General features: G+C 45.5%; 3 protein-coding genes and 1 pseudogene across 4 annotated transcripts; all 4 read left to right on the top strand.

The window, feature by feature from the left end:
* Positions 1 to 5,189: 5,189 nt before the first annotated feature.
* On the top strand, positions 5,190 to 13,001 carry znf281b (zinc finger protein 281b). Of its 2 annotated transcripts, none has more exons than XM_086303639.1 (7): positions 5,190 to 5,392; positions 7,459 to 7,980; positions 8,290 to 8,403; positions 8,564 to 8,687; positions 9,510 to 9,593; positions 9,707 to 9,825; positions 10,162 to 13,001. In XM_086303639.1, the coding sequence occupies exons 2-7, from the start codon at positions 7,528 to 7,530 to the stop codon at positions 11,782 to 11,784; spliced, it is 2,517 nt and encodes an 838-aa protein (XP_086159765.1). In that variant the 5' UTR covers positions 5,190 to 5,392; positions 7,459 to 7,527; the 3' UTR covers positions 11,785 to 13,001. The 2 variants fall into 2 exon arrangements, with proteins under 2 accessions (XP_086159765.1, XP_086159766.1); XM_086303640.1 differs by lacking the exon at positions 5,190 to 5,392 and adding an exon at positions 5,405 to 5,709.
* An 8,749-nt stretch (positions 13,002 to 21,750) lies between these two features.
* On the top strand, positions 21,751 to 22,633 carry LOC147323337 (uncharacterized; annotated as a pseudogene).
* A 3-nt stretch (positions 22,634 to 22,636) lies between these two features.
* LOC147323336 (uncharacterized) lies at positions 22,637 to 63,429 on the top strand. Its single transcript, XM_086304894.1, has 5 exons — positions 22,637 to 22,910; positions 60,911 to 61,195; positions 61,364 to 61,451; positions 61,596 to 61,818; positions 62,502 to 63,429. The coding sequence occupies exons 1-5, from the start codon at positions 22,637 to 22,639 to the stop codon at positions 62,652 to 62,654; spliced, it is 1,023 nt and encodes a 340-aa protein (XP_086161020.1). The 3' UTR covers positions 62,655 to 63,429.
* A 4,242-nt stretch (positions 63,430 to 67,671) lies between these two features.
* Positions 67,672 to 94,452, top strand: LOC147323335 (uncharacterized). Its single transcript, XM_086304893.1, has 5 exons — positions 67,672 to 68,146; positions 91,649 to 91,882; positions 92,051 to 92,138; positions 92,283 to 92,505; positions 93,484 to 94,452. Exons 1-5 carry the CDS (start codon positions 67,672 to 67,674, stop codon positions 93,634 to 93,636), a joined length of 1,173 nt encoding a protein of 390 aa, XP_086161019.1. The 3' UTR covers positions 93,637 to 94,452.
* Positions 94,453 to 115,671: the final 21,219 nt, after the last annotated feature.

The raw sequence follows: 115,671 nt of genomic DNA, 5'->3' as shown, positions 1-115,671 counted from the left end.
CGTGGAACATAAAATCAGCCTTTATGCGGATGATGTGTTACTCTTTCTCCAAAATTCACAAACCAATATCTCTGGGGTGATTGAATTGATAAACTCTTTTGCAAGAATATCAGATTACTCAATTAACTGGTCAAAATCTACAGTCTTACCGATTAATTGCTCCTTCCATAATTCCTCTTCTACACCACTGCAATCGGGAAATATAAAATATTTAGGTATTAATGTTTCTCCCAAGCTTGCAGATCTAACTAAATTAAACCATATCCCACTTTTAAAGAAGGTAGAAGATGATCTGGCTAGATGGAAATGTCTACCCATATCACTCATGGGAAGGGTTGCCGCTATAAAAATGATGGTCTTACCAAAAATAAATTATTTATTCTCAATGATCCCAACTAAACCGCCACAAGATTGGTTCAGATCTCTAGATTCATGTATGTCCAAATTCCTTTGGAAAAACAAACCCCCACGTATAAGCTTAAAAACACTACAAAAGACCAAGGATAAAGGAGGACTAGAACTGCCTAACTTTCAGCACTACTTCTTAGCCAACAGGCTTCAGTTTATCTCAGGATGGCTAAAACACACCCTCTTAGATGAACCTTGGCTAGATGTAGAACAAGCACTCTGCAATAATCTAGAGATCTCAGACCTACCATTTATCAGCTCAAACATCCAACGACATGAATGCTTTAAAAGCATCAACATCAGCTCTTCTCTGACAGCATGGTGGGAGTTTCTAAAATTGACGGCGTCTTCATTAATCCCATGCAAACGTACACCTATCTGGAACAACCCTGACATATTACAAAACAATAATATGATAAACTTTTCAGATTGGAGTGATAAAGGAATCAAATATTTAGAACATATACTAGAAGGAACAGAATTTATTTCATTTGACGGACTAGTTACACAATATGGGATCAACAAGAAAAGATTTTTAGAATATCAACAAATTAAATCCATAGTAAAAAAGAAATTTAAACCGGGTCAAGTTGAACTACAAACACCACCAAGTGTGGTTCAATTTCTTACTCTTAAACCCCCAAATTACTATCCAAAATATACAGAATGCTTTCTAAAACAGATGAATCAATATCACTTCCTATTGCAAAATGGGAAGCGGATTTATCAGTTAACTTAGACCTAAACTTCTGGTCTCAGATTTGCTTAAAAACCTTTCATCTAATTAGAAATCCCAGTCTTCAATTAATTCAATACAAAATATTACATAGAGTGCACTATACAGGTCATCGGATGTTCAAGATGGGCTTTACGTCTACCAACAACTGCTCACACTGCCAAACCAATTCACCGGACAATTATATCCACGCTCTTTGGTTCTGTCCACCAGTTCAGAAGTTTTGGCGTGAGATATGTGAAGACCTATCGAAGTGTCTGAAATGTAACATTCCAACTTCCCCTTTAGTGTGTTTGTTGGGCAGCTTAGATAATGTCACTTCAGAAAAGAATATCGCCCATATGGTTTTCACTGCCCTATGCATAGCCAAGAAAACAGTCCTCATGAACTGGAAAAATAAAAATAATCTTAATTCTAACCAATATAGAAATTATCTATTAGATTACATTAGTCTTGATACAGCCTCTGCCACCACATCAGATCAATTGCTCTGGGCTCCTTTGATCAGCTCCATCACCTAGTGGGGGTGGGGGGGTCATAGTTTGGTCCCGCCTTCACTGTTGTGATTGGTGTGGGGGTAGGGACAGGCTTAGGGCATCGGGGGTTCCCCGGAGGCATCTTCCTTGGGGGGCTCAACCCGGGGTAGCGGTCATGTCCGGTTAGGGGCTCTGTTGGCTCTCAGGTGACTGTTTCCTCGCGGCTGCGTGCAGCGGGGCTAGGGGAGGGTCTGTGCTGACGGACGTGGGTTACTGACCTGGTAGCCTGGCTGCCCCTGGGTGGGTCCGGGATGGGCGTGAGGTTCTGGGGGCGCTCCGTCTCTGGGCTGGGACCCGGACCGGGCCTCGGGGGCTTGGGTCCTGGTTGGTGTGTTGCCGGGGTTGTGGGCGGGTGGGTGCATGGGGGCCCAGCCCTGGAGCAGGGTGCCGCCGGTGCGTCGAGCCACCTGGGGGGCTCTTCAACTGGTGGGGGAGGTTGTCACATCTTGCAGGAGCTTTCCTCTCCTCAGGAGCTCCCTCTGCAGGAGGGGGAGATACAGGAGAGGTGGAGGAAGATCTCAGCCTGGGTGTTTATTGTCTTATGTAGTCTGGAAGATGAGTGGATGGTGGGGTGGGTGCAGTTTTCTCTGTGGTGGGGTTGGGTGGACTGTCCCGGGCTCTGTGGGACCGGGCGGCGCTGCTGCACTGGGCCCGGTCTGGATGGGCCTGGGCCCCCTTTCCCTGGCGGGTCGCGGAGTATGGGGGTGCCTACTGGGGTCAGCGGGGGAGCTGGCCCCAGGGAGGGGTCACTTGCCCCTCCCTTCCTTCCCTCCCCATCTCCAGCTGCCTCCCTCTTCCCGCTCCACCACAACCACCCACACATGCAGGGCCTTGGAGTAGGGGTATGTCACCAGGGTGCAGAGGAGGCTACCCCCCCCCCCCTCTGTCCCCTTCTGGCTGCCTCTGCCTCAATTTTATCCCACAACTTAGACATTCACATTACTCACACTCTCATTACACATACATATAGGATCTTGGGGGTGGGCACGATACACGGAGTCCAAAGTACCATCAGGGTGTACACCCCACCCCTGGCATCGTTGCCCACCTCTCAATTTTAAATACACATAGACATTGAGGGCTAGCAGGAGGGACCATGCGCTTACCTGCTGCTCTCTGGCAGGTAGCTCCAAGCCCTCCTGGGTTTTAAATGCACCTTAGAACACACATGCATCAACATTACAATGAGCGGGTGGAGGGAGGTTTGGAGTCTTCTCTCACCCCCATTCTCTGCGACCTGCTGGAGCAGGGGGGCTAGGACTAGGAGGAGGAGTTGGCCGTCCGACTGCGGTCTGGAGTGTGGAGCCTTCCTGCTGCTGCGGAGTCGGGGCGGTCTGCCTCCCCCCACCGCAGGGAAAAGGGAAACACCACCTGGGTCTGGGTGCAGTTCCCCCCTCCAGGGGCGGGGGCACCTAGACCCGGTTTGTAGAGTACGCTTGGGGAGTGTGATCGTGTGTACAACGTCTCTTTATGTCTGTCTCCACGTTGGTTGAGTGTGGAGTAAGTGCATATGAGAGCATGAGGGTGGGAATGGATGTTTGTATCTGTGTGTGCCTGTATGTCTGTGTCTATATGTCAGGTTGGGTGTCAGGCGCCACCTCTCTGGGGACATCTCAGGCCCTCCAAGGTTTGGAGGCCTATCTCCCCCTACCACCACTTCCCCTGCCAGTGGCGGACCCCCTCAGACATCGGTGCGTTGGTGGTTCTTTGTGTCCGGGGATGGGCGTCCAGGTACACACCGGCTCACTCCTTGGCGGCCGCTTATCGGGGCCTGGAGCCTGGGGCTCGCTCGGGCCACTTCGGAGGTGGGGTGCCCCCGGCCTCTCGGCCTGGGGCTCGGTCACTCAGGCGCAGCTGGCTGCCGGCGGAGCTCACGGGCGCGTCACTGCAACTCCCCCTGGCTTCTGCTCCGCGGCTGCTGAGTGAGCCCTCATCTGGGACTCTCCTCAGCTCTTTCCGGGACAGTGGCGCAGCTGCCCCTCTGTTGGTCTTCCTTGGTCTCTTGTGTTCTGGGGGCCTCTGGATGTCTGGAGTTTTGATCTCCTCCACACCTGCTTCACGCCCTGGAGGACGGGGCTGTGGCCCCCCCACACCCTCTAGCAGATTATTACATGAAGGAACCTTTTAAAAAACAAAAAACAAGCGCGTCCATGCTCACAGGTGTACACACGGGTGATCACACCCACAAACTACACCCTTTTTGGCTCCTACCTCAAAGCACACTGTGTTCTGTTGATCTTATGTGCTGCACAATAATGTTTAACATTTAGTATTTACTGTCATATTCCCATATATCATTGTGATGTTGTTTATTCTATTACTCTTGTTCTCTTCTGCTTGCTTTCTTTTTTCTTTCTCAGCAGGTGATCCAGGTGATTGATATATGCATTTTTTTTCTCTGCCCGTTCTGTTGGTTTTTGTCTTTTGCCCTTCTCCCCCGTCCCTCTTCTCAGCTGTTTCTCTTTCCCTCTTTCTTTCTCCCCTTCTTTCCCCCAGTCAAGTCTGTCCCGTATTCAGTAAGTGAAAATAAAATAAACAATAGAAGGTGAATCAAATGGACCATTACGGCAAGGCTGGGATGGTCAGTTTGGTAAAGTAAATCCGTTGGGCATCTTTCTTTGCCTTTAGACAACAATTCTGATGGCAAAAGAGCCAAACGGGACAGGCAAAAAAAAAAAAAAAAAAAAAAAAAAGACAATTTGAGAAGTAGAAGGCAAAAGAAGAATATTTGCAGACCTAATCGGTCTTGTAACGCGTTACTTGTAACGCGTTACTGCCCATCTCTGGTGGTCATACTAAATATTGACTTTCAAGCTTGTTAGGACTGTACAAACTCTTACACCATAAAAACGTTTTGTGATTTCTATGATTTCTATGCTTTCTGTTGCCAAACCTGAGATAAATGACAAGAATTAACACAATGACTGGCAAATGAAATTAATTAAGTTGCTACTGAAGTTATACTGTTCTCTCATTACAAAGCAATAATAAGTTGGGAAACCTTGGGTCCAAGAATTTAGGCATATGTTACTTTAAATATCATACTAAACACAGCTGAAGACCAAGCCCACACAGTATGTAAACAGCACTCCCAAACCGTAGCAGCCTGCCACATGTCGACGACATAAACCGCCACACTCCAAACTCTAATCAGGAACAGCTCAAGAGCCAAAGGACAAATACCATGTCCTCAGGCTGGAGTCATGCTGATCGTCATCTATGGGGCTGCTTTCTTGCATTTGCGCAATAACTCTAAAATTCTAAACATGCTGTGTCAGAGTTATGCTGAAAAACGTGTTTTCTTTTGTTGCAGCAGATAGCTTATGTTGTGAAGTGCCACAAAGTGCACATCAAACCATGTATATTAAAATGTGTGTCAAAGGAGTTGAAAGTATCCTTTAACATAAGCATTAACCCAATTAGAACGGTCGCAGATCTACACTTAAACTCTCATTATAGTGAGGCAGTATCGTTATACGCTTCTGTAATGAACGGAGTTTCTAAAGCAGCATAGTTGAGCACCTCTGAAACCTCAGCAGCACTTCGCCTGTCTCCTCTCACGACCCGTCCGCGACACCCATAATTCCCCGCGCCAGGACAAGATGGAAGAAAACAGCGACCGCCGGAGAACAATGTTTTGGCAATAAAACCCCAAAGCGGCGATTACAGAGAGAATACGGGCACGTTTGAAACCAGCTGCGGTCATGTGTAGGTGAGTGGGAAATTAAATTGGTTTTTAATCGGAGCGATTTTCTCTTAGGACTTTGTAGAGATTCGTGCGAACGATTGTCTGGCTCGGCGCAAACGGGGGATGCACGGAGAGCCAGCATCATTGTTTCTCTTCCACGGGCCGTAATGCGGGTTTTCAGTCGGGGCAGCTAACGGCTAACGAGCTAGCTCGTGGCAAGTTGATTGTTATAAACACAGCTGCTGCAAAGCACGCAGTTTTCATGTAGCTCGCTTATTAGGTCGGAAGTCCGCATGTACGAGGGGAAACGGGGAGGAATTATTTGATATCCGACTGTCCCGGTGAGCATTGTGTGGTTTTAATTGCAGCTAAAGTTAGCTATCAATAAACGGAGCGCCAGCGTCGCTCGCAGCCAGACAGATTTGATTTCACGAGCGTCATCAAAGCTGGGGAATTGGAGAATGAGCGTTTCGTTTCGCTGAGCTCACTTCAAAGCCAGCGTCCGTTTTAACTTCACGTTATTAGCCATTTCTTGTATTTTCCTGCCCAAAACGTGCCAGTTCACTTTTTAAAAAGCTCCCTACAAATAATGAAACTGGTTAATTTCATAAATATTCACCTTGATACCATTGAATCAGCGGTGCTGTTTTAGCGTGAGCTAGCTTGATAGCAACTATAGGTAACATGCTAAAAGATTATATTTCTTATCAAATTATGAATTGCTGACCACACACACGGTTATTTGGAGTCCTGTAACTCTGGGTATTGCTGTGACTTTTATTTGAGGGGCTGAGTTTTCGTTTCTGGGGCATTTTTAGGCGATTGTTTTGATTGAGGTCGCAGAGATGCGTTGTCTCATTGTGGTTAGTCGAGTAGCTAACTATGCTAACTAGCTGGCTAACTACTATGCATCACAAAAGCTCATCCGCTTTCTGTTGAACAGCAGTGTCACGTAGCCAAATGGTCAGCTGGTGCAGACCAAACAATAAATTCTTACGCTGCTTGTTCTCCACAAACACCGCGCTTACAGTCCCCCGACTGTGTCTGCGTAAAATCACTCCTGTCTGGCACGATTTGACCTAAATATCGTTTGTTTTAGGCAAGTGTACTCAGCCAATTAAATTGCCAGTACTGCAGCCCAGTGCCTCCAGCTTTTGCGCTCATGCTGGGTTTATTAGTCAGAGATGCAAGCGGTGTGGTCCAGCATGCATCAAAGTGCAAAACAATAGGGATGCACGTCTAAGCGATCAAGCTACTACGCCGATTTTATTTTGGCTGCCGTCCAAGTCACATGTGGAGTCAGATGTAGAACAATACGTGAGGAGGATTAAATATTTCAGATACAATCTTTGAATTTTTTTCACCTCCTCCTGCTGGTATTGAATATAAATGGTGTGGTTTTAGTGCCCCCTCAAAAAAGCTTAACAGTTTTGGGGTTTCTATGACTTTACTTCACTAAGCTCACATGCATTTATATTAATCCTTACCATGTCTTTTCTGGTATATTCAGAAAATACCTGTATTCCTTTATGTAAAATCAAAAATCTTCATTCACACAATTTTCAAACTTAAATTTCTTGATGAAACCTATCAAATTCTGTGGTATATTGAGTGTGTTGATGCAAGTTATTATAGAGTAATTCAGTCTATTGTTGTAATAGATGTTTTATTATGCTTGGTTGTAAATTATAAAGTGAGGTATTTGTTTTAAGTTGGACATATCGCACGATTTAATTTTTTTTTCCATTTGGAAACTGAATATATTTGTGCAAATCATACCCTGAGGTTTTCAGGTATCAAACCCAGTGTTTTGGTCAGTCCTAGAAAATTATGTAATAAATAAAAAGTTTAAAAATTTAGAGGTTATTGTAGGGCACAAAGGCTTTTGTATAATTTGGTAATTAGCCAATATGTAGGAATTATTTAATCAATAATGGTTTAATTTGTTGTAGCTCTGCTTTGTAGCTGTTATAGATTGAGGAAGTGATGCTGTGATAAGGACACACATCAAAATGAAGTGGTTTGTTTGGATCTGTGAACTCTCGTGCCTGTTATCATGAACACGGCTTTTTATCTGTTCTCCCTTTCAGGATATTCTCCTCCTGCATTCCTTTTTAGATTAATTACCCTCCTCCCCTGCACAAAGGAAACCTACCACCATGAGTATTATTCAGGACAAGATAGGCAATGAGTTTTTGCGAAACGGAGGCATGGACCCCAATTTTGCACCAGGTATGCTTATGTTCAGCCACTTACCGCCAGTCACCAGCTTTACACGGCTGGCCTCGCAGTCCGTCATGGGCGAGTTGCCCCAGGAGATGATCCTGAAGAAAGAACGTGACTCGCCTCCAGAACACCAGGGCGGCACCGCTGCAAACACAGGGGGCTTCCTTCACAGCATGGGCATTAAGCAGGAGCGGCCAAGTGAGCTGGATTACCGTATGCCCCTCTACGGCGTGGGTGGAGCACAGGGGGTGAATTGTGGTGGAGGGGGCGCAGGGAAGAGTGGTACTGACATGGCAGATATGTCTTTTGGAACCCACCACCAAAATCACCAGAACATGCTCCTGCATGACCTCAGCCTCAGCAATGTCCGCACCCTTGGAGAACCGGTGAGATGGGGTTGCTTTTTTTAGATATTATTTCAGATTTATTGTTGTTTAGTTTAGTGTAAAATTTTCCAGTTTCCTTGTTTCTGCTTGGTTTCTTCCCTTTACTTTCAGGGTGGAAATTTTCATATAATGGTGCCTGGTTGGCTGTGACAGCAGTGATAACAGCCATCTGTTAACTGCGTGTATCAGAATCAGAATACTTTATTAGTCCCTAAGGAAATTATGTGGTTACAGTTGCTCAAAGATAATAAGAACCACAATGAACTGAACTAAATTAAATAATCCAATGCTTGTTGTGTTTGCCTTTAGATGTCTGGGAGACAAGTTAAAGAGCCAAAAGAGTCGTCAGGTAGAAGAGGACGGAAGAGCAATGGAGATGGACAGGGAGGCAAAGCTCGAAGGAAACGCAGTGATGCTGCAAAGGTCGGTGACTTTTCTAGACTCATTATACAAGAAAATGATGTGCATTGTTAGTTGAAAGGTATCCTACAGTGTTGATTCAAATCAGCAAATTATTATTATTATTATTATGAGCTTATACTCATGTTTTTTGTATTTTGTTTCTGTTTTTTTCCCCTTCTAGAACTTGATGCTGGATGCAGATGGAGCCTGCCTATCCCCCAACTCTAAACCACATATCTGTGAGCACTGTAATGCTGCCTTCCGCAGCTCCTACCACTTGCGTAGACACGTGCTCATACACACAGGTGAGAGACTTTCAGTGCTTCTTGACACTGTTTTCATGCATTTAGACAATAAATACATTCAAATGATTTTTTTTTTTGTTGAAGTTGCTTTGCAATGCTTTAAGTTGGGGGGATATGAAGTGATGAGAGATGCAAAAAGGATGCGTTAAATCAGTAACAGAACAGAGAAAGCTACAAGTGCCTGTTTCTTGTGTCTGTTTGCTTTATAACACATCTGAAGTTTGTATAAATCACATAGCTCCAGATTCATTTCAAGGTAGCTGGAATCTACCATTAGGGGTAAAGATCTGTTACCAGAATTTGAGGAATGAAAATGAAATTTGGATTTGTGATGTGAGGGATCTACACATGTGGCGTTGTGCTCTTCACCACAAGCACCTGGGGCCTCTTTTGAAACCAGACAGTCACTAAAGCCAGCGTTGAGTCACGGATTACTCATGTCTATCTGGAAATCTTAATCATTCTCTGTGCTGGGAATTCCTTACTTAGCTCATTGAAGTAGAACTCATAAACCATTTAATGGAAAATCCATCCAATATGAGTTTTATTTTGAAACCATTTCCTTGTTTTTCCATTATTACAGACATTGATTTGTAATAGCATCTTTGCAATGTAATGCAATCTGCAATCTGTAATGCAGTGCAGTTTCTCAAACATGCTAATATGTTGTTATATCTACTGGTTACTGCACCTCTCTCACAGGTTTCTTTATATTTGCGCAACCCGACCAGAATAGCATAGATTTTATTGTGACTTCAGTTATGGCGTGGGCTGGGATTTAATTAATGTGGTGAGCGGATGGTTGTACTCTTGACTGCACAGGTGAGAGGCCTTTCCGGTGCAGTCAGTGTAACATGAGCTTCATTCAGAAGTACTTGCTCCAGCGGCACGAGAAGATTCACAGTGGTGAGTCCCGACACAGTAACTCAAATAAATGGCTCTACCAGAACAGGGTGTTTATTTTGTAAACTTGTTGGGAGTTGCACAGGCCCTGATGCTGTCACTGCTGTATTTTTCAGGGGAAAAACCTTTCAGCTGTGACCAGTGTAACATGCGCTTTATCCAGAAGTACCACATGGAGAGGCACAAAAGGACACACAGTGGCGAGAAGCCATATCGCTGCGACACCTGCCAACAAGTAGGCACTTTGTAGTCTCTCTGTCTCTGTTTAGTTTTGTGTACATTTCCTTGAGCTTTTAAATATGTTTGAAATCCTTTTTCTTTCAGTTGTGCATATATTATCATAATTTGCATCTGAGCATTTATATCTAAGCCACTCTTAAGCCCTGGTCTTAATGGGATTAGCTGTATCACACAAGAGGTCAGCGAATATAAAGTTCTGTTGTTCAAATTCAGTGGTTATGTTCCCAGCTGCTTATCACTGCAGTGTATTTTCTGTTAAAATTTCAAAAAGGGGATTTTAGAGATACTAATGTCCATCAGCGGAGACTAAACCCACATTTCTCTCTTTTAGTTTTTCTCAAGAACAGACCGGTTACTGAAGCACAAACGGACTTGTGGAGAAGCCATAAAGAAGGGCCTAGACCCAAGCATGCTGGAGCTCAGCGAAGCAGAGCTAGGCCAGGGCAGCTATTCACTCACTCAGGGAAACTCTACCACCTCTGGACGCAGGAGAGCAAAGTCCAAAAATGGGGAGGGCAGCGAACGCAAGAGAAAGAAGAATGCCTCGGCGGCAGCGGCCTCATCTTCTGGGGGGATGGCCCGTGACTTGGGCCTGCAAGATTTCAGCATGGACCCCTCGGGCTCTGACCAGGTCATGCCGGGACGTACTCCCAAATTGGTGTTTAAAAAGGCTGGCCGTAAGGGACTTGATAAGGGCCTCCTTTCTCTGGAAGATGGTTCTGATGGACAAAAACTGTTGGGTCAGAAGCCCAGCTCCATGGATCACGTGGAGGCTTCTGGCCTAGATAACATGGGTCTGCTTCAGGGACCCGGGGGCAACAAGCAGGGGCCCACCACCAGCAGCAACTATGACGATGCAATGCAGTTTGTGAAAAAGCGGCGCTACCTCCATGCAGTTAACAATGACTTTGGAGCTGGCTCCCTGCACATGGCATCCCAGGGCAGTAGCGTAATACAGGGCTCCCTGGGACCTGAGCCCACCCTGGCCATGCTAGACTCCTCGCCGCTGGAACTGAAGCACGACAAGTCGGGCATTCCAGATGAGGTATTGCAAAGCCTGCTAGACCATTATAGCCATAAACCAGAGGGAACACACCACCATGATGTGACTTTTGACCTGTCAGACCACCCACACCATGTGGACCTTCAGCCAGCAGCTCCTGTTACTCCGGAGTTGGAGGATGACTCGCCGAATGGTGGTGACAAAACGGCAGTGATGAGCGAGTACTCAAAGTTCCTCCTGCAGGCTCTGGAACGCACCAGCCATAGCGGACCCTTCCCCAGCCTCGGTGCAACAGGGCCCTTCCCGCTCCTCTCGAGCAGCTCCAGTCCCACAGGGCCCCTGTTCTCTGACAAACACGTGTACACCACATCCCCACTGGACTGTGGCTACCCGCCTGCTGTCCCCTCCCCGCTGCCCATCGCTGCTCCTTCATCAACCGCCTCCTCGTCCTCCTCAAAATCCCACTATGGTATGCTCGTTGGATCCCCCTCCCAGACAGGCTACCACCTAAGCTTGGAATCTGCTAGCCACCAGCAGCTGACTCCATCTCAGGAGCTCACTGAGCAGTTGGAGAAGCAGCACTCACCTGGCACCTTCAACCTACCTCCCCAGGACCTCACTGCCCCGGCAGAGAGCTCCAAGGGGCAGCAATCCAAGGCTGGAGGAAGCGCTCCAGCACCCACAAATGGCTCCACCTACCCAGACCTGTCCCCACTGAACCCCCCGAAAGAAACCACATACCAGATTGAGAACTTCGCTCAAGCCTTTGGCTCCCAATTCAAGTCAGGACGTCGGACCCCTCTGAGCTACGGCAGTGATCCTGGGACAGAGGTCGACCATCGAATACGGACTCCAGTGTCAGAATTCTCAGGGTATACCAGTTTGTTAGCTGACATCAGTGAGCCAGTGAGTACAGGATCAAAAACCCCGACAAGCCAAAGTTTCAGATAAGGGTCAAACGAGGTGTATCCAGTAAGGGGGGGCTGTTCTGTTACATAAAAGCCCCCCTCCACCATCCTAATTTTGTTCTTGTAGCAAACTTTTTTTTTTTTAACACTGCCATTAAATGTTAATACAGAAATGACCAGGGAGGGTCTTCCATGGCCTCAAATGCAATTTTTTAAAAAAAAATCATTTTTATTATGTAGTCGCTTAATTTTCTGTTCAAGAGTAGTGATTTTTGATATGAACGTACCGTAGATATAAATGTAATTTAAAACATTTAGATGGTAGCTATGAACTTGCTGTTGTTTTTTTGTTTTCTTCATCTTCTGTACCCTTGTTTTACCAATCATCATACAATTGTAAAGTAATAATAGTGTTGATGATTTCAGTAATAATAACATTTGTGTCAGGGAAAGGCCCAGAATTCAAATGGCAAAAAAAGTATATATTGTCTGTTACAAGAAACGTATTAACTCAGGAAAATAGGCAAAATTGTGTAATAAGACTTTGTATTATGAGATGCAATTAGCACAGTTTTACAGGTATTCTTGATACTTCAAAGCTTTGATTTTTTTTCTTCGTTTTTTTTGGGAGGGGTGGGTTTATTTAACTTGTCAGAACAACGAATTACAATAGGTGATCATCTATGGTTTCTACTGCGTATAGCTTTGTCGAGATTATGGTACTGTTTTGTAAATGTGAAGACATTCACATTATTATTATTATTTTTTAGTTGAGCGCCACATGTACATCAGTTAGGATGATTTGTAGCAAAGTCTAGTGCATTGTTTTCACACCGCTCTGAAGTGAAGAGGATGTTTGAACATCACTGATTGGTCAGTGTCAGTTGATGAAGTCTGTGCAAACACTCTCTGCTTCTGCGCAGCAGCTTGGTTGTCGAAGTAACTCTGCACCACCGTTACAGCCATCTGTTTTGAGAGTGAACGCCAATCTCTGTGATCTTTTCAACGTGCTGTTGGAGAAGTGATTTTAACTCCGTTTTTTCCTTTTCTTTTATTTTTGGGTTATTTTCACCACTTTTCTACTCCACTCCTTGCTGTTCATTTGTGTCAGTGGAATGAAACAAGCACTTTTTAAAAAACAAAAACAAATCATCATTGGAAACAACAATAACCCATTCAATTTGCATATGTGATACGTCATTATTATGCTAATGATCATTAATATTATTTTAAGAGGAGAAAACTGTGAATGGGATTTGGGGAGGGAGGGATAGAAGGGTGGGTAATGGGGAGGGAGGGAGGTGAGGGTGGGTTATTTGATGGGCTTTGATAGGGTTTGACTAGGCATGACTGTGGGCATTTAAATGTATTTTGATGTGATGCCTTTCTCAAGGCTAGAAGATTTTGGGTGGGGGGGTTGGGTTGTGTTTTTTTTTTTCCTTTTTTTTATTTTGTTACGGTTTTTCGGGTGATGTTAAAAAAAAAAAAAGATTTGCCATAATTTTTGTTATACAATATTTTGAGAGTACCTCTTTGTATTTAAGTGTTTTCGAGAGATGGGCTGACATGCTGGAACCCCTATATCTTTAAACGTATGAGTATGTTGACAGCATACTTTTACCATCTTATTTATTTTTCGCTAGTCACAACTGACTTTGCAGATTTCTTGTTTTTTGTTTTGTTTTCTTTTTTTTTTTCTTTAAGGCAAGTAATCACCGGACCTACAGCCAATCCCTCTCATTTGTTATGATTTGCTTAAAACACACTGATGTAGTAACTCCAAGGAATCGGTTCGGTTATACAGTTAAGAAAGAGAAAAAGTTATGTCCACCTCCCTTCCCCATAAATGCAGCCCTGCACTCGCAAGAATAAACAATGGCCTTCTTTGTCTTCCGTGGCTAAAGCCATTTTGTCCCGGCAGCCAGGGTTGATATTTAATTTAGTTGATTTCCTGTGAGCTGTAGCCCCCACTCCTCTTTCCTTTTCCTATGTCTGTGAGCTCCACAGCCAAGAGACTTTGAAGCTGCTCAGATCACAGGGAACAAAGACTGACTGACCAGCCACTTCACTCCAAACACACACTATGCTTTTAAAGTAGAGGGGAATAAAAGAAAAAAAGAGTGGGTGAAATGGAGGGGGGGGAAAAGACAAAAAGATTGACCTAAATATACCTCATATCACTAAAGCATAAAAAAAGAAAAAAAAAGCAGGGACACGCGTTTCATGTATGTAGTGGGAATATTTGTAGTATAGTTTCGACATATTGTATAATCATTTAACACTGCCTGTGTTTACAATAATAGAGCAAATGACTCATCAAAATGCAAATGTATTTCTTTCTTCTTCTTTTTTTCTGTAAAAAAACATCCACGCCAAGCAGTGTTGCATTATAGATGCCTCATAGGACATTCATTTTTCTCATGTTATATCCCTTATTTTTGCTACTTGCCATAATGTGTTTTGATATGATCTCTAGAAGGATATTGTTTACAAAAATGTACAAAAACACTAAAAACGTGTGTTCATTTTTTTTTTTTTTTTTTTAATTTCTTCAGTATGCATGATAAAGACATTTTTTTTGTATGGCTTTTTTTCTGACTGTCACCTCAATACCAAATTTTGTAGCAGAGGCCTCCCCGTTCCTTTGTCTTATTTGTTCTAGACCCCATGTGATACGATTTCCCAGGCTGTACCTGTTATTGAGATGATGAACGGATTAGAGAAGCCAATAAAAACTTTTTGTTACAAAAAATAGCGCATTTGTCGTTATGTCTCCCAGAAGTATCAAAATCCAAAAGATTCCTCAATACTGTTGATTAGAAATGCTTATTGATATGGATCAGTACATGGACTAGAAGAATTTAACTTCAGATATCAGTACTATATCAAAGCAGGCTACTGTATTCACATAAATATAACTGGGTGCTTTTAACTATTCAGATTCTGGTGGCATAATAACAGCTATTGGCCTTCTTATGTAGTCCATGTCTACTGAATTTAAATAGGAGCAAATATATTAGCACTTACCGACATTAAATAACGCACTAGAACCTTCCATTTCGGCAAACAAGGAACTGGGTTTGTAAATACAGTTTACAGTCTCTGATGCGATCCCTCCCGGATACGATTAAATTTTTTATTACAGTATTATTTGACAAGAGGCTCTGCTGCCAGACGATGGGGGCGAGTTATAATCTCGTTGATATATTCCCATGTTTGCTTCCATATAGCCTTCGTGCCACATATGCTAATTCCCATGCCCGTAAACTGTTATCTGTATCGGATGTATGAGCATTACCAGGTGATTCTAGGTCTCGCCACTTCTCTGAATAGTGAGCGGTGGTGAGAAATATAAAGTAAATAATTTTCTGACATGCAATCCAAAATTTTTCAGAGCTATGTTCTTGCCTGGTAATAGGTTGCAAAGGGTTGTCATAAATATACCCAATGATAATTGATGGAAAATAATGGCTTTCAGTCTCAAAAGGCCAGTATTATGTAAATACCTGAATGATGAATGGGGAGTTGTCAAAAAGCTTGTAAGCGAATGATGGAGGATCACTTATAGTGTGAAAATTATGTCAAGCTCATCACCTAATTACAATCACAGAGGACTCTGGACTAACACATCATGGCTCTCCAAATGTTGGAACCAGATATGACATAAGATACGATGCAGCACACAGGTTTGTGGCCTCCAGTTTTAAAGCCTCAGGTTTAAGTTCACAGTTTCTGCTACATTGGTGTTTAGAGGTCAGAATACAGTTATGTGTAGACGGCATTGACACATTGCACAGACACAAATGCCTGCCAATTAGTCCTTATATGGAAACAAAATACTAGAATTTCAGTAACCAAAACCTGAGCACTGATTTGTTGATCAATCAGCTACCAGAATTAACTGCATAGCAACCCAACCCATTTATCATATCAGTGCATAAAACACTAACATGGTCAAGAGATTCAACACACTCCTGAGACTGAAATAGACTGAACACCTGTTCAAATGAAGGGTAAATTTTAACACAGGACGTGTGCAGTGACTGACTCATGTTTGGAGCTATACTCTGTGTCAATGGATGTTTTGGAAGAATGATCTTTGACACATCATACTTCCAGATTTGCAAGCCTACGTCAAGAAGCAGTAAAGCTATTTTAATGGTGACTTATGTGATATTATTTGAGCCATGAACTGTGATGCTGCATTATTGGCTGGCGGGAAAAAAAATCAAACCAATCAGTTGAGGAGCCTTCAAGGACAAGGGTTCTTCAAGATAATGATTAGCGCTGTCTTTTTGTGCCAAGCTGTTATCACCCTCCTTCCCTTTCATGAAAATCATGTTCTTAATCACAGTCATCATAGGTGGGATATGTGTCACTGTCAGGAGAAACACCTTGGGTGGGGATACAGATGCGCAGAGTTATAGGTGACTTTGGACTTAGATTTTGCAAGAGGTTTTGCTGTTATTGCCGCGTAGTCATGGCATGTCTACAAAACATTCTGGCAAAACACGTAGCTGGCAAATGCAGGTAGATATCTGCATTTGCACACACACTAATCAGACAATAAAGAGACAATAAACAGTTCATATAATTCTGTAGTTCATGACTAAAGACTCACTCAAGAAACAAGTAGTAACATTATTCATTAATATAACATTTCTGTTTGCATTAGTCAGATTTATCTATGTTTGTAGTAAAGATTTTGCAAATGGACACATTCAGTAACATGCAAAAGTCTCGAGCCACCTCTTGATTCATTTGGACGTTGGCTGATTTTTCACTCATTTCCAGTTGTTGTATCCGAACATTTCAGAGGAATCTTTTTGTTTGTTTTGTCACTTAAAACTAATTTATGGATTATTTAAACATCAAAAAAGCAAGTGTTGTGTCTACACATAACAGACAACTTAGCAAAGAACCCATTTTAAATTATGTCTTTAGCCACTATATTTTTTATTCAACAAAAGGACTAGATGTTACAATCCCTGATAATGCATCGCTTCAAATGGAGAAAGTCTTCCCCCTAATGTGATGAATGTAAACTTGTGGACGGTACTCTTGGCCATCTTTTTTGGTCCTGTTCTACGCTTACAGCCTTTTGGACTAGTATTTTTAGTTTCTATAGCATTGTTTACAACAGGCAACTGTATCCTGACTGTCTTATGGTGATCCTGGGCTGCCCCAGTGACTCCTTGGCACTTCCCTTTGCTGTTCAACAGGCCCTCGTGTTTGGTATGGTGATTGCCAAACGTCTGATTCTGGGGGAGTGGAAATCTGCCTCCCCTCCCTGCTTCAAGAGGTGGCTCGAGGAGATGGTCTCCTGTTTATACTTGGAAGAAATTCGGTTCTCTACATCTGATTCCATGGAGAAGTTCAGGAAGATATGGGGGCCCTTTATAGACCACATTAAGAAGGACAGTTCACGCCCTGGGTCCTGACCACGTTGTTTTAACTGCTTTCATTCTGAGCTGTTGCCCATAACTGTTATTGCAAAACAGACATATTGCATAATTGTTATCGGCTCCTCCTATCAATCTTTGGATTTGATCTTGTGGATTTGATCTTGTGGATTTGATCTTGTGGATTGGACTCACTGGATTGTGAGTTGTTTGACATGTATACCAGTTGCTTTTTTTCTTCTCTGCTGTTCTTAATAAGTGCTGGCCGTGTACCCTGTTGTGGGGTTTGTTGCTCTGTTTTTTTTGTTGTTGTTTTTGTTTTGTTTGTTTGTTTGTTCCTTTTTTTTGTTTTTGATTTTTTGTTGTTGTTGTCTTTATTGTCTGTGTTCCTCTGTCCCGCTGTTTGTGAATGTGTAAAAATTTTGAAACTTGCAGAAATAAATACATTAAAAAAAATGGTCTTGAGGAATGGCTACTATGAGAAAAGGCAGCCTGGAAACTTTACCAATGGGACACATCGCTGTGTGCCTCAACTCCACAGGGTGTTTCGGTCTTGTATCACAAGCTATAATGCCATTTTTAGTTTCTTTTTAACTTCCCTGGTTAGGTTTTGGGATTAGAAAACTGATCTAGATTTTAATATTAAAACTTTAGGACACATCATCAGTAGTGGACCTTGGATTCATTAGGTGTTTCAGCCTGTCTTAAAAACAAAACATTTATTCCCATAAACTCCACTTAGTTTTTTTGTACCAACAAGGTGAGTCCAAAATACAGCGGTGTGAAAAAGTGTTTCCTGAGTTGTTATTGTTTTGTATGTTTTTCACACTAAAGTGTTTCAGATCATCAATTAATTCAAAATATTTGACAATGAGAACACAAGTAAACACAAAAGGTATTAATTATTAAAGGTAAAAAAATAAAATAAAAAATCCTAACCTACATGGCCCTGTGTGAAAAAAGCGGTCTTTATGATATCCAAGACTTTTGGGAAAATACTCAAAAAATACCTGTGGATTGATGAGACACAAGTTAAATGTTTTGAAAGGTTTGTGTCCCATTGCATCTGGTGTAAAATTAACACAGCATTTCAGAAAAGGAATTTCATACCAACAGTAAAATACAATGGTGGTAGTGTGATGGTTGGGGCTGTTTTGCTGCCTCAGGACCTGGAAGGCTTGCTGTGGTAAATGCAATGATAAATTCTTCCTGATGGAGAATGTCCAGCCATCTCTTTATGACCTCAAGCTGAAGGGGACTAATAAGAGTAACAGACTGAACTAATTAAATTATACAATATATTAGTGTCATTAGAAAATTGTACTTTGTAGTCAGTATAAACTTATAATGATATAAGTTTGCATATGATAGAATACTGCATGATGACCCTTTGATGACTTAGACCAGGGTGGGCAATCTCAGTCCACGACTTGGCCGGTGTCCCTGCAGGTTTTAGATCTCACCTTGGGTCAACACACCTGAATCACATGATTAGTTTGTTACCAGGCCTCTGGAGAACTTCAAGACATGTTGAGGAGCTAATTTAGCCATTTAAATCAGCTGTGTTGGTTCGAGGACACATCTAAAACCTGCAGGGACACCGGCCCTCATGGACTGAGATTGCCCACCCCTGACTTAGACTGTTGTTCACTACAAGACTTGTTCTGTTCTCTTTTATAAGTTTCTTCCCACAGCAATAATAAGAGCTGAACAAGCAGTTTCACTCCCTACCAGGAAGAGGAGACCTGAACACTCTTATCTTCACTCCCTAACAAGAAGAGGGGCCGCTTCCTTCAGAATCTCACACACATACACCTACATACGCATTAACATTCCTCTGTCTACGAACAGACGTATTCACTATTGTATTACCCTTGTATATAAATAAAGACAGGAGCCATCTCAGAGCGCACATCACAGGGCCCCCCACTCTCGTGTGAGCGCTCTGTGGCCGCCCTTGCAAGTAAAATCTGCAGTGTGTGTGTGTCTCCACTCTCGGACTCTCAGCTGAAGAAGTGTCTTTAGAATACATTTCTTGACATTTAGTTTGGTCCTCCGAGCCGGATCAGAAATATCAGAACTGTTATCTGTGACTCTGATCCAGGATCTGGTGCACTGATTCCTGATGCCGTGCCAAAGTCTGTCGACAGCCCTCTTAGACGAGGAAGAAAGCCCCGGGACGTGAATTTGGGTCCGGGCCGGTGTCTATAGTCTGGTCCATGGTGGTGGGATTCAGTCTGACGATCCGAACCACCAGTGAGACATCTGAGGGTGAGAAACACTATTTTGATATATAAAACCGCCGCAAAGGTTTAAAGAAACGTAAAATACGTTTAGACCGATTTTAGAAGTAGCCAAAATTACTTCGTGACAAATTAAAATACGTTTAGACAAAGTAAAAAAGGTTTAAGTTCGCCAAAAGGAACTGTGTTTAGACTGCTTTTAGAGGTAGCCGAAAGTACTTCGTGACAAATTAGCGCGCAAATGTCTGTGTATGTGTCCAGAAGTAAGTTGATTTTACAGCACAATACGCTGCTTTGTTTTCTTTGCTTGAGGCTCACGTACTGGTGACAAAGGAGAACGGTTGAGTTTAGTCTCATAAAACTGATACCGCTTCACTTTTTAGAGTGGAGTAGAAGGGCGTATCAGCAAACCACTCCGGAGTCTGGCGTGCCAGAGACAGCCCAGCAAAATCTTTGAAAATGGGGAATAATAAGTGCAACTAGGTGAAGAAAAGCTAAAAGAAAGCTAAAAACCGCAGCTGTAAAGGGAAGTGCAATCCCTCAGCCATTACTCAGCTGAGAGCTGCCCTGAAACAAGAAATTACATTAACAAAAGACCCAAAGAAAAAAAATTAAAACGTAAGGAAGAGTATAGACTTTTCCAAGCATGGGAAATCGAAACTGAAGGGAGAACTGAAAAATAAGAGATCAAAGTAGAGATCACAGAAACCGGGTTGTATTATCAGCCGACTGAAGTTTAAAAAGGGTTGGAAACAGACCCGACTGAATAAATATAAATACAAGAGGAATAAAGTAAAATAAACAAAAGGCTAAATTAAATTAGAGCTTAACTGTAATGTATTCAAACTGATAACAGCAAGGATAACAACCTGTAAACTGGTATTAACAATGAAACATAGTTGGGATGAGGACCATGCCCAGAATAAATAGAATGAAAGAAAATACATAATTCACACAAACACATATTAAATGAAATCGAGAGATGCATACGTTATATTAAGGTTGTGTCATCGTTCAGCCAAGGAAACTGTGTGAAAAGGAAAATGTCTCCAGCTTGAGAAAGGGTGGAACTGCAGATCACCTGCAGCCCTTGGTGGATACAAAATAAAATATAAATAAAATATTGTAATATACTATTGCTGTTATATAAAAGATAATAGCATTAATAATGAAATAATATTAATATGAAGGGGCACCTTAGTCAGTTATGATGTGAGGTGGATAATTGCTAAAAGTAGTCTGCATCAAGCTTAAGGTTTGCTCAAATTCAGTACAATTACATATGAGATGAAGAAAATAAAGAAAATATCTAAAATAATTAAGTGCATAGACGAATTTGACCTGCTTGAAAACCTGTCATCCTAGATGAGACATTACTGAAATATAGAGCACACCTATACTAACAACTAATAAGCTAAACCCTGTATACAACGGCTAAAGCTACAAAATTGAGAAGCTGAATTAAATATGTGGTCACTGCTAAGCTGATGAGCAAGTAACATGTTTTTTAGAGCAGGAGCTGCATGCCTTTTTTGCATTCTGACTCATGTGTGTAAAGCGTTCATGCCATCAGCAACTTGTTTTTTGTTTTGTTTTTTTTGTTTTGTTGGGTTGAAAAATAAATAAATTTGTGATCACACTTGTGGATAACAGTGACATATAATGATTAGGCATATGATTTACTAATACAGATGAAGTTTATTCTAAAGTTCAAGGAAAACAAAGAAGAACAGCATCTTCAGTTGTGTCTTGGCTGTTGTTCTCTGTGTAGTGTGCTGAGTTTTTGCTTTTTGTTTTTTAAAATGTTGCTTGAGTGAGGAGTACTGTGACTTCTGAAGTGGCTCTCATCATGCGACCTTGATGATGATAAGTTTAAAGCCAGCTGAGAGCTGGGTTGTCTGCTTTGTTTTAGGCGATAAGGCAGAAAAGTTAAAACTTACTTTCTTGTCTTGAAAAAAAAAGAGAGAACGGGTTTTGTTTTTCTCAGCCAACAACTACAATTTCATTTTCTGTTTTTGAGAAAGGAGAATTTAAAAAATAATAAAACAAACAAAGAGTGATGTTTTGTTTAAGTGGTGAAGAAAGCTAATACTGCAAAATACCATCTAATGCATGATCTGATAGCAGTAAATGAAATCACTGAAATGATGCCACCAGTAGTCACAAATCCCCGCACTATACTGAATCAAGTCACTCCAAAAGAACAATGGTTCTCAATGATAGACGCTTTTTTTCTCAGTGCCTTTACACCCCGATTCACAACACCTGTTTGGCTTCACTTTTGAGAGACAGAGACAGTTTCTACTCTACGTAGATGACATTTTAGTGACTGGCCACACAGAGGAAGGGTGTAAGCAAAATACTATGGCTGTGTTACGTCACTTGGCTGAGCAAGGCCACAAGGTATCTTTAAATAAACTCCAATTATGGAGACCTGAAGTCACACACTTAGGGCACACCCTCTCAGGTGAAGGCAGAAAGCTACTAAACAAGAGAAAAGAAGCCATACAAAATGTGCCACAGCCACAAACTAAGCATTCACATTCTTTCTAACTCTCAGTGAGCCTGACTTATGACCTTGGCTCCCTGTTTTTCTGCTTCCAACAAAGGTGGGGGTGCAGGTTGGATTCCAACACAGCCAAATCACCATCGACGCGACAAACCCATCTATTATTTACACACTTCACGTCAACCTTCTAGGAGGGTTACAATACAAGAAAATCACCACTGAAGACGTTGGACTTGATAAAGGAGCATGTGATCAACTTTTCTGGATCAACTTCAATGTGACAAACCGGTATACATCCATCCATTTCCCAGTGTTCTTGGACCAAACCCCAGGGAAGAACCACTCCATGTGCTATAAACAAAACAAAGGTAACAGGCTGCTTGGAAACACCACTAACTGCAACCGGACCGCTGGAGGAGGAGAAGGTGCCCCTGTGAACACGACTGGACCATCTAATGGCACGTACTGGGTGCAAGGAATGGCCTGGCTATGTGGACAACGGGCGTATTTCATACTGCCCCCAGGCTGGACAGGAACATGTGCTCCCATATTCCTGTCAGACCACACTTTCAGGATGAACGCAGTAAACACCACTTCTACAGTACGCTGGAAAAGAAGATCCCCAAAATTCAGCCACATGACCCAATATGGGGGAGCGATGTACCCAAGGAATTCAAAATGTGGACTACCGGACAGAAAGTACTCCATACATTGTTCCCCTGGGTGGGAACCGGATAAAACATGCTGAGGATTGAAACTCTGGACTACCGTTTTGGACTTTTCCTGGATGCTTCGTGCAAGATCAACAAACAACAGAACCAGGAAATTGATCCATTACGGATCGCAGTAGCTCTGGACATGATACTAGCAGAGAAAGGGGGACTTTGCGTCCTCTTCAACAACACCTGCTGCACTTACATACCAGACAATGTACACTCATCAAACATGACTGACGCCCTGAACGCCTTGAGACAGATCCAACAGGCCCAAAATCAGGACTATGTAAGCGATACAAGTGACCGGTTTTCTTGGCTTTACACTGGTTCCTGGCTACAGGTGCTAAGACTACTCATTGGAGTTGGAGTATTTTTACTTTTATTTTGTGTTTTTGTAACATGTATACTGCCATGTCTAAAACTCATGATTAACCGCATAATTATTTCCACTGTTGCTGCATACATAGCCGTGACAAATGATGATGATGACGATGACCCCGACCTGTTGGAACATGAAGACTTTGTGTGATTAATGATGATGTGACAGAAAATGTACAACAAGATGTTACATACTGATATCTCACTCAAAAGTTATACGTGACAAACAGGAGGGAATGTCATTAGAAAATTGTACTTAGTAGTCAGTATAAACTTTTAATGATATACGTTTGCATATGATAGAATACTGCATGATGACCTTTTGATGACTTAGACTGTTGTTCACTACAAGACTTGTTCTGTTCTCTTTTATAAGTTTCTTCCCACAGCGATAATAAGAGCTGGACAAGCAGTTTCACTCCCTACCAGGAAGAGGAGACCTGAACACTCTTATCTTCACTCCCTAACAAGAAGAGGGGCTGCTTCTTACAGAATCTCACACATACACCTACATACGCATCAACATTCCTCTGTCTACGAACAGACGTATTCACTATTGTATTACCCTTGTATATATAATAAAGACAGGAGCTATCTCAGAGCGCACATCACAGGGCCCCCACTCTTGCGTGAGCGCTCTGTGACCGCCCTTGCAAGTAAAATCTGCAGTGTGTGTGTGTCTCCACTCTCGGACTCTCAGCTGAAGAAGTGTCTTTAGAATACATCTCTTGACAATTAGAAAGTTCACAAAATATAAGAAATAGCTCTAATATATACAAATAGCTCAATTGACCTGATCTGATTCAATCTGAATCTGATTGAGATGTTGTAGCCTGACGTTAAAAAGGCGATTCATGGTCAAAAACGCTCCGGTGTGGCTGAATTACAACAATTCTGCAAAGATAAGATAAGTGGGCCAAAATTCCTCCACAGCACTGTAAAAGACTCATTGCCAGTTATCGCAAAGGCTTGATTGCAGTTGTGGCTGCTAAGAATGGCGTAACCAGTCATTATGTTTAGGGGGCAATCACTTTTTCATACAAGGCACTGTAGGTTTGGATTTGGTTTTCTTTCCCCTTAATCATAAAGATCTTCATTTAGAAAAACTGCATTTCGTGTTTATGTGTGTTATCTTTGTCTAATATTTTAATTTGCTTAATGATCTGAAACATTTAAGTGTGACGAACATACAGAAGACTAGGAAATGAGGCAAACACTTTTCACACCACTGTATCTCAATATGGTGTACAGTATGTTCTAAAAAAAATCGAAGGAAACTGGTCACATGGATAATAAACGAGAGAGAAAAAATACTGCAGATGAATAGTACCTGAATATCATGTCCTTAAGAAGTAGGGAAAAAATCCAGGAAAGACATTACTCAAGATCTGAGTGATTCACCTGGCTCGTCAGCTGATCCATTTACTGTTTGACAAATTACAAAAGAACTGGACTGAAAAGGTCTTCTGCACATAAAGAGGATGCCAGGACTAATGTACAATAGTTAGAATTTACCAAGATCATTCTAGTTTACAATAATTATAACACGTAAAAAAAAAAACCATTTTAATCAACTGAATTAAAAAGAAAAATTAGACTTTTGAAAAAACAAAGAAACTAAAACACTTTGGTGAACTTGGAAAACTAACTAAAATGTAAAAAATAGAGATGAAATATCCTTAGTTTTAAAATTGTATTATAACTCTAAAGATCTACCTTATCTTTACTACAAAACTGTATTACAACTTACCTGACGAGGCTTTGGGAGATGTGTTTATTTAAACTTTGGATGCCTACAAAACAGTAGTCAACTGTTTTCAAGAAGTTCTGTGTTTTTATTGCAATATCTTTACTGATTTTCCCAAATACAGACAAATTATTTCTCCTAATTATGTCCTGGGTTTTAACTAATTAATAATACCAAAGGAAACATCACAAAAGACACTTAAGGTCATGAAAATTAATTGCGATTTAGCAATTCAATGAGGCATCCACCTTATTTATTGAAAATTATCGTATCAGTATTGGTATTGGCGATACTGGCCCGAATTTACTTGGTATCGGATCGATACCAAAATATGCAGTATCGCACACCACTAGTATCAGGAGTACCAAGCGCATCGAGTCTCACCACAGGCTCTAACTGCTCACCATCCAGAGCTGTTATAGCCAGCACATAATCACAATCTGTTGCTAATCTTGGGAAAGCGTTTCATGTACTTTGATAATAGTTTTTGTTTGTTGTTCTAATACAGGTATTGTAGAAGAATAAAGGTGGTTGTGCCAAATATTGACTTTCATGCTTGAAGGTATTGTTGAAGCTATTTTTGGCTTCTATGCTTAATTTCCATGTATGTTTGCACGTTTCAGAAAATGACTGCAGCTATTTCCAAATTTTCTTTAATATAACGAAATGAGGACTGGCTCAAGATTTTTGCACAGTACTATGTATTTTTATCTTTAGGCTATGTTTTAGCATTGACATTCATGGTAATGGTGAAGTGGTGTACACAACTTGATTCAGATTTGCAGTTGTGATAAAGGTCAACTTAAGGTACTTTGGATCTTAATGGGAAAACTTTTTAAAAGTCTTTTTAAAATAGTTTTTTCTATTTTCTCAGCTGTTTGCACATAGATCATCTTATCACATATCTTGTGATGTCTACAAATCAAAGTTCATGTTATCTTTCTCCCCACCCTGTTTTATTGGCCATGTACAGTTGAACAATGTGACATCCCTTATAGTTAGTGTGATGTGTTTTACCGTGTACAATTGTAATAACTTCTAAAGCTCCCTCTTTATTTATTAAGTAGATTTTCCACATTTCAGTTCTGGGATTAGAGTTTCGATATAATTTGATATACACATATTCCTTACCCGACTAGTGATTAATGAATCTAGATCATGTATAGTTTTGAGAAGGGATTTTTAAGTTAGAATGAGGAAAGGTTTAATTTATAGTTATATATGGCCTAACCATAGAAGGAACCATGCAATTTCAAGTAAGCCTTAGATTTAAAGAACATTACTTAAACACACTCTTACTTCAGAGAACTATGCAAAGTAAAGAGACTTAAAAAAATCAACATGTAAAAATGTGCGGCTAAACAAGAAAAGAGTGGTTAATGGTAATTTCCTTCTTCTTGAAATGTAAATATAAAGGCTTGGGATGGTTTTCATATTGCATTAGATCATTGACACATTTTTTTTTTTTACCAACTTTTAAATGATAACTGAAATACTCTATGTCATGGAAAATTGATAAATAGATAAATGGCTTGAAAAGTGAACCCTTAGGTTATCTTCTTTGGGTGGGACCTGTACTTTAGCACTGTCCAAAAGAGGCTAACGATTAAAACTGCCTGTGAAGGGCAATTGAATTCTAACCGTACAAAGATTTTGAGAACTAAGGACTTGAGCACTCCTAACCTTCATTGGACGTCTTTTCTGTGTTTACGGTGATTTTTTTTTTTTTTTTTCCAATGGCTCAAAAATTCATACGCCTGTCTATCCTTTGGATACTTGTAGCCCTTTTGGGTAAGTAGTCTGTTCCTATTGCATAAACTTTAAAACCACACATTTTCAACTTGTGTTTTTTATGTGAATCAGATTGAGCTGCAATTACAGCTAAACTGTTTAACACAGGTCAAGTCTTTAAATGCTTTTCATAAATAGTGATAAAACCATTATTTAGGTTAAGATTTTATATTTGTACTCATTCCTAAACCACTATTATATTTGTAGTAGAAAAATGGAAAGCTACCAGTGATGTGCGTTAAATGTCAGGAGGGATATTATACCCCTTATGTCAAACAGAGTGATTTGTGGCCCCAATAAAGGAAGTAATAAAACATATGGTAGCCATAGAATTATGATATTCATCAAAATATGCTAGTTCATAGCTCATTAATTTTTCCCGCCCAAAATAAATTATTTGATTATTAAAAAATAAAGTTTTTATATCAAATAGCATTCTTTATTTTTATCAAGTTTATTTTTAATTAAAAAGTTTTTATTTTTTATGCTTAAAAAACGCCATCTGGTGGTGGGTCAGTGCGTGTGTGCGCGCGCACCCCCGTGCCTGTGTCTGGGCCCGTACTCGTCTGTGTGTGTGTGTGTGTGTGTGTGTGTGTGTGTGTGAAAATGTGTTAAACCAGAGCAAAAGTGCTTAGTTAAACTTGTGCTTTTGTAACTTTCAGTATGGCGAGACATACAGGTTGCATGCCTCGTTGGAAAACTTTATTTCAATTTATTTGCATTTGTTTAATCCAAAAAAGGAAAATGAGAATCAAAGTCTGAGATGCAAAAAACTCTCGCAATCCCCCAAGCATAAGCTCACTGTGGCTTCCAGCAAAAACCCCTAGGCAAACAAGCAGGGAGACCTCCTGAAAAAAACCCTCTGTCTTTCTCCAAAAATGCACAACAAATCCCCCTAGAATTACTTGATAGGGACCCCTCTATTCCCAAAACGTATATTCAATAACAGGGCAAAAACCCCTGAAAAAATCCTTAGTATTTTTTCACAAATTCAGCGCCCTGCGGCTCCCACCCAACCCTTAGGCAATCAAGCAGGAAACCTCCTGAAAAAACCCTCTGTATTTTTATCCAAAACACGTGCAACAAAAAAACCCTAGAATAACTTGTTAGGGAACCCTCTATTCCCAAAACTTATATTCGATAACAGGGGAAAAGTCTTCATTAATCCCATGCAAACGTACACCTATCTGGAACAACCCTGACATATTACAAAACAATAATATGATAAACTTTTCAGATTGGAGTGGTAAAGGAATCAAATATTTAGAACATATACTAGAAGGAACAGAATTTATTTTATTTGATAGACTAGTTACACAATATGGGATCAACAAGAAAAGATTTTTAGAATATCAACAAATTAAATCCATAGTAAAAAAGAAATTTAAACCGGGTCAAGTTGAACTACAAACACCACCAAGTGTGGTTCAATTTCTTACTCTTAAAACCCCCAAATTACTATCCAAAATATACAGAACGCTTTCTAAAACAGATGAATCAATATCACTTCCTATTGCAAAATGGGAAGCGGATTTATCAGTTAACTTAGACCAAAACTTCTGGTCTCAGATTTGCTTAAAAACCTTTCATCTAATTAGAAATCCCAGTCTTCAATTAATTCAATACAAAATATTACATAGAGTGCACTATACAGGTCATCGGATGTTCAAGATGGGCTTTACGTCTACCAACAACTGCTCACACTGCCAAACCAATTCACCGGACAATTATATCCACGCTCTTTGGTTCTGTCCACCAGTTCAGAAGTTTTGGCGCGAGATATGTGAAGACTTATCAAAGTGTCTGAAATGTAACATTTCAACTTCCCCCTTAGTGTGTTTGTTGGGCAGCTTAGATAATGTCACTTCAGAAAAGAATATAGCCCATATGGTTTTCACTGCCCTATGCATAGCCAAGAAAACAGTCCTCATGAACTGGAAAAATAAAAAATAATCTTAATTCTAACCAATATAGAAATTATCTATTAGATTACATTAGTCTTGATACAGCCTCTGCCACCACATCAGATCAATTGCTCTGGGCTCCTTTGATCAGCTCCATCACCTAGTGGGGGTGGGGGGTCATAGTTTGGTCCCGCCTTCACTGTTGTGATTGGTGTGGGAGTAGGGACAGGCTTAGGGCGTCTTGGGGTTCCCCGGAGGCATCTTCCTTGGGGGGCTCAACCCGGGGTAGCGGTCATGGCCAATTAGGGGCTCTGTTGGCTCTTAGGTGACGGTTTCCTCGTGGCTGCGTGCAGCGGGGCTAGGGGAGGGTCTGTGCTGACGGACGTGGGTTACTGACTGGCTGGCTGCCCCTGGGTGGGTCCGGGATGGGCGTGAGGTTCTGGGGGCGCTCCGTCTCTGGGCTGGGGCCCTGGCCGGGCCTCGGGGGCTTGGGTCCTGGTTGGTGTGTTGCCGGGGTTGTGGGCGGGTGGGTGCATGGGGGCCCAGCCCTGGCGCAGGGTGCCGCCGGTGCGTTGAGCCACCTGGGGGGCTCTTCAACTGGTGGGGGAGGTTGTCACATCTTGCAGGAGCTTTCCTCTCTTCAGGAACTCTCTCTGCAGGAGGGGGAGATACAGGAGAGGTGGAGGAAGATCTCAGCCTGGGCGTCTATTGTCTTATGTAGTCTGGAAGATGAGTGGATTGTGGGGTGGGTGCAGTTTTCTCTGTGGTGGGGTTGGGTGGACTGTCCCAGGCTCTGTGGGGCCGGGCGGCGCTACTGCACTGGGCCCTGGTCTGGATGGGCCTGGGCCCCCTTTGCCTGGCGGGTCGCGGAGTATGGTTGTGTGTACAGTGTGATTGTGTGTACAGCGTCTCTTTATGTCTGTCTCCACGTTGGTTGAGTGTGGAGTAAGTGCGTATGAGAGCATGAGGGTGGGAATGGATGTTTGTATCTGTGTGTGCCTGTATGTCTATGTCTATATATCAGGTTGGGTATCAGACGCCACCTCTCTGGGGACATCTCAGGCCCTCCAAGATTTGGAGGCCTATCTCCCCCTACCACCACTTCCCCTGCCGGTGGCGGACTCCCTCAGACATCGGTGTGTTGGTGGTTCTTTGTGTCCGGGGGTGGGCGTCCAGGTACACACCGGCTTACTCCTTGGCGGCTGCTTATCAGGGCCTGGAGCCTGGAGCTCGCTCGGGCCACTTCGGAGGTGGGGTGCCCCCAGCCTCTCGGCCTGGGGCTCGGTCACTCAGGCACAGCTGGCTGCCGGCGGAGCTCACGGGCGCGTCACTGCAACCTCCCCTGGCTTCTGCTCCGCGGCTGCTGAGTGACCCCTCATCTGGGACTCTCCTCAGCTCTTTCCGGGACAGTGGCACGGCTGCCCCTCTGTTGGTCTTCCTTGGTCTCTTGTGTTCTGGGGGCCTCTGGATGTCTGGAGTTTTCATCTCCTCCATACCTGCTTCATGCCCTGGAGGACGGGGCTGTGGCTCCCCACACCCTCTAGCAGATCATTACATGAAGGAACCTTTTAAAAAAAACAAGCGTGTCCATGCTCACAGGTGTACACACGGGTGATCACACCCACAAACTACACCCTTTTTGGCTCCTACCTCAAAGCACACTGTGTTCTGTTGATCTTATGTGCTGCACAATAATGTTTAATATTTAGTATTTACTGTCATATTCCCATATATCATTGTGATGTTGTTTATTCTATTACTCTTGTTTTCTTCTGCTTGTTTTCTTTTTTGTTTCTCAACAGGTGATCAAGGTGATCGATATATGCATTTTTTTCTCTGCTCATTCTGTTGGTTTTTGTTTTTTGCCCTTCTCCCCCATCCCTCTTCTCAGCTGTTTTTCTTTCCCTCTTTCTTTCTCCCCTTCTTTCCCCCAGTCAAGTCTGTCCCGTATTCAGCAAGAGAAAGTAAAATAAACAATAAAAGGGTGAATCAAATGGACCATTACGGCAAGGCTGGGATGGTCAATTTGGTAAAGTAAATCTGTTGGGCATCTTTCTTCACCTTTAGACAATAATTCTGATGGCAAAAGAGCCGAACGGGACAAGCAAAAAAAAAAAAAAAGATAACAGGGGCAAAAACTCCTGAAAAAATCCTTAGTCTTTTTTCTTCAAACCAGCCCTCTTACTAGCTCCGTCTCAAATTCAGCGCACAGCCTAAGTTTTCCCTCGCTCCTACTCGCACCGAGCCGCAGCCAGCGCGCAATTTTTTCCCTTGTTACTCTCGCTGTATCTGATCGCACCCCAGTTAGCCAATCGGATACAGGTCCCATTTTTATGATCTGCTGCTGAGGTTAAGACTGGCACAGCGCTCCCAGAAGACGCCTGACTTCTATGGAGTTATTTTTTTTGCCACTATTCTGATCGCAAGTAAAAAAACAAGTTTGCAGGTGCAAGTGTTGTATTTTGTGGAGAAATTTGTTTTGAGCGAAGAAAAGCTGAATTTGAGTGAACAAAATTCATTCCTGCGTGCAAAAAATGTATTTCAGTGTTTGCTATTATCCATACACACACACAATAGAAGCCCCTCTCGCTCAGTTTTTGCATTGGCGCTCACTCGCAATGTGTTGCTCGCGCTCTCAACATTTCTGCTGTGCGCGCTCAACTCTTTCTCTACACCGTTATATTTGTGGCACAAAACCAACCAATCACAGACTTGGATGCAAAAAAATCTGATTGGCTGTTCTGGTCTCCAATCAGCTCGAAATGACGATATGCAATATCCCAGAATCTATTTCATCCAAAACTCAATCGAGGCAGTGGCGGAGGAACACAGAGTGGCGGAGTTTGAAATATTACTCTTTCTGGGTCACAAAATAAACTTTTAAGATATTTTCTTTTTTTTTTTTTTCTTTTTTTTAAAATGACATCAGAAACAGCAGTATGCGACATTACGTGATGGCAGAGCTTCAGTTCATCCTTTGTCTTTTTTTTTTTTTTTTTTTTTTAATAAATAGGACAGGGGGAATGAATGAGAGAAAGAGGGGGAGAGAAAGAAAGAAAACCAAAGGGGAGAAGAGACGGTGAGAAGGGGGGGGGAAGAGAGAGAAAAAAAAAAGAACTCCTGGGTCACCTGTATGGAGAAAAAAAAAAACAAACAAAAAAAACAAACAGAGGAGACAGCAAACAACAAAGAGCAACATAATAATAGAGAAAACAAAGCACCATCACAATAAACTAGCTAGTCATAGATATCAATATTTACTAAATAATAAACGATATTGTGCAGCACGCAAGATAGACAGCGCACAGTGTGCTTTGAGGCAGCAGCCAAGAAAGCTTTAGTCCGCGTCTGTGAATACCCATGTGTGCATACCTGTGTGGATCAGCATGCTTGCATTCCAAAGGTTTCTCCATGTAATGATCTGCTAGGGAGTGTGGGGGGGCCACAGCCCCGTCCTCCAGGGTGTGAAGCGGGTATGGAGGAGATCAAAACTCCAGACATCCAGAGGCCCCCAGAACACAAGAGACCATGGAAGACCAACAGAGGGGCAGCCGCGCCACTGTTCCAGTAAGAGCTGAGGAGAGTCCCAGATGAGGGCTCGCCCAGCAGCCGCGGAGCAGAAGTCAGGGGGAGTTGCAGTGACGCGCCCGTGAGCTCCGCCGGCCCCCAGCTGTGCCTGAGTGACCGAGCCCCAGGCCGAGAGGCCGGGGGCACCCCACCTCCAAAGGGGCCCGAGTGAGCCCCAGGCCCCGACAAGCGGCCGCCAAGGAGTGAGCCGGTGTGTACCCGGACGCCCACCCCCAGACACAAAGAACCACCAACACACCGACACCTGAGGGAGTCTGCCACCGGCAGGGGAAGTGGTGGTGGGTGGAGATAGGCCTCCAAACCTTGGAGGGCCTGAGGTGTCCCCAGAGAGGTGGCGTCTGATACCCAACCTGACATATAGACACAGACATACAGGCACACACAGACACAAACATCCATTCCCACCCTCATGCTCTCATATGCACTCACTCCACACTCAACCAACGTGGAGACAGACATAAAGAGACGCTGTACACACAATCACACTCCCCAAGCGTACTCTACAAACCGGGTCTAGGTACCCTTGCCCCTGGAGGGGGGAATTGCACCCAGACCCAGGTGGTGTTACCCTTTTCCCTGCGGTGGGGAGAGGCAGACCGCCCCGACTCCGCAGCAGCAGGGATGCCCCACACCCCAGACCGCAGTCGGACGGCCAACTCCTCCTACTAGCCCTCCCGCTCCAGCAGGCCGCAGAGAATGGGGGTGGGAGAAGACTCCAAACCTCCCTCCACCCGCTCATTGTAGTGTTGATGCATATGTGTTCTAAGGTGCAATTAAAACCCAGGAGGGCATGGAGCTACCTGCCAAGGAGCAGCAGGTAAGCGCATAGTCCCTCCTGCTAGCCCTCAATGACTAAGTGTATTTAAAATTGAGAGGTGGGCAACGACGTCAGGGGTGAGGTATACACCCTGATGGTAATTTGGACTCCGTGATTGTGCCCACCCCCAAGATCCTATATGTATGTGTAATGAGAGTGTGAATAATGTGAATGTCTAAGTTGTGGGATCAAATTGAGGCAGAGGCAGCCAGAAGGGGACAGGGGGGGGGGGGGGGGGGGTAGCCTCCTCTGCACCCTGGTGACATACCCCCACTCCAAAGCCCTGCATGTGTGGGTGGTTGTGGAGGAGCGGGAAGAGGGAGGCAGCTGGAGATGGGGAGGGAAGGAAGGGAGGGGCAGGTAACCCCTCCCTGGGGCCAGCTCCCCCGCTGACCCCAGTAGGCACTCCCACCCTTCGCGACCCGCCAGGGAAGGGGGGCCCAGGCCCATCAGACCGGGGCCCAGTGCAGTAGCGCCCTCCGGCTCCACAGAGCCCTGGACAGTCCACCCAACCCCACCACAGAGAAAACTGCACCCACCCCACCATCCACACATCTTCCAGACTACATAAGACGGTAAACGCCCAGGCTGAGATCTTCCTCCACCTCTCCTGTATCTCCCCCTCCTGCAGAGAGTTCCTGAAGAGAAGAAAGCTCCTGCAAGATGTGACCATCCCCCCCACCAGTTGAAGAGCCCCCCAGGCGGCTCGACGCACCGGCGGCACCCTGCTCCAGGGCCGGGCCCCCATGCACCCACCCGCCCACAACCCCGGCAACACACCAACCAGGACCCAAGCCCCCGAGGCCCGGCCCGGGCCCCAGCCCAGAGACGGAGCGCCCCCAGAACCTCACGCCCATCCCGGACCCACCCAGGGGCAGCCAGGTTGCCAGGTCAGTAACCCACGTCCGTCAGCACAGACCCTCCCCTAGCCCCGCTGCACGCAGCCGCGAGGAAACAGTCACCTGAGAGCCAACAGAGCCCCCAACCGGACGTGACCGCTACCCCTTTTAAGATATTTTCATGCGAGAATGTAGCTGTGTAAACTTCGAATACCTGCTCGGTTCATCAAGAAATCACATATTTCCATAAGTGCTCTAACGTTTTTGGAGATGCCTGTTACCCACCAGCTGACCGCACAGCTGGACTGGAACCGGCCATTGGGCATATCGGGCATTTGCCTGATGGGCCGATGGTGATTTTTCATTTTTATGTTTGTTTGTTTTTGTAACGGTATAAACAATGGAAGGTGGTGGATTAGCCAATTCGTCATGATCAACTCTGGGCTGGACCAAATACAATACATCCGTATTAAGGGGAAAAGGAACGCGATTAGTCCCGTACTTCAGCTAGAATGAAAAAAAGACACAAAGCTGGAGTTATTTTTTCTTTACGCTGCACAGCTGCCGCTTCTCCCCTCATTCTCTCTCCCTCTCTCTCCTGTTGCTACTTCAATCATGAAACTAATCAATGATCAGCTGATCGTCTCTCTTGTTTGTTTATCTCCCACTTTGCGCCAGAAACAGGAAACAAGCGGATATTGCGCAAAACAACAACAGCAGCACGTTCAAGCTTGATAAGCTGTTGTTGTAATTTATTTAAAATTAATTTCTAGTATCAGCTGATGTTTGCTGGAGCCACAGCTGTGAAAGCTGCTGCTCATGATATCGGTTTGGAAACATGAAGGTGATACAAATCATACATATATATCAACAAGACAGTGTACATCACTGTTACAACAGCGTTTGTTTTAGTTCAAAGGCTTTATGGTTTTTCCTATAACACCTGGTCTGTGATTTTTTTGTCAGTTCAGCCTTATATATTATGTTTAACCCAAGTGACCACCCGGTCAGCTGGTGGGTAACAGGCATCTCTGAAAACGTTAGAGCACTTATGCAAATATGTGATGTCTTGATGAATCGAGCAGATATTTGAAGTTTACACAGCACCATTCTTGCATGAAAATATCTTAAAAGTTTATTTTGTGACCCAGAAAGAGTAATATTTCAAACTCCGCCACTCTGTGTTCCTATTGCATTTCGTCATTTCAAGCTGATTGGAGACCAGAACAGCCAATCAGATTTTTTTGCATCCAAGTCTGTGATTGGCTGGTTTTGTGGCACAAATATAATGGTGTAGAGAAGGAGTTGAGCAGGGCCGTGCAGAGAGGTTTAAAGGGGCGGGTGCTCAAAGTTAAAAAGGGGCACATTGAACCAGGCTGAATAACAACAACACACATTCATCAAAAGTCTAACATGGGAAGGGCAGGGCTGTGTTGATCTGAGATTGTAGACATTAAAAAGTCCATAGGAGAGATGGTAGCTGATTAAACAAGTGTCATGAGAAAATAACAAAATCCAAAGATTGGTGACAGCGCTTGGAACCATAAGGCAACAAAAAACTGTGAGAAATAATTTAGGCTCTGCCTGTGATTCACTCTTTGCTTCTCTTCTTCCTTCCATCATTTCATATATCACTCTCCACTTGCTATGTGAGAACAAGGCACAACTTGCTATTGCAATAAACTATAATCTAATTATCCACACCTAACAACTCTTGCACTTAATCTATAATAAAATGATGACAGAAAAATGTTGTAGCCCTGCCTTTAGTAGCCTCACACAGCTCCTACTGTTTCCTCCTCATGTCCTTACCAGGCATGTCTGGACAATGTTATATCATGAGTAATATTTTTTTTTTAAATCCATCTAAATAAAACACACACATGCAAGCACACACAGGGACATTTTAGACCTTCTTCAGAATACTGTATATACTATGGGCATCATGGTGCTGATCCAGAATCCTTACATTATTATTTATTACTAGAGCTACAATAATAAAGCAATGAGGAGGAGGAAGAAATAAATATGAAATAATGTCATTATGATGATTCCATTTGTTTCACTATCCACTCTGTGCAGGGGCAAAGCTTATTACATTTTTAAACTGTAGAGATACAATAATTTTACTGCTGTAAAATCCAAATTTTGTCTTATTTAAAATATAAATCTAATATAATCTGCTTCTTAATGTATGTTCTTTAAAATACAGTGTGTGTTTTTTAATATATTATAATTAAAATTATTATTATGTGGACATGCATATTAGATCGTTTTTTAGTGAAATATAGTCCCTCCAGAAAGGCAAGAAAAGCCCGGAAACTTACTTTAAAACTAAATATGTTTCTAAATACTTTAAAACTAAATATGTTCCCTAAAACGGTGGACAGAGCTACAGCCTTACCCAGTTAGCCAGCAGCTATCACCAGCACTACTTGTGTAGTTAATAAAAGGACAGGTAATGTTTGTCACGCTGTTGCACACACAGCACGCTCGTTTGTTTCAGTTCGTCAGTTGCCACAAGACAACTTACCAACGTGTACGTAATAAGCTAATACTCCTGGGTGCTACACACTACGCTGTAGACCTACTTACTGGTTTTGTCACATCAGTCTGTGTCTCTGAATTAATTTGTGTTTCTCCTACAGCTCCGGACCGCTAAAAATGCGCGTGCTCTTTGTGAGCTCGTTCCTGGCTCGTAACCAGCGCGTTCTGCCGTCAAGGGCGATCATTGGTTAAATGTGATCATGTGACTGATGCAAGCCAGATCCTTTTATTTAGCAAAACTGTGATTAATAGTTAAATATTATTGTTGAGGGGCACAGACAGGACTCCGCACGCACGCACACACACATAAAAAAAAAAAAATTTTTCTTTTAAAAAAGTTGCCTCAACAAAAGGGCACTTTGGGCACCCATCAGGAAAGGGGCGGGTGCTCAAGCCCCTCTAGCCCCCCCCCCCTCTGCACGTGCCTGGAGTTGAGTGCGCACAGGCAGAAATGTTGAGAGCGCAAGTATCACATTGCGAGCGAGCACCAATGCAAAAACTGAGCGAAAGGGGCTGCTATTGTGTGTGTGTGTGGATAGTAGCAAACACTGAAATACATTTTTTGCACGCAGGAATGAATTTTGTTCACTCAAATTCAGCTTTTCTTCGCTCAAAACAAATTTCTCCTCAAAATACAACACTTGCACCTGCAAACTTTTTTACGTGCGCTCAGAATAGTGGCACAAAAATAACGCCATAGAAGTCAGACGTCTTCTGGGAGCGCTGTGCCAATCTTAACCTCAGCATGAGGTCCTAAAAATTGGACCTGTATCCGATTGGCTAACCGGGGTGCGAGGGGAGCCGCCCCTTTGTTATGTGATTGGCAGCGGGGCGAAGTTAGGCATGCCTCGGAAGCGGAGTTGGCCTCCGGCGCAAAGTCTGAACGAATAGCCCAAATCATTAAGGATCAGATACAGCGAGAGTAACAAGGGAAAAAATTGTGCGCTGGCTGCGGCTCGGTGCGAGTAGGAGCGAGGGAAAATTTAGGCTGTGCGCTGAATTTGAGACGGAGCTAGTAAGAGGGCTGGTTTGAAGAAAAAAGACTAAGGATTTTTTCAGGAGTTTTTGCCCTGTTATCGAATATATGTTTTGGGAATAGAGGGTTCCCTAACAAGTTATTCTAGGGTTTTTTTGTTGCGCATGTTTTGGATAAAAATACGGAGGGTTTTTTCAGGAGGTTTCCTGCTTGATTGCCTAAGGATTGGGTGGGAGCCGAATTTGTGAAAAAAGACTAAGGATTTTTTCAGGGGTTTTTGTCCTGTTATTGAATATAAGTTTTGGGAATAGAGGGGTCCCTATCAAGTAATCAAGTATCAAGTTTTTGGAGAAAAACGGAGGGTTTTTTCAGGAGGTCTCCCTGCTTGTTTACCTAGGGGTTTTTGCTGCCGCAGTGAGCTTATGCTTGAGAGATCGCGAGAGTTTTTTGCGACTCAGACTTTGATTCTCATTTTCCTTTTTCGGATTGAAAATTGAAATAAAGTTTTGCAACGAGGCATGCAACCTGTATGTCTCGCCATACTGAACGTTACAAAAGCACAAGTTTAACTAAGCACTTTTACTCTTGTTTAACACATTTTCACACACACACACACACACAGACAAGCACAGGCCCAGACACAGGCGCGTGCACAAGCTCGCACAGCGCGGGGGCGCGCTCGCGCTCACACACACGCACTGGCCCACCACCAGATGGCGTTTTTTAAGCATAAAAAGTAAAAACATTTTAATGGCTTAAAAGTAAAGAATGCTATTTGACATAAAAACTTTATTTTTTAATAATCAAATAATTTATTTTGGGGGGAAAAATAAATGAGCGTGTATTATGTGTTAACAATAAAGGTATAACTTTCACACCTGCTTCAGGTTTTCCCTTGCAACCATTTATCACACGCACAAGCAGATCTAAGTATTTGACTAGTGCTTTCTGTCAAAAGTCTAACCTTATCTTATGACCCTGTTGCTACACTACATTCCCTTACCAATGCACTCTGCAGCCAGGTTACTTCTTTTTATGTGTGAAAGCTAAATTAAGCAAATTGTATGGTATCAGTGCAGAATCTGTGTCAATCCTGGGGCTTTTTTTTACTTTCTTTTCTTCATTACAAAATTAGTTTTGATTTTTATTATTTAATTTTTATTAGTTTTTACAATTTACAAATACAAAAAAAAGTCATTCTTTTAATTTGATACTTAATTACAAATACTTCAATAAACTGACTTTTAAAATCTTTTTCCATGAAACACTTAATGTGTCAAGGCAGGTTCGTTGCACAGTGTAGACAGTGTGACAGTCACAAGTTCGTGTGAAACCAGTGGATTGGCTATTGTGTGGTTGCAGCTTCTCAGAAAAAAAAACATACAATCAAAGACTTTTTACAGTGAACAGTTGGACTTCGCTTTGTTTTATTCAATCAGTATATACTGTGCCAGAGCAATCTGAAAATATTTGTTGGTAGGGACTTCTTTACCTTTGGGTACATGAAATATGCTGGATGTAAAACTAATTAATGATTTAAAACTTCATAAAATTTCATTTAAAATATACACATATTTTTGGTTGTGGTTATTTTTTTTATTATGCTTTTGTTTATAATAATACTTATAACTTGCACCTTGCGGCTTCACCAAATAGGTTTAAAATACAACAACAACAAAAAACCCCAATAAACACTTATCTCATTATCTATGATACATTATAATGATACATGTAATTTGAGAATTAGCTGAATCTAAACACTTACACGTTATCATATACTAATAATTGCATTTACATCTGATCCTACACCTGCAGTAACAGACGCCCCAGCTGCTTCACCAGATCCTACAGGTGCAGTAACAGACGCCCCAGCTTCTTCACCAGATCCTACAGCTGCAGTAACAGAGGCCCCAGCTACTTCACCAGATCCTACAGCTGCAGTAACAGACGCCCCAGCTACTTCACCAGATCCTACAGCTGCAGTAACAGACGCCCCAGCTACTTCACCAGATCCTACAGCTGCAGTAACAGACACCCCAGCTACTTCACCAGATCCTACAGCTGCAGTAACAGACCCCCCAGCTACTTCACCCGATCCGACAAATGCAGTAACAGACGCGCCAGCTACTTCACCAGATCCTACTGCTGCAGTAACAGACGCCCCAGCTACTTCACCAGATCCTACAGCTGCAGTAACAGACGCCCCAGCTACTTCACCAGATCCTACAGCTTCAGTAACAGACGCCCAGGCTTCTTCACCAGCTCCTACAGCTGCAGTAACAGACGCCCCAGCTACTTCACCAGATCATACAGCTGCAGTAACAGACGCCCCAGCTACTTCACCCGATCCTACAAATGCAGTAACAGACGCCCAAGCAACTTCACCAGATCCTACAGCTGCAGTAACTGACGCCCCAGCTACTTCACCAGATCCTACAGCTGCAGTAACAGACGCCCCAGCTACTTCACCAGATCCTACAGCTGCAGTAACAGAGGCCCCAGCTACATCACCAGATCCTACAGCTGCAGTAACAGACGCCCCAGCTACATCACCAGATCCTACACCTGCAGTAACAGAGGCCCCAGCTACTTCACCAGATCCTACAGCTGCAATAACAGACGCCCCAGCTACTTCACCAGATCCTACAGCTTCAGTAACAGACGCCCCTACAGCTGCAATAACAGACGCCCCAGCTACTTCACCAGATCCTACAGCTACAGTAACAGACGCCCCAGCTACTTCACCAGATCCTACAGCTGCAGTAACAGAGGCCCCATCTACATCACCAGATCCTACAGCTGCAGTAACAGACGCCCCAGCTACTTCACCAGATCCTACAGCTGCAGTAACAGACGTCCCAGCTACTTCAACAGATCCTACACCTGCAGTAACAGACGCCCCAGCTACTTCACCAGATCCTACAGCTGCAGTAACAGACGCCCCAGCTACTTCACCAGATCCTACAGCTGCAGTAACAGAGGCCCCAGCTACTTCACCAGATCCTACAGCTGCAGTAACAGACGTCCCACCTACTTCACCAGATCCTACAGCTGCAGTAACAGACGCCCCAGCTTCTTCACCAGATCCTACAGCTGCAGTAACAGATGCCCAAGCTACTTCACCAGATCCTACAGCTGCAGTAACGGATGCCATAGCTACTTCACCACATCCTACAGCTGCAGTAACAGACGCCCCAGCTTCTTCACCAGATCCTACAGCTGCAGTAACAGACGTCCCAGCTACTTCACAAGATCCTACAGCTGCAGTAACAGACGCCCCAGCTACTTCACCAGATCCTACAGCAGCAGTAACTGACACACCAGCTACTTCACCAGATCCTACAGCTGCCGTAACAGACGCCCCAGCTACTTCACCTGATCCTACAGCTGCAGTAACAGACGCGCCAGCTACTTCAACAGATCCTACAGCTGCAGTAACAGAGGCCCCAGCTACTTCACCAGATCCTACAGCTGCAGTAACAGACGTCCCAGCTACTTCACCAGATCCTACAGCTGCAGTAACAGACGCCCCAGCTTCTTCACCAGATCCTACAAATGCAGTAACAGACTCCATAGCTACTTCACCAGATCCTACAGCTGCAGTAACAGACGCCATAGCTACTTCACCCGATCCTACAGCTGCAGTAACTGACGCCCCAGCTACATCACCAGATCCTACAGCTGCAGTAACTGACGCCCCAGCTACATCACCAGATCCTACAGCTGCAGTAACTGACGCCCCAGCTACATCACCCGATCCTACAGCTGCAGTAACAGACGCCATAGCTACTTCACCCGATCCTACAGCTGCAGTAACTGACGCCCCAGCTACATCACCAGATCCTACAGCTGCAGTAACTGACGCCCCAGCTACATCACCAGATCCTACAGCTGCAGTAACAGACGCCCCAGCTACTTCACCAGATCCTACAGCTGCATTAACAGACGCCCCTACAGCTGCAGTAACAGAGGCCCCAGCTACTTCACCAGATCCTACAGCTGCACTAACAGATGCCCAAGCTACTTCACCAGATTCTACAGCTGCAGTAACAGACGCCCCAGCTACTTCACCAGATCCTACAGCTGCAGTAACAGACGCCCCAGTTACTTCACCCAATCCTACAAATGCAGTAACAGACGCCCCAGCTACTTCACCAGATCCTACAGCTGCAGTAACAGATGCCCCAGCTTCTTCACCAGATCCTACAGCTGCAGTAACAGACGCCCCAGCTTCTTCACCAGATCCTACAGCTGCAGTAACAGACGCCCCAGCTTCTTCACCAGATCCTACAGCTGCAGTAACAGATGCCCAAGCTACTTCACCAGATCCTACACCTGCAGTAACGGATGCCATAGCTACTTCACCACATCCTACAGCTGCAGTAACAGACGCCCCAGCTTCTTCACCAGATCCTACAGCTGCAGTAACAGACGCCCCAGCTACTTCACCAGATCCTACAGCTGCAGTAACAGACGCCCCTACAGCTGCAGTAACAGATGCCCCAGCTACTTCACCAGATCCTACAGCTTCAGTAACAGACGCCCAAGCTACTTCACCAGATCCTACAGCTTCAGTAACAGACGCCCAAGCTACTTCACCAGATCCTACAGCTGCAGTAACTGATGCCCCAGCTACTTCACCAGATCCTACAGCTGCAGTAACAGACGCCCCAGCTACTTCACCAGATCCTACAGCTGCAGTAACAGACGCCCCAGCTACTTCACCAGATCCTACTGCTGCAGTAACAGACGCCCCAGCTACTTCACCCGATCCTACAAATGCAGTAACAGACGCCCCTACAGCTGCAATAACAGACGCCCCAGCTACTTCACCAGATCCTACAGCTGCAGTAACAGACGCCCCAGCTACTTCACCAGATCCTACAGCTGCAGTAACAGACGCCCCAGCTACTTCACCAGATCCTACAGCTGCAGTAACAGATGCCCCAGCTTCTTCACCAGATCCTACAGCTGCAGTAACAGATGTCCAAGCTACTTCACCAGATCCTACAGCTGCAGTAACAGACGCCCCAGCTACTTCACCCGATCCTACAAATGCAGTAACAGACGCCCAAGCTACTTCACCAGATCCTACAAATGCAGTAACAGACGCCCCAGCTACTTCACCAGATCCTACAGCTGCAGTAACAGACGCCCCAGCTACTTCACAAGATCCTACAGCTGCAGTAACAGAGGCCCCATCTACTTCACCAGATCCTACAGCTGCAGTAACAGACGCCCCAGCTACTTCACCAGATCCTACAGCTGCAGTAACAGACGCCCCAGCTACTTCACCAGATCCTACAGCTGCAGTAACAGACGCCCCAGCTACTTCACCAGATGCTACAGCTGCAGTAACAGATGCCCAAGCTACTTCACCAGATCATACAAATGCAGTAACAGACGCCCAAGCTACTTCACCAGATCCTACAAATGCAGTAACAGACGCCCCAGCTACTTCACCAGATCCTACAGCTGCAGTAACAGACGCCCCAGCTACTTCACAAGATCCTACAGCTGCAGTAACAGAGGCCCCATCTACTTCACCAGATCCTACAGCTGCAGTAACAGACGCCCCAGCTACTTCACCAGATCCTACAGCTGCAGTAACAGACGCCCCAGCTACTTCACCAGATCCTACAGCTGCAGTAACAGGCGCCCCAGCTACTTCACCAGATGCTACAGCTGCAGTAACAGACGCCCCAGCTACTTCACCAGATCCTACAGCTGCAGTAACAGACGCCCCAGCTACTTCACCAGATCCTACAGCTGCAGTAACAGACGCCCCAGCTACTTCACCAGATCCTACAGCTGCAGTAACAGACGCCCCAGCTACTTCACCAGATCCTACAGCTGCAGTAACAGACCCCCCAGCTACTTCACCCGATCCGACAAATGCAGTAACAGACGCGCCAGCTACTTCACCAGATCCTACTGCTGCAGTAACAGACGCCCCAGCTACTTCACCAGATCCTACAGCTGCAGTAACAGACGCCCCAGCTACTTCACCAGATCCTACAGCTTCAGTAACAGACACCCAGGCTTCTTCACCAGCTCCTACAGCTGCAGTAACAGACGCCCCAGCTACTTCACCAGATCCTACAGCTGCAGTAACAGACGCCCCAGCTACTTCACCCGATCCTACAAATGCAGTAACAGACGCCCAAGCAACTTCACCAGATCCTACAGCTGCAGTAACTGACGCCCCAGCTACTTCACCAGATCCTACAGCTGCAGTAACAGACGCCCCAGCTACTTCACCAGATCCTACAGCTGCAGTAACAGAGGCCCCAGCTACATCACCAGATCCTACAGCTGCAGTAACAGACGCCCCAGCTACATCACCAGATCCTACACCTGCAGTAACAGAGGCCCCAGCTACTTCACCAGATCCTACAGCTGCAATAACAGACGCCCCAGCTACTTCACCAGATCCTACAGCTTCAGTAACAGACGCCCCTACAGCTGCAATAACAGACGCCCCAGCTACTTCACCAGATCCTACAGCTACAGTAACAGACGCCCCAGCTACTTCACCAGATCCTACAGCTGCAGTAACAGAGGCCCCATCTACATCACCAGATCCTACAGCTGCAGTAACAGACGCCCCAGCTACTTCACCAGATCCTACAGCTGCAGTAACAGACGTCCCAGCTACTTCAACAGATCCTACACCTGCAGTAACAGACGCCCCAGCTACTTCACCAGATCCTACAGCTGCAGTAACAGACGCCCCAGCTACTTCACCAGATCCTACAGCTGCAGTAACAGAGGCCCCAGCTACTTCACCAGATCCTACAGCTGCAGTAACAGACGTCCCACCTACTTCACCAGATCCTACAGCTGCAGTAACAGACGCCCCAGCTTCTTCACCAGATCCTACAGCTGCAGTAACAGATGCCCAAGCTACTTCACCAGATCCTACAGCTGCAGTAACGGATGCCATAGCTACTTCACCACATCCTACAGCTGCAGTAACAGACGCCCCAGCTTCTTCACCAGATCCTACAGCTGCAGTAACAGACGTCCCAGCTACTTCACAAGATCCTACAGCTGCAGTAACAGACGCCCCAGCTACTTCACCAGATCCTACAGCAGCAGTAACTGACACACCAGCTACTTCACCAGATCCTACAGCTGCAGTAACAGACGCCCCAGCTACTTCACCTGATCCTACAGCTGCAGTAACAGACGCGCCAGCTACTTCAACAGATCCTACAGCTGCAGTAACAGAGGCCCCAGCTACTTCACCAGATCCTACAGCTGCAGTAACAGACGTCCCAGCTACTTCACCAGATCCTACAGCTGCAGTAACAGACGCCCCAGCTACTTCACCAGATCCTACAGCTGCAGTAACAGACGCCCCAGCTACTTCACAAGATCCTACAACTGCAGTAACAGAGGCCCCATCTACTTCACCAGATCCTACAGCTGCAGTAACAGACGCCCCAGATACTTCACCAGATCCTACAGCTGCAGTAACAGACGCCCCAGCTACTTCACCAGATCCTACAGCTGCAGTAACAGACGCCCCAGCTACTTCACCAGATGCTACAGCTGCAGTAACAGACGCCCAAGCTACTTCACCAGATCATACAAATGCAGTAACGGACGCCCCAGCTACTTCACCAGATCCTACAGCTGCAGTAACAGACGCCTCAGCTACTTCACCCGATCCTACAGCTGCATTAACAGACCCCCCAGCTACTTCACCAGATCCTACAGCTGCAGTAACAGAGGCTCCAGCGACTTCACCAGATCCTACAGCTGCAGTAACAGACGCCCCAGCAACTTCACCAGATCCTACTGCTGCAGTAACAGACGCCCCAGCTACTTCACCAGATCCTACAGCTGCAGTAACAGACGCCCCTACAGCTGCAGTAACAGACGCCCCAGCTACTTTACCAGATCCTACAGCTGCAGTAACAGACGCCCCAGCTACTTCACCAGATCCTACAGCTGCAGTAACAGATGCCCCAGATACTTCACCCGATCCTACAAATGCAGTAACAGACGCCCCTACAGCTGCAATAACAGAAGCCCCAGCTACTTCACCAGATCCTACAGCTGCAGTAACAGATGCCCCAGCTACTTCACCAGATCCTACAGCTGCAGTAACAGAAGCCCCAGCTACTTCACCAGATCCTACACCTGCAGTAACAGACGCCCCAGCTACTTCACCAGATCCTACAGCTGCTGTAACAGAAGCCCCAGCTACTTCACCAGATTCTACAGCTGCAGTAACAGACGCCCCAGCAACTTCACCAGATCCTACAAATGCAGTAACAGACGCCCCAGCTTCTTCACCAGATCCTACAGCTGCAGTAACAGACGCCCCAGCTACTTCACCAGATCCTACAGCTGCAGTAACAGACGCCCAAGCTACTTCACCAGATCCTACACCTGCATTAACAGACGCCCCAGCTACTTCACCAGATCCTACAGCTGCAGTAACAGAAGCCCCAGCTACTTCACCAGATCCTACAGCTGCAGTAACAGATGCCCCAGCTACTTCACCAGATCCTACAGCTGCAGTAACGGAAGCCCCAGCTACTTCACCAGATTCTACAGCTGCAGTAACGGACGCCCCAGCAACTTCACCAGATCCTACAAATGCAGTAACAGACGCCCCAGCTTCTTCACCAGATCCTACAGCTGCAGTAACAGACGCCCCAGCTACTTCACCAGATCCTACAGCTGCAGTAACAGACGCCCAAGCTACTTCACCAGATCCTACACCTGCATTAACAGACGCCCCAGCTACTTCACCAGGTCCTACAGCTGCAGTAACAGACGCCCCAGCTACTTCACCAGATCCTACAGCTGCAGTAACAGATGCACCACCTACCTCACCAGATTCAGCTACTTCACCAGATCCTACAGCTGCAGTAACAGATGCCCCAGATACTTCACCAGGTCCTACAGCTGCAGTAACAGACGCCCCAGCTACTTCACCAGGTCCTACAGCTGCAGTAACAGATGCCCCAGATACTTCACCAGGTCCTACATCTGCAGTAACGGACGCCCCAGCTACTTCACCAGATCCTACAGCTGCAGTAACAGACGCCCCAGCTACTTCACCAGATCCTACAGCTGCAGTAACAGATGCACCACCTACTTCACCAGATTCAGCTACTTCACAAGATCCTACAGCTGCAGTAACAGAGGCCCCATCTACTTCACCAGATCCTACAGCTGCAGTAACAGACGCCCCAGATACTTCACCAGATCCTACAGCTGCAGTAACAGACGCCCCAGCAACTTCACCAGATCCTACAGCTGCAGTAACAGACGCCCCAGCTACTTCACCAGATCCTACAGCTGCAGTAACAGACGCCCCTACAGCTGCAGTAACAGACGCCCCAGCTACTTCACCAGATCCTACAGCTGCAGTAACAGACGCCCCAGCTACTTCACCAGATCCTACAGCTGCAGTAACAGATGCCCCAGATACTTCACCCGATCCTACAAATGCAGTAACAGACGCCCCTACAGCTGCAATAACAGACGCCCCAGCTACTTCACCAGATCCTACAGCTGCAGTAACAGACGCCCCAGCTACTTCACCCGATCCTACAAATGCAGTAACAGACGCCCCAGCTACTTCACCAGATCCTACAAATGCAGTAACAGACGCCCCAGCTACTTCACCCGATCCTACAAATGCAGTAACAGACGCCCAAGCTACTTCACCAGATCCTACAAATGCAGTAACAGACGCCCCAGCTACTTCACCAGATCCTACAGCTGCAGTAACAGACGCCCCAGCTACTTCACAAGATCCTACAGCTGCAGTAACAGAGGCCCCATCTCCTTCACCAGATCCTACAGCTGCAGTAACAGACGCCCCAGATACTTCACCAGATCCTACAGCTGCAGTAACAGACGCCCCAGCTACTTCACCAGATGCTACAGCTGCAGTAACAGACGCCCAAGCTACTTCACCAGATCATACAGATGCAGTAACGGACGCCCCAGCTACTTCACCAGATCCTACAGCTGCAGTAACAGATGCCTCAGCTACTTCACCCGATCCTACAAATGCATTAACAGACCCCCCAGCTACTTCACCAGATCCTACAGCTGCAGTAACAGAGGCCCCCGCGACTTCACCAGATCCTACAGCTGCAGTAACAGACGCCCCAGCAACTTCACCAGATCCTACTGCTGCAGTAACAGACGCCCCAGCTACTTCACCAGATCCTACAGCTGCAGTAACAGACGCCCCTACAGCTGCAGTAACAGACGCCCCAGCTACTTCACCAGATCCTACAGCTGCAGTAACAGACGCCCCAGCTACTTCACCAGATCCTACAGCTGCAGTAACAGATGCCCCAGATACTTCACCCGATCCTACAAATGCAGTAACAGACGCCCCTACAGCTGCAATAACAGAATCCCCAGCTACTTCACCAGATCCTACAGCTGCAGTAACAGATGCCCCAGCTACTTCACCAGATCCTACAGCTGCAGTAACAGATGCCCCAGCTACTTCACCAGATCCTACAGCTGCAGTAACAGAAGCCCCAGCTACTTCAGCAGATCCTACACCTGCAGTAACAGACGCCCCAGCTACTTCACCAGATCCTACAGCTGCTGTAACAGACGCCCCAGCTACTTCACCAGATTCTACAGCTGCAGTAACAGACGCCCCAGCAACTTCACCAGATCCTACAAATGCAGTAACAGACGCCCCAGCTTCTTCACCAGATCCTACAGCTGCAGTAACAGACGCCCCAGCTACTTCACCAGATCCTACAGCTGCAGTAACAGACGCCCAAGCTACTTCACCAGATCCTACACCTGCATTAACAGACGCCCCAGCTACTTCACCAGATCCAGCTACTTCACCAGATCCTACAGCTGCAGTAACAGACGCCCCAGCTACTTCACCAGATCCTACAGCTGCAGTAACAGACGCCCCAGCTACTTCACCAGATCCTACAGCTGCAGTAACAGATGCACCACCTACTTCACCAGATTCAGCTACTTCACCAGATCCTACAGCTGCAGTAACAGATGCCCCAGATACTTCACCAGGTCCTACATCTGCAGTAACGGACGCCCCAGCTACTTCACCAGATCCTACAGCTGCAGTAACAGACGCCCCAGCTACTTCACCAGATCCTACAGCTGCAGTAACAGATGCACCACCTACTTCACCAGATTCAGCTACTTCACAAGATCCTACAGCTGCAGTAACAGAGGCCCCATCTACTTCACCAGATCCTACAGCTGCATTAACAGACGCCCCAGATACTTCACCAGATCCTACAGCTGCAGTAACAGACGCCCCAGCAACTTCACCAGATCCTACAGCTGCAGTAACAGACGCCCCAGCTACTTCACCAGATCCTACAGCTGCAGTAACAGACGCCCCTACAGCTGCAGTAACAGACGCCCCAGCTACTTCACCAGATCCTACAGCTGCAGTAACAGACGCCCCAGCTACTTCACCAGATCCTACAGCTGCAGTAACAGATGCCCCAGATACTTCACCCGATCCTACAAATGCAGTAACAGACGCCCCTACAGCTGCAATAACAGACGCCCCAGCTACTTCACCAGATCCTACAGCTGCAGTAACAGACGCCCCAGCTACTTCACCCGATCCTACAAATGCAGTAACAGACGCCCCAGCTACTTCACCAGATCCTACAAATGCAGTAACAGACGCCCCAGCTACTTCACCCGATCCTACAAATGCAGTAACAGACGCCCAAGCTACTTCACCAGATCCTACAAATGCAGTAACAGACGCCCCAGCTACTTCACCAGATCCTACAGCTGCAGTAACAGACGCCCCAGCTACTTCACAAGATCCTACAGCTGCAGTAACAGAGGCCCCATCTACTTCACCAGATCCTACAGCTGCAGTAACAGACGCCCCAGATACTTCACCAGATCCTACAGCTGCAGTAACAGACGCCCCAGCTACTTCACCAGATGCTACAGCTGCAGTAACAGATGCCCAAGCTACTTCACCAGATCATACAAATGCAGTAACGGACGCCCCAGCTACTTCACCAGATCCTACAGCTGCAGTAACAGACGCCTCAGCTACTTCACCCGATCCTACAAATGCATTAACAGACCCCCCAGCTACTTCACCAGATCCTACAGCTGCAGTAACAGAGGCCCCCGCGACTTCACCAGATCCTACAGCTGCAGTAACAGACGCCCCAGCAACTTCACCAGATCCTACTGCTGCAGTAACAGACGCCCCAGCTACTTCACCAGATCCTACAGCTGCAGTAACAGACGCCCCTACAGCTGCAGTAACAGACGCCCCAGCTACTTCACCAGATCCTACAGCTGCAGTAACAGACGCCCCAGCTACTTCACCAGATCCTACAGCTGCAGTAACAGATGCCCCAGATACTTCACCCGATCCTACAAATGCAGTAACAGACGCCCCTACAGCTGCAATAACAGAATCCCCAGCTACTTCACCAGATCCTACAGCTGCAGTAACAGATGCCCCAGCTACTTCACCAGATCCTACAGCTGCAGTAACAGATGCCCCAGCTACTTCACCAGATCCTACAGCTGCAGTAACAGAAGCCCCAGCTACTTCAGCAGATCCTACACCTGCAGTAACAGACGCCCCAGCTACTTCACCAGATCCTACAGCTGCTGTAACAGACGCCCCAGCTACTTCACCAGATTCTACAGCTGCAGTAACAGACGCCCCAGCAACTTCACCAGATCCTACAAATGCAGTAACAGACGCCCCAGCTTCTTCACCAGATCCTACAGCTGCAGTAACAGACGCCCCAGCTACTTCACCAGATCCTACAGCTGCAGTAACAGACGCCCAAGCTACTTCACCAGATCCTACACCTGCATTAACAGACGCCCCAGCTACTTCACCAGATCCAGCTACTTCACCAGATCCTACAGCTGCAGTAACAGACGCCCCAGCTACTTCACCAGATCCTACAGCTGCAGTAACAGATGCACCACCTACTTCACCAGATTCAGCTACTTCACCAGATCCTACAGCTGCAGTAACAGATGCCCCAGATACTTCACCAGGTCCTACAGCTGCAGTAACAGACGCCCCAGCTACTTCACCAGGTCCTACAGCTGCAGTAACAGATGCCCCAGATACTTCACCAGGTCCTACATCTGCAGTAACGGACGCCCCAGCTACTTCACCAGATCCTACAACTGCATTAACGGACGCCCCAGCTACTTCACCAGATTCAGCTACTTCACCAGATCCTACAGCTGCAGTATCAGACGCCCCAGCTACTTCACCAGGTCCTACAGCTGCAGTAACAGACGCCCCAGCTACTTCACCAGGTCCTACAGCTGCAGTAACGGACGCCCCAGCTACTTCACCAGATCCTACAGCTGCAGTAACGGACGCCCCAGCTACTTCACCAGATCCTACAGCTGCAGTAACAGAGGCCCCAGCTACTTCACCAGGTCTTACAGCTGCAGTAACGGATGCCCCAGCTACTTCACCAGATCCTACAGTTGCAGTAACGGATGCCCCAGCTACTTCACCAGGTCCTACAGCTGCAATAACAGAAGCCCCAGCTACTTCACCAGATCCTACAGCTGCAGTAACAGATGCCCAAGCTACTTCACCAGATCCTACAGCTGCAGTAACAGACGCCCCAGCAACTTCACCAGATCCTACTGCTGCAGTAACAGACGCCCCAGCTACTTCACCAGATCCTACAGCTGCAGTAACAGACGCCCCTACAGCTGCAGTAACAGACGCCCCAGCTACTTCACCAGATCCTACAGCTGCAGTAACAGACGCCCCAGCTACTTCACCAGATCCTACAGCTGCAGTAACAGATGCCCCAGATACTTCACCCGATCCTACAAATGCAGTAACAGACGCCCCTACAGCTGCAATAACAGAAGCCCCAGCTACTTCACCAGATCCTACAGCTGCAGTAACAGATGCCCCAGCTACTTCACCAGATCCTACAGCTGCAGTAACAGATGCCCCAGCTACTTCACCAGATCCTACAGCTGCAGTAACAGAAGCCCCAGCTACTTCACCAGATCCTACAGCTGCAGTAACAGACGCCCCAGCTACTTCACCAGATCCTACAGCTGCAGTAACAGACGCCCAAGCTACTTCACCAGATCCTACACCTGCATTAACAGACGCCCCAGCTACTTCACCAGATCCAGCTACTTCACCAGATCCTACAGCTGCAGTAACAGACGCCCCAGCTACTTCACCAGATCCTACAGCTGCAGTAACAGACGCCCCAGCTACTTCACAAGATCCTACAGCTGCAGTAACAGAGGCCCCATCTACTTCACCAGATCCTACAGCTGCAGTAACAGACGCCCCAGCTACTTCACCAGATCCTACAGCTGCAGTAACAGACGCCCCAGCTACTTCACCAGATCCTACAGCTGCAGTAACAGACGCCCCAGCTACTTCACCAGATGCTACAGCTGCAGTAACAGATGCCCAAGCTACTTCACCAGATCATACAAATGCAGTAACAGACGCCCCAGCTACTTCACCAGATCCTACAGCTGCAGTAACAGACGCCCCAGCTACTTCACAAGATCCTACAGCTGCAGTAACAGAGGCCCCATCTACTTCACCAGATCCTACAGCTGCAGTAACAGACGCCCCAGCTACTTCACCAGATCCTACAGCTGCAGTAACAGACGCCCCAGCTACTTCACCAGATCCTACAGCTGCAGTAACAGGCGCCCCAGCTACTTCACCAGATGCTACAGCTGCAGTAACAGACGCCCAAGCTACTTCACCAGATCATACAAATGCAGTAACAGACGCCCCAGCAACTTCACCAGATCCTACTGCTGCAGTAACAGACGCCCCTACAGCTGCAGTAACAGACGCCCCAGCTACTTCACCAGATCCTACAGCTGCAGTAACAGACGCCCCAGCTACTTCACCAGATCCTACAGCTGCAGTAACAGATGCCCCAGATACTTCACCCGATCCTACAAATGCAGTAACAGACGCCCCTACAGCTGCAATAACAGACGCCCCAGCTACTTCACCAGATCCTACAGCTGCAGTAACAGAGGCCCCAGCTACTTCACCAGATCCTACAGCTGCAGTAACAGACGCCCCAGCTACTTCACCAGATCCTACAGCTGCAGTAACAGACGCCCCAGCTACTTCACCCGATCCTACAAATGCAGTAACAGACGCCCCAGCTACTTCACCAGATCCTACAAATGCAGTAACAGACGCCCCAGCTACTTCACCCGATCCTACAAATGCAGTAACAGACGCCCAAGCTACTTCACCAGATCCTACAGCTGCAGTAACAGACGCCCCAGCTACTTCACCAGATCCTACAGCTGCAGTAACAGACGCCCCAGCTACTTCACAAGATCCTACAACTGCAGTAACAGAGGCCCCATCTACTTCACCAGATCCTACAGCTGCAGTAACAGACGCCCCAGATACTTCACCAGATCCTACAGCTGCAGTAACAGACGCCCCAGCTACTTCACCAGATCCTACAGCTGCAGTAACAGACGCCCCAGCTACTTCACCAGATGCTACAGCTGCAGTAACAGACGCCCAAGCTACTTCACCAGATCATACAAATGCAGTAACGGACGCCCCAGCTACTTCACCAGATCCTACAGCTGCAGTAACAGACGCCTCAGCTACTTCACCCGATCCTACAGCTGCATTAACAGACCCCCCAGCTACTTCACCAGATCCTACAGCTGCAGTAACAGAGGCCCCAGCGACTTCACCAGATCCTACAGCTGCAGTAACAGACGCCCCAGCAACTTCACCAGATCCTACTGCTGCAGTAACAGACGCCCCAGCTACTTCACCAGATCCTACAGCTGCAGTAACAGACGCCCCTACAGCTGCAGTAACAGACGCCCCAGCTACTTTACCAGATCCTACAGCTGCAGTAACAGACGCCCCAGCTACTTCACCAGATCCTACAGCTGCAGTAACAGATGCCCCAGATACTTCACCCGATCCTACAAATGCAGTAACAGACGCCCCTACAGCTGCAATAACAGAAGCCCCAGCTACTTCACCAGATCCTACAGCTGCAGTAACAGATGCCCCAGCTACTTCACCAGATCCTACAGCTGCAGTAACAGAAGCCCCAGCTACTTCACCAGATCCTACACCTGCAGTAACAGACGCCCCAGCTACTTCACCAGATCCTACAGCTGCTGTAACAGAAGCCCCAGCTACTTCACCAGATTCTACAGCTGCAGTAACAGACGCCCCAGCAACTTCACCAGATCCTACAAATGCAGTAACAGACGCCCCAGCTTCTTCACCAGATCCTACAGCTGCAGTAACAGACGCCCCAGCTACTTCACCAGATCCTACAGCTGCAGTAACAGACGCCCCAGCTACTTCACCAGATCCTACAGCTGCAGTAACAGAAGCCCCAGCTACTTCACCAGATCCTACACCTGCAGTAACAGATGCCCCAGCTACTTCACCAGATCCTACAGCTGCAGTAACAGAAGCCCCAGCTACTTCACCAGATTCTACAGCTGCAGTAACGGACGCCCCAGCAACTTCACCAGATCCTACAAATGCAGTAACAGACGCCCCAGCTTCTTCACCAGATCCTACAGCTGCAGTAACAGACGCCCCAGCTACTTCACCAGATCCTACAGCTGCAGTAACAGACGCCCAAGCTACTTCACCAGATCCTACACCTGCATTAACAGACGCCCCAGCTACTTCACCAGGTCCTACAGCTGCAGTAACAGACGCCCCAGCTACTTCACCAGATCCTACAGCTGCAGTAACAGATGCACCACCTACCTCACCAGATTCAGCTACTTCACCAGATCCTACAGCTGCAGTAACAGATGCCCCAGATACTTCACCAGGTCCTACAGCTGCAGTAACAGACGCCCCAGCTACTTCACCAGGTCCTACAGCTGCAGTAACAGACGCCCCAGATACTTCACCAGGTCCTACATCTGCAGTAACGGACGCCCCAGCTACTTCACCAGATCCTACAGCTGCAGTAACAGACGCCCCAGCTACTTCACCAGATCCTACAGCTGCAGTAACAGATGCACCACCTACTTCACCAGATTCAGCTACTTCACAAGATCCTACAGCTGCAGTAACAGAGGCCCCATCTACTTCACCAGATCCTACAGCTGCAGTAACAGACGCCCCAGATACTTCACCAGATCCTACAGCTGCAGTAACAGACGCCCCAGCAACTTCACCGGATCCTACAGCTGCAGTAACAGACGCCCCAGCTACTTCACCAGATCCTACAGCTGCAGTAACAGACGCCCCTACAGCTGCAGTAACAGACGCCCCAGCTACTTCACCAGATCCTACAGCTGCAGTAACAGACGCCCCAGCTACTTCACCAGATCCTACAGCTGCAGTAACAGATGCCCCATATACTTCACCCGATCCTACAAATGCAGTAACAGACGCCCCTACAGCTGCAATAACAGACGCCCCAGCTACTTCACCAGATCCTACAGCTGCAGTAACAGACGCCCCAGCTACTTCACCCGATCCTACAAATGCAGTAACAGACGCCCCAGCTACTTCACCAGATCCTACAAATGCAGTAACAGACGCCCCAGCTACTTCACCCGATCCTACAAATGCAGTAACAGACGCCCAAGCTACTTCACCAGATCCTACAAATGCAGTAACAGACGCCCCAGCTACTTCACCAGATCCTACAGCTGCAGTAACAGACGCCCCAGCTACTTCACAAGATCCTACAGCTGCAGTAACAGAGGCCCCATCTACTTCACCAGATCCTACAGCTGCAGTAACAGACGCCCCAGATACTTCACCAGATCCTACAGCTGCAGTAACAGACGCCCCAGCTACTTCACCAGATCCTACAGCTGCAGTAACAGACGCCCCAGCTACTTCACCAGATGCTACAGCTGCAGTAACAGACGCCCAAGCTACTTCACCAGATCATACAAATGCAGTAACGGACGCCCCAGCTACTTCACCAGATCCTACAGCTGCAGTAACAGACGCCTCAGCTACTTCACCCGATCCTACAAATGCATTAACAGACCCCCCAGCTACTTCACCAGATCCTACAGCTGCAGTAACAGAGGCCCCCGCGACTTCACCAGATCCTACAGCTGCAGTAACAGACGCCCCAGCTACTTCACCAGATCCTACAGCTGCAGTAACAGACGCCCCAGCTACTTCACCAGATCCTACAGCTGCAGTAACAGATGCCCCAGATACTTCACCCGATCCTACAAATGCAGTAACAGCCGCCCCTACAGGTGCAATAACAGAATCCCCAGCTACTTCACCAGATCCTACAGCTGCAGTAACAGATGCCCCAGCTACTTCACCAGATCCTACAGCTGCAGTAACAGATGCCCCAGCTACTTCACCAGATCCTACAGCTGCAGTAACAGAAGCCCCAGCTACTTCACCAGATCCTACACCTGCAGTAACAGACGCCCCAGCTACTTCACCAGATCCTACAGCTGCTGTAACAGACGCCCCAGCTACTTCACCAGATTCTACAGCTGCAGTAACAGACGCCCCAGCAACTTCACCAGATCCTACAAATGCAGTAACAGACGCCCCAGCTTCTTCACCAGATCCTACAGCTGCAGTAACAGACGCCCCAGCTACTTCACCAGATCCTACAGCTGCAGTAACAGACGCCCAAGCTACTTCACCAGATCCTACACCTGCATTAACAGACGCCCCAGCTACTTCACCAGATCCAGCTACTTCACCAGATCCTACAGCTGCAGTAACAGACGCCCCAGCTACTTCACCAGATCCTACAGCTGCAGTAACAGACGCCCCAGCTACTTCACCAGATCCTACAGCTGCAGTAACAGATGCACCACCTACTTCACCAGATTCAGCTACTTCACCAGATCCCACAGCTGCAGTAACAGATGCCCCAGATACTTCACCAGGTCCTACAGCTGCAGTAACAGACGTCCCAGCTACTTCACCAGGTCCTACAGCTGCAGTAACAGATGCCCCAGATACTTCACCAGGTCCTACATCTGCAGTAACGGACGCCCCAGCTACTTCACCAGATCCTACAACTGCATTAACGGACGCCCCAGCTACTTCACCAGATTCAGCTACTTCACCAGATCCTACAGCTGCAGTATCAGACGCCCCAGCTACTTCACCAGGTCCTACAGCTGCAGTAACAGACGCCCCAGCTACTTCACCAGGTCCTACAGCTGCAGTAACGGACGCCCCAGCTACTTCACCAGATCCTACAGCTGCAGTAACGGACGCCCCAGCTACTTCACCAGATCCTACAGCTGCAGTAACAGAGGCCCCAGCTACTTCACCAGGTCTTACAACTGCAGTAACGGATGCCCCAGCTACTTCACCAGATCCTACAGTTGCAGTAACGGATGCCCCAGCTACTTCACCAGGTCCTACAGCTGCAATAACAGAAGCCCCAGCTACTTCACCAGATCCTACAGCTGCAGTAACAGATGCCCAAGCTACTTCACCAGATCCTACAGCTGCAGTAACAGACGCCCCAGCAACTTCACCAGATCCTACTGCTGCAGTAACAGACGCCCCAGCTACTTCACCAGATCCTACAGCTCCAGTAACAGACGCCCCTACAGCTGCAGTAACAGACGCCCCAGCTACTTCACCAGATCCTACAGCTGCAGTAACAGACCCCCCAGCTACTTCACCAGATCCTACAGCTGCAGTAACAGATGCCCCAGATACTTCACCCGATCCTACAAATGCAGTAACAGACGCCCCTACAGCTGCAATAACAGAAGCCCCAGCTACTTCACCAGATCCTACAGCTGCAGTAACAGATGCCCCAGCTACTTCACCAGGTCCTACAGCTGCAGTAACAGATGCCCCAGCTACTTCACCAGATCCTACAGCTGCAGTAACAGAAGCCCCAGCTACTTCACCAGATCCTACACCTGCAGTAACAGACGCCCCAGCTACTTCACCAGATCCTACAGCTGCAGTAACAGACGCCCCAGCTACTTCACCAGATCCTACAGCTGCAGTAACAGACGCCCAAGCTACTTCACCAGATCCTACACCTGCATTAACAGACGCCCCAGCTACTTCACCAGATCCAGCTACTTCACCAGATCCTACAGCTGCAGTAACAGACGCCCCAGCTACTTCACCAGATCCTACAGCTGCAGTAACAGACGCCCCAGCTACTTCACCAGATCCTACAGCTGCAGTAACAGATGCACCAGATACTTCACCAGGTCCTACATCTGCAGTAACGGACGCCCCAGCTACTTCACCAGATCCTACAGCTGCATTAACAGACGCCCCAGCTACTTCACCAGATTCAGCTACTTCACCAGATCCTACAGCTGCAGTAACAGATGTCCCAGATACTTCACCAGGTCCTACAGCTGCAGTAACAGACGCCCCAGCTACTTCACCAGGTCCTACAGCTGCAGTAACAGATGCCCCAGATACTTCACCAGGTCCTACATCTGCAGTAACGGACGCCCCAGCTACTTCACCAGATCCTACAACTGCATTAACGGACGCCCCAGCTACTTCACCAGATTCAGCTACTTCACCAGATCCTACAGCTGCAGTATCAGACGCCCCAGCTACTTCACCAGGTCCTACAGCTGCAGTAACAGACGCCCCAGCTACTTCACCAGGTCCTACAGCTGCAGTAACGGACGCCCCAGCTACTTCACCAGATCCTACAGCTGCAGTAACGGACGCCCCAGCTACTTCACCAGGTCCTACAGCTGCAGTAACGGACGACCCAGCTCCTTCACCAGATCCTACAGCTGCAGTAACGGACGCCCCATCTACTTCACCAGATCCTACACCTGCATTAACGGACGCCCCAGCTACTTCACCAGATCCTACAGCTGCAGTAACAGACGCCCCAGCTACTTCACCAGGTCTTACAGCTGCAGTAACGGATGCCCCAGCTACTTCACCAGATCCTACAGTTGCAGTAACGGATGCCCCAGCTACTTCACCAGGTCCTACAGCTGCAGTAACGGACGCCCCAGCTACATCACCAGATCCTACAGCTGCAGTAACGGATGCCCCAGCTTCTTCACCAGGTCCTACAGCTGCAGTAACAGACGCCCCAGCTACTTCACCAGATCCTACAGCTGCAGTAACAGACGCCCCAGCTACTTCACCAGATCCTACAGCTGCAGTAACAGACGCCCCAGCTACTTCACCAGATCCTACAGCTGCATTAACAGATGCCCCAGCTACTTCACCAGATTCAGCTACTTCACCAGATCCTACAGCTGCAGTAACAGACGCCCCAGATACTTCACCAGGTCCTACAGCTGCAGTAACGGACGACCCAGCTCCTTCACCAGATCCTACAGCTGCAGTAACGGACGCCCCATCTACTTCACCAGATCCTACACCTGCATTAACGGACGCCCCAGCTACTTCACCAGATCCTACAGCTGCAGTAACAGACGCCCCAGCTACTTCACCAGGTCTTACAGCTGCAGTAACGGATGCCCCAGCTACTTCACCAGATCCTACAGTTGCAGTAACGGATGCCCCAGCTACTTCACCAGGTCCTACAGCTGCAGTAACGGACGCCCCAGCTACATCACCAGATCCTACAGCTGCAGTAACGGATGCCCCAGCTTCTTCACCAGGTCCTACAGCTGCAGTAACAGACGCCCCAGCTACTTCACCAGATCCTACAGCTGCAGTAACAGACACCCCAGCTACTTCACCAGATCCTACAGCTGCAGTAACAGACGCCCCAGCTACTTCACCAGATCCTACAGCTGCATTAACAGATGCCCCAGCTACTTCACCAGATTCAGCTACTTCACCAGATCCTACAGCTGCAGTAACAGACGCCCCAGATACTTCACCAGGTCCTACAGCTGCAGTAACGGACGCCCCAGCTACTTCACCAGGTCCTACAGCTGCAGTAACGGACGCCCCAGCTACTTCACCAGGTCCTACAGCTGCAGTAACGGATGCCCCAGCTTCTTCACCAGGTCCTACAGCTGCAGTAACAGACGCCCCAGCTACTTTACCAGATCCTACAGCTGCAGTAACAGACGCCCCAGCTACTTCACCAGATCCTACAGCTGCAGTAACAGACGCCCCAGCTACTTCACCAGATCCTACAGCTGCAGTAACAGATGCCCCAGCTACTTCACCAGATTCAGCTACTTCACCAGATCCTACAGCTGCAGTAACAGACGCCCCAGATACTTCACCAGGTCCTACAGCTGCAGTAACGGACGCCCCAGCTACTTCACCAGGTCCTACAGCTGCAGTAACGGACGCCCCAGCTACTTCACCAGGTCCTACAGCTGCAGTAACGGACGCCCCAGATACTTCACCAGGTCCTACATCTGCAGTAACGGACGCCCCATCTACTTCACCAGATCCTACAGCTGCAGTAACGGACGCCCCATCTACTTCACCAGATCCTACAGCTGCATTAACGGACGCCCCAGCTACTTCACCAGATCCTACAGCTGCAGTAACAGACGCCCCAGCTACTTCACCAGGTCTTACAGCTGCAGTAACGGATGCCCCAGCTACTTCACCAGATCCTACAGTTGCAGTAACGGATGCCCCAGCTACTTCACCAGGTCCTACAGCTGCAATAACAGAAGCCCCAGCTACTTCACCAGATCCTACAGCTGCAGTAACAGATGCCCCAGCTACTTCACCAGATCCTACAGCTGCAGTAACAGATGCCCCAGCTACTTCACCAGATGCTACAGCTGCAGTAACAGAAGCCCCAGCTACTTCACCAGGTCCTACACCTGCAGTAACAGACGCCCCAGCTACTTCACCAGATCCTACAGCTGCTGTAACAGACGCCCCAGATACTTCACCAGATTCTACAGCTACAGTAACAGACGCCCCAGCAACTTCACCAGATCCTACAAATGCAGTAACAGACGCCCCAGCTTCTTCACCAGATCCTACAGCTGCAGTAACAGACGCCCCAGCTACTTCACCAGATCCTACAGCTGCAGTAACAGACGCCCAAGCTACTTCACCAGATCCTACACCTGCATTAACAGACGCCCCAGCTACTTCACCAGATCCTACAAATGCAGTAACAGACGCCCCAGCTTCTTCACCAGATCCTACAGCTGCAGTAACAGACGCCCAAGCTACTTCACCAGATCCTACACCTGCATTAACAGACGCCCCAGCTACTTCACCAGATCCAGCTACTTCACCAGATCCTACAGCTGCAGTAACAGACACCCCAGCTACTTCACCAGATCCTTCAGCTGCAGTAACAGACGCCCCAGCTACTTCACCAGATCCTACAGCTGCAGTAACAGATGCCCCACCTACTTCACCAGATTCAGCTACTTCACCAGATCCTACAGCTGCAGTAACAGATGCTCCAGATACTTCACCAGGTCCTACAGCTGCAGTAACAGACGCCCCAGCTACTTCACCAGGTCCTACAGCTGCAGTAACAGATGCCCCAGATACTTCACCAGGTCCTACATCTGCAGTAACGGACGCCCCAGCTACTTCACCAGATCCTACAACTGCATTAACGGACGCCCCAGCTACTTCACCAGATTCAGCTACTTCACCAGATCCTACAGCTGCAGTATCAGACGCCCCAGCTACTTCACCAGGTCCTACAGCTGCAGTAACAGACGCCCCAGCTACTTCACCAGGTCCTACAGCTGCAGTAACAGACGCCCCAGCTACTTCACCAGATCCTACAGCTGCAGTAACGGACGCCCCAGCTACTTCACCAGGTCCTACAGCTGCAGTGACGGACGACCCAGCTACTTCACCAGATCCTACAGCTGCAGTAACGGACGCCCCAGCTACATCACCAGATCCTACAGCTGCAGTAACGGATGCCCCAGCTTCTTCACCAGGTCCTACAGCTGCAGTAACAGACGCCCCAGCTACTTCACCAGATCCTACAGCTGCAGTAACGGACGCCCCAGCTTCTTCACCAGGTCCTACAGCTGCAGTAACAGACGCCCCAGCTACTTCACCAGATCCTACAGCTGCATTAACGGACGCCCCAGAAAGTGAGTATACTGTATGTTTTTAAAAGTGAAAGCTGAAACATAATTTTTGAGAAAAAAAAACCCTAATGAGTATTGACAACAAATACTAAAATAGATTTTCTACCAATGGGGAATTCAGTTAAGGACTTAAATTAGTTAAGGACTTAAATCTTTGTTGTGTTTTATTAGACTGGCAGCTCATTCTGGTAATTGTGGGCTCTGTTCTTGGGGGACTGCTGCTCATATCCCTCATCCTTCTACCAATAATCCCTACCATGTAAGTTTCCCACCAACCCATCCACTCACTTTAAACATTAATTTATCCACATCTTTATTACAAATTTTAAATGTAAAAGTTTGCAAATGCCTGATGAACACTGTAATAGTAAACTGTAATGCTTTTTTACCATTTTGTTATCAGATCCTCAAAGAAAATCTCCAAAACCGGCAAAGATGGAGATATAGAAAACCCACACATTAACCAGGATTCATTCACATCTAAAGGGTTCATTACCCTGCCAATTTTTTCCAATGGTGCGCCCAAACTCCCACGAGCCACCAACTCCACCACCACCAACAGCATAACCAACCTGGAGATAACTTCAAACAGTCGACAAAGCCCTGTCTTTGTGGACAACAGCTCAGTGAGTATGCGTCATGTTTCTCACTGACATGAGACACGGACCTTCAAAATAAAACAGGAAACACACTGACTGAACTCTAAACATATAAACTTAACAGCAACTGGGGAGACAGAACATAGGAACCTGAAACATGGTACAGAAAGGCACAGTAGACACAACATGGAACACAGTGAAGCCATATTACAAGAACTAAGCCTAAGGGAAATAATAACTATAAAGATCAAAACAGCACAACCCACATGAACATAATGAACTTGCAGGGAAAGAGTAAAACTAAACGCGATGAACACAGGAACACAAGATCTCTTCAAAATAAAACAAAAAACATAAGTCGCAGACATCACAACCTGAACTTGACAACGTAAGACACAGACATGAAACACATGAAGGGCAAGGGAGACTTAACAGGGGTGGAAGACACAAGGGGAATCTAATAACAAACTATAACAACCTAGGCATGATAAAAAATGAACTAGAAAACCTGAAGGGCTTAAACATAAACCATAAACTAAAACTCAAAACGCTGGGTCAAAAGACCCAGGATTGTGACAGTATGTCTCTGTGTGTCCATAGAGATGTAGGCTTCGATTTGCATTTCTCCCTGATTTTATGAAGCTTTTCGTTTTTATGTCGTTTGTTGTTCATTTCACTGTGAAAGTAATTGTATTGTTTTCCCTCTGCAGGAGTTATATAGTGACCAAAATAACACAAACTCCCAGGCTCAACGTCAGAACAACCTCTACGCTGTGAAACGACCCCAGATCAAACCACACGCTCAGAGCCAAGGCTACGATAACCCTTACTACCAGTACGACAGTGAAAGCGACTTCAGTTAGTAAAAACTCACACAGAGTTGACCATACAATGGCAATGACTTGTTTTTTGTTTTGTGTTTTTTTGGAATTGTATTCCAGTTACTGCACACAACGAAACTTAATGAGCGATCTGGCTTTTCACCATTTTTTACAGGAATTGTTTTCTGTGCATAAACTGTTCTTGATTATATCACATGGAATTTAAAAAAGTATTCATTGTTTTTCCTTTGTTGTTTTTTTTTTTTTTTATTTCCTGAAAAATGGCTTATGAATTATTTATTGGACATGAACCAGAAACCTGGACATCCATGTTAAACTGATGAGGAGCTTCTTGATGTTGCTTTCTTTTCCCATTAATGCTTCACTTGTTCACTTGACTATGTTTGATTTTTGTAATTAGTCACAACTTGATATTTAACTAGTTTTTGTATTTGTTTAGGGCTCATTCTAAGCGAGCAAAGACACAGCAATTTGTGGCTCCAAGAGATTCCATATCACTTAAAACAATTAATAAAAACACTATTCCATTTATATTATTAAGTCACAGTCCAACTTATTGGATCTTAGAGTCACCTGTATATTTTATTATAATTTGTAAAAAACAAAAAGGCTAAGTACTTGTTGACTCCTTAATGCTTCAAACAGCTTGATAAGTATCTATTTGTTTTATTTCTGGCCTTCCTTACTGAAACATTGTGTTATTCAACATGATATTATTATTTGAATGTCTTTGATCACTTTCATTTCGCATCACTTTTTTGTCACTTGTATATTTATTATAGTATGATATTTATTCAATGGTTAATTCATGTTTATATTATATAGTAGTTAAATACACAAAACCCCACTTTGAAATAAAGAGCTTTTAAATACTCATATTCTTTGTCAGACTCTTCCTGAGTTGAAATAATTGAGAAGATGCATTAGGCTGTTGTTCTTGTTTTTAAAATTATGGCTATGTTACATGAACGATTACATAATTTGTAACCCTAATTTATTTAACTTATCCATCCATCTCTGTTAATGGTAAATGGCCTGTATTTATATAGCGCTTTACTAGTCCCTAAGGACCCCAAAGCGCTTTACATATCCAGTTATCCACCCATTCACACACTGGTGATGGCAAGCTACATTGTAGCCACAGCCACCCTGGGGCGCACTGACAGAGGCGAGGCTGCCGGACACTGGCGCCACCGGGCCCTCTGACCACCACCAGTAGGCAACGGGTGAAGTGTCTTGCCCAAGGACACAACGACTGAGACTGTCCGAACCGGGGCTCGAACCGGCAACCTTCCGATTACAAGGCAAACTCCCAACTCTTGAGCCACGATCGCCACGATCGCCACGATAATGAGATTTATTTTTTTTTGTAGTACAGAAAAGTTTTGCTGAAAAACATTTGTGAAGCTGGCATGCAGTAGAGTAATGTCGTGCTTAGCACATTTTGCTCCTACCCAGGTTACTGTCATAAAGAAGGGAGAAACTGTTCGGCACACAATGCTGAATTTCTTCAAACTCTACCATTGTATATTACTTTTTGACCAATGTTTTCTTCTCGGTTTTATATCAGTAGAAATTAAAAATTTATGCAAAAAGAATTCCACTGTAGGTCTTGCTAGAATTTAGTACAGAAAACCAGTGACTACATGCACAGCAGATGTACCAATGAGAAAAAATGTTATATAACAGTACACACAATATAAAAAGTATTTCTAAATAAAGTTTAGAAAATTAACAAAAGTTTAAATGGAAAAGGAATTGGCAGAAATAGCACTGAACACTGAATAAAAATCGAATTTAAAATAAAGAAGTTTCTTAATTCTGAGTAAAAAAAAGTTTTTTCAAAATAATTAATTATTCAATAATAATTTCAAATTAAAAATGTAAATAATAAAAATAAGTTTCAAAAGAATGAAACCCATTCTTGCTGCCAGAGAGGAGTAGGATAAAGATAAAGATAAAGTATTATTATTATTATTATTATTATTATTATTGTTATTATTATTGTTGTTGTTATTATTATTTGTAAAAAATAAAACAATTATAATAGCAATAGAATCTTAGCTGCTTATTTAGCAGGCACCAAACAACACCCTTTTCCAGTTGTCCTGCTGTTACTTTCAGCTTTTATATGTACTAGTAATACTGACTAGAGATTATAAACAGTCATTTAAGTGTACTCTTTTCATTTGATGAATTATACACAACGTTTTCAAAGAACGATAAATATTTTATTGTTTCTGGAAATTGTACAGTTAGATTTCACAGTGTAGCTAATTCTGCAGCAAAGGGCACAGGACAGGTAACAGAAGAGGACATGAACTCTGTCTGCCACAGGTCTCTATACCGCCCTCTTCAGACTACCTCAAATTAAGGTGTGTATTTTTTTTTTATATAATATCTGTTCTGCTTGTTTCAGCTACAGCTGCAAAAAGATTTCTTTTTGGTGGCTCTTAATGATCAGCCATAAATCTCTAATTGTTGGATTAAGCATGTAGCATCTATATAAAGTACAGAAGTTTATCTCCTTGTCAAAAATAGCAATAACTGGAATCTAAATTATATTGTTTTTAATTTCAACAGATAGGATTTAAAATAGAATTACATACGCTAAATATCAGATCTAGGACAGGTAATGTTTGTCGTACTGTTTCACACACAGCACGCTTGTAGTCAGCGTCATCATGTGATTGATGCAAGCCAGATCCTTTTATTTAGAAAAACTGAGATTAATAGTTACTGTATGTTATTGTTGAGGGGCACAGGCAGGACCCCCCCCCCCCCCCCCCCCCCACACACACACACACACATAAAAAACATTTTTATAAAATAAAATAAAAAAGGCTCAAGAAAAGGGCACTTGGAGCGCCCATCAGGAAAGGGAAGGTGCCCAAGCCCCTTCTGCGCCCTGCCCTCCTCTGCACGTGCCTGGTTCAGGCTTAAGTTTACTTTGGCTGGAAACTACATCACGTCTTTTCCCGATGTTTTGTTCCCCTTTCAGTCTTGTCTCTGTGCTTGTTTACGTTACTGTTCTTGCTCGTCTCAGTGTTAGTTTCCTGTGTCATTTTGACAGTCCCTTTTCCTGTGCATGTTCCTTGTCTCCTTCCTGTGATTAGTGTCAGCTGTGCTCCCACCAGTTTCCTTCTCCCTCGTTACTGGTGCTGTGCCAAGATAGGTATCCCCAACAGAATTGTTCCCCCTGCGTCGGGAGCGTGCACTGGGCAGGGAGGGCGTATCCCAGGGGTCGGCAACCGTTGGCACGCAAAGGGTTAACTGATGGTACAGCCATAGCTGGACTGGCCATCGGGCATACCGGGCATTTGCTCGGTGGCTCGATGATTTTTATTTATTTTTTTTGTAACGGTATAAACAATGAAAGGTGTTGGATTGGCCAGATGCTGGCCGGTGTGTAAAAATAGCTCAGTTGTTTGGTGGTGGCATCGCAGAGCTTCCACAGATTCAGTAAAATTAACAAGTGGTGGAGGCCAGCACGTGGATGAGGGAGATCGGAGGCAGGACGGGATTCTTTACTTTGAGTTCTGCTTGTTTGCTATGCTGTGCTTTCGGCAAAAACGAAACAGCCAGGTCGCTGGACTCGCCGCTCCTGTGTCAGCGGAGAGCAGGCACACTTTGCCCCCCCGTCCCTCTTATGTTTCGGTGTTGCGCTGACACATCACGTGACTTAGACACTTTGGGGGTTGTCAAGTTGTTTACACATTAATTATATTCTTACCAATTGTTTTTGTTGTTGAGAATTTTAATTTTAATTTTTGTATTATAGTTTATCAACAGTATTTGTTTTAATTTGTTTACTGGTTTGTGTGCACTTAAGATTAAAACAAACAAAAAAAACGATCGCCACCACGGCAGACCCGATGGCATTTTCATGCTTCGGAGCATCAGTTTTAAAATTGTATTATAACTCTAAAGATCTACCTTATCTTTACTACAAAACTGTATTACAACTTACCTGACGAGGCTTTGGGAGATGTGTTTATTTAAACTTTGGATGCCTACAAAACAGTAGTCAACTGTTTTCAAGAAGTTCTGTGTTTTTATTGCAATATCTTTACTGATTTTCCCAAATACAGACAGATGCCATGAAATACAACAGTTTAAAATATTCATTAAAAAGACCAAACCTAACACTAAACCTTATGAAAACAGAGAGTAGCAAACAATAAAACAATCCAACAATAAAACAATACAATATAATAAAAATATATTGTAAAAACTAAAGTGAAATAAAAAAATAAACCCTGGAAATCAACTGACACTAAAATGAATTAAAGAAGGCTCTATGGTTTGAAGCTCAACATTATTGAAGCAGTGTGGGATCATGCTGACAGAGAATGAAGCAAAAGTCAGCCAACATCCAAAAAAGATATTCATGAAAATTAGAGGACTAGTCCTGAAGATTTCTTTAATAATAATTACAGATGATGGAGCCATTTCCAGCAATTACACTGAAAAAATCTTACTTCCACATAGCTCTCCATGCCATACGTGCGGATTCCCTTGCAATACAATGACTCTGTGTCATATATCGTATCAGGTAGTGGTGGGCGGATCGATCCCAAGTCGGCATCGGTATCGGATCGATACTAGCCTGGTGATATCAATTCTTTACTTTGAGTTCTGCTCATTTACAATGCTGTGCTTTTGGCAAAAACGAAACAACCAGGTCGCTGGACTCACCGCTCCTTTGTCAGCGGAGAGCAGGCACACTTTGCTCCATCTCCCCCACTCTTATGTTTCGGTGTTGCACTGACATGTCACGTAATTTAGACACTTTGGGGGTTGTGAAGTTGTTTACATGTTTATTATATTTTTTGGTTTTTGTTGTTGAGAATTTTAATTGTAATTTTTGTATTCGTTTATCAACAGTATTTGTTTTAATTTGTTTACTGGTTTGTGTGCACTTAAGATTTAAAAAAGAAAAAAAAAGTGCCACCACAGCAGACCCGATGGCATTTTCATGCTTTGCAGCATCATTTATTCTTACAATAATCACACGGTTGCTGTAACAGTACATTCAATGGCTTCAGCTCTCCCGCTGGCAGCCGTACACATCACCACCACCAAACCTGCAGCGGCATCGCAGAACATGCCCTACCACATACTCCCATCGCTCGCTTCACCTCACCCCGCGAGCAGGCGAGGGAATCGGCCTGGACCATCGGCACCCCATGCCCCAGCCCAGCGACGGGGAAGTGTCCACTCTGGCGGTCGCCCGCGCCTCCAGCGGAAGCCCAGGAGCTGGCCTGATGGCCACCCATATGGCAAGCAGCAGCGGCGACGCAGCAGGCGTGGAAGTGAGCTGGGGCTCATAGGCAGCTGGGCAGACGGCCGGCACGCAGGACCATGCAGCCTGCGTGCCGAAGTGGACAGCGCGCCGCCCTCAGGCGTGACAGGACCCCCGCGCACCTCGACCTTCGTCTCCAGCTTGACAGGTCCCGCTGGCGCGCCAGCCTCCGGCTCACCCCGAGCCGCGCACTGTCCACACGGTTGCTGTAACAGTAGCCTACATTCAATGGCTGCAGCCCTCCTGCTGCCAGCTGTACACATCAACACCAAAAATAACAACAGCACAAGCAGCGCACAGGTTTTAAGCCGGCGAGGCATCATTGTAGATGCAGTGAAGGTGAGTCCATCTCACCTGCAGCGGCATCGCAGACCAGAAGCCGCCACAATAATAAAACATTTTTTTTATTTAATTATAAATAAATTATTTCTCCTAATTATGTCCTGGGTTTTAACTAATTAATAATACCAAAGGAAACATCACAAAAGACACTTAAGGTCATGAAAATTAATTGCGATTTAGCAATTCAATGAGGCATCCACCTTATTTATTGAAAATTATCGTATCAGTATTGGTATTGGCGATACTGGCCCGAATTTACTTGGTATCGGATCGATACCAAAATATGCAGTATCGCACACCACTAGTATCAGGAGTACCAAGCGCATCGAGTCTCACCACAGGCTCTAACTGCTCACCATCCAGAGCTGTTATAGCCAGCACATAATCACAATCTGTTGCTAATCTTGGGAAAGCGTTTCATGTACTTTGATAATAGTTTTTGTTTGTTGTTCTAATACAGGTATTGTAGAAGAATAAAGGTGGTTGTGCCAAATATTGACTTTCATGCTTGAAGGTATTGTTGAAGCTATTTTTGGCTTCTATGCTTAATTTCCATGTATGTTTGCACGTTTCAGAAAATGACTGCAGCTATTTCCAAATTTTCTTTAATATAACGAAATGAGGACTGGCTCAAGATTTTTGCACAGTACTATGTATTTTTATCTTTAGGCTATGTTTTAGCATTGACATTCATGGTAATGGTGAAGTGGTGTACACAACTTGATTCAGATTTGCAGTTGTGATAAAGGTCAACTTAAGGTACTTTGGATCTTAATGGGAAAACTTTTTAAAAGTCTTTTTAAAATAGTTTTTTCTATTTTCTCAGCTGTTTGCACATAGATCATCTTATCACATATCTTGTGATGTCTACAAATCAAAGTTCATGTTATCTTTCTCCCCACCCTGTTTTATTGGCCATGTACAGTTGAACAATGTGACATCCCTTATAGTTAGTGTGATGTGTTTTACCGTGTACAATTGTAATAACTTGATGGCGTAACCAGTCATTATGTTTAGGGGGCAATCACTTTTTCATACAAGGCACTGTAGGTTTGGATTTGGTTTTCTTTCCCCTTAATCATAAAGATCTTCATTTAGAAAAACTGCATTTCGTGTTTATGTGTGTTATCTTTGTCTAATATTTTAATTTGCTTAATGATCTGAAACATTTAAGTGTGACGAACATACAGAAGACTTGGAAATGAGGCAAACACTTTTCACACCACTGTATCTCAATATGGTGTACAGTATGTTCTAAAAAAAAATCGAAGGAAACTGGTCACATGGATAATAAACGAGAGAGAAAAAATACTGCAGATGAATAGTACCTGAATGTCATGTCCTTAAGAAGTAGGGAAAAAATCCAGGAAAGACATTACTCAAGATCTGAGTGATTCACCTGGCTCGTCAGCTGATCCATTTACTGTTTGACAAATTACAAAAGAACTGGACTGAAAAGGTCTTCTGCACATAAAGAGGATGCCAGGACTGATGTACAATAGTTAGAATTTACCAAGATCATTCTAGTTTACAATAATTATAACACGTAAAAAAAAAAAACATTTTAATCAACTGAATTAAAAAGAAAAATTAGACTTTTGAAAAAACAAAGAAACTAAAACACTTTGGTGAACTTGGAAAACTAACTAAAATGTAAAAAATAGAGATGAAATATCCTTAGTTTTAAAATTGTATTATAACTCTAAAGATCTACCTTATCTTTACTACAAAACTGTATTACAACTTACCTGACGAGGCTTTGGGAGATGTGTTTATTTAAACTTTGGATGCCTACAAAACAGTAGTCAACTGTTTTCAAGAAGTTCTGTGTTTTTATTGCAATATCTTTACTGATTTTCCCAAATACAGACAAATTATTTCTCCTAATTATGTCCTGGGTTTTAACTAATTAATAATACCAAAGGAAACATCACAAAAGACACTTAAGGTCATGAAAATTAATTGCGATTTAGCAATTCAATGAGGCATCCACCTTATTTATTGAAAATTATCGTATCAGTATTGGTATTGGCGATACTGGCCCGAATTTACTTGGTATCGGATCGATACCAAAATATGCAGTATCGCACACCACTAGTATCAGGAGTACCAAGCGCATCGAGTCTCACCACAGGCTCTAACTGCTCACCATCCAGAGCTGTTATAGCCAGCACATAATCACAATCTGTTGCTAATCTTGGGAAAGCGTTTCATGTACTTTGATAATAGTTTTTGTTTGTTGTTCTAATACAGGTATTGTAGAAGAATAAAGGTGGTTGTGCCAAATATTGACTTTCATGCTTGAAGGTATTGTTGAAGCTATTTTTGGCTTCTATGCTTAATTTCCATGTATGTTTGCACGTTTCAGAAAATGACTGCAGCTATTTCCAAATTTTCTTTAATATAACGAAATGAGGACTGGCTCAAGATTTTTGCACAGTACTATGTATTTTTATCTTTAGGCTATGTTTTAGCATTGACATTCATGGTAATGGTGAAGTGGTGTACACAACTTGATTCAGATTTGCAGTTGTGATAAAGGTCAACTTAAGGTACTTTGGATCTTAATGGGAAAACTTTTTAAAAGTCTTTTTAAAATAGTTTTTTCTATTTTCTCAGCTGTTTGCACATAGATCATCTTATCACATATCTTGTGATGTCTACAAATCAAAGTTCATGTTATCTTTCTCCCCACCCTGTTTTATTGGCCATGTACAGTTGAACAATGTGACATCCCTTATAGTTAGTGTGATGTGTTTTACCGTGTACAATTGTAATAACTTCTAAAGCTCCCTCTTTATTTATTAAGTAGATTTTCCACATTTCAGTTCTGGGATTAGAGTTTCGATATAATTTGATATACACATATTCCTTACCCGACTAGTGATTAATGAATCTAGATCATGTATAGTTTTGAGAAGGGATTTTTAAGTTAGAATGAGGAAAGGTTTAATTTATAGTTATATATGGCCTAACCATAGAAGGAACCATGCAATTTCAAGTAAGCCTTAGATTTAAAGAACATTACTTAAACACACTCTTACTTCAGAGAACTATGCAAAGTAAAGAGACTTAAAAAAATCAACATGTAAAAATGTGCGGCTAAACAAGAAAAGAGTGGTTAATGGTAATTTCCTTCTTCTTGAAATGTAAATATAAAGGCTTGGGATGGTTTTCATATTGCATTAGATCATTGACACATTTTTTTTTTTAACAACTTTTAAATGATAACTGAAATACTCTATGTCATGGAAAATTGATAAATAGATAAATGGCTTGAAAAGTGAACCCTTAGGTTATCTTCTTTGGGTGGGACCTGTACTTTAGCACTGTCCAAAGGAGGAAGAGTGACTAACGATTAAAACTGCCTGTGAAGGGCAATTGAATTCTAACCGTACAAAGATTTTGAGAACTAAGGACTTGAGCACTCCTAACCTTCATTGGACGTCTTTTCTGTGTTTACGGTGATTTTTGTTTTTTTTTTTTTCCAATGGCTCAAAAATTCATACGCCTGTCTATCCTTTGGATACTTGTAGCCCTTTTGGGTAAGTAGTCTGTTCCTATTGCATAAACTTTAAAACCACACATTTTCAACTTGTGTTTTTTATGTGAATCAGATTGAGCTGCAATTACAGCTAAACTGTTTAACACAGGTCAAGTCTTTAAATGCTTTTCATAAATAGTGATAAAACCATTATTTAGGTTAAGATTTTATATTTGTACTCATTCCTAAACCACTATTATATTTGTAGTAGAAAAATGGAAAGCTACCAGTGATGTGCGTTAAATGTCAGGAGGGATATTATACCCCTTATGTCAAACAGAGTGATTTGTGGCCCCAATAAAGGAAGTAATAAAACATATGGTAGCCATAGAATTATGATATTCATCAAAATATGCTAGTTCATAGCTCATTAATTTTTCCCGCCCAAAATAAATTATTTGATTATTAAAAAATAAAGTTTTTATATCAAATAGCATTCTTTATTTTTATCAAGTTTATTTTTAATTAAAAAGTTTTTATTTTTTATGCTTAAAAAACGCCATCTGGTGGTGGGTCAGTGCGTGTGTGCGCGCGCACCCCCGTGCCTGTGTCTGGGCCCGTACTCGTCTGTGTGTGTGTGTGTGTGTGTGAAAATGTGTTAAACCAGAGCAAAAGTGCTTAGTTAAACTTGTGCTTTTGTAACTTTCAGTATGGCGAGACATACAGGTTGCATGCCTCGTTGGAAAACTTTATTTCAATTTATTTGCATTTGTTTAATCCAAAAAAGGAAAATGAGAATCAAAGTCTGAGATGCAAAAAACTCTCGCAATCCCCCAAGCATAAGCTCACTGTGGCTTCCAGCAAAAACCCCTAGGCAAACAAGCAGGGAGACCTCCTGAAAAAAACCCTCTGTCTTTCTCCAAAAATGCACAACAAATCCCCCTAGAATTACTTGATAGGGACCCCTCTATTCCCAAAACGTATATTCAATAACAGGGCAAAAACCCCTGAAAAAATCCTTAGTATTTTTTCACAAATTCAGCGCCCTGCGGCTCCCACCCAACCCTTAGGCAATCAAGCAGGAAACCTCCTGAAAAAACCCTCTGTATTTTTATCCAAAACACGTGCAACAAAAAAACCCTAGAATAACTTGTTAGGGAACCCTCTATTCCCAAAACTTATATTCGATAACAGGGGAAAAGTCTTCATTAATCCCATGCAAACGTACACCTATCTGGAACAACCCTGACATATTACAAAACAATAATATGATAAACTTTTCAGATTGGAGTGGTAAAGGAATCAAATATTTAGAACATATACTAGAAGGAACAGAATTTATTTTATTTGATAGACTAGTTACACAATATGGGATCAACAAGAAAAGATTTTTAGAATATCAACAAATTAAATCCATAGTAAAAAAGAAATTTAAACCGGGTCAAGTTGAATTACAAACACCACCAAGTGTGGTTCAATTTCTTACTCTTAAAACCCCCAAATTACTATCCAAAATATACAGAACGCTTTCTAAAACAGATGAATCAATATCACTTCCTATTGCAAAATGGGAAGCGGATTTATCAGTTAACTTAGACCAAAACTTCTGGTCTCAGATTTGCTTAAAAACCTTTCATCTAATTAGAAATCCCAGTCTTCAATTAATTCAATACAAAATATTACATAGAGTGCACTATACAGGTCATCGGATGTTCAAGATGGGCTTTACGTCTACCAACAACTGCTCACACTGCCAAACCAATTCACCGGACAATTATATCCACGCTCTTTGGTTCTGTCCACCAGTTCAGAAGTTTTGGCGCGAGATATGTGAAGACTTATCAAAGTGTCTGAAATGTAACATTACAACTTCCCCCTTAGTGTGTTTGTTGGGCAGCTTAGATAATGTCACTTCAGAAAAGAATATAGCCCATATGGTTTTCACTGCCCTATGCATAGCCAAGAAAACAGTCCTCATGAACTGGAAAAATAAAAAATAATCTTAATTCTAACCAATATAGAAATTATCTATTAGATTACATTAGTCTTGATACAGCCTCTGCCACCACATCAGATCAATTGCTCTGGGCTCCTTTGATCAGCTCCATCACCTAGTGGGGGTGGGGGGTCATAGTTTGGTCCCGCCTTCACTGTTGTGATTGGTGTGGGAGTAGGGACAGGCTTAGGGCGTCTTGGGGTTCCCCGGAGGCATCTTCCTTGGGGGGCTCAACCCGGGGTAGCGGTCATGGCCAATTAGGGGCTCTGTTGGCTCTTAGGTGACGGTTTCCTCGTGGCTGCGTGCAGCGGGGCTAGGGGAGGGTCTGTGCTGACGGACGTGGGTTACTGACTGGCTGGCTGCCCCTGGGTGGGTCCGGGATGGGCGTGAGGTTCTGGGGGCGCTCCGTCTCTGGGCTGGGGCCCTGGCCGGGCCTCGGGGGCTTGGGTCCTGGTTGGTGTGTTGCCGGGGTTGTGGGCGGGTGGGTGCATGGGGGCCCAGCCCTGGCGCAGGGTGCCGCCGGTGCGTCGAGCCACCTGGGGGGCTCTTCAACTGGTGGGGGAGGTTGTCACATCTTGCAGGAGCTTTCCTCTCTTCAGGAACTCTCTCTGCAGGAGGGGGAGATACAGGAGAGGTGGAGGAAGATCTCAGCCTGGGCGTCTATTGTCTTATGTAGTCTGGAAGATGAGTGGATTGTGGGGTGGGTGCAGTTTTCTCTGTGGTGGGGTTGGGTGGACTGTCCCAGGCTCTGTGGGGCCGGGCGGCGCTACTGCACTGGGCCCTGGTCTGGATGGGCCTGGGCCCCCTTTGCCTGGCGGGTCGCGGAGTATGGGGGTGCCTACTGGGGTCAGCGGGGGAGCTGGCCCCAGGGAGGGGTCACTTGCCCCTCCCTTCCTTCCCTCCCCATCTCCAGCTGCCTTCCTCTTCCCGCTCCACCACAACCACCCACACATGCAGGGCTGTGGAGTAGGGGTGTGTCACCAGGGTGCAGAGGAGGCTTTCCCCCCCCCCCCCCCGTCCCCTTCTGGCTGCCTCTGCCTCAATTTTATCCCACAACTTAGACATTCACATTACTCACACTCTCATTACACATACATATAGGATCTTGGGGGTGGGCACGATACACGGAATCCAAATTACCATCAGGGTGTACACCTCACCCCTGGCGTCGTTGCCCACCTCTCAATTTTAAATACACGTAGACATTGAGGGCTAGCAGGAGGGACCATGCACTTACCTGCTGCTCTCTGGCAGGTAGCTCCATGCCCTCCTGGGTTTTAAATGCACCTTAGAACACACATACATCAACACGACAATGAGCGGGTGGAGGGAGGTTTGGAGTCTTCTCTCACCCCCGTTCTCTGCGGCCTGCTGGAGCGGGGGGCTAGGAGGAGGAGTTGGCCATCCGACTGGGGTCTGGAGTGTGGGGCCTTCCTGCTGCTGCGGAGTCGGGGCGGTCTGCTTCTCCCCACCGCAGGGAAAAGGGTAACACCACCCAGGTCTGGGTGCAGTTCCCCCCTACAGGGGCAAGGGTACCTAGACCCGGTTCGTAGAGTACGCTTGGGGAGTGTGATTGTGTGTACAGCGTCTCTTTATGTCTGTCTCCACGTTGGTTGAGTGTGGAGTAAGTGCGTATGAGAGCATGAGGGTGGGAATGGATGTTTGTATCTGTGTGTGCCTGTATGTCTATGTCTATATATCAGGTTGGGTATCAGACGCCACCTCTCTGGGGACATCTCAGGCCGTCCAAGATTTGGAGGCCTATCTCCCCCTACCACCACTTCCCCTGCCGGTGGCGGACTCCCTCAGACATCGGTGTGTTGGTGGTTCTTTGTGTCCGGGGGTGGGCGTCCAGGTACACACCGGCTTACTCCTTGGCGGCTGCTTATCAGGGCCTGGAGCCTGGAGCTCGCTCGGGCCACTTCGGAGGTGGGGTGCCCCCAGCCTCTCGGCCTGGGGCTCGGTCACTCAGGCACAGCTGGCTGCCGGCGGAGCTCACGGGCGCGTCACTGCAACCTCCCCTGGCTTCTGCTCCACGGCTGCTGAGTGACCCCTCATCTGGGACTCTCCTCAGCTCTTTCCGGGACAGTGGCACGGCTGCCCCTCTGTTGGTCTTCCTTGGTCTCTTGTGTTCTGGGGGCCTCTGGATGTCTGGAGTTTTCATCTCCTCCATACCTGCTTCATGCCCTGGAGGACGGGGCTGTGGCTCCCCACACCCTCTAGCAGATCATTACATGAAGGAACCTTTTAAAAAAAACAAGCGTGTCCATGCTCACAGGTGTACACACGGGTGATCACACCCACAAACTACACCCTTTTTGGCTCCTACCTCAAAGCACACTGTGTTCTGTTGATCTTATGTGCTGCACAATAATGTTTAATATTTAGTATTTACTGTCATATTCCCATATATCATTGTGATGTTGTTTATTCTATTACTCTTGTTTTCTTCTGCTTGTTTTCTTTTTTGTTTCTCAACAGGTGATCAAGGTGATCGATATATGCATTTTTTTCTCTGCTCATTCTGTTGGTTTTTGTTTTTTGCCCTTCTCCCCCATCCCTCTTCTCAGCTGTTTTTCTTTCCCTCTTTCTTTCTCCCCTTCTTTCCCCCAGTCAAGTCTGTCCCGTATTCAGCAAGAGAAAGTAAAATAAACAATAAAAGGGTGAATCAAATGGACCATTACGGCAAGGCTGGGATGGTCAATTTGGTAAAGTAAATCTGTTGGGCATCTTTCTTCACCTTTAGACAATAATTCTGATGGCAAAAGAGCCGAACGGGACAAGCAAAAAAAAAAAAAAAGATAACAGGGGCAAAAACTCCTGAAAAAATCCTTAGTCTTTTTTCTTCAAACCAGCCCTCTTACTAGCTCCGTCTCAAATTCAGCGCACAGCCTAAGTTTTCCCTCGCTCCTACTCGCACCGAGCCGCAGCCAGCGCGCAATTTTTTCCCTTGTTACTCTCGCTGTATCTGATCGCACCCCAGTTAGCCAATCGGATACAGGTCCCATTTTTATGATCTGCTGCTGAGGTTAAGACTGGCACAGCGCTCCCAGAAGACGCCTGACTTCTATGGAGTTATTTTTGTGCCACTATTCTGAGCGCACGTAAAAAAGTTTGCAGGTGCAAGTGTTGTATTTTGTGGAGAAATTTGTTTTGAGTGAAGAAAAGCTGAATTTGAGTGAACAAAATTCATTCCTGCGTGCAAAAAATGTATTTCAGTGTTTGCTATTATCCATACACACACACAATAGAAGCCCCTCTCGCTCAGTTTTTGCATTGGCGCTCACTCGCAATGTGTTGCTCGCGCTCTCAACATTTCTGCTGTGCGCGCTCAACTCTTTCTCTACACCGTTATATTTGTGGCACAAAACCAACCAATCACAGACTTGGATGCAAAAAAATCTGATTGGCTGTTCTGGTCTCCAATCAGCTCGAAATGACGATATGCAATATCCCAGAATCTATTTCATCCAAAACTCAATCGAGGCAGTGGCGGAGGAACACAGAGTGGCGGAGTTTGAAATATTACTCTTTCTGGGTCACAAAATAAACTTTTAAGATATTTTCTTTTTTTTTTTTTTCTTTTTTTTTTAAATGACATCAGAAACAGCAGTATGCGACATTACGTGATGGCAGAGCTTCAGTTCATCCTTTGTCTTTTTTTTTTTTTTTTTTTTTAATAAATAGGACAGGGGGAATGAATGAGAGAAAGAGGGGGAGAGAAAGAAAGAAAACCAAAGGGGAGAAGAGACGGTGAGAAGGGGGGGGGAAGAGAGAGAAAAAAAAAAAGAACTCCTGGGTCACCTGTATGGAGAAAAAAAAAAAACAAACAAAAAAAACAAACAGAGGAGACAGCAAACAACAAAGAGCAACATAATAATAGAGAAAACAAAGCACCATCACAATAAACTAGCTAGTCATAGATATCAATATTTACTAAATAATAAACGATATTGTGCAGCACGCAAGATAGACAGCGCACAGTGTGCTTTGAGGCAGCAGCCAAGAAAGCTTTAGTCCGCGTCTGTGAATACCCATGTGTGCATACCTGTGTGGATCAGCATGCTTGCATTCCAAAGGTTTCTCCATGTAATGATCTGCTAGGGAGTGTGGGGGGGCCACAGCCCCGTCCTCCAGGGTGTGAAGCGGGTATGGAGGAGATCAAAACTCCAGACATCCAGAGGCCCCCAGAACACAAGAGACCATGGAAGACCAACAGAGGGGCAGCCGCGCCACTGTTCCAGTAAGAGCTGAGGAGAGTCCCAGATGAGGGCTCGCCCAGCAGCCGCGGAGCAGAAGTCAGGGGGAGTTGCAGTGACGCGCCCGTGAGCTCCGCCGGCCCCCAGCTGTGCCTGAGTGACCGAGCCCCAGGCCGAGAGGCCGGGGGCACCCCACCTCCAAAGGGGCCCGAGCGAGCCCAAGGCCCCAGGCCCCGACAAGCGGCCGCCAAGGAGTGAGCCGGTGTGTACCCGGACGCCCACCCCCAGACACAAAGAACCACCAACACACCGACACCTGAGGGAGTCTGCCACCGGCAGGGGAAGTGGTGGTGGGTGGAGATAGGCCTCCAAACCTTGGAGGGCCTGAGGTGTCCCCAGAGAGGTGGCGTCTGATACCCAACCTGACATATAGACACAGACATACAGGCACACACAGACACAAACATCCATTCCCACCCTCATGCTCTCATATGCACTCACTCCACACTCAACCAACGTGGAGACAGACATAAAGAGACGCTGTACACACAATCACACTGCCCAAGCGTACTCTACAAACCGGGTCTAGGTACCCTTGCCCCTGGAGGGGGGAATTGCACCCAGACCCAGGTGGTGTTACCCTTTTCCCTGCGGTGGGGAGAGGCAGACCGCCCCGACTCCGCAGCAGCAGGGAGGCCCCACACCCCAGACCGCAGTCGGACGGCCAACTCCTCCTACTAGCCCTCCCGCTCCAGCAGGCCGCAGAGAACGGGGGTGGGAGAAGACTCCAAACCTCCCTCCACCCGCTCATTGTAGTGTTGATGCATATGTGTTCTAAGGTGCAATTAAAACCCAGGAGGGCATGGAGCTACCTGCCAAGGAGCAGCAGGTAAGCGCATAGTCCCTCCTGCTAGCCCTCAATGACTAAGTGTATTTAAAATTGAGAGGTGGGCAACGACGTCAGGGGTGAGGTATACACCCTGATGGTAATTTGGACTCCGTGATTGTGCCCACCCCCAAGATCCTATATGTATGTGTAATGAGAGTGTGAATAATGTGAATGTCTAAGTTGTGGGATAAAATTGAGGCAGAGGCAGCCAGAAGGGGACAGGGGGGGGGGGGGGTAGCCTCCTCTGCACCCTGGTGACATACCCCCACTCCAAGGCCCTGCATGTGTGGGTGGTTGTGGAGGAGCGGGAAGAGGGAGGCAGCTGGAGATGGGGAGGGAAGGAAGGGAGGGGCAGGTAACCCCTCCCTGGGGCCAGCTCCCCCGCTGACCCCAGTAGGCACTCCCACCCTTCGCGACCCGCCAGGGAAGGGGGGCCCAGGCCCATCAGACCGGGGCCCAGTGCAGTAGCGCCCTCCGGCTCCACAGAGCCCTGGACAGTCCACCCAACCCCACCACAGAGAAAACTGCACCCACCCCACCATCCACACATCTTCCAGACTACATAAGACGGTAAACGCCCAGGCTTAGATCTTCCTCCACCTCTCCTGTATCTCCCCCTCCTGCAGAGAGTTCCTGAAGAGAAGAAAGCTCCTGCAAGATGTGACCATCCCCCCCACCAGTTGAAGAGCCCCCCAGGCGGCTCGACGCACCGGCGGCACCCTGCTCCAGGGCCGGGCCCCCATGCACCCACCCGCCCACAACCCCGGCAACACACCAACCAGGACCCAAGCCCCCGAGGCCCGGCCCGGGCCCCAGCCCAGAGATGGAGCGCCCCCAGAACCTCACGCCCATCCCGGACCCACCCAGGGGCAGCCAGGTTGCCAGGTCAGTAACCCACGTCCGTCAGCACAGACCCTCCCCTAGCCCCGCTGCACGCAGCCGCGAGGAAACAGTCACCTGAGAGCCAACAGAGCCCCCAACCGGACGTGACCGCTACCCCTTTTAAGATATTTTCATGCGAGAATGTAGCTGTGTAAACTTCGAATACCTGCTCGGTTCATCAAGAAATCACATATTTCCATAAGTGCTCTAACGTTTTTGGAGATGCCTGTTACCCACCAGCTGACCGCACAGCTGGACTGGAACCGGCCATTGGGCATATCGGGCATTTGCCTGATGGGCCGATGGTGATTTTTCATTTTTATGTTTGTTTGTTTTTGTAACGGTATAAACAATGGAAGGTGGTGGATTAGCCAATTCGTCATGATCAACTCTGGGCTGGACCAAATACAATACATCCGTATTAAGGGGAAAAGGAACGCGATTAGTCCCGTACTTCAGCTAGAATGAAAAAAAGACACAAAGCTGGAGTTATTTTTTCTTTACGCTGCACAGCTGCCGCTTCTCCCCTCATTCTCTCTCCCTCTCTCTCCTGTTGCTACTTCAATCATGAAACTAATCAATGATCAGCTGATCGTCTCTCTTGTTTGTTTATCTCCCACTTTGCGCCAGAAACAGGAAACAAGCGGATATTGCGCAAAACAACAACAGCAGCACGTTCAAGCTTGATAAGCTGTTGTTGTAATTTATTTAAAATTAATTTCTAGTATCAGCTGATGTTTGCTGGAGCCACAGCTGTGAAAGCTGCTGCTCATGATATCGGTTTGGAAACATGAAGGTGATACAAATCATACATATATATCAACAAGACAGTGTACATCACTGTTACAACAGCGTTTGTTTTAGTTCAAAGACTTTATGGTTTTTCCTATAACACCTGGTCTGTGATTTTTTTGTCAGTTCAGCCTTATATATTATGTTTAACCCAAGTGACCACCCGGTCAGCTGGTGGGTAACAGGCATCTCTGAAAACGTTAGAGCACTTATGCAAATATGTGATGTCTTGATGAATCGAGCAGATATTTGAAGTTTACACAGCACCATTCTTGCATGAAAATATCTTAAAAGTTTATTTTGTGACCCAGAAAGAGTAATATTTCAAACTCCGCCACTCTGTGTTCCTATTACATTTCGTCATTTCAAGCTGATTGGAGACCAGAACAGCCAATCAGATTTTTTTGCATCCAAGTCTGTGATTGGCTGGTTTTGTGGCACAAATATAATGGTGTAGAGAAGGAGTTGAGCAGGGCCGTGCAGAGAGGTTTAAAGGGGCGGGTGCTCAAAGTTAAAAAGGGGCACATTGAACCAGGCTGAATAACAACAACACACATTCATCAAAAGTCTAACATGGGAAGGGCAGGGCTGTGTTGATCTGAGATTGTAGACATTAAAAAGTCCATAGGAGAGATGGTAGCTGATTAAACAAGTGTCATGAGAAAATAACAAAATCCAAAGATTGGTGACAGCGCTTGGAACCATAAGGCAACAAAAAACTGTGAGAAATAATTTAGGCTCTGCCTGTGATTCACTCTTTGCTTCTCTTCTTCCTTCCATCATTTCATATATCACTCTCCACTTGCTATGTGAGAACAAGGCACAACTTGCTATTGCAATAAACTATAATCTAATTATCCACACCTAACAACTCTTGCACTTAATCTATAATAAAATGATGACAGAAAAATGTTGTAGCCCTGCCTTTAGTAGCCTCACACAGCTCCTACTGTTTCCTCCTCATGTCCTTACCAGGCATGTCTGGACAATGTTATATCATGAGTAATATTTTTTTTTTAAATCCATCTAAATAAAACACACACATGCAAGCACACACAGGGACATTTTAGACCTTCTTCAGAATACTGTATATACTATGGGCATCATGGTGCTGATCCAGAATCCTTACATTATTATTTATTACTAGAGCTACAATAATAAAGCAATGAGGAGGAGGAAGAAATAAATATGAAATAATGTCATTATGATGATTCCATTTGTTTCACTATCCACTCTGTGCAGGGGCAAAGCTTATTACATTTTTAAACTGTAGAGATACAATAATTTTACTGCTGTAAAATCCAAATTTTGTCTTATTTAAAATATAAATCTAATATAATCTGCTTCTTAATGTATGTTCTTTAAAATACAGTGTGTGTTTTTTAATATATTATAATTAAAATTATTATTATGTGGACATGCATATTAGATCGTTTTTTAGTGAAATATAGTACCTCCAGAAAGGCAAGAAAAGCCCGGAAACTTACTTTAAAACTAAATATGTTTCTAAATACTTTAAAACTAAATATGTTCCCTAAAACGGTGGACAGAGCTACAGCCTTACCCAGTTAGCCAGCAGCTATCACCAGCACTACTTGTGTAGTTAATAAAAGGACAGGTAATGTTTGTCACGCTGTTGCACACACAGCACGCTCGTTTGTTTCAGTTCGTCAGTTGCCACAAGACAACTTACCAACGTGTACGTAATAAGCTAATACTCCTGGGTGCTACACACTACGCTGTAGACCTACTTACTGGTTTTGTCACATCAGTCTGTGTCTCTGAATTAATTTGTGTTTCTCCTACAGCTCCGGACCGCTAAAAATGCGCGTGCTCTTTGTGAGCTCGTTCCTGGCTCGTAACCAGCGCGTTCTGCCGTCAAGGGCGATCATTGGTTAAATGTGATCATGTGACTGATGCAAGCCAGATCCTTTTATTTAGCAAAACTGTGATTAATAGTTAAATATTATTGTTGAGGGGCACAGACAGGACTCCGCACGCACGCACACACACATAAAAAAAAAAATAATTTTTTTTTAAAAAAGTTGCCTCAACAAAAGGGCACTTTGGGCACCCATCAGGAAAGGGGCGGGTGCTCAAGCCCCTCTAGCCCCCCCCCCCCCCTCTGCACGTGCCTGGAGTTGAGTGCGCACAGGCAGAAATGTTGAGAGCGCAAGTATCACATTGCGAGCGAGCACCAATGCAAAAACTGAGCGAAAGGGGCTGCTATTGTGTGTGTGTGTGGATAGTAGCAAACACTGAAATACATTTTTTGCACGCAGGAATGAATTTTGTTCACTCAAATTCAGCTTTTCTTCGCTCAAAACAAATTTCTCCTCAAAATACAACACTTGCACCTGCAAACTTTTGTGCCACTATTCTGCGCTCAGAATAGTGGCACAAAAATAACGCCATAGAAGTCAGACGTCTTCTGGGAGCGCTGTGCCAATCTTAACCTCAGCGGGAGGTCCTAAAAATTGGACCTGTATCCGATTGGCTAACCGGGGTGCGAGGGGAGCCGCCCCTTTGTTATGTGATTGGCAGCGGGGCGAAGTTAGGCATGCCTCGGAAGCGGAGTTGGCCTCCGGCGCAAAGTCCGAACGAATAGCCCAAATCATTAAGGATCAGATACAGCGAGAGTAACAAGGGAAAAAATTGTGCGCTGGCTGCGGCTCGGTGCGAGTAGGAGCGAGGGAAAACTTAGGCTGTGCGCTGAATTTGAGACGGAGCTAGTAAGAGGGCTGGTTTGAAGAAAAAAGACTAAGGATTTTTTCAGGAGTTTTTGCCCTGTTATCGAATATATGTTTTGGGAATAGAGGGTTCCCTAACAAGTTATTCTAGGGTTTTTTTGTTGCGCATGTTTTGGATAAAAATACCGTGGGTTTTTTCAGGAGGTTTCCTGCTTGATTGCCTAAGGATTGGGTGGGAGCCGAATTTGTGAAAAAAGACTAAGGATTTTTTCAGGGGTTTTTGTCCTGTTATTGAATATAAGTTTTGGGAATAGAGGGGTCCCTATCAAGTAATCAAGTATCAAGTTTTTGGAGAAAAACGGAGGGTTTTTTCAGGAGGTCTCCCTGCTTGTTTACCTAGGGGTTTTTGCTGCCGCAGTGAGCTTATGCTTGAGAGATCGCGAGAGTTTTTTGCGACTCAGACTTTGATTCTCATTTTCCTTTTTCGGATTGAAAATTGAAATAAAGTTTTGCAACAAGGCATGCAACCTGTATGTCTCGCCATACTGAACGTTACAAAAGCACAAGTTTAACTAAGCACTTTTACTCTTGTTTAACACATTTTCACACACACACACACACACAGACAAGCACAGGCCCAGACACAGGCGCGTGCACAAGCTCGCACAGCGCGGGTGCGCGCTCGCGCTCACACACACGCACTGGCCCACCACCAGATGGCGTTTTTTAAGCATAAAAAGTAAAAACATTTTAATGGCTTAAAAGTAAAGAATGCTATTTGACATAAAAACTTTATTTTTTAATAATCAAATAATTTATTTTGGGGGGAAAAATAAATGAGCGTGTATTATGTGTTAACAATAAAGGTATAACTTTCACACCTGCTTCAGGTTTTCCCTTGCAACCATTTATCACACGCACAAGCAGATCTAAGTATTTGACTAGTGCTTTCTGTCAAAAGTCTAACCTTATCTTATGACCCTGTTGCTACACTACATTCCCTTACCAATGCACTCTGCAGCCAGGTTACTTCTTTTTATGTGTGAAAGCTAAATTAAGCAAATTGTATGGTATCAGTGCAGAATCTGTGTCAATCCTGGGGCTTTTTTTTACTTTCTTTTCTTCATTACAAAATTAGTTTTGATTTTTATTATTTAATTTTTATTAGTTTTTACAATTTACAAATACAAAAAAAAGTCATTCTTTTAATTTGATACTTAATTACAAATACATCAATAAACTGACTTTTAAAATCTTTTTCCATGAAACACTTAATGTGTCAAGGCAGGTTCGTTGCACAGTGTAGACAGTGTGACAGTCACAAGTTCGTGTGAAACCAGTGGATTGGCTATTGTGTGGTTGCAGCTTCTCAGAAAAAAAAACATACAATCAAAGACTTTTTACAGTGAACAGTTGGACTTCGCTTTGTTTTATTCAATCAGTATATACTGTGCCAGAGCAATCTGAAAATATTTGTTGGTAGGGACTTCTTTACCTTTGGGTACATGAAATATGCTGGATGTAAAACTAATTAATGATTTAAAACTTCATGAAATTTCATTTAAAATATACACATATTTTTGGTTGTTGTTATTTTTTTTATTATGCTTTTGTTTATAATAATACTTATAACTTGCACCTTGCGGCTTCACCAAATAGGTTTAAAATACAACAACAACAAAAAACCCCAATAAACACTTATCTCATTATCTATGATACATTATAATGATACATGTAATTTGAGAATTAGCTGAATCTAAACACTTACACGTTATCATATACTAATAATTGCATTTACATCTGATCCTACACCTGCAGTAACAGACGCCCCAGCTGCTTCACCAGATCCTACAAGTGCAGTAACAGACGCCCCAGCTTCTTCACCAGATCCTACAGCTGCAGTAACAGAGGCCCCAGCTACTTCACCAGATCCTACAGCTTCAGTAACAGACGCCCCAGCTACTTCACCAGATCCTACAGCTGCAGTAACAGACGCCCCAGCTACTTCACCAGATCCTACAGCTGCAGTAACAGACGCCCCAGCTACTTCACCAGATCCTACAGCTGCAGTAACAGACGCCCCAGCTACTTCACCAGATCCTACAGCTGCAGTAACAGACCCCCCAGCTACTTCACCAGATCCTACTGCTGCAGTAACAGACGCCCCAGGTACTTCACCAGATCCTACAGCTGCAGTAACAGACGCCCAGGCTTCTTCACCAGCTCCTACAGCTGCAGTAACAGACGCCCCAGCTACTTCACCAGATCCTACAGCTGCAGTAACAGACGCCCCAGCTACTTCACCCGATCCTACAAATGCAGTAACAGACGCCCAAGCAACTTCACCAGATCCTACAGCTGCAGTAACTGACGCCCCAGCTACTTCACCAGATCCTACAGCTGCAGTAACAGACGCCCCAGCTACTTCACCAGATCCTACAGCTGCAGTAACAGACGCCCCAGCTACATCACCAGATCCTACAGCTGCAGTAACAGACGCCCCAGCTACATCACCAGATCCTACACCTGCAGTAACAGAGGCCCCAGCTACTTCACCAGATCCTACAGCTGCAATAACAGACGCCCCAGCTACTTCACCAGATCCTACAGCTTCAGTAACAGACGCCCCTACAGCTGCAATAACAGACGCCCCAGCTACTTCACCAGATCCTACAGCTACAGTAACAGACGCCCCAGCTACTTCACCAGATCCTACAGCTGCAGTAACAGAGGCCCCATCTACATCACCAGATCCTACAGCTGCAGTAACAGACGCCCCAGCTACTTCACCAGATCCTACAGCTGCAGTAACAGACGTCCCAGCTACTTCAACAGATCCTACACCTGCAGTAACAGACGCCCCAGGTACTTCACCAGATCCTACAGCTGCAGTAACAGACGCCCCAGCTACTTCACCAGATCCTACAGCTGCAGTAACAGAGGCCCCAGCTACTTCACCAGATCCTACAGCTGCAGTAACAGACGTCCCACCTACTTCACCAGATCCTACAGCTGCAGTAACAGACGCCCCAGCTTCTTCACCAGATCCTACAGCTGCAGTAACAGATGCCCAAGCTACTTCACCAGATCCTACAGCTGCAGTAACGGATGCCATAGCTACTTCACCACATCCTACAGCTGCAGTAACAGACGCCCCAGCTTCTTCACCAGATCCTACAGCTGCAGTAACAGACGCCCCAGCTACTTCACCAGATCCTACAGCTGCAGTAACAGACGCCCCAGCTACTTCACCAGATCCTACAGCAGCAGTAACTGACACACCAGCTACTTCACCAGATCCTACAGCTGCAGTAACAGACGCCCCAGCTACTTCACCCGATCCTACAGCTGCAGTAACAGACGCGCCAGCTACTTCACCAGATCCTACAGCTGCAGTAACAGACGTCCCAGCTACTTCACCAGATCCTACAGCTGCAGTAACAGACGCCCCAGCTTCTTCACCAGATCCTACAAATGCAGTAACAGACGCCCCAGGAACTTCACCAGATCCTACAGCTGCAGTAACAGACGCCATAGCTACTTCACCCAATCCTACAGCTGCAGTAACAGACGCCATAGCTACTTCACCCGATCCTACAGCTGCAGTAACTGATGCCCCAGCTACATCACCAGATCCTACAGCTGCAGTAACTGACGCCCCAGCTACATCACCAGATCCTACAGCTGCAGTAACAGACGCCCCAGCTACTTCACCAGATCCTACAGCTGCATTAACAGACGCCCCTACAGCTGCAGTAACAGAGGCCCCAGCTACTTCACCAGATCCTACAGCTGCACTAACAGATGCCCAAGCTACTTCACCAGATTCTACAGCTGCAGTAACAGACGCCCCAGCTACTTCACCAGATCCTACAGCTGCAGTAACAGAGGCCCCAGTTACTTCACCCAATCCTACAAATGCAGTAACAGACGCCCCAGCTACTTCACCAGATCCTACAGCTGCAGTAACAGATGCCCCAGCTTCTTCACCAGATCCTACAGCTGCAGTAACAGACGCCCCAGCTTCTTCACCAGATCCTACAGCTGCAGTAACAGACGCCCCAGCTTCTTCACCAGATCCTACAGCTGCAGTAACAGATGCCCAAGCTACTTCACCAGATCCTACACCTGCAGTAACGGATGCAATAGCTACTTCACCACATCCTACAGCTGCAGTAACAGACGCCCCAGCTTCTTCACCAGATCCTACAGCTGCAGTAACAGATGCCCCAGCTACTTCACCAGATCCTACAGCTGCAGTAACAGACGCCCCTACAGCTGCAGTAACAGATGCCCCAGCTACTTCACCAGATCCTACAGCTTCAGTAACAGACGCCCAAGCTACTTCACCAGATCCTACAGCTTCAGTAACAGACGCCCAAGCTACTTCACCAGATCCTACAGCTGCAGTAACTGATGCCCCAGCTACTTCACCAGATCCTACAGCTGCAGTAACAGACGCCCCAGCTACTCCACCAGATCCTACAGCTGCAGTAACAGACGCCCCAGCTACTTCACCAGATCCTACTGCTGCAGTAACAGACGCCCCTACAGCTGCAATAACAGACGCCCCAGCTACTTCACCAGATCCTACAGCTGCAGTAACGGACGCCCCAGCTACTTCACCAGATTCAGCTACTTCACCAGATCCTACAGCTGCAGTATCAGACGCCCCAGCTACTTCACCAGGTCCTACAGCTGCAGTAACAGACGCCCCAGCTACTTCACCAGATCCTACAGCTGCAGTAACGGACGCCCCAGCTACTTCACCAGGTCCTACAGCTGCAGTAACGGACGACCCAGCTACTTCACCAGATCCTACAGCTGCAGTAACGGACGCCCCATCTACTTCACCAGATCCTACAGCTGCATTAACGGACGCCCCAGCTACTTCACCAGATCCTACAGCTGCAGTAACAGACGCCCCAGCTACTTCACCAGATCCTACAGCTGCAGTAACAGACGCCCCAGCTACTTCACCAGATCCTACAGCTGCAGTAACAGATGCCCCAGCTACTTCACCAGATTCAGCTACTTCACCAGATCCTACAGCTGCAGTAACAGACGCCCCAGATACTTCACCAGGTCCTACAGCTGCAGTAACGGACGCCCCAGCTACTTCACCAGGTCCTACAGCTGCAGTAACGGACGCCCCAGCTACTTCACCAGGTCCTACAGCTGCAGTAACGGACGCCCCAGATACTTCACCAGGTCCTACATCTGCAGTAACGGACGCCCCATCTACTTCACCAGATCCTACAGCTGCAGTAACGGACGCCCCATCTACTTCACCAGATCCTACAGCTGCATTAACGGACGCCCCAGCTACTTCACCAGATCCTACAGCTGCAGTAACAGACGCCCCAGCTACTTCACCAGGTCTTACAGCTGCAGTAACGGATGCCCCAGCTACTTCACCAGATCCTACAGTTGCAGTAACGGATGCCCCAGCTACTTCACCAGGTCCTACAGTTGCAGTAACGGACGCCCCAGCTACATCACCAGATCCTACAGCTGCAGTAACGGATGCCCCAGCTTCTTCACCAGGTCCTACAGCTGCAGTAACAGACGCCCCAGCTACTTCACCAGATCCTACAGCTGCAGTAACAGACGCCCCAGCTACTTCACCAGATCCTACAGCTGCAGTAACAGATGCCCCAGCTACTTCACCAGATTCAGCTACTTCACCAGATCCTACAGCTGCAGTAACAGACGCCCCAGATACTTCACCAGGTCCTACAGCTGCAGTAACGGACGCCCCAGCTACTTCACCAGGTCCTACAGCTGCAGTAACGGACGCCCCATCTACTTCACCAGATCCTACAGCTGCAGTAACGGACGCCCCATCTACTTCACCAGATCCTACAGCTGCATTAACGGACGCCCCAGCTACTTCACCAGATCCTACAGCTGCAGTAACAGACGCCCCAGCTACTTCACCAGGTCTTACAGCTGCAGTAACGGATGCCCCAGCTACTTCACCAGATCCTACAGTTGCAGTAACGGATGCCCCAGCTACTTCACCAGGTCCTACAGCTGCAGTAACGGACGCCCCAGCTACATCACCAGATCCTACAGCTGCAGTAACGGATGCCCCAGCTTCTTCACCAGGTCCTACAGCTGCAGTAACAGACGCCCCAGCTACTTCACCAGATCCTACAGCTGCAGTAACAGACGCCCCAGCTACTTCACCAGATCCTACAGCTGCAGTATCAGACACCCCAGCTACTTCACCAGGTCCTACAGCTGCAGTAACAGACGCCCCAGCTACTTCACCAGATCCTACAGCTGCAGTAACGGACGCCCCAGCTACTTCACCAGGTCCTACAGCTGCAGTAACAGACGACCCAGCTACTTCACCAGATCCTACAGCTGCAGTAACAGACGCCCCAGCTACTTCACCAGATCCTACAGCTGCAGTAACAGATGCCCCAGCTACTTCACCAGATTCAGCTACTTCACCAGATCCTACAGCTGCAGTAACGGACGCCCCAGCTACTTCACCAGGTCCTACAGCTGCAGTAACGGACGCCCCAGATACTTCACCAGGTCCTACATCTGCAGTAACGGACGCCCCATCTACTTCACCAGATCCTACAGCTGCAGTAACGGACGCCCCATCTACTTCACCAGATCCTACAGCTGCATTAACGGACGCCCCAGCTACTTCACCAGATCCTACAGCTGCAGTAACAGACGCCCCAGCTACTTCACCAGGTCTTACAGCTGCAGTAACGGATGCCCCAGCTACTTCACCAGATCCTACAGTTGCAGTAACGGATGCCCCAGCTACTTCACCAGGTCCTACAGTTGCAGTAACGGACGCCCCAGCTACATCACCAGATCCTACAGCTGCAGTAACGGATGCCCCAGCTTCTTCACCAGGTCCTACAGCTGCAGTAACAGACGCCCCAGCTACTTCACCAGATCCTACAGCTGCAGTAACAGACGCCCCAGCTACTTCACCAGATCCTACAGCTGCAGTAACAGATGCCCCAGCTACTTCACCAGATTCAGCTACTTCACCAGATCCTACAGCTGCAGTAACAGACGCCCCAGATACTTCACCAGGTCCTACAGCTGCAGTAACGGACGCCCCAGCTACTTCACCAGGTCCTACAGCTGCAGTAACGGACGCCCCAGCTACTTCACCAGGTCCTACAGCTGCAGTAACGGACGCCCCAGATACTTCACCAGGTCCTACATCTGCAGTAACGGACGCCCCATCTACTTCACCAGATCCTACAGCTGCAGTAACGGACGCCCCATCTACTTCACCAGATCCTACAGCTGCATTAACGGACGCCCCAGCTATTTCACCAGATCCTACAGCTGCAGTAACAGACGCCCCAGCTACTTCACCAGGTCTTACAGCTGCAGTAACGGATGCCCCAGCTACTTCACCAGATCCTACAGTTGCAGTAACGGATGCCCCAGCTACTTCACCAGGTCCTACAGCTGCAGTAACGGACGCCCCAGCTACATCACCAGATCCTACAGCTGCAGTAACGGATGCCCCAGCTTCTTCACCAGGTCCTACAGCTGCAGTAACAGACGCCCCAGCTACTTCACCAGATCCTACAGCTGCAGTAACAGACGCCCCAGCTACTTCACCAGATCCTACAGCTGCAGTAACAGATGCCCCAGCTACTTCACCAGATTCAGCTACTTCACCAGATCCTACTGCTGCAGTAACAGACGCCCCAGATACTTCACCAGGTCCTACAGCTGCAGTAACGGACGCCCCAGCTACTTCACCAGGTCCTACAGCTGCAGTAACGGACGCCCCAGATACTTCACCAGGTCCTACATCTGCAGTAACGGACGCCCCAGCTACTTCACCAGATCCTACAACTGCATTAACGGACGCCCCAGCTACTTCACCAGATTCAGCTACTTCACCAGATCCTACAGCTGCAGTATCAGACGCCCCAGCTACTTCACCAGGTCCTACAGCTGCAGTAACAGACGCCCCAGCTACTTCACCAGGTCCTACAGCTGCAGTAACGGACGACCCAGCTACTTCACCAGATCCTACAGCTGCAGTAACAGATGCCCCAGCTACTTCACCAGATCCTACAGTTGCAGTAACGGATGCCCCAGCTACTTCACCAGGTCCTACAGCTGCAGTAACGGACGCCCCAGCTACATCACCAGATCCTACACCTGCAGTAACGGATGCCCCAGCTTCTTCACCAGGTCCTACAGCTGCAGTAACAGACGCCCCAGCTACTTCACCAGATCCTACAGCTGCAGTAACAGACGCCCCAGCTACTTCACCAGATCCTACAGCTGCAGTAACAGACGCCCCAGCTACTTCACCAGATCCTACAGCTGCAGTAACAGATGCCCCAGCTACTTCACCAGATTCAGCTACTTCACCAGATCCTACAGCTGCAGTAACAGACGCCCCAGATACTTCACCAGGTCCTACAGCTGCAGTAACGGACGCCCCAGCTACTTCACCAGGTCCTACAGCTGCAGTAACGGACGCCCCAGCTACTTCACCAGGTCCTACAGCTGCAGTAACGGACGCCCCAGATACTTCACCAGGTCCTACATCTGCAGTAACGGACGCCCCATCTACTTCACCAGATCCTACAGCTGCAGTAACGGACGCCCCATCTACTTCACCAGATCCTACAGCTGCATTAACGGACGCCCCAGAAAGTGAGTATACTGTATGTTTTTAAAAGTGAAAGCTGAAACATAATTTTTGAGAAAAAAAACCCCTAATGAGTATTGACAACAAATACTAAAATAGATTTTCTACCAATGGGGAATTCAGTTAAGGACTTAAATTAGTTAAGGACTTAAATCTTTGTTGTGTTTTATTAGACTGGCAGCTCATTCTGGTAATTGTGGGCTCTGTTCTTGGGGGACTGCTGCTCATATCCCTCATCCTTCTACCAATAATCCTTACCATGTAAGTTTCCCACCAACCCATCCACTCACTTTAAACATTAATTTATCCACATCTTTATTACAAATTTTAAATGTAAAAGTTTGCAAATGCCTGATGAACACTGTAATAGTAAACTGTAATGCTTTTTTACCATTTTGTTATCAGATCCTCAAAGAAAATCTCCAAAACCGGCAAAGATGGAGATATAGAAAACCCACACATTAACCAGGATTCATTCACATTTAAAGGGTTCATTACCCTGCCAATTTTTTCCAATGGTGCGCCCAAACTCCCACGAGCCACCAACTCCACCACCACCATCAGCATAACCAACCTGGAGATAACTTCAAACAGTCGACAAAGCCCTGTCTTTGTGGACAACAGCTTGGTGAGTATGTGTCATGTTTCAGCTGTGTGCAGGCAAGAGAAGGATCCAAACGCAAAACTCACCGAGACAAAAGTGAACTCAAAACACTGCTTTATTGCTGGCTTGGAAAGGAAACAAAGAACAAAACTAAACTGGGAAAACTACAAATAAATCATACATGAAACCACATGGCAACTCATACAGCTATGAGGGAGAGTACGACACTGACAAAGAGAAACACAGGGCTTAAATACACTGAGGGATAACGAGGAACTGAGACACAGAAGGAGAGCACAGCTGGGAGTAATCAGACTGGACAAGACAAGGGAAGCAAAACCAGAAACACTGACATGAGACCTTCAAAATAAAACAGGAAACACACTGACTGAACTCTAAACATGTAAACTTAACAGCAACTGGGGAGACAGAACATAGGAACCTGAAACATGGTACAGAAAGGCACAGTAGACACAACATGGAACACAGTGAAGCCATATTACAAGAACTAAGCCTAAGGGAAATAATAACTATAAAGATCAAAACAGCACAACCCACATGAACATAATGAACTTGCAGGGAAAGAGTAAAACTAAACGCGATGAACACAGGAACACAAGATCTCTTCAAAATAAAACAAGAAACATAAGTCGCAGACATCACAACCTGAACTTGACAACGTAAGACACAGACATGAAACACATGAAGGGCAAGGGAGACTTAACAGGGGTGGAAGACACAAGGGGAATCTAATAACAAACTATAACAACCTAGGCATGATAAAAAATGAACTAGAAAACCTGAAGGGCTTAAACATAAACCATAAACTAAAACTCAAAACGCTGGGTCAAAAGACCCAGGATTGTGACAGTATGTCTCTGTGTGTCCATAGAGATGTAGGCTTCGATTTGCATTTCTCCCTGATTTTATGAAGCTTTTCGTTTTTATGTCGTTTGTTGTTCATTTCACTGTGAAAGTAATTGTATTGTTTTCCCTCTGCAGGAGTTATATAGTGACCAAAATAACACAAACTCCCAGGCTCAACGTCAGAACAACCTCTACGCTGTGAAACGACCCCAGATCAAACCACACGCTCAGAGCCAAGGCTACGATAACCCTTACTACCAGTACGACAGTGAAAGCGACTTCAGTTAGTAAAAACTCACACAGAGTTGACCATACAATGGCAATGACTTGTTTTTTGTTTTGTGTTTTTTTGGAATTGTATTCCAGTTACTGCACACAACGAAACTTAATGAGCGATCTGGCTTTTCACCATTTTTTACAGGAATTGTTTTCTGTGCATAAACTGTTCTTGATTATATCACATGGAATTTAAAAAAGTATTCATTGTTTTTCCTTTGTTGTTAGTTTTTTTTTTTATTTCCTGAAAAATGGCTTATGAATTATTTATTGGACATGAACCAGAAACCTGGACATCCATGTTAAACTGATGAGGAGCTTCTTGATGTTGCTTTCTTTTCCCATTAATGCTTCACTTGTTCACTTGACTATGTTTGATTTTTGTAATTAGTCACAACTTGATATTTAACTAGTTTCTGTATTTGTTTAGGGCTCATTCTAAGCGAGCAAAGACACAGCAATTTGTGGCTCCAAGAGATTCCATATCACTTAAAACAATTAATAAAAACACTATTCCATTTATATTATTAAGTCACAGTCCAACTTATTGGATCTTAGAGTCACCTGTATATTTTATTATAATTTGTAAAAAGCAAAAAGGCTAAGTACTTGTTGACTCCTTAATGCTTCAAACAGCTTGATAAGTATCTATTTGTTTTATTTCTGGCCTTCCTTACTGAAACATTGTGTTATTCAACATGATATTATTATTTGAATGTCTTTGATCACTTTCATTTCGCATCACTTTTTTGTCACTTGTATATTTATTATAGTATGATATTTATTTAATGGTTAATTCATGTTTATATTATATAGTAGTTAAATACACAAAACCCCACTTTGAAATAAAGAGCTTTTAAATACTCATATTTTTTGTCAGACTCTTCCTGAGTTGAAATAATTGAGAAGATGCATTAGGCTGTTGTTCTTGTTTTTAAAATTATGGCTATGTTACATGAACGATTACATAATTTGTAACCCTAATTTATTTAACTTATCCATCCATCTCTGTTAATGGTAAATGGCCTGTATTTATATAGCGCTTTACTAGTCCCTAAGGACCCCAAAGCGCTTTACATATCCAGTCATCCACCCATTCACACACTGGTGATGGCAAGCTACATTGTAGCCACAGCCACCCTGGGGCGCACTGACAGAGGCGAGGCTGCCGGACACTGGCGCCACCGGGCCCTCTGACCACCACCAGTAGGCAACGGGTGAAGTGTCTTGCCCAAGGACACAACGACTGAGACTGTCCGAACCGGGGCTCGAACCAGCAACCTTCCGATTACAAGGCAAACTCCCAACTCTTGAGCCACGATCGCCACGATAATGAGATTGATTTTTTTTTTGTAGTACAGAAAAGTTTTGCTGAAAAACATTTGTGAAGCTGGCATGCAGTAGAGTAATGTCGTGCTTAGCACATTTTGCTCCTACCCAGGTTACTGTCATAAAGAAGGGAGAAACTGTTCGGCACACAATGCTGAATTTCTTCAAACTCTACCATTGTATATTACTTTTTGACCAATGTTTTCTTCTCGGTTTTATATCAGTAGAAATTAAAAATTTATGCAAAAAGAATTCCACTGTAGGTCTTGCTAGAATTTAGTACAGAAAACCAGTGACTACATGCACAGCAGATGTACCAATGAGAAAAAATGTTATATAACAGTACACACAATATAAAAAGTATTTCTAAATAAAGTTTAGAAAATTAACAAAAGTTTAAATGGAAAAGGAATTGGCAGAAATAGTACTGAACACTGAATAAAAATCGAATTTAAAATAAAGAAGTTTCTTAATTCTGAGTAAAAAAAAGTTTTTTCAAAATAATTTTAAAAATGTAAATAATAAAAATAAGTTTCAAAAGAATGAAACCCATTCTGGCTGCCAGAGAGGAGTAGGATAAAGATAAAGTATTATTATTATTATTATTATTATTATTATTATTATTATTATTGTTGTTGTTGTTATTATTATTTGTAAAAAATAAAACAATTATAATAGCAAAAGAATCTTAGCTGCTTATTTAGCAGGCACCAAACAACACCCTTTTCCAGTTGTCCTGCTGTTACTTTCAGCTTTTATATGTACTAGTAATACTGACTAGAGATTATAAACAGTCATTTAAGTGTACTCTTTTCATTTGATGAATTATACACAACGTTTTCAAAGAACGATAAATCTTTTATTGTTTCTGGAAATTGTACAGTTAGATTTCACAGTGTAGCTAATTCTGCAGCAAAGGGCACAGGACAGGTAACAGAAGAGGACATGAACTCTGTCTGCCACAGGTCTCTACCGCCCTCTTCAGACTACCTCAAATTAAGGTGTGTATTTTTTTTTTTATAATATCTGTTCTGCTTGTTTCAGCTACAGCTGCAAAAAGATTTCTTTTTGGTGGCTCTTAATGATCAGCCATAAATCTCTAATTGTTGGATTAATGGATGCGCCTCAAGCGGTGTGAGAGGAAGCAGAAGAGGGGTAAGCGCGGTGGCATCCGAGCTAGGCTAGCGGCTAGCCCACACAAACCCGCCATCCCCTCTATCGTTCTGGCCAACGTACGCTCGCTAGAAAATAAACTGGACGACATCCGACTGCTACGTTCATCTCAAAGGAATGTAAAGGACTGCTGTGCTTTTGTGTTCACGGAAACATGGCTTAGCGACAGTGTCCCGGACCGCGCCATTCAGCTCGACCAGCTAACATGCTACCGTGCTGACAGAGTCATCGTCGCGGGAGGTAAGACCCGCGGGGGAGGACTTTGTGTTTACATCAATGACGCCTGGTGTCGCGATGCTGTTGCGGTCTGCAAACACTGCTCACCAGTGCTGGAGTTTATGGTTATTAAGTGCCGGCCATTCTATCTACCGAGGGAATATACAGCCATACTCCTGTGCGCTGTGTACATCCCTCCCTCCTCCAATGTCAACAACAGGAGCGAGGCACTGAATGAACTGTACCAGCACATCAGTGAGCAGCAGACAGCCCATCCTGATGCTTTTCTCATCCTGGCTGGGGATTTCAATCATGCAGACTTAAAGTGCGTTTTTCCAAAAATACAACAACACATAGACTTTCCAACAAGGGGAAATAACACACTGGACTTTGTTTACACCACCCAGAGAGGAGCTTACAAAGCTTTTCCCCTCCCCCACCTCGGCGCCTCAGACCACATCACTGTCATGCTAATGCCTGCTTACAGACCGCTCGTTAAAGCCACCAAACCGGTTCGTAAGCAGATACAAGTGTGGCCAGAAGGGTCTTCAGAGGCTTTACAGGACTGCTTTAACACCACAGACTGGAACATGTTTAAGCAGGCTGCCACCTATAACAACACCACTGACCTCCAGGAGTACGCAGAGACTGTTACAGCCTACATCAACAAGTGCATTGAGGATGTAACAGTCACGAAAACCATAACTGTCCGGGCCAATCAAAAACCATGGATGACAGGAGAGGTCTACAGGCTGCTGAAAGCTCGGAATGTTGCCTTCAGAGATGGAGACGAGGCAAGCCTGAGGACAGCTAGGGCCAACCTTTCCCGTGGCATCAGAGAGGCTAAGAGACAGTACTCCAAGAAAATATCCCATCACTTCAAAGACAGCAGAGACTCACGGAGCCTGTGGCGGGGCATTCAGACCATCACAGATTACAAGCCCCCACCACAGACTTGTGACAGTACTATCCCCCTGCTGAACGAGCTGAACACTTTCTTTGCTCGCTTTGAAGTCCGAAACAGCACCACTGCACAGAAGACCCCACCCCCTCCTGGTGACCAGGTGATGACTCTGTCCCCGGACAGCGTGAGGAGATCCCTCAGCAGGATCAATGCACGTAAAGCTCCGGGTCCTGACAACATTCCTGGTCGTGCACTGAGAGACTGTGCAGTGGAACTCACTGATGTCTTCACTGACATCTTCAACATATCACTCATCCAGGCTGTCGTCCCCACATGTTTTAAAGCCACCACAATCATTCCGGTTCCAAAAAAGTCATCTCCCTCCTGCTTTAATGACTACCGTCCTGTTGCACTTACTCCCATCCTGATGAAGTGCTTCGAACGACTAGTCATGCAGCACATCAAGACTGTCCTGCCCCCCTCCCTGGACCCCTTCCAGTTTGCGTATCGGCCCAATCGCTCAACCGATGATGCCATCTCCACTGCACTCCACTCAGCACTCACACACCTGGACAAAAAAGATTCATATGTTCGAATGCTGTTCATAGACTTCAGTTCAGCATTCAACACTATAATCCCCCAACAGCTCACTCAAAAACTGGTCCAGCTGGGGCTCAACACCTCACTGTGCAACTGGCTGTTGGATTTCCTCACCGGAAGACCTCAAGCAGTACGGGTCGGCAGTAATACATCCAGCACCATCATTTTAAACACGGGGGCCCCGCAGGGATGTGTGCTGAGCCCCCTCCTCTTCACTCTGCTGACCCATGACTGCACTCCATCACACAGCTCCAACCTCTTCATCAAGTTTGCGGATGACACAACGGTGGTGGGTCTCATTAGCAACAGGGATGAGACCGACTACAGAAGTGAGGTGAGACGCCTGGCCACGTGGTGTGCTGACAACAATCTCTCTCTGAATGTGGAGAAGACGAAGGAGATTGTTGTGGACTTCAGGAGAATGCACACCCAACATGCTCCTCTGACCATTGACGGAGCGTCTGTGGAGAGAGTGAGCAGCACCAAGTTCTTGGGTGTGCACATCACAGAGGATCTCTCCTGGACGTACAACACCACAGCACTGGCCAAGAAATCACAGCAGCGTCTCTTCTTTCTCCGCAAACTAAGAAGAGCAGGAGCTCCAGCCCCCATCATGCACACTTTCTACAGAGGCACCATCGAGAGCATCCTGTCGAGCTGCATCACTGTGTGGTTTGGAGCCTGCAATGCGTCCTGCCATAGAACCCTCCAACGCATAGTGAGAGCTGCAGAGAGGATCATTGGTGTCTCTCTCCCCTCCCTCCAGGACATTTACAGCACCCGTCTCACTAAAAAAGCCCTTTGCATAGCGGCTGATCCCACGCACCCAATGCAAAGCTTCTTCAAGCTGCTGCCGTCAGGGAGGAGACTGCGGAGTCTCCAGGCCAGGACCAGCAGGCTGAAGGACAGCTTCATCCATCAGGCTGTCAGGAAGCTAAACTCCCTCCCGATTCTGCCCCCCTCTCCCCTCTTCTCCACCACGGTCTCACTGAACTCTGTCACACACACACACACACTCACTCTCTGACGCACTCACTGGCCTGCTCCAGTCACTTTGTGGAGCATTGGACTGCTTAAGCATTGGACCTCATAAGCCTTTGTTGTTACACTATCTCTTACCGTACACTACTAAATCCCCATTTGCACTATTTGCCTATTTTGCACCACTATGCCCTCTTACTTGAATATTGTATATTGTATATTGCATAGCTTTTTCTTATACGTAAAATTGTATTGTATTTATTTAAATTTATTTAAATTTTTACTTTTTAATTATTTTATTTGCATTTTTCTAATCACTAGGGTTTGAGAGTAACGCAATTTCTATTCTGTGTATGTCCTGTACATGTGGCAGAATTGACAAATAAAGTTGACTTGACTTGACTTGACTTGACTTGACTAAGCATGTAGCATCTATATAAAGTACAGAGGTTTATCTCCTTGTCAAAAATAGCAATAACTGGAATCTAAATTATATTGTTTTTAATTTCAACAGATAGGATTTAAAATAGAATTACATACGCTAAATATCAGATCTAGGACAGGTAATCTTTGTCGTACTGTTTCACACACAGCACGCTTGTAGTCAGCGTCATCATGTGATTGATGCAAGCCAGATCCTTTTATTTAGAAAAACTGAGATTAATAGTTACTGTATGTTATTGTTGAGGGGCACAGGCAGGACCCCCCCCCCCCCCCACACACACACACACACACACATAAAAAACATTTTTATAAAATAAAATAAAAAAGGCTCAAGAAAAGGGCACTTGGAGCGCCCATCAGGAAAGGGAAGGTGCCCAAGCCCCTTCTGCGCCCTGCCCTCCTCTGCACGTGCCTGGTTCAGGCTTAAGTTTACTTTGGCTGGAAACTACATCACGTCTTTTCCCGATGTTTTGTTCCCCTTTCAGTCTTGTCTCTGTGCTTGTTTACGTTACTGTTCTTGCTCGTCTCAGTGTTAGTTTCCTGTGTCATTTTGACAGTCCCTTTTCCTGTGCATGTTCCTTGTCTCCTTCCTGTGATTAGTGTCAGCTGTGCTCCCACCAGTTTCCTTCTCCCTCGTTACTGGTGCTGTGCCAAGATAGGTATCCCCAACAGAATTGTTCCCCCTGCGTCGGGAGCGTGCACTGGGCAGGGAGGGCGTATCCCAGGGGTCGGCAACCGTTGGCACGCAAAGGGTTAACTGATGGTACAGCCATAGCTGGACTGGCCATCGGGCATACCGGGCATTTGCTCGGTGGCTCGATGATTTTTATTTATTTTTTTTGTAACGGTATAAACAATGAAAGGTGTTGGATTGGCCAGATGCTGGCCGGTGTGTAAAAATAGCTCAGTTGTTTGGTGGTGGCATCGCAGAGCTTCCACAGATTCAGTAAAATTAACAAGTGGTGGAGGCCAGCACGTGGATGAGGGAGATCGGAGGCAGGACGGGATTCTTTACTTTGAGTTCTGCTTGTTTGCTATGCTGTGCTTTCGGCAAAAATGAAACAGCCAGGTCGCTGGACTCGCCGCTCCTGTGTCAGCGGAGAGCAGGCACACTTTGCCCCCCCGTCCCTCTTATGTTTCGGTGTTGCGCTGACACATCACGTGACTTAGACACTTTGGGGGTTGTCAAGTTGTTTACACATTAATTATATTCTTACCAATTGTTTTTGTTGTTGAGAATTTTAATTTTAATTTTTGTATTATAGTTTATCAACAGTATTTGTTTTAATTTGTTTACTGGTTTGTGTGCACTTAAGATTAAAACAAAAAAAAAAAACGATCGCCACCACGGCAGACCCGATGGCATTTTCATGCTTCGGAGCATCATTTATTCTTACTATAATCACATGGTTGCTTCAACGGCTGCAGCTCTCCCGCTGGCAGCCGTACACATCACCACCACCAAACCTGCAGCGGCATTGCAGAACACGCCCTGCCACATACCCCCATCGCTCGCTTCACCTCACCCCGCGAGCAGGCGAGGGAATCGGCCCGGACCATCCGCGCCCCATGCCCCAGCCCAGCGATGGGGTCCACTCTGGCGGTCGCCCGCGCCTCCAGCGGAAGCCCCGGAGCTGGCCTGATGGCCACCCATATGGCAAGCAGCAGCGGCGGCGCAGCAGGCATGGAAATGAGGTGGGGCTCATAGGCAGCTGGGCAGACGGCCGGCACGCAGGACCATGCAGCCTGTGTGCCGAAGTGGACAGCGCGCCACCCTCAGGCGTGGCAGGACCCCCGCGCACCTCGACCTTCGTCTCCAGCTTGACAGGCCCCGCTGCCGCGCCAGCCTCCGCCTCACCCCAAGCCGCACGCTGTCCACACGGTTGCTGTAACAGTAGCCTACATTCAATGGCTGCAGCCCTCCTGCTGCCAGCTGTACACATCAACACCAAAAACAACAACAGCACAAGCAGCGCACAGGTTTTAAGCCGGCGAGGCATCATTGTAGATGCAGTGAAGGTGAGTCCATCTCACCTGAAGCGGCATGGCAGACCAGGAGCCGCTACAATAATAAAACATTTTTTTATTTAATTATAAATAAATTATTTCTCCTAATTATGTCCTGGGTTTTAACTAATTAATAATACCAAAGGAAACATCACAAAAAACACTTAATGTCAACTTAATTGCGATTTAGCAATTCAATGAGGCATCCACTTTATTTATTGAAAAGTATCGTATCGGTATTGGTATTGGCAATACTGGCCCGAATTTACTTGGTATCGGATCGATACCAAAATATGCAGTATCGCACACCACTAGTATCAGGAGTACCAAGCGCATCGAGTCTCACCACAGGCTCTAACTGCTCACCATCCAGAGCTGTTATAGCCAGCACATAATCACAATCTGTTGCTAATCTTGGGAAAGCGTTTCATGTACTTTGATAATAGTTTTTGTTTGTTGTTCTAATACAGGTATTGTAGAAGAATAAAGGTGGTTGTGCCAAATATTGACTTTCATGCTTGAAGGTCTTGTTGAAGCTGTTTTTGGCTTCTATGCTTAATTTCCATGTATGTTTGCACGTTTCAGAAAATGACTGCAGCTATTTCCAAATTTTCTTTAATATAACGAAATGAGGACTGGCTCAAGATTTTTGCACAGTACTATGTATTTTTATCTTTAGGCTATGTTTTAGCATTGAAATTCATGGTAATGGTGAAGTGGTGTACACAACTTGATTCAGATTTGCAGTTGTGATCAAGGTCAACTTAAGTATAATGGGAAGGTACTTTGGATCTTAATGGGAAAACTTTTTAAAAGTCTTTTTAAAATAGTTTCTTCTATTATCTCAGCTGTTTGCACATAGATCATCTTATCAGATATCTTGTGATGTCTACAAATCAAAGTTCATGTTATCTTTCTCCCCACCCTGTTTTATTGGCCATGTACAGTTGAACAATGTGACATCCCTTATAGTTAGTGTGATGTGTTTTACCGTGTACAATTGTAATAACTTCTAAACCTCCCTCCTTATTTATTAAGTAGACTTTCCACATTCCAGTTCTGGGATTAGAGTTTTGATATAATTTGATATACACATATTCCTTACCCGACTAGTGATTAATGAATCTAGATCATGTATAGTTTTGAGAAGGGATTTTTAAGAACTTTAAGATTTAAGATTTTTAGAATGAGGAAAGGTTTAATTTATAGTTATATATGGCCTAACCATAGAAGGAACCATGTGTAACCAACTTTAAGGTATAAAGGTGAATTACAGCGCAATAATTACTTGGGCTCGTAATAAGACCCTGGCCAGAATCAGAAGACACCAAATTCGTATGGAGCCAAAGTATTGAGCAGCAATAATGACCTGGACACAATGTTAACTTTTGAGTAGCCACTCTTGTATTGTTACAAAGTATAACAGGTATTTGTCCAATTTGTACAGATAAAGTATAAAATAAAATAAATAGTGTGCACACTCAACAAAATAAAAGTACTCGTTGGGGCCCTTTAAGAATTTAGAGTTAAGCTGGCGATAGCCAACTTCAAAGGTCCTTGTGAGTGTAACTGGAATGTATGAGTGTGTGGTGTGTATCTTCTTTGGGGTAGATCGTCCTCAAAGTGGTTGGCTCGCCATCTATCACAACCAGAATATCGTCCTGGTCCTTGGACTTTTCCGTCCTCTCCAAAAAACCTGACCTATAATCCAGGTCATAAAATGTACATTCTAATCAGTCTGTTTCAGATGCATTGTTTAAGGTTAAAATACAAAATCAAAATATTGCATCACCTCATATTCATTGCATCAACATCTTAAATCTTATCAAATCTCAGAGTTCTGTTGTACAACATTCAATTTTCAAGCATATCAAATATGAGAACTAAACATCTAAGTTGCTCAAATATTTCTCTATTCATGTAAACATTAATTAAACAATACTTATGGTAAGTAACCATTGACACTCAAAATACAATACACCATAACAAATTCAGAACTATGTGCAAATAAGCAACAAAATATACATATGAGTTCAGTTCAGAGGCATTAAAGCAGTGTGCTTAATTTCTCCACGCTATAGGCCTATTCGTGAGAGAGAAATGCACTAAAAATTACCCTCTAGATTACTTTAAACTCACAGTGAACTGACAAAATTTAGCTTTAGAGCAGCTAAGAACATGTTGCTCACCGTTGCTCTGTTTCACAAAAGCCCAACACACACTGGCGTTGGAATTGCAGCAGCTCTCCGGATGAAAGGTGAGTGGTTAGCCTGTGAGACACCGAGCTAGCATTAGCATGATCGCGACGGTAAGTCTCTACAAGTTTTTTCCATCAGAACAACACTCGTCTTACCGACGTTGCCTCTCTCCTTCATCCAGCCACTCGACTCCGGACTTCCAGCAGGTAAGTAGGCTGGCTTTCCTTCCTCTCAATCCTGAGTTTTCCTCTCTTTTGTCCGTGGATTTCTCGGTTTGAGTAGCAGATGCCTCCACTCCTCTTGCTGAGATAAGAAAAACCCGGGACACCATGCACCTCCACCTCACTTCCTGGCTGACAGGGTCAATGCGGCCTGGGTAGGCTCTGATTGGTTGCTGAGCTAGGTGCCCTCACGTGGGGTGAACTGAGAGGTGCATTCAATGGTCATAGGAAATACGACGCTTGTTGATGTGGACAGTTAATATAAAGAGAATAAGTATGATATTTTTCATCTGGGCTACACCCTCCCCTCCTGAACTCATGCACGTCCCTGTGCATGGTAGACAGTTAAATGATGATTATTTGACGGGTCAAGGAAGAGGGCGAAACAGGCTCTTCGCCATCACTGATGACATCGGCCCAAGCTGAAGACAGTCCTTGCAAGAATGATTTTGCTGCAGTGATCAGAGGATTGCCTAGCTCCGTATAGTCAAGCCGTCGTGGCGGACGACGGTTTCTCTCAGATCTCCTTACAGAATCATTTGTATCCATGTTTTCCCTTGTATCCACTGGGACTATCTCCTCCACTCTCTCCTCAGAATTCGCACCTCTGGTGCCAGCCTCCTGAAATGGAAGTTGCCTTTCTTGGACGTCTGGGTCATCAACAGGTGAGTCAGTTTCAGTTAAGGTTATTTCATCCACTTGTTCGGTCGGTGTGACTCCATTGGTAGATAAGTACTCAGTATCATCTGTAGTACTGTTAGGCATATCAGGTATGTTGCCAAAATCAGATTGGCTGTCAAAAACAGGTGGGTTGTCAATATCAGGAACATTTACAGGACTCTCACTCACTGTGTGGACAGGGGAACTCAACCAAACAGGAATGAGCAAATCATCTTCTTCGTCTGAGGAGTTCTCTTCCTCTAGCGCTGGATTTGCACGGGTTCTTGGCCTGCGTGACACTGGCTTCTGTACATGCTCACTGCTTTCCTCCACAGGTAGGTAGCCACATGGTAGCAACAGATCCCGGTGTAGTGTTCTTAGGGGACCATCTTTGTTTTCAGGCTTAACTGTATATACTGGGAGGTTGCCTGCCCTTCTCACCACTACATGCACAGTGTGTTCCCACTTGTCTGAAATCTTATGTTTGCCCCGGATACGGACATTCCTGACCAATACCCGATCTCCAGCTTCCAAGTCTGATGCAGTTACATGTCTGTCAAACCTCATTTTGTTCTTGTGAGCCATCTTTGCAGCCTTGTCCATAGCTAACTTGTAGCTTTCTTTGAGACGTGACTTGAGTTTTTGCACATATTCAGAGTGAGATGAGTGTTGTTCCTCTTGCACTGGCAGGTTGAATGCAAGGTCAACTGGCAACCGAGGTTGGCGTCCGAACATCAGTTCGTACGGGGTGAAACCAGTCACTTCATTCCTGGTGCAGTTATAAGCGTGGACCAGGGGTCTTACATGGTCACGCCAACAGGACTTATCTTGATCACGGAGAGTTCCCAGCATATCAAGCAAGGTACGATTAAATCGTTCCACAGGATTGCCCCTAGGATGGTATGGGGTTGTCCTCACCTTGTGGATACCAGCCACCTGACAGAGCTCCTTGATTGTGCGGGACTCGAAATCTGGACCCTGGTCACTATGCAATTTTTCTGGGATGCCATAGTGTACCATAAAGTTCTCCCACAGACACCTTGCCACTGTGCGGGCCTTTTGATTAGGTGTTGGGATAGCAACTGCAAATTTAGTGAAGTGGTCCGTGATCACCAATATATCTTTGGTTCCACTCCTGTCAGCTTCCAGGGACAAGAAGTCCATGCACAAGAGTTCAAGAGGTCGTGTCGTATTAATGTTGACCAAGGGGGCCGCTCTTTCAGGCCGTGCCTTCCTCCGCACGCACCTGCCACACGTCTTCACTTTCCTTTCCACGTCCAAAGCCATCCTTGGCCAATAAAATCTTGACCTTACAAGGTCCAGTGTACGGTCGACTCCCATGTGACCCATATGGTCATGCAGGCTGGTGAGAACTGTGTTGCGAAGCTCAGCTGGAAGTACAAGCTGGTAGGTTTTCTGGGACCCCTCTTGGCGTCGCCGGTACAAGACATTGTTGCGGAGCTCAAGACGGTTAAGCTCTCGGAGGAGCAGTGGAAGCTCAGGGAGCTGTGTGCGCACGGTTGGAGGTGGTGTGTCCCCATATTCGATCTGAGAAATAACATGCTTTATACACTGATCGGCTCTTTGCTCGTCTGCCAGCTCTGCCTCAGTTAGATGGGGAATGGTTGGCAGACCTCCAAACTGTTCCTCTTGCCCATAGCTATCAGGTACAGCACTAGGAGACACAGCAAGCACCTCCACCAAGGCAACACAATCTGCATCTGCCTCTCTTTCATTGTCAGGACTGACGCTGTAGGTGAACTGCCTCTCACAGATTGCTTTCACCACAGACTGATTTACAGCATTGATGTTGTCTGGATCACAAAGGTGATCTTGAGTGAACTGTTGTATGCGTTCAATCTCTTTTTGTGATTTCAGGTCGTCCGCTAGCCCTCCGTGTGGTCTGCGTGATAATCCATCCGCATCTCCATTCTGCTTCCCTGGACGATAGAGGAGTTTGAAAGAGAATGTGGACAGTGCTGCTAGCCACCTATAGCTAGTTGCGTCGAGTTTTGCTGAAGTCAGAATGTAAGTCAGCGGATTACTATCCGTTACAACAGTGAAGTGGTTGCCGTAGAGATAGTCGCTGAACTTTTCTGTAACTGACCACTTGAGCGCCAGAAACTCCAACTTGTGCGCTGGATAGCGATTTTCGCTCCGTGACAGCCCTCTACTTGCATAGCCTATGACTCTAAGTTGTCCCTCTTGCTCCTGATACAATACAGCACCAAGCCCGGTGGTACTGGCGTCGGTGTGCAGTATATAGGGTTTCTGGGGGTCAGCGAAGGCAAGTACAGGGGCAGTGGTGAGACTTTGGATGACTGACTCGAAGGCTTCCTGGCAAGCTGGCGTCCAGCGACCTCCGAAAGGGTCTTTTGGGTCATGGTACTGATGTGCACTTTGTCTTGCGTTTACTTTTGATTTCTTGTGGCTAGGTGGGTACCCTGAAGTTAAGTTGTGGAGAGGTTTCACAATGCTGGAATACCCCTTAACGAACCTTCTATAATACCCAGCAAAACCAAGGAACGACTTTAACTCTCGCAGGGTCTGTGGGACAGGCCATGTTTTAAGGGCCGAAATCTTCTCAGGGTCAGTCCGAACTCCATTTCTGGAGACCACATGTCCCAGATAACGGACTGAAGTCTGGAAGAAGACACATTTCTCTGGTGACAGCTTTAACCCAAACTCTTTTAGACGAGTGAGCACTTTCATGAGTCTTTCTTCGTGTTCCTCAAGGGTTCGGGAGAATACTATCACGTCATCAAGAAAGACCAATGCATCCTTCAAATGCATATCCCCCATGCACCGCTCCATTAACCGCTGGAACGTGCTGGGGGCGTTCGTTACACCCTGAGGCATTCTGTTGAACTCCCAGAAGCCGAGAGGGCACACAAAGGCCGTCTTCGGTTTGTCTGCTTCTTCGACCTCGATCTGGTAGTACCCTGATTTTAGATCAAGAACAGAGAACCACTGTGAACCATTGAGGGCTGAGAATGTGTCCTCTAGCTTCGGAAGGCTGTACGCATCTTTTATAGTCTGAAGGTTTAGACGCCTATAATCGATGCACAACCGGACTTGGCCGTTCTTTTTCCGGACTACCACTATGGGTGACGCAAATGGGGACTCTGACTCTCTAATAACTCCTGCATCAAGGAGTTCCTGAATGTGCTTCCGGACAGCCTCAATGTCCCGTGGGTGGATTGGCCGGGCACGTAGTTTGAAAGGCGTGCCATCCGAAAGTTTTATATGATGTCGCACCTGGTCCGTCCGGCCAAAATCCAGGTCGTGCTGTGCAAACACCTCAGGCATGCCGCTGAGCTGCTGAGTGATGCGCTGTTTCCATTCCAATGGAACTGGGGAGTCACCAAAATTGAAGGTTATGGTGGGCTCTTGGAAAGACGGAGTCTCTGGAGTTCTCTGGGATAGTTCTGACTGTTTGGTCTTGTTGTGTTCCTTTAATAGGATGGTCTGATAAGCACTAACCTCTGCAATAGTACACTTGGCAGGGATGACAATGTCGTGGTCAGACTCGTTGCTTATAACAACTGGCAACTTGTGGGGCCGCCGCTGGGGAAAGTCCACCAGACCGGCTTTAAGTAGCAGGCCACCGGGCAAGGGGGACGATGATGGGTACTCAATTACAACTGATTTTTCATCCTGAAGGCCCTCGCCAAGGGCGACTCCCTCCACCACTACAGTTGAACCAGCTGGAATGACTTGAGGCATCTTGCCAAGTAGCTTCACTACCCCCTGATGGGTGTCACTTGTCTGCTTCCGTCTCAACTCAATGATTTTGAAGACTACTTTGTAGCCATGTGGGAGGGGTTGACGATTGGCTAAGTCAGTCTCTGAGTAGATGTCGAACAGTACATCTAGGGTGTTTGTGCCTATGAGCATGAGGGATTGTGAAGTGTCAGGGACGATTAAAGCAAGTGTGTTTACATCTACTGGAACACCTATAAAGTCCTTTGGAAAAGTTATGGTCATTTCTATATAGCCAAAGTAAGGCACTAGCTGGCCATTAGCACCTTCCACTTCTAAGAGGTCATGTAGTGGCTTGATCTTTTGCTCTGAAAGGTGCTGCTGGTAAAATGACTCAGGAACAGTGGTAACTTGGGAGCCTGAGTCAAGAAGACAGTTGACTTCTTCACCTCTCACAGTCACTTGAGCTGTACTTCTGGTACCAATCAACTGTTTAGGGAGTTGGAAAGATTGGTTCTGCTCTGAATGGTTTAAGCCAGAACATGTTTGTGCTTTGACAGTCTTTGCTGGGGTACTTACTTTGTTAACCTCAGCTGTGATTTTGTCACCATTGTTTACGTCTGAGGGACGTTGTTGACTCTCCTCAGCTCCTGTTTGTCCCACAACAGGAACTGTTAGATGTTTAAAGGTGAATCTGTACAATCTCGCGCTTCCCACTGGCGTTGTTTCTCCTCCAACTGCTTCTTTTTTTCTGCTACTAGGTTGGGGTTAGCGGGGTCAACACAGCATGGAGCGATATGTCCATCTTCACCGCAGTTGAAACAATACCAGGGCTTGGGTCTGCCCCTTTGCCTCTTTGAAGTCTGTCTTTGCATACGTCCATCTACACCATGTGGCTTTGACATCTTACTCTGCGGCTTCCCTGCAGGGTCCTTGCTGTTTGCAAACTTTGTTTTTTTCTGTGACATGAATGTAGTTAGTTGACTTTGCAGACTCGCCACCTGCTTTCGCAGATCCTCAATAGCAGCAATGCTACTCCCATGTTTCTCCTCTTGTTCACAAACATGTGCACCCTGGAACTGTAACTGAGTTCTCTGCTTTGTGGTGCCAATGTGTTTTCTCATACGGTTAGTTTTTGCTTGCTGTCGATCTTCCTCAGAGCGAATCATTAACAACAGGTCTGAGAATTGGGGTGGGCTGCTCTTCTTTTGCTCAAGTTGCAGGGCGCTGAGTAGGTCGTTGTCCCAACATCCCCTGCAGAACTGTTTAAGTAGATGTTTGTCCACTTCTTCACATGCGACTCCCCCCCTCTTCGTGGCTCTGTTTAATGCTAGCTGTAGCCGGTGAAGGTAAGTGGATGACTTCTCACCTGGATCTTGAAGGGCGTTCAGGAATTGAGCGAAAAGTTCCTCACCATCTTCCACAGTGCCAAAGGCTGAATCTAGAAGCTGCAAATAAGTCACAGGTGGTGACTCAGGCCGCAAACTCTTAACTATATCAGCTGCTGGTGGGAGCAGGCTCTCATGGATCTTTCTGGATATTTGCAGGGGGGACATGCTGGGATAATTTTGGAGCAGTTCAATTTGTGTGCGCCATGTGTCATAATCAGTTTCATTGTTAGGTCTGGGAACCTTACCGGAGAAGGAACGGAGTCTCACCTGGGACTGGATGTGTGGGACAACATCTTGCCTTCGTACGATATGCTCTACCACAACCTTCTGAATGTCAGGTGGGTTCAAGTCACTTACTGAGAGGGACGCTGCTCTCCTTCCATTAGTGAGGGGAACATCATCAGTGGCACCAGTATCACTTGGTGTAACATCTGAATGTGAGGTGTGACACTGTCGCTCTTTAGAAGCGGGCGGAGATACAACAGTGGTCTCGACATACGTGGGAGAAGGTTCTTCAGTGGTAGGTCGCATGGCTTCAACATCCTCCCCAATCTGACACATCATCTCCTTCAGCACCTCACCGTAGTCTTTGCCACTCAGCTTGGCTAGTTCTTTGAGTTCCGCCAAGTAGGTTTTTGTAACATTACTCCCAACCGTGGTAGTGTACATGCTACTGAGTGTTTTAATTTCATAGACAACGCTGGGATCAGCTTGTGCTGTGTATGTGTATGGTAAACGAGGTTCTAAACCTTCTAAGGCTGAACTGCTAGAGTATTCTACGATCAGGTTTTGGTAGAAGTTGGACAGTGAATCATCAACAAAAAGGACTCTTGTGATTTTACCATACTGTTTCAGAAAGTCAATGACCTGTTCATCTTTCTCAGATACCTGTGTTATCCCAGCGACAACAACCGCATTAGGTATTTTGACACGAGACTTTTGTATGAAATCCATGCTGGTCATTGCCTCAATATTGATGCTCAAATCAATTGGCTCCTGGCTGGCTCGCCACTTCTGTAACCAACTTTAAGGTATAAAGGTGAATTACAGCGCAATAATTACTTGGGCTCGTAATAAGACCCTGGCCAGAATCAGAAGACACCAAATTCGTATGGAGCCAAAGTATTGAGCAGCAATAATGACCTGGACACAATGTTAACTTTTGAGTAGCCACTCTTGTATTGTTACAAAGTATAACAGGTATTTGTCCAATTTGTACAGATAAAGTATAAAATAAAATAAATAGTGTGCACACTCAACAAAATAAAAGTACTCGTTGGGGCCCTTTAAGAATTTAGAGTTAAGCTGGCGATAGCCAACTTCAAAGGTCCTTGTGAGTGTAACTGGAATGTATGAGTGTGTGGTGTGTATCTTCTTTGGGGTAGATCGTCCTCAAAGTGGTTGGCTCGCCATCTATCACAACCAGAATATCGTCCTGGTCCTTGGACTTTTCCGTCCTCTCCAAAAAACCTGACCTATAATCCAGGTCATAAAATGTACATTCTAATCAGTCTGTTTCAGATGCATTGTTTAAGGTTAAAATACAAAATCAAAATATTGCATCACCTCATATTCATTGCATCAACATCTTAAATCTTATCAAATCTCACAGTTCTGTTGTACAACATTCAATTTTCAAGCATATCAAATATGAGAACTAAACATCTAAGTTGCTCAAATATTTCTCTATTCATGTAAACATTAATTAAACAATACTTATGGTAAGTAACCATTGACACTCAAAATACAATACACCATAACAAATTCAGAACTATGTGCAAATAAGCAACAAAATATACATATGAGTTCAGTTCAGAGGCATTAAAGCAGTGTGCTTAATTTCTCCACGCTATAGGCCTATTCGTGAGAGAGAAATGCACTAAAAATTACCCTCTAGATTACTTTAAACTCACAGTGAACTGACAAAATTTAGCTTTAGAGCAGCTAAGAACATGTTGCTCACCGTTGCTCTGTTTCACAAAAGCCCAACACACACTGGCGTTGGAATTGCAGCAGCTCTCCGGATGAAAGGTGAGTGGTTAGCCTGTGAGACACCGAGCTAGCATTAGCATGATCGCGACGGTAAGTCTCTACAAGTTTTTTCCATCAGAACAACACTCGTCTTACCGACGTTGCCTCTCTCCTTCATCCAGCCACTCGACTCCGGACTTCCAGCAGGTAAGTAGGCTGGCTTTCCTTCCTCTCAATCCTGAGTTTTCCTCTCTTTTGTCCGTGGATTTCTCGGTTTGAGTAGCAGATGCCTCCACTCCTCTTGCTGAGATAAGAAAAACCCGGGACACCATGCACCTCCACCTCACTTCCTGGCTGACAGGGTCAATGCGGCCTGGGTAGGCTCTGATTGGTTGCTGAGCTAGGTGCCCTCACGTGGGGTGAACTGAGAGGTGCATTCAATGGTCATAGGAAATACGACGCTTGTTGATGTGGACAGTTAATATAAAGAGAATAAGTATGATATTTTTCATCTGGGCTACACATGCAATTTCAAGTAAGCCTTAGATGTAAAGAACATTACTTAAACACACTCTTACTTCAGAGAACTATGCAAAGTAAAGAGACTTAAAAAAATCAACATGTAAAAATGTGCGGCTAAACAAGAAAAGAGTGGTTAATGGTAATTTCCTTCTTCTTGAAATGTAAATATAAAGGCTTGGGATGGTTTTCATATTGCATTAGATCATTGACACATTTTTTTTTTTTTACCAACTTTGAAATGATAACTGAAATACTCTATGCCATGGAAAATTGATAAATAGATAAATGGCTTGAAAAGTGAACCCTTAGGTTATCTTCTTTGGGTGGGACCTGTACTTTAGCACTGTCCACAGGAGGAGGAGTGGCTAATGATTAAAACTGCCTGTGAAGGGCAATTGAATTCTAACCGTACAAAGATTTTGAGAACTAAGGACTTGAGCACTCCTAACCTTCATTGGACGTCTTTCCTGTGTTTACGCTGATTTTTTTTTTTTTTTCCCAATGGCTCAAAAATTCATACGCCTGTCTATCCTTTGGATACTTGTAGCCCTTTTGGGTAAGTGGTCTGTTCCTATTGCATAAACTTTAAAACCACACATTTTCAACTTGTGTTTTTTATGTGAATCAGATTGAGCTGCAATTACAGCTAAACTGTTTAACACAGGTCAAGTCTTTAAATGCTTTTCATAAATAGTGATAAAACCATTATTTAGGTTAAGATTTTATATTTGTACTCATTCCTAAACCACTATTATATTTGTAGTAGAAAAATGGAAAGCTACCAGTGATGTGCGTTAAATGTCAGGAGGGATATTATACCCCTTATGTCAAACAGAGTGATTTGTGGCCCCAATAAATGATTTGTGACCCTAGGAAGTAATAAAGGAAGTAATAAAACATATGGTAGCCATAGAATTATGATATTCATCAAAATATGCTAGTTCATAGCTCATTAATTTTTCCCCCCACAAAATAAATTATTTGATTATTAAAAAAATAAAGGTTTTATATCAAATAGCATTCTTTATTTTTAAGCCATTAAAAGGTTTTTATTTTTTATGCTTAAAAAACGCCATCTGTTGGTGGGTCAGTGCGTGTGTGTGCGCGCGCACCCCCGCGCCTGTGCGAGCTCGTGCGCGTGCCTGTGTCTGGGCCAGTGCTCGTCTGTGTGTGTGTGTGTGTGTGAAAATGTGTTAAACCAGAGTAAAAGTGCTTAGTTAAATTTGTGCTTTTGTAACGTTCAGTATGGCGAGACATACAGGTTGCATGTCTCGTTGGAAAACTTTATTTCAATTTTCAATCCGAAAAAGGAAAATGAGAATCAAAGTCTGAGTCGCAAAAAACTCTCGCAATCCCCCAAGCATAAACTCACTGCGGCTTCCAGCAAAAAACCCTAGGTAAACAAGCAGGGAGACCTCCTGAAAAAAACCCTCCGTCTTTCTCCAAAAACGCACAACAAATCCCCCATAGAATTACTTGATAGGGACCCCTCTATTCCCAAAACGTATATTCAATAACAGGGCAAAAACTCCTGAAAAAATCCTTAGTCTTTTTTCGCAAATTCAGTGCCCCGCGGCTCCCACCCAACCCTTAGGCAATCAAGCAGGAAACCTCCTGAAAAAACCCTCCGTATTTTTTATCAAAAACACGTGCAACAAAAAAAACCCCTAGAATAACTTGTTAGGGAACCCTCTATTCCCAAAACTTATATTCGATAACAGGGGAAAAACTCCTGAAAAACTCCTTAGTCTTTTTTCTTCAAACCAGCCCTCTTACTAGCTCCGTCTCAAATTCAGCGCACAGCCTGAAAGTTTTCCCTCGCTCCTACTCGCACCGAGCCGCAGCCAGCGCAAAATTTTTTTCCTTGTTACTCTCGCTGTATCTGATCGCACCCCGGTTAGCCAATTGGATACAGGTCCCATTTTTATGATCTGCCACTGAGGTTAAGACTGGCACAGCGCTCCCAGAAGACGCCTGACTTCTATGGCGTTATTTTTTTTGCCACTATTCTGAGTGCACGTAAAAAAAAATTTGTAAAAAAAAGTGTTGTATTTTGAGGAGAAATTTATTTTGAGCGAATGTGACCAAGTGGTCGGCAGGGTTATAAAAGAAATAATAAAACGCCACCTGGGGGGAATTCTAGCCCCCAGGAAATATAAACTTTAGAAATGAAATGTAATAAAAAAAAAACAATGTTTGCACAGGTTCAGGGTTGAACATTGTGTCTTTGAACATAACAAAGACAGCTCACTAATTGTCTAAAATAGAGTCCCAAATTACAAAAAAATAAACATACGACTGGGACTTACCAGCAGCAGTGGACCAAAAGAAAACCACACAAAAAAACCCCACTATAGTCTATTCACCTGGTGCTGTACAACAAAAGTGTGGAAAACGACCCCACCACCTAAGGTCCCACGGCCGCTGGTAGATCCTCAGTTCACTGAAATAAAAGCACAAGATATACACATTAAAAAGGATAAAAACATGGGGCATAAAAAGGCTCTCTATATACTCAAAAGAAATTAAAAGAAAAACAGAGACCTGCAATAAAACACACCCACATACACACCACAGAGCACAGATTGGAAAAACTCATACTCTGCGAGCCAGCCCACAGCTGGTGCTGGTTCCGATTGTCCGTAGCCCTACTCAGTCTCGCGCAGCTCTCCACATCTGGGAGAGGCGGTACCAGTTTTTGTAACACCAGCCCAATTTACAGCTGAAGATCGCCCCGACTAGCCGCGAAAGCTGGAGTAAAACGATAGTCCAAAAAAGGGGCTTAGCATGAGACCAAAAGCCCCCAGGGGCGAGGCGAGGCCAGCAGCAGGAACAAAACTGGACGGCCAACAGATCGGAACACAAGATGAAACAGGGCAAGACAAGACAGCAGCTAGGCAGGCGTCTCGACTCTTTGCTTAAAATCAGGCAGTTGGTCCCTGAGAGGGTGCGGCAGCAATCAAACCCTACAAACAAAAAAAAGGCAAAGATAACCTTAATCTTCTCTAATTTAAAAATACTAGCAGCTATAATATAAGCGGCTTACCCCAAGACTGGAGGCGCTGTACTGTACAGTGGACGCAACTCACGCGTCTCTCCACCACAGCTGGAGTAAAGAAAAGAGAAACAGCCGCGCTGTAGCAGGCCGCAGAATTATGACTACTAGTTACCGACTTTTGAGAGAAATCAGAGGTCGAAAGGAGGCCTACCTGTAGCAGTCACACAATCCGATCGTATCGGTAAATTAACCAATAGGCCAGCATTTACTGCTGTATCGCACCAGAAGGAGGAATGATCCAACAAAAAAAAACGGCTTCCCTTTATACAGGTAAACACCACCCTGTAATCAATATGCAGGTGGGTTCCTAATTAACCCAATCACACGATACAAGGAGCGAGTGCAGCGGAAAGAGAGCGAGGGTGGTAGAGCGAGCGAGAAAGAAAGAAAAAGAAGGGCGAGTAGCCCATCCGGCTACACGAAGAAAAGCTGAATTTGAGTGAACAAAATTCATTCCTGCATGCAAAAAATGTATTTCAGTGTTTGCTATTATCCATACACACACACAATAGAAGCCCCTCTCGCTCAGTTTTTGCATTGGCGCTCGCTCGCAATGTGTTGCCCGTGCGCACTCAACTCTTTCTCTACACCATTATATTTGTGCCACAAAACCAGCCAATCACAGACTTGGATGCAAAAAAATCTAATTGGCTGTTCTGGTCTCCAATCA

This window comes from Aulonocara sp. 'chitande type north' Nkhata Bay, linkage group LG8 (assembly GCF_057382095.1).
Source record: "Aulonocara sp. 'chitande type north' Nkhata Bay isolate Kocher_YH1m ecotype deep benthic linkage group LG8, A_spYH_male_GT1.1, whole genome shotgun sequence".
NCBI lineage: Eukaryota > Metazoa > Chordata > Actinopteri > Cichliformes > Cichlidae > Aulonocara > Aulonocara sp. 'chitande type north' Nkhata Bay.
Note: the sequence above shows the minus strand (reverse complement) of the source record. Positions and strands in the feature narration are given on the sequence as shown.

Excerpts from the sequence above, each read along its gene's own strand:
- znf281b (XM_086303639.1), top strand. The coding sequence starts at position 7,528 with ATGAGTATTATTCAGGACAAGATAGGCAATGAGTTTTTGCGAAACGGA. Across the intron at positions 8,404-8,563 it reads AACGCAGTGATGCTGCAAAG|AACTTGATGCTGGATGCAGA; the intron begins GTCGGTGACTTT and ends TTCCCCTTCTAG. Across the intron at positions 9,594-9,706 it reads GCACGAGAAGATTCACAGTG|GGGAAAAACCTTTCAGCTGT; the intron begins GTGAGTCCCGAC and ends TGTATTTTTCAG.
- LOC147323336 (XM_086304894.1), top strand. The coding sequence starts at position 22,637 with ATGCTGAGGATTGAAACTCTGGACTACCGTTTTGGACTTTTCCTGGAT. Across the intron at positions 22,911-60,910 it reads GGACTATGTAAGCGATACAA|GTCCTACAGCTGCAGTGACG; the intron begins GTGACCGGTTTT and ends CTACTTCACCAG. Across the intron at positions 61,452-61,595 it reads CTACCAATAATCCCTACCAT|ATCCTCAAAGAAAATCTCCA; the intron begins GTAAGTTTCCCA and ends TTTTGTTATCAG.
- LOC147323335 (XM_086304893.1), top strand. The coding sequence starts at position 67,672 with ATGGCTTCAGCTCTCCCGCTGGCAGCCGTACACATCACCACCACCAAA. Across the intron at positions 68,147-91,648 it reads GCACTGTCCACACGGTTGCT|CTGCAGTAACGGACGCCCCA; the intron begins GTAACAGTAGCC and ends CAGGTCCTACAG. Across the intron at positions 91,883-92,050 it reads ATTAACGGACGCCCCAGAAA|ACTGGCAGCTCATTCTGGTA; the intron begins GTGAGTATACTG and ends GTGTTTTATTAG.